Below are 118,715 nucleotides of genomic sequence, written 5' to 3'. Positions count from 1 at the left end.
GAATCCTAGAAAGTTAGACGATAGAAGGAAGCCATTCTGCACATCGTGCCAGTGCCGGCCGAAAAAGCTGTACCAAGCCTCATCCCAATTTCCAGCGTTTGGTCCCTAATCCAGTTGGTTACGGGTCTTGACGTGCATATTGAAGTTCTTATTTTTCAATGCGATGAGGGTTTCTGCCTCTCCCACCCTTTCAGGCAGTGATTTCCAGACCCCCACCACCTGCTGGGTGGAAAAAAAATCTACCGCTCCCCTCTAATCCTTCTACCAATTATCCTAGATCTATGTAACCTGATTATTGACATCCGTGCTAAGGTAAATAGGTTCTTACTATCCACTCTATCTAGGCCCTTCTTAATTATATACACCTCAATTAAATCTCCCAACAGCCTCCTCAGTTCCAAAGCAAACAACCCGAGCCTATCCAATCCAATCTCATAGCTAAAATTCTCATGTTCTGTCAACAGTGTCGTAAATCTCCTCTGTACCATCTCTAGTGCAATCACATCTTTCCTGCAATGTGGTGACCACAACTGTATGCAGTATTCTTGCTGTGGCCTAACTGTAGTTTCATAAATTTCTACCATAACCTCTCTGCTCTTACATTCTATGCCTCGGCTAATAAAGGAAAGTATCTTGTATGCCTTTTTAACCACCTTAACTACCTGTCCTCTTACCTTCAGGGATCTGTGGACATGCACTCCAAGGTCCCTCTTTTCATCAACACCTCTCAGTATCCTCCAAAGCAATGTAGTTTCAAAGCAACCAATTCTGAAACGTCTTACTTGATAATACAAGTCGGACAGATGAAACCAATTTCTTAAAGGGAAACGAATATTGGTGACACTAAATAGTTAGTGTACAACTTGATATTACTGCATACCGGAATAGAAAACGAGGTTGGATGGATAGAAAAGTTCTGAAAGGATGGCTGATCTGCTTTGTGAGACAGCGAAACTTTACACTGGCTGCACGAAGCAAGCAACAGCGCTTGGTTGATCCAGATGCATGATTCTCGCTTTGGGGCTTTTGTTGATTAATATCCAAGAAGTTCCGGGTTCAAATCCCCGATGAGCCTTGCTGTCCCACGACTTTGAGTGAAATGACACCAATTGGCTTCTGACATCTTCTCAGTATTGCTGTTGGTAGGATTGAATTACATGCAGAGCATGTTTGAGCTCCAGAGGACAGAGTGATGGAGTTCCCAAGACGCAACACATGTAAAGTAAATAAAATGTCTCAAGATGATGAAGAGATTGATGCTGAATGTGAATTTCCCCCAGTTCAGGCGGTCTCATTGATATTAGATGACGGGTTAGAGAACGACATATCGAAGTTTGCCGATGGCCCCAAAATGGGCAGCGTTGTGAGCAGTGTAACATTCCAGAGATACATTAATATAATAAATGAATGGCCAAAACCGTGGGGAATGGATTTCAATTTTGGCAAGTGTGAGGTCATCCACTTTGGACCTCACAAAAATAGGTTAGAATACCTTACAAAAGGTGAAAAATTCGAAACTGCGGAGTTCCAAAAGAACTTAGGTGTCCATGTACATAGATCATTAACATGTCATGGGCAGGTACCGGAAATTATCAAAAAGGCTAATGGAATGGTGGCCTACATATTTAGAGGACGAGAATACAAGGGAATAGACATTATTCTAGAGCTACACAAAGCTCTGGTTGGACCACACCTGGAGTACTGTGTTTAGTTCTGGGCACCGCTCCTTTGAAAGGATATACTGTCCTTGGAGGGAGTGCAGTGTAGATTTACTAGAATGATAACTGGACACGAAGCGTTAAATTGCTAGGAGAGATTACACAAACTATGGTTGTATTCCCTGCAATATAGTAGATTAAGGGCTGATGTGATCGAAATTATCAAGATATTAAGAGGAACTGATGAGTTATTTGAGTTATTTGTATAGAAACTATTTCCGCTCGTTGGGCTGTCTCGGACTTGGGGGCATAGCCTAAAAATTGGAGTCAGACTTTCAGAAGTGAATTTGGGACAACTGTCCACAAGCAAAGGGAGGTAGAATTGTGGCAGTCTCTTCAACAAACGGCAGTTGACGCGAGCTCAATTGTTAATTTCAAACCCGTGATTGAGAGATTTTTGCTGACCAAAGGTATTTCGAGATCTGGGGCTCAGGCGGGCACAGAGAGTTTGGTCACAACTCAGCCATGATCTCATTCAGTTGCGGAACAGGATGGAAGGACCAAACACCAGACTCCTCTTCTGAAGTTCCTCCTTGGTGCAGAATGCAAAATGATCGTGCATTGGCCGGGAATCGAACCCAGGTCTCCCGCGTGGCAAGCGAGAATTCTACCCCTGAACCACCAATGCTGGCTTATACAACAGCTGCATGTTTCTCTATGGAATCCTGTCTGAACGAACATGCCGTTTACAGCTCCGATGAACGATTGGTTCAAGCGATGGTCTCAAAACTGCAATGGGGTTTTCCTGCCGAGGTTTCAATTCTGTTCGCAGTGCTACGGTTTAAAGATCTCTTCAATGCTCAAATACATTAAGTGGAATTAATTGACCACATTTACCTCTCTCCCATCATGAGAGATACTTCAACGTGGCCGGTGCTTTTAATTGGGCGTGCAATCTTATCTTCCAAGATTTCAAGACCGAGAAGCAATATCTCCCAATCTGTAACTTGAATTCTGCTAGATTGAAAAACCTGACATTTATACTCTTTATTTTCCTTGCATGCATCCCTCTATCTTTCCCTGTCTCTGTCTCTTGCCTCTCTGTGTGTCCCCTGATAGACTTCTCAGGCTTCCTGAACGGCGAAGGCTGAACGAAACTGCAACACCAGGAGAGAAGGTAATGAAAAGTACTGAGACGGTAGCAAAAGTAAAGGTGCAACCCAGTTGCAGCAGCCAATGTCAACACACTTATGTCTCTTCGCTCTCACAGTGAAACAAAGCACCAATTTGATTAAAGTATACTTATGGGAGAGTGCATATTATCACGATGCCGAGGCAGACGGCATTCATATCATAGAATCCTCGAAAGTTACACCACAGAAGGAAGCCATTCTGCACATCGTGCCTGTGCCGGCCGAAAAATCGGTACCGAGCCTCAAACCCCTTTCCAGCGTTTGGTCCCTGATCTTGTCGGTTACGGATCTTCACGTGCATATTGAAGTTTTTATTTTTCAATGCGATGAGGGTTTCCGCCTCTCCCACCCTTTCAGGCAGTGATTTTCCGACACCAATCACCCTCTGGGTGGAAAAAAATTATTTCGCTCCCCTCTAATCCTTCCACTAATTACCTTAGATCCATGTATCCTGATTATTGACCTCTCTGTTAAGGGAAATAGGTCCTTACTATTCACTCTATCTCGGCTCGTCATAATTGTATACACCTCAATTAAATCTCCCAACAGCCTCCTCAGTTCCGAAGCAAACAACCCCAGCCTATCCAATCTAATCTCATAGCTAAAATTCTCCAGTTTGGCAACATTGTCGTAAATCTCCTTTGTACCCTTTCTCGTGCAATCACATCTTTCCTGTAATGTGGTGACCACACCTGTATGCAGTATTCTTGCTGTGGCCTAACTATTGTTTTATAAATTTCTACCATAACCTCCCTGCTCCTATATTCTATGCCTCGGCTAATAAAGGAGTTTATACTTGATGGCTTCTTAACCACCTTATCGACCTGTTCTGCTACCTTCTGGGATCTGTGGACATTCACTCCACTGTTCTGCTGTTTCTCTACATCTCTCAGTCTCCTCCCAAGCAATGTAGTTTAAGAGCAACTAATTCTGAAACGTCTTACTTCATAATTCAAGTCGTACAGTCGAAACCAATTTGGTAAAGGGAGACTAATATTGGTGAATGGAAGTAGTTAATGCACAACTTGATCTTGCTGGGTACCGGAATATAAAACGAGATTGAATGGACAGAAGAGGTCTGAAAGAATGGCAGATCGGCTGTGGGAGGCAGCACACCTTTAAATTGGCTGCACGTTTTTAGTATTAGCGGTTCGTTGGTTTCGGGATATTATTCTCGCTTATGAAGGTTATGCTAGGCGCTATACGCAAGATCTCAGCTTCAAATCCCGCACGATCCATGCTGTTTCACTGCTTGTGGTGAAAAGTCACCAATTAGCTTCCGACATCTTTTCGGTTTTGCTGTTGGTCGAATTGAATTCTGTCCAGAGAATGCTTGAGCTCCAGAGGACAGAGTGCGGAAGTTTCCAAGGCGCAACACACGTGAAGTAAATAAAATGGGCCCGATTTTACCAGGGGTGCGGGTACTCGGCGGGGCGGCCAGCGGGCGCGGTGAAATTAGTGGGTTGCCCGCGCGATCGTAGCAGGCAACACACGAATTGGATCCACTGACCTGCTCCTCCGGGTTCCCCGATGCTGATCAGCGCGTTGGGCGGGCTGCGCATGCGCAATAAGATCTGTCAGCTGGAGGCGCTCTATTTAAAGGGGCAGTCCTCCACTGACAGATGCTGCCACAAACAGCAAAAATTACATCATGGAGCAGCCCAGGGGGAAGGCTGCTCCCAGTTTAATGATGCCTCACCCCAGGTATCATTAGATGGGGTGAGGAGGAGGGGGAGGACAGAGATCTTCCCCCCGGCGGGCGGGAGGAAGCGGCCCACCTCTGCCACCAAGAAGGCCTGGCTCGAGGTGGCAGAGGGGGTCACCTGCGCCACAAACATATCGCCCACCTGCATACAGTGCAGGAGGCGCTCCAATGACCTCAGTAGGTCAGCAACAGTGAGAACACGTAGTCTTTCCCCTACACTCCGCCTGCCACAACACTGCCCCCACCCCACATCTCCTTCGGCACTGCCAACACTACTCTGTCACATGACCCCTCATACCCACTCAAACCTCATCCTCAACTTACCTGCACCTACTCACCTCGCGAGTACTCACCCCGCCACTACCACGCAACCCAATCCTCATACAATCTCATGGCTCTATCCCATACTCACCCTCTCGTGCATCTCTCTCACGGCCAGCCTCACTCAACCTGCCACCACCTGTGCTGCAGCCACAGGGCATGCATCACATATGTGCAGTAGGCAGCGTAAGGCAAACGTATCCTGAGCATGAAGGGGATGCACAAGGGTGTTTGAGGGATTGTCATGGTTCTTACTTCTATTGAATTAAAGAACAACTCACATCACACATTATATTGGCACCACTACTGCCATGTCTTCGCGAATCCTGTCCGGTTTGTACAATAATGCCCGCTCCTGGGTATCCCTATGAGGACCCACCACTGATGCCACCCAGTGTGTCACTGCAGAGTGGGTGTAGGTGTATTTGGAGGGTTCTTCTGCGCAGACGACTGAGAGACATCGGGGATGTCCCCGGTTGCAGCCTGGAAGGCTGTGGAGCAGAAGTTCGGGAGGGCAGTGGTGACTTTGACAGCGACAGGTAGGAAGCTGGTGCACGGGCCAGCCAGGAGCAGCTCGGCATAAAAGAGGCTGCAGATGTCCAAGGCTACATGTCGAGTGACGCTGAGCCTCCGTGTGCACTGCTGCTCAGAGAGGTCCAGGAGGCTGAGCCTCGGTCTGTGGAACGTGTGGCGAGTGTAGTACCCTCTGCGACGCATCTCTCTCTGCGGTAGCCCTCCCTCCTGCTGTACAGGTGGATGTGTCACAGCACTCTGTTGTGGAGCTCCACGTGTCAGAGGTGGACGGCGTGGATGGCGAGGCTGGTGAGGCTGGTGATGCCGTTCGCCCTCCGAGGAGGTCATGACTGCAGCTACGGCGGCCCCCATCCGCAAGATGTACATCTGAGGGGTTCCGCAAGGTAGGTACATGTCTCCGGACCCCGGGGTAAGTGTGCAGGTTGGTGACTTCGACCATCAGGAGGAGGGTGGTGGAGGCCAAACTTTGTCCCAAGTGACAGAGCGGCCTCCTGCAATGGCTGAGGGTCTCCCCCCACCCCACCTGTCAAATGGACCTTTGCAGCTTCCACAGGCTGACGGCTGCAACACGTCCATTTCAACTGGGACTGTTTCCCCCAGTGTGTGAAACGGTCCCATGTTTATCCAAAAGCACACACAGTCCCTTAATCAGGTCAGTTAATGACCTGAACAACCAAAGTAAATACACTCAAGTGGCATCCCGTTGGCTTTAATTGCCTGCGGGATTCCCACCAGCGGGGGCTGCGCACGTCAGCGCGGAACCCGGACGTGGGCGGGATCGAGGCGCGATCCGGTCCCGCTCCGGGATTTCGGGATTTTCGGGGCCCCCCCGCCGAGAACGCACCCAGTAGCGGGTGCTAAAATCGGGCCCAATGTATTTATATTTGCAATAGTGCCTCTGCCAGCTCTTCCCTAACTACTTTTGAGATGTATTGATCCACTTTCTCCAGACCTGAGGTTTTGTCCTCTCTAAGTTTGATTAGTTTATTAATTAACTCTCACTTTTTTTCTTCAATGTCTTTACACCTTTTCTGATCTCTTCTTCTAATGTCCTGCCCACCTTGTTAGTCTCCTCTGGTAAATACTGAGGCAAAGTAAGCATTCAATTTTTCTGCCATTTCACTGTCATTATCTTTGAGTTTATCTTGTGTATCCCTTAGTGGCTCAATTAATTTGGTAAGTACCCTTTTGTTATTCATGTGTCTGCAGAATAATTTATTATTTCTTTTTATATTCCTTGAGAATTAATTTCCTAGATTCTCATTGCTTTCTGAATTGTTTTTTGACACCCTTCCTAACCTCTTCCGATTGCCTTTTGCCCAGAGCCTGACACCTCCCTGAAAGTCTGAAGGCTCCTCCAGAGTCTGACTCCTCCCCCAGAGCATGACTCCTCCTCCAGAGACTGACCGCTTACCCAGAGCCTGACTCCACCCTCAGAGTCTGACTTCGCCCCAGAGTCCGGACTCCGCCCCCAGAGACCTGACTCTCCCGCACAGTTTCTGATACCTCCCCAATGTCTGACTCCTCCTCCATAGTCTGACTCCTCCCCCAGAGTCTGATTCCGCCCCCAGAGTCTGACCCCTCCCCCAGACACTGTCTCCACCCCAGAGGCTGATTCCTCCTCCAGAGCCTGATTCCGCCACAAAAGCCGGACTCCTCCTCCAGAATTTGACTCCTTCCCCTGAGCCTGATTCCTCCGCTTGCCTCAGTTTCTTTGACTTTGATCAGGCACTGTACAGACGCAGAATCTTACGATCATAGACTGGTTACAGCACAGAAGGAGGCCATTTGGTCCATCGAGCCGGTGCCAGCTCTTTGTAAGAGCAATCGAGTTAGCTCCATTCCCCCGCTCTTTCCTTGTAGTCTTGCAAATTTAAACCCTTCAAGTGTTGATCCAATTCCCTTTTTAAAAGCTGCAATTGAATCTACCTTCACCGTCCTATCAGGCAGCACATTCCAGATAAGGAATACTTACTTTAAGATAATTAAAAGGTTCCATATGGCGGACAGAGAGAGGGAATGTTTCTATCTTGCGGCGGAGGCCAGAACGAGAGGTCATCGATATCAGATGGTCTCTGATGTGGTAAGAATGAGGAACTCGCCACCACGAGGAGCAGTCGGAGCAAACAGGACAGATGGATCACAGGGGAAGATGGAGGAGATGAATTGGGGAGGGAGGAGGCTCGTGTGGAGCTTGAACTGTGGCATGGACCAAACGGGATGAGTGGCCTGTTTCCCTGCTGTCGAGTCGACGTAAACATCAATCCTGCTGCTGCACGGAAGGCAGACTGAGTTTGTGATTCCCAAGATAAGAACTTAAAAGGTAGAGAGGGCATCTGGATTTGAACCAAAGACCTCTTAATCAGCAGTCAAACGCTCTACCACTGAGTTTCACCCCCCACCTCTATGATGATTTCTTGCACACACAAGTTAACGGAGCTCAGTACCTGGCCGTCACCAATGTTGATACAACCAACCTGAATAGAAGTTTCATCAGTTATTCAGGGAGACAAATAACTGCGGCAATTAGAACTGTTTCATGAATGGAGTGAGTCACACTGTTGTGTGCAGATGCGATGTACAACCCAACATGGACAGTGTTGTCACTGAGCTTCACTGAAAACATCCTTACCACAGAACGCAGAACTCGAAGCACCAGACAAACCAAACCTGAATTTCAACGAGACGTTTCTCCAGCTGCAGTCAAATGCTCTCTCACTGTGCTCTGCTCCCAGCTCTTTAGATCGTTGCAGTCAACACAAGAAACACCAGGTTCAATGTGCAGTTTCACAACACCATGCGATCAGTGCCATATATGGAAGTGTACAGAATATCGCACCAATATAATAAATATTCACCTCGCAGGCATTAGGCAAGTGTGGACAGGAGGAGACAGTGTGTGAAGCGACTGTAACTTGTATGAAGTCAATAAACTCGTTTGCAGGTTGCGGAACAGAAGCGGTTCTTAATGAATGGAAACGTGTGTAAATTGCAGAATTCACATCCTGGCCATGAAATAAGAGGCTGTGAAAGTTCAAAGTGTGAATCCTCTAGGAATTAAAAGTGGAAAATGCTAAAGAAGTCTCTTTTCATCCATCAGATGCAAGCAGAAAGTTCTGGTGACAGGGTTGTGGCCGTCTTTCTCAATCATTATTATTAAACCTTATTATGTTATGATCGCTATTACCTAGATGTTTCCCTACCCTGACATTTCTTAACTCCTCCGTTTCACTTCCCATTACGAGATCCAGCAGTGATTCATCTCTTGTCTGCCTGTCTTTGTTTTATCATTTCATCACTCCAGCCTGCTCTCCCTGCCTCACTCTCCCACTCAATCACTCACTCATTCACTTCTTCAATCACACACTCACTCATTCACTCACACACTCACTCACAAACTCACTCATTCACTCACTTACTCAGTCGTTCATTCGCTCATTCACTAACTCACTCACTCATTCACTCATGCACTCACTCGTTTACTCGCACACTCAATCAATCACACTTTCACTGAATCCCTCACTCGCTCATTCACTCATGCACTCATTCACGCACTCACCCGTTCACTCATACACTCACTCACTCAGTCACTCTCACTCACTCACTCAGTCTCACTCACTCACTCAGTCTCACTCACTCACTCACTCAGGCACTCACTCACTCACTTACTTACTCTCACTCACTCACTCACTCACTCACTCACTCACACAATCAACCACCCGAAGAGATTGAGAAAGACATAATTAAGACAAGGACCAAAGTGATAAATTGGATCAAAGCTCCTTTTGAGGGGATCAGAATGGAACTACGTCAGATAAACTGGAAAATATTTTGACAGACAAAGAGATCGAACAGCAGAGGTAAATGTTTGAAACGGAGATCAGGAGAAATATATTCCTCAAAAAAACATGAACAAACTCGTCAATAATGAAACACCATTTGGTTGCCCATCCCAATATGTACACAATACATAAAATAATAAAATTACATAATTTTATAAAAAGGTTATAGGGGCGTTCGAGAAGATGCAAAAAAAAAAAGATTTACCAGTATGATATCAGAACTGAGAGGATGTAACTATCAGGAAAGATTGAACAGGCTGGGGCTCTTTTCTCCAGAAAAGAGAAGGCTGTGGGGTGACCTGATAGAGGTCTTTAAGATTATAAAATTGTTAGACATGGAGAAAATGTTTCCACTTGTGGGGGAGTGCAAAACCATAGATCATAAATATAAGATGGTCATTAATAAATCCAACAGGGAATCCAGGAGAAACTTCTTTACCCAGAGAGGTGATGAAAAGGTGGAATTCGCAACCACAAGGAATAGCTCAGGCCAGAAGCTTAAATGCATTTAAGGGGAAGCTCGATAAAATAACGAAGGATAAAGGAATGGAAGGGTTTGCTGATAGGCTTTGATGTAGCATGCAGGAGGTTCACGTGGAGCATCAATGCCGGCATAGACCAGTTGGGCCAAATGGCCTATTTCGCTGCTGCAGACTCAATGTAATTCAACATAAAGAAGATTCCTGCAGCTGCCGGGAAGGCAGACTGAGGGTCTGACTCACAACAGGATGAACTTTAAAAAAAAAGGGGGTGGTTGTATTTGAACCATAGCCCTCTTAATCTGCATTCAAATGCTCTACTACTGAACTACACCCCCAGATCTCCGAAAGTCTTTTGCACACACAAGGTAACGGAGCTCAGTACCTTTCCGTCACCAATGTTGATGCAACCAACCGGAACAGAAGCGTCATCAGTTATTCTGGGAGACAAACAACCACGGCAATCAGAAATGTTTCATGAATGGAGTGATTCACACTATTGCGCACAGATGCGATGCACAACCGCACATGGAAAGTCTTGTCACTGAGCTTCAGTGAACACAACCTTACCACAGAACGCGGAACTAGAAGCACCAGATAAACGACACCTGAATTGCATCCAAATGTTTCTCCAACTGCAGTCAAATCTCTTTCACTGTGCTCTGACCCCAGCTCTTTCGATCGTTGACGTCGACACAAGCAACACCAGGTTCAATGTGCAGTTTCACAAGATCATGCTATCAGTGCCATATATGGACGTGTACAGCATATCGCATTAATGTAATAAGAACATAAGATAAGAACATAAGAAATAGGAGCAGGAGTAGGCCATACGGCCCCTTGAGCCCGCTCTGCCATTCAATCAGATCATGGCTGATCTTCGACCTCAACTCCACTTTCGCTTTCTATCCCCAAATCCCTTGATTCCCCGAGAGTCCAAAAATCTCTCCATCTCAGCCTTGAATATAATCAGCGACTGAGCATCCACAGCCTCTGTGGTAGAGAATTCCAAAGATTCACAATCCTTTGAGCGAAGAAATTCCTCCTCATCTCAGTCTTAAATGGGCGACCCCTTATCCTCAGACTATGCCCTCTACTTCTTGACTCTCCAGAAACATCCTCTCAGTAACTACACTGTTAAGTCCCCCAATAATCTTGTTTGTTTCAATGAGATCACCCCTCAGTCTTCTAAACTCCAGAGAGTATCGGCCAATTCTACTCAATCTCTCCTCATAGGACAACCCTCTCATCCCAGGAATTAATCTAGTGAACCTTCGTTGCACCGCCTCTAAGGCAAGTATATCCTTCCTTAGATAAGGAGACCAATACTGTACACAGTACTCCAGGTGAGGTCTCACTAAACCCTATACTATTGCAGCAAGACTTCCTTACTTTTTTACTCCAACCCACTTGCAATAAAGGCCAACATGCCACTTGCTTTCCTAGTTGCCTAATAAATAAGCATCCAGCAGAGATTCGGCAAGTGCCGAGAGGAGGAGCTCGTGTGCAAAGCAATGGTAACACATGTTAAGTCAATACATTCAGTTGCAGGTTTCGGAACAGAAATGGGTCTGAACTAAAGTCACCAAACAATGTGCGCAGTGGGGAAAGTAATAAATCAACTTCACCACAAGAGGCGAAAATGACCCAATAGTAAGGTGTTTTGATGGATTTGAACCAAGCACTCTTACTGATTTATGGTCAAGTGTTCTATTGCTGAACTAAACCCACACAGGATAATATGCAATGTTACACCCTGGTTCAAAAAAGGGTGTGTGGATAAACCCGGCACCTACAGGCCAGTGAGCTCAACTGCAGTGGTGAGGAGATTTTATAATGAATAATCCAGGACAGAATTAATAGTCACTTGGACAAATGTGGATTAGTAAAGGAAAGCCAGCACGGATTTGTTGAAGGAAAATCGTGTTCAACTAACTTGGTATATAATCATAGAAATGTTACATCACGGAAGGGGGACATTCAACCCATCAAGTCCGTAGCAGCTCCATGCAAGAGGAATCCAGCTGGTCCCACTCCCCCGCCCAATCCCTGTAGCTCTGCACATTTTTTCGTTTCAAGTGCTGATCCAATTCCCTTTTGAAGGCCATGATTGAATCTGCCTCCATCAGCCCCTAGTGCAGTGCATTCCAGATCCTAACCACTCGCGGTGTAAAAAAGTGTCCTCATGTATTATGTACCGACGAGGATCCACAAACAAGTGTTCTTTCATTATTGGCCCGATTGTTCTTCTGTTTAGAGGAATATATTTCTACTGAACTCTATTGGTCTCCGTTTTAAATATTTACCTCTCCTGTTCTATCTCTTTGTCCGTCAACATTTATTGCAGTTTATCTTCCCTAGTTCCATTCTCATACGCTCAAAATGAGCTTTGTTCTAATCTATCACTTTGGTCCTTGCCTTACTTCTGTCTTTCTCAATCTTTTACGGTGGAGGAATTGAGGGAGGGAGTGACTGTGTGAGGATGTGAATGAGTGAGTTACTTAGTGAATGAGTCTGTAAGTGAGAGAGTGTGAATGTGAGTGAGTCTGTGAATGAGTGAGTGAGTGATTGAGTGAGTGTGAGATAGGGGCTGGGACGGCTAGCAGGATCAACGAAATCACAAAATGGAGACAGGCAGACAAGAGAGGTGTCGTTTCTGGATCTAGTCATGGCAAATAAAACGGATGAGAAAAGAAAAGTAATCGTAGGGGAACATGTCGGCACTAGCGATCATAACATAATAGGGATTAAAAGAATGATGGTGGAAGAGGGCCAGAAGTCTGTCATCAGCACTTGCTGCCTTCATTTTACGGTCAAAGATAGCCTTTCAGCATTTTCCACTTTTATTTCATGGACAATTCACACTTTGAACACTCACAGCTTCTTATTTCATGGCCAGGATATGAATTCTGCAATTTACACGCTTTTCCATTCATTAAGACACACTTCTGTTCCGTAACCTGTAACTGAATATATTGACTTGACACGTGTTACAGTCACTTCACACACTATCTCCTCCTGTTGACACTTGCCTAATGCCTGCTGGATGCGTATTTATTACATTGATGCGATATTCTGTACAGTTACATATATGGCACTGAGAAACGGCCCATTGAACCTAGTGTTTCTTGTGTTGACTGCAACGATCTAAAGAGCTTGGGACAGAGAACAGTGAGAGAGCATTTAACCGCAGCTGGAGAAAACTCTGGTTCAAATTCAGGTGTCGTTTGTCTGGTGCTTCTATTTCCACGTTCTGTGGTCAGGATGTGTTCATTGAAGCTCAGTGACAAGGCTTACCATGTCTGGTTGTGCATCGCATCTGTGCACAATAGTGTGACTCTTTTCATTCATGAAACATTTTTGATTGTTGTAGTTATTTGTCTCCCAGAATAAATGATGGCGTTTCATTTCAGCATGGCGATATCAATATTGATGATGACCAGGTACTGAGCTCCATTACCTTGTGTGTGCAAAAAAACCGCCTAGGTGTGTGGGTTTAGCTCGGTAGTATAGCATTTGATTGGCGATCAAGCGGTCTTTTATTCAACTTCAGGCGCCCCCTCTATCTTTAAAATGTTTTCTCCAGAGAGTCATACAGTAAGTCTGTTCCTGCAGTTGCAGGTTTGTTATTTACGTTGAGTTGCATTGAGTCTACAGCAGGCCATTTGGCTCAAGTGTTCTATGTCAGCCTCCAGACTCGTTCATCTAAAACTCCCCATCCAGCTTCCATTCCTTTCTCCTTCGTGTGCTAAGTTAGTTTCCCCTTAAATGCATCGAAGTTATTTAACTCAACTATTCCATTTGATAGCCTTTTCAACATTCTTACAACCCTTTGGGTAAGGAAGTTTCTTCTGAATTCCTTTGTGGATTTATTAGATTATCTGATATTGATAACCTCCAGTAATGGACTCCCCACAAGTGGAAACATTTTCTCTACGTTTACCCTATCTTATGTATCCCCTAGTGGTCCTAATAATCTGGCAAGTATACTTTTGTTATTGATGTGTCTGTCGAATAATTTTCTATTTCATTTTATATTCCTTAAGAATTAATTTCCTTGTTTCTCATCGCTTTCTGAATTGTTTTTTGACATCCATCCAAACCTCTTCCTGTTCCCTTTTGCCCCAAACCTCTTTCTATTCCCTTTTGCCTGACCAATCCCCCAGAGTCTGACCCCGCCCTCGGCGTCTGACTCCAAACCCAGAGACTGGACTTCTACCCCAGATTCGGACCCCGCTCCTCGCGTCTGACGCCTGCCCCAGAGTCTAACCCCTCCATAGAGTTTGACTCCACCTACAGAGTCTAACTCCTCCACCAGAGCCTGATAACTCATTCAGAGCCTGAGTCCTCCTCCAGACACTGACTCCTCCCCCAGAGCCTGAATCCTCCCCCACAGTCTGACTCCTCCCAATGACTCAGTTTGCTTGACTTTGATCAGTCACTGTGCAGACGTAGAATTATAGAATCAATGATTGGTTACAGCACAGAAGGAAGCCATTTGGCCCATCGAGCCCGTGCCGGCTCTTTGTAAGGGCAATGCAGTTAGTCCCATTCCCCCGCTCTTTCCCCGTAGCCCTGCAATTTTAATCCCTTCAAGTGTTTATCCAATTACCTTTCTGAAAGCTGCAATTGAATCTGCATCCACTGTCCGAATGAGGCAGCGCATTCCAGATCATAAACACTTTCCTTAAAATAAATAATGGCTTTAATAAGGTGGACTGGGGTGGAGGAAATGTTTCCATCATGTGGGGAAGACCAGAACGAGAGGTCATCGCAAAAGATGGTCACCAGTGTGGTGAGAATGTGGAACTCGCCATCAGGAGGAGAAGTCGGAGCAAACAGGACAGATGGGTGAAAGGGAAGATGGATGAGCACAGGTTGGGGGACAGTGACGGAAGGGGAGTGTGATTGGGTGAGATGAAGTGTGGAGGGAGGATGCTCGTGTGGAGCATCAACAGCGGCATTGACCAAAGGAGATGAGTGGCCTGCTTCCCTGCTGTAGACTCGATAAAAACATCAATTCTGTTGTTGCAGGGAAGGACGGACTGAGTGTCTGATTCCCGAGATAAGAATTTAAAAGGAGGAAACTGGATTTGAACCAGAGACCTCTTTATCTGCCGTTAAATGCTCGGTGATGATTTCGTGCACACACAAGGTAACGGAGCTCAGTATCTGGCAGTCACCATTGTTGATATAACCAACCTGAACAGAAGCTTCATCAGTTATTCTGGGAGACAAATAACTATGACAATCAGAATGTTTCCTGAATGCAGTGAGTCACACTATTGTGTATAGGTGCGATGCACAACCCAACATGGAAAGCCTTGTGACTAAGCTTCAGTGAACACATCCTCACCACAGAACGCGGAACAAGAAGCACCAGCCAAACGAAACCTGAATTTCAACCAGAGGTTTCTCCAGCTGCAGTCAAATGCAATCTCACTGTGCTCTGCCCCAGCGGCCAACACAAGAAACAGCAGGTTTAATGTGCAGTTTCACAATATCATGCTCTGTCTGCCATATATGGAAGTGTACTGAATATCGCATCAATGTAATAAATAATCGTCCATCAGGTATTAGGCAAGTGTGGACAGGATGAGACAGTGTGTGAAGTGACTGTAAGTTGTTTGAAGTCAATACATTCCATTGCAGGTTGCGGAACAGAAGTGGGCCTTAATGAATGGAAAAGTGTGTAACATGCAGAATTCACAACCTGGCCATGAAATAGGAGGCTGTGAGTGTCCAAAGTGTGAATCCTCCAGGAAAAGAAAGTGGAAAATTCTGAAAAGTCTCATTTTTTCCGTCAGATGGAGGCAAAAATTGGTGGCGACAGGCTTGTGGCCGTCTTTCTCAATCATTATTCGAAACTTCGTTATGTTATGATCGCTATTGCCTAGATGTTCCCCGAAACTGACATTTCTTATCTCCTCCGTTTCAGTTCCCATTACTAGATGCAGCAGTGATTCCTCTCTTGTCTGCCTGTCTCTGTTTTATCATTTCATCGCTTCAGCCTGCTCTCCCTGCCTCCCTCTCGCATTCAATCACTCAAACACTCACTCATTCACACACTAACTCATTCACTGTCTCACTCCCACAATCCCTCTACCCGAAGAGATTGAGAAAGTCATTAGTAAGACAAAGTAATAGATTGGAACAAAGCTAATTTTCAGCGGATGAGATTGGAACTACGTTAAATAAACTGTTAAACATTTTGACAGACAAAGAGATGGAACAGCAGAGGCAAATATTGAAAACGGAAATCAATAGAGTTTAGCAGAAATATATTCCTCAAAAAACAAACTAGTCAATATTGAAACACCATTGGGTTGCCCATCCCCATCTGTAGACAATACATAAAATAATAAAATTACACAATATTATAAAAAGGATATCGAGGCATTGGAGAAGGTGCGTAAAAGATTTACTGGGATGATACCAGAACTGAGATGAGACATCTATCAGGAAAGATTGAACAGGCTGGGGCTCCTTTCTCTAGAAAAGAGAAGGCTTAGGGGTGACCTGATCGAGGTCTTTAAGATTATAAACATTTTAGACACAGAGAAAATGTTTCCACTTGTTGGGGAGTCCAAAAGCATAGGTCATCAATATAAGATCGTCACTGATAAATCCAATAGGGAATTCAGGAGAAACTTATTTTCCCAGCGAGCGGTGAGAATGTGGAACTCGCTACCACAAGGAATAGTTGAGGGGAATATTGTAGATGCATTTTAGTGGAAGCTGGATTATCATATGGGAGAGAAATGAATCGAAGGATATGATGATGGGGTCAGATGAAGTAGGGAGGGAGGAGGCTATTGTGGAGCATCAGTGTCAGCTTAGACCAGGTGGGCCGAGTGGCCTGTTTCTCTGCTGTCGACTCAATTTTGCTCAACATAAACAACAAACCTGCAGCTGCAGGGAAGGTAGACCGACGGAATGACTCCCAACAGGATGCAGTTAAAAAAGGGAGAGTGGATATCTGGATTTGCACCAACGACATCATGATTTGCAGTTAAATGCTCTACCACTGAGCGACACCCCCACATCTGTGATGATTTCTTGCTCACAAAACGTAACGGAGCTCAGTACCTGGCAGTCAGCAATGTTAATATAACCAACCTGAAAAGAAGCTTCATCAGTTTGTAAGTGCACCAAATCATCACAGATGTCAAGGTGTGGCTCAGTGTTAGAGCATATAACTGCAGATTACAAGATTTTCGGTTCAAATCCAAACGCCTCCTTGCACCTTTTACTTCTTACCTTGGGAACCGTGCACTCAGTCTGCCTTCACTGCAGCAGTAAAATTGTTGTTTACATCGAGTCGACAGCAGGGAAACAGGCCGACTCGTTTGGTTTCTGCCATCGTTGATGCTCCACACAAGCATCCTCCCACCCGACTTCATCTCACGCGATCTCCCTCCCCTTCCGTTCTTTTCTCCCTCGTCTGCTGCTCCGGCGAAGAAACATAGAAAATAGGAGCATATTCGGCCCTTCGAGCCTGCTCTGCCATTCAATATGACCATGGCTGATCCTCTATCTCAATATCATATTCCCGCTCTCTCCACATACCCCTTGATGCCTTCAGTGTCTTGAAATCGATCTCTCTCATTCTTCAAATTATTCAGTGATTTGGCCTCCACAGCCTTCTGTGGTAGAGAATTCCACAGGTTCACCACCGTCTGAGTGAAGAAATTTCTCCTCATCTCAGTCCTAAATGTCCTACCCCGGACCTGTGACCCCTTGTTCTGGACCCCTCGGCCAGCGGAAACATCCTCCAAGCATCCAATCCGTCTCGTCCTGTCAGAATTTTTTTGTTTCAATGAGATCAGCTCTCATTCTTCTAAATTCGAGTGAATACAGGCCGAGTCAACCCAATCTCTCCTCTTCAGGGTCAGGCCCTGAGGGCGGAGTCAGATACAGGGGCGGGTTCACTTTCTGGGGGAAGAGTCAGATTATCGGGTCGGGGTGGGTGTCTGGCTCTGAGGCAGGATTAAAGCTCTGGGGAAGAGTCAGGCTCTGGGGGAGGAGTCAGTCTCTGTAGGCGGAATCAGGCTCTGGGGGAACAGTCAGACTCGGGGGAGGGGACCGACTCTGAGGGAGGAGTAAGGCTCTGGGGAGGAGTTAGACTCTGAGGGAGGAGTAAGGCTCTGAGGGAGGACTCAGACGCTGTGGAGGTGTCCGGCTCTTCGGGCGGAGTCAGTCATTGAGGGAGGAGTCAGTCATTGGGGGAGGAGTCAGTCATTGGGGGAGGAGTCAGGCTCTGGGACAGTGGTCAGACTCGGTGTCGGGTCAGACTCTGGGGGAGGTGTCAGATTCTGGGGCAAGGTTCAGACTCTGGGGGAGGAGTCCGACTCTGGAGGTAGGGTCAGACTCTGGGGGAAGGGTCAGACTCTGGGGCAGAGGTCAAAGGCTGGGGGAGGGGATCCGACACTGAGTGCCGTGTCAGATTCTGAGGGCGGAGGCAGACTCGAAGGGAAGAGTTAGATTCTGAGGGACGGGTCAGGCTCTGGAGGTGGAGTCATATTCTTGCCTATCAGAATAACTCATGAAGGTTCTTTTCAGAATGGTGCGATCAATGTTGATGATGGCCAGGTGCTAGACTCCATTGACTTGTGTGTGCTAACGATTCATGTAGATGTGGGGGTGTAGCTCAGCGGTAGAGCATTTGACTGCAGATCAAGAGGTCTTTGGTTCAAATCCAAGCGCCCCCTCTATCGTTTAATTGTTCCCTGTCGGAAGTCATGCAGTCAGTCTGTTCCTGCAGCTGCAGGATTGTTGTTCACATTGAGTCCACAGTTGGCCATTTTGCCCACTTGTTCGATGCCAGCGTCCATTCTCCACACAGGCCCTCTTCCTCCCTCGTTCATCGAACCCTTCCATTCCCGTCCCCTCTCGACTTTGAGGGAGTGCCAGAGAGAGATTAATCACCTTCTTAAATATTTCCCACTCCTGTTCTATCTCTTTGTCAATTTTTTTCAACTTCCCCAGTTCTATTCTAATCCGTTCAAAATTAGTTTGTTTCAAATCAATTACTTTGTTATTTGTCTTACTTAAGTATTTCTAAATATTTTACTACGGAGGGATTGAGGGAGGGAGGGAGTGAGTGAGTTCGTGAGCGTTTGAGTGAATGAATGAGTGAAAGCGAGAGGGTGACGGACAGAGCAGGCAGGAACGATGTAATGATAAAAGGGAGACAGGTGGGCAAGAGAGGAATCACTGCTTGATCCAATAATGGAAAATGAAACGGTGCAGGTAAGAGAAGTAAGTATAGGAGAATAGCCAGGCATAAACGGCAAGATTTAAAATAATGATTGATAAACACGGCCACAAGCCTGTGGCCAGCAATTTCTATTCGAATCCGGAGGGTCAAACAGAGGCTTTTGAGCATTGTCCACTTTGGACATTCACGGTCTCTTATTTCATGGTTAGGATGTGAATTCTGCAATTGAGACACTTTTCCATTTGATAAACCAACTTCTCTTCCGTAACCTGTAACTGAATATTTTGACTTAACACATGTTACAGTCGCTTCACACACTATCTCCTCCTGTCCACACTTGCCTAATACCTGCTGGAAGCTTATTTATTAAACTGATGCGATATTCTGTACACTTTCATATATGGCACTGAGAGCATGATCTTGTGAAACTGCACATTGAACCTGTTGTTTCTTGTGTTGACTGTAACAATCTACAGAGCTAGGGGCAGAGCAGAGTGTGAGAGCACTTGACAGCTGCTGGAGAAAAATCTGGTTGAAATTCAGGTGTCCTTTGTCTGGTGCGTCCAGACCAACGTTCTGTGGTAAGGATGTGTTCACTGAAGTCTGAGGCAGAGAGTGAGTGTGTGAGTGAGTGAGGGAGGGAGGGAGGGAGTGAGGGAAGGAGGTAATGAGAGATGGAAAGAGTGAGTGAATTAGCGTGTTCGTGAGTGTGCGAGTGACTGAATGAGTGAGAGCGAGAGGGAGGCAGGGAGAGCAGGCAGGAGTGATAAAACTACAAAAGAGAGACAGGCAGACAAGAGAGGAATCACTGCTGGATCTAGTAATGGGAAATGAAACGGAGGAGATCGGAGAAGTAAGTGTAGGCGAATATCGAGGCACTAGTGATAAGGTTTAAAATAATAATTGAGAAAGACGGCCACAAGCCTATTGCCAGCACTCTCTGCGAGCATCCGAGGGCCAAGTGGAGGCTTTCAGCATTTTCCACATTTATTTCCTGGCGACGTCACACTTTCGACACTCACAGCTTCTTATTTCATGGCCAGGATGCAATTTACACACTTTCCCTTTCTTTAAGTCCCACTTCTGTTCCGTAACCTGTAAATGAATCTATTGACTTAACAAATATTACAGTCACTTAACACACTATCTCCTCCTGTCCGCTCTTGCCAAATGCCTGCTGGATGTTTATTTATTACATTGATTCGATATTCTGTACACTTACATATATGGCACTGAGAGCATGATCTTGTGAATCTGCACATTGAACCTGTTGTTTCTTGTGTTGACTGTAACGATCTACAGAATTGGGGCAGAGCACAGTGAGAAAGCACTTGACAGCTGCTGGAGAAATATCTGGTTGAAATGCAGGTGTCGTTTTTCTGGTGCTTCCAGTTCCGCCTTCTGTGGTGAGGATGTGTTCACTGAAGTTTAGTGACAAGGCTTTCCATGTTGGGTTGTGCATCGCATCTGTGCACAATATTGTGACTCACTCCGATCATGAATCATTTCTGATTGCTGTAATTATTTGTCTCCCAGAATAACTGATGAAGCTTCTTTTCAGTTTGGTTCTCACTTCAGTGATGACTGCCAGGGACTGAACTCCGTTGCATTACTTCATCCGTGGACGATATCAGTGGGTGCATTGCTTAATTGCGTTGTTTCATTGTAAATCAAGAGATCGCTCGTTTAAATCCCGATACTCCCTCTTCTTTCTAAATGATTTTGTGATTCATACAGTAAGTCTGAATTCCCTGTAGCAGCAGGATTGTTGTTTACATTGAAGCTTCAGCAGAGAAACAGGTTAGCTATCTCGATTGGTCAATTCCGGTATTTATGCACCACATGAGTCACCTCCTGCCCTATTTCATCTCGTTCTATCAGCTACACATTCCTTTCTCTTTCATCTCTTCATCGAGCTTCCCTTTTAAAGCATCTATGCCATTTGCCTCAATTATTCCTTTTGGTGGCGAGTTCCACATTCTTACCGCCCTTTGGGTAAAGAAGATTCTCCTGAATTCCCTCACAAATGGAAACGTTTTTTCTGCGTCTACCCTATCGAGCCCTTTCATAATCTTAAAGACCTCTATCAGGTCACCTTTTCCAGAGAAAAGAGCTCCAACCTGTTTAGTCCTCCTGAGAAGTATATGCTCCGAGTTCTATTATCATCCTTGTGAATCTTTGTTTCAGCTTTGCCAATTCCTCTTTATTCTTCTTAAAATCTGGAGACCAGAATTGTTCACGTTACTCCAAGTGTGGTTTCCTTTTTCACTTCACCTCTGAACTTTCCATTCTCAGCCTGGTTCCCACTTGTATTATCAACCTGACATCTGCCATACGGCCACTTCCTCTGCTTCATTTTATTCTCTATCTCCTTCGTCATCCAGAGAGCTCTGGCTTTAGTTGCCCTACCTTTTCCTCTTGTGGGAATGTACACAGACTGTACCCGAACAATCTCCTCTTCAAAAGCCGCTCTTTGCTCGATTACAGTTTTGATTCCATTTTACCAGGGCCGGATCAGTTCTCAATCCTCTGTAATTGACCCTCTTCCAATTAAGTATTTTTACTCTAGATTAATCCTTCTCCTTTTCCATTGTTATTCTAATCCTTATGATACTCTGTTCGCTGTTCCCGAAATGCTCCCCCAAGGACATTTGCTCCACATTAACTATCTCAATCACTGGAACCAGGTTCAGCATTGCCTCCTAACTAATAGGTTACAGTTGCTTCACACACTAGCTCCTCCTGCCACACTTGCCAAATGCCTGCTGGATGCATCTTTATTATATTCTGTACACTTACATATATGGCACTGATAGCATGAACTTGGAAAACCACGCATTGAACCTGGCACTGCATTTGTTGACTGCAAGTATCTAAAGAGCTGGGGGCAGAGCACAGTGACAGAGGATTTAAAGCAGCTGAAGACCTCTGCTTGAAATTCTGATGTTGTTTGGCTGGTGCTTCGAGTTCCGCGTTCTGTGGTGAGGATATATTCAATGAAGCCGAGAGACAAGGCGTTCCAAGTTGGGTTGTGCATCGCATCTGTACACAATAGTGTGACTCACTCCGTTCATGATTAATTTCTGATTGGTGTCATTATTTGTCTCCCAGAATAACTGATGAAGCTTCTTTTCATGTTGGTGATATCAACATTTGTGACTGCCAGCTACTGAGCTCCATTACATTGTGCGTGCAAGAATGATCAACAGATGTGGGGGTGTAGCTCAGTGGTAGAGCATTTGACTGCAGATCAAGAGGTCTCTGGTACAAATCCAGGCGCCCCCTTTGCACATTCTCAGAGCTTCTTTTGGGGACTCAGAAAATCAGTAATCTGTCGCTGTCGTTGTTCATATTGACCCTCCGGAGGGTCGCTGCCCTCAGCTGGACATGTATGCTCAAGCTGTCAGGAAATGCGTCAATGCCAGATTCATCAGCCGCACTCAGAAGACAGTCCAGAATGTCACCCGAGCACAACGCAACGCCATCAACGCTCTCAAGACCAACCGCAACATCGTCATCAAACCAGCGGACAAAGGAGGAGCCATAGTCATACAGAACAGAACAGACGATTGCAAAGAAGCATACCGACAACTGGACAACCAGGAACACGACAGACGGTTACCCGCAGATCCGACCAAAGAACACACCCACCAGCTCAACAAACTGATCAAGACCTTCGATCCAGACCTTCAAAGCATCCTCCTCACTCTCATCCCACGTACTCCCCGCGTGGGAGACTTCAACTGCCTCCCAAAGATACACAAAGCCAACACACCCGGACGATCATCGTATCAGGCAACGGAACCCTGTGTGAGAACCTCTCTGGATACATCGAGGGCATCCTGAAACCCATCGTGCAGGGAACCCCCAGCTTCTGTCGTGACACTACAGACTTCCTACAAAAACTCAGTACCCACGGACCAGTTGAACCAGGAACACTTCTCACCACGATGGACGTCTCGGCACTATACACCAGTATCCCCCACGATGACGGCATCGCTGCGACAGCATCAATACTCAACACCAACAACAGCCAATCTCCGGAAGCCATCCTACAACTCATCCGCTTCATCCTGGATCACAATGTCTTCACCTTCGATAACCAGTTCTTTACCCAAACACACGGAACAGCCATGGGGACCAAATTCGCACCCCAATACGCCAACATTTTCATGCACAAGATCGAGCAGGACTTCTTCACTGCACAAGACCTCCAACCAACACTATACACCTGATACATCGACGACATTTTCTTTCTATGGACCCACGGCAAGGAATCACTAAAGAGACTACACGATAACATCAACAAGTTCCATCCCACCATCAAGCTCACCATGGACTACTCCTCAGAATCAGTTTCTTTCTTGGACACACGAATCTCCATCAAAGACGGGCACCTCAGCACCTCACTCTACCGCAAGCCCACGGACAACCTCACGATGCTCCACTTTTCCAGCTTCCACCCTAACCACGTCAAAGAGGCCATCCCCTATGGACAGGCCCTGCGAATACACAGGGTCTGCTCAGACGAGGAGGAACGCGATGGACACCTACAGACGCTGAAAGACGCCCTAGTAAGAACGGGATATGACGCTCGACTCATCGATCGACAGTTCCGACGGGCCACAGCAAAAAATCGCATAGACCTCCTCAGGAGACGAACACGGGACGCAACCAACAGAGTACCCTTTGTCGTCCAGTCCTTCCCCGGAGCGGAGAAACTACGCCATGTTCTCCGCAGCCTTCAACATGTCATCAATGAGGACAAACACCTCGCTATGGCCATCCCCACACCTCCACTACTCGCCTTTAAACAGCCACCCAACCTCAAACAGACCATCGTTCGCAGCAAATTATCCAGCTTTCAAGAGAACAGCGTCCGCGACACCACACAACCCTGCCACGGTAACCTCTGCAAGACATGCCAGATCATCGACACAGATACCACCATCACACGAGAGGACACCACCCACCAGGTGCATGGTTCATACTCCTGTGACTCGGCCAACGTTGTCTACCTCATACGTTGTAGGAAAGGATGCCCCAGAGCATGGTACATTGGCGAGACCATGCAGACACTGTGACAACGGATGAACGGACACCGGGCAACAATCGCCAAACAGGAGGGTTCCCTCCCAGTCGGGGAACACTTCAGCAGTCATGGACATTCATCCACCGACCTTCGGGTAAGCGTTCTCCAAGGCGGCCTTCGAGACACACGACAACGCAAAATCGTCGAGCAGAAATTGATAGCCAAGTTCCGCACCCATGAGGACGGCCTCAACCGGGATCTTGGGTTCATGTCACGCTACACGTTACCCCACCAGCGAACAAATGTTATCTGTTTTTAATATAATGGGTCATTTGCTGGCTTTCTCTGCCTTCCGGATGTTTCTGCCTCTCTCTGTTTTTTTTTCCTGTTTGTTTTTTTGTTGAATGTGTATTCGGGGGTTCTGCAGGTGACACCTCTCTGTCTGAACACGGTGATTGCCTTGGCAACGGGCAGTTGCAGGGGCATTCTGTAAACACCATGTGGAGTTCTATATGTATAAATGCGTAGGCTTCGAGGAGCTCCTGAACATTTACCTGAGGAAGGAGGAAGCCTCCGAAAGCTTGTGAATTTAAAATTAAATTGCTGGACTATAACTTGGTGTTGTAAAATTGTTTACAGTTGTTCATATTGAGTTTGCAGCACAGATTCAGGCCTTTTGACCCAACGGGACTGTGCCAGCCTTTATGCTTCACACAAGACACATCCCTCCCTACTTCATTTGCCCCCATCCGCACACTCTTCCATTCCTTTCGCCCCGTGTGTTTATATAGTTTGCCATTTCATGTATCGATGTTATTTGCCTCAACTGCTCCTTAAGGTAGCGAATTCCACATTCTTGCAACTCTTTGGTAAAGAAGTTTCCCATGAATTCTCTATTGGATTTATCAGTGACTATCTTATATTGATAACCGATAGATTTAGAGTCCCCTACGAGTGGAAACATTTTCTCTCCGTCGACCCAATCAAACCCTTTCATTATCCAAAGACCTCCATCATTTCAGCCATCAGCCTGTTAAATCTATCCTGACAGGTATTATCTTTCAGTTCTGGCATCATCATTATTTTCACCTTCGCCAATTCCTCGATATCCTTTTGATATTAGGGAGACCAGAAGTGTTCACAGTGCTCCAAGTGTGGATTAACCAAGGATCTCGGACTACAGGTACACAAATCACTAAAAGTAGTGACGACATAAAAAAAACAAGCCAAGCACTGGGGTTCATTTCCAGGGGGATAGAATTGAAAAGCGGAGAAGTTATGTTAAGCATGTATAGTCTCCCTGATAAATACTGAGACAAAGTAACTATTCAATATTCCAGCCATTTCACTGTTATTACCTCTGAGGATATCTTGTGTATCCCTTGTTGGCCCTATCCCTATCCTGATGTTATTGACATTTCAGTGCAATAATTGACTATTTCTTGATAATTTAATTTTGTATTTCCTTTCTTCTTTCCTGATTGCTTGTTGGCATCCTTCCTAACGTCTTCATTTTCCCCTTTATCATCATTTCATTTATTGTCCATTTAGTTAGAATATGCATTTGTTCAATTTCAATTTTACCCTTATCTCTTTATTCATCCACAATGTTTCATTATTGACTATTTGTTGTTTTTTTCTTAGAGGAATGTGTTTCTCTTGAACTCTATTGATCACCGTTTTAAATATTTCCCAAAACCTGTTCTATATCTTTGTCAAGATTTTTTCCAAGTTCACCTTCCCAGGTTGCAATCTCATCCCCTCAAAAATAGTTTGTTTCCAATCTATTAATTTGGTCTTTGTCTTACTGATGTCTCTCTCAATCTTTACGGTGGAGGGATTGAGGTAGTGAGTGATGTGTGAGTGAGTGAGGGAGGGAGTGAGGGAAGGAGGAAATGAGGGATGGATAGAGTGAGTGAATTAGCGTGTTCGTGAGTGTGCGAGTGACTGAATGAGTGAGAGCGAGAGGGAGGCAGGGAGAGCAGGCAGGAGCGATAAAATTACAAATGAGAGACAGGCAGACAAGAGAGGAATCACTGCTGGATCTAGTAATGGGGAATGAAACGGAGGAGATCGGAGAAGTAAGTGTAGGCGAATATCGAGGCACGAGTGATAAGGTTTAAAATAATAATTGAGAAAGACGGCCACACGCCTATTGCCAGCACTCTCTGCGAGCATCCGCGGGTCAAATAGAGGCTTTCAGCATTTTCCACTTTTATTTCCTGGCGACGTCACAATTTCGACACTCACAGCTTCTTATTTCATGGCCAGGATGCAATTTACACACTTTCCCTTTCGTTAAGTCCCACTTCAGTTCCGTAACCTGTAAATGAATCTATTGACTTAACAAATATTACAGTCACTTCACACACTATCTCCTCCTGTCCACTCTTGCCAAATGCCTGCTGGATGTTAATTTATTACATTGATTCGATATTCTGTACACTTACATATATGGCACTGAGAGCATGATCTTGTGAAACTGCACATTGTACCTGTTGTTTCTTGTGTTGACTGTAACGATCTACAGAATTGGGGCAGAGCACAGTTAGAGAGCACTTGACAGCTGCTGGAGAAACATCTGGTTGAAATTCAGGTGTCGTTTGTCTGGTGCTTCCAGTTCCGTGTTCTGTGGTAAGGATGTGCTCACTGAAGTTTAGTGACAAGGCTTTCCATGTCGGGTTGTGCATCGCATCTGTACAGAATAGTGTGACTCATGCCGTTCATGATTCATTTCTGATTGCTGTATTTATTTGTCTCCCAGAATAACTGATGAAGCTTCTTTTCATGTTGGTAATATCAACATTGGTGACTGCAAGCTACTGAGCTCCATTACATTGTGCGTGCAAGAATGGTCAACAGATGTGGGGGTGTAGCTCAGTGGTAGAGCATTTGACTGCAGATCAAGAGGTCTGTGGTTAGAATCCAGGCGCCCCCTTGCACATTCTAAGTGCTTCTTTTGGGGACTCAGAAAATCAGGAATCTGTCGCTGTCGTTGTTCATATTGAGTTTGCCGCACAGATCCAGGCCTTTTGACCCAACGGGTCTGTGCCAGACTTTATGCTTCACACAAGACACCTCCCTCCCGACTTCATTTGCCCCCATCCGCACACTCTTCCATTCCTTACGCCCCCGTGTGTTTATCTAGTTTGCCATTTCATGTATCGATGTTATTTGCCTCAACTGCTCCTTAAGGTATCGAATTCCACATTGTTGCAACTCTTTGGTGAAGACGTTTCCCATGAATTCTCCATTGGATTTATCAGTGACTATCTTATATTGATAACCGATAGTTTTAGAGTCCCCTACGAGTGGAATCATTTTCTCTACGTCGACCCAATCAAACCCTTTCATTATCCAAAGACCTCCATCATGTCAGCCTGTTAAATCTAGCCTGACAGGTATTATCTTTCAGTTCTGGCATCATCATTATTTTCACCTTCGCCAATTCCTCGATATCCTTTTGATATTAGGGAGACCAGAAGTGTTCACAGTGCTCGAGTGTGGTTTAACCAAGGATCTCGGACTACAGGTACACAAATCACTAAAAGTAGTGACGACAAAAAAAAAACAAGCCAAGCACTGGGGTTCATTTCCAGGGGGATAGAATTGAAAAGCGGAGAAGTTATGTTAAGCATGTATAGTCTCCCTGATAAATACTGAGACAAAGTAACTATTCAATATTCCAGCCATTTCACTGTTATTACCTCTGAGGATATCTTGTGCATCCCTTGTTGGCCCTATCCCTATCCTGATGTTATTGACATTTCAGTGCAATAATTGACTATTTCTTGATAATTTAATTTTGTATTTCCTTTCTTCTTTCCTGATTGCTTGTTGGCATCCTTCCTAACGTCTTCATTTTCCCCTTTATCATCATTTCATTTATTGTCCATTTAGTTAGAATATGCATTTGTTCAATTTCAATTTTACCCTTATCTCTTTATTCATCCACAATGTTTCATTATTGACTATTTGTTGTTTTTTTCTTAGAGGAATGTGTTTCTCTTGAACTCTATTGATCACCGTTTCAAATATTTCCCAAAACCTGTTCTATATCTTTGTCAAGATTTTTTCCAAGTTCACCTTCCCAGGTTCCAATCTCACCACCTCAAAAATAGTTTGTTTCCAATCTATTAATTTGGTCTTTGTCTTACTGATGTCTCTCTCAATCTTTACGGTGGAGGGATTGAGGTAGGGAGTGATGTGTGAGTGAGGGAGGGAGTGAGGGAAGGAGGGAATGAGGGATGGATAGAGTGAGTGAATTAGCGTGTTCGTGAGTGTGCGAGTGACTGAATGAGTGAGAGCGAGAGGGACGCAGGGAGAGCAGGCAGGAGCGATAAAATTACAAATGAGAGATAGGCAGACAAGAGAGGAATCACTGCTGGATCTAGTAATGGGGAATGAAACGGAGGAGATAGGAAAAGTGAGTGTTGGCGAATATCGAGGCACCAGTGATAAGGTTTAAAATAATAATTGAGAAAGACGGCCACAAGCCTATTGCCAGCACTCTCTGCGAGCATCCGCGTGTCAAACAGAGGCTTTCAGCATTTTCCAATTTGATTTCCTGGCGACGTCACAATTTCGACACTCACAGCTTCTTATTTCATGGCCAGGATGCAATTTACACACTTTCCCTTTCGTTAAGTCCCACTTCAGTTCCGTAACCTGTAAATGAATCTATTGACTTAACAAATATTAAAGTCACTTCACACACTATCTCCTCCTGTCCGCTCTTGCCAAATGCTTGCTGGATGTTTATTTATTACATTGATTCCATATTCTGTAAACTTACATATATGGCACTGAGAGCATGATCTTGTGAATCTGCACATTGAACCTGTTGTTTCTTGTGTTGACTGTAACGATCTACAGAATTGGGGCAGAGCACAGTTAGAGAGCACTTGACAGCTGCTGGAGAAACATCTGGTTGAAATTCAGGTGTCGTTTGTCTGGTGCTTCCAGTTCCGTGTTCTGTGGTAAGGATGTGCTCACTGAAGTTTAGTGACAAGGCTTTCCATGTCGGGTTGTGCATCGCATCTGTACAGAATAGTGTGACTCATGCCGTTCATGATTCATTTCTGATTGCTGTATTTATTTGTCTCCCAGAATAACTGATGAAGCTTCTTTTCATGTTGGTAATGTCAACATTGGTGACTGCCTGCAACTGAGCTCCATTACATTGTGCGTGCAAGAATGGTTAACAGATGTGGGGGTGTAGCTCAGTGGTAGAGCATTTGACTGCAGATCAAGAGGTCTCTGGTTCGAATCCAGGCGCCCCCTTGCACATTCTAAGTGTTTCTTTTGGGGACTCAGAAAATCAGTAATCTGTCGTTGTTTGCATTGAGTTTGCCGCGCAGATCCAGGCCTTTTGACCCAACGGGTCTGTGCCAGCCTTTATGCTTCACACAAGACACCTCCCTCCCTACTTCATTTGCCCCCATCCGCACACTCTTCCATTCCTTTCGCCCCCGTGTGTTTATCTAGTTTGCCATTTCATGTATCGATGTTATTTGCCTCAACGACTCCTGACGGTAGCGAATTCCACATTCTTGCAACTCTTTGGTAAAGAAGTTTCCCATGAATTCTCTATTGGATTTATCAGTGACTATCTTATATTGATAACCGATAGTTTTAGAGTCCCCTACGAGTGGAAACATTTTCTCTACGTCGACCCAATCAAACCCTTTCATTATCCAAAGACCTCCATCATGTCAGCCTGTTAAATCTATCCTGACAGGTATTATCTTTCAGTTCTGGCATCATCATTATTTTCACCTTCGCCAATTCCTCGATATCCTTTTGATATTAGGGAGACCAGAAGTGTTCACAGTGCTCCAAGTGTGGTTTAACCAAGGATCTCGGACTGCAATCACACAAATCACTAAAAGAAGTGACGACATAGAAAAAAACAAGCCAAGCACTGGGGTTCATTTCCAGGGGGATTGAATTGAAAAGCGGAGAAGTTATGTTGAGCATGTATAGTCTCCCTGATAAATACTGAGACAAAGTAACTATTCAATATTCCATGCATTTCACTGTTATTACCTCTGAGGATATCTTGTGTATCCCTTGTTGGCCCTATCCCTATCCTGATGTTATTGACATTTCAGTGCAATAATTGACTATTTCTTGATAATTTAATTTTGTATTTCCTTTCTTCTTTCCTGATTGCTTGTTGGCATCCTTCCGAACGTCTTCATTTTCCCCTTCATCATCATTTCATTTATTGTCCATTTAGTTAGAATATGCATTTGTTCAATTTCAATTTTACCCTTATCTCTTTATTCATCCACAATGTTTCATTATTGACTATGTGTTGTTTTTTTCTTAGAGGAATGTATTTCTCTTGAACTCTATTGATCACCGTTTCAAATATTTCCCAAAACCTGTTCTATATCTTTGTCAAGATTTTTTCCAAGTTCACCTTCCCAGGTTCCAATCTCATCCCCTCAAAAATAGTTTGTTTCCAATCTATTAATTTGGTCTTTGTCTTACTGATGTCTCTCTCAATCTTTACGGTGGAGAGATTGAGGTAGGGAGTGATGTGTGAGTGAGTGAGGGAGGGAGTGAGGGAAGGAGGAAATGAGGGATGGATAGAGTGAGTGAATTAGCGTGTTCGTGAGTGTGCGAGTGACTGAATGAGTGAGAGCGAGAGGGAGGCAGGGAGAGCAGGCAGGAGCGATAAAATTACAAATGAGAGACAGGCAGACAAGAGAGGAATCACTGCTGGATCTAGTAATGGGGAATGAAACGGAGAAGATAGGAGAAGTAAGTGTCGGCGAATATCGAGGCACTAGTGATCAGGTTTAAAATAATAATTGAGAAAGACGGCCACACGCCTATTGCCAGCACTCTCTGCGAGCATCCGCGGGTCAAATAGAGGCTTTCAGCATTTTCCACTTTTATTTCCTGGCGACGTCACACTTTCGACACTCACAGCTGCTTATTTCATGGCCAGGATGCAATTTACACACTTTCCCTTTCGTTAAGTCCCACTTCAGTTCCGTAACCTGTAAATGAATCTATTGACTTCACAAATATTACAGTCACTTCAAACAATATCTCCTCCTGTCCACTCTTGCCAAATGCCTGCTGGATGTTTATTTATTACATTGATTCGATATTCTGTACACTTACATTTCTGGCACTGAGAGCATGATCATGTGAAACTGCACATTGAACCTGTTGTTTCTTGTGTTGACTGTAACGATCTACAGAATTGGGGCAGAGCACAGTTAGAGAGCACTTGACAGCTGCTGGAGAAACATCTGGTTGAAATTCAGGTGTCGTTTGTCTGGTGCTTCCAGTTCCGTGTTCTGTGGTAAGGATGTGCTCACTGAAGTTTAGTGACAAGGCTTTCCATGTCGGGTTGTGCATCGCATCTGTACACAATAGTGTGACTCATTCCGTTGATGATTCATTTCCGATTGCTGTATTTATTTGTCTCCCAGATTAACTGATGAAGCTTCTTTTCATTTTGGTAATATCAACATTGGTGACTGCCAGCTACTGAGCTCCATTACATTGTGCGTGCAAGAGTGGTCAACAGATGTGGGGGTGTAGCTCAGTGGTAGAGCATTTGACTGTAGATCAAGCGGTCTCTGGTTTGAATCCAGGCGCCCGCTTGCACATTCTAAGTGCTTCTTTTGGGGACTCAGAAAATCAGTAATCTGTCGCTGTCGTTGTTCATATTGAGTTTGCCGCACAGATCCAGGCCTTTTGACCCAACGGGTCTGTGCCAGCCTTTATGCTTCACACAAGACACCTCCCTCCCTACTTCATTTGCCCCCATCCGCACACTCTTCCATTCCTTTCGCCCCCGTGTGTTTACCTAGTTTGCCATTTCATGTATCGATGTTATTTGCCTCAAGTACTCCTTAAGGTATCGAATTCCACATTGTTGCAACTCTTTGGTGAAGACGTTTCCCATGAATTCTCCATTGGATTTATCAGTGACTATCTTAAATTGATAACCGATAGTTTTAGAGTCCCCTACGAGTGGAATCATTTTCTCTACGTCGACCCAATCAAACCCTTTCATTATCCAAAGACCTCCATCATGTCAGCCATCAGCCTGTTAAATCTATCCTGACAGGTATTATCTTTCAGTTCTGGCATCATCATTATTTTCACCTTCGCCAATTCCTCGATATCCTTTTGATATTAGGGAGACCAGAAGTGTTCACAGTGCGCCAAGTGTGGTTTAACCAAGGATCTCGGACTACAGGTACACAAATCACTAAAAGTAGTGACGACATAACAAAAAACAAGCCAAGCACTGGGGTTCATTTCCAGGGGGATAGAATTGAAAAGCGGAGAAGTTATGTTAAGCATGTATAGTCTCCCTGATAAATACTGAGACAAAGTAACTATTCAATATTCCAGCCATTTCACTGTTATTACCTCTGAGGATATCTTGTGCATCCCTTGTTGGCCCTATCCCTATCCTGATGTTATTGACATTTCAGTGCAATAATTGACTATTTCTTGATAATTTAATTTTGTATTTCCTTTCTTCTTTCCTGATTGCTTGTTGGCATCCTTCCTAACGTCTTCATTTTCCCCTTTATCATCATTTCATTTATTGTCCATTTAGTTAGAATATGCATTTGTTCAATTTCAATTTTACCCTTATCTCTTTATTCATCCACAATGTTTCATTATTGACTATTTGTTGTTTTTTTCTTAGAGGAATGTATTTCTCTTGAACTCTATTGATCACCGTTTCAAATATTTCCCAAAACCTGTTCTATATCTTTGTCAAGATTTTTTCCGAGTTCACCTTCCCAGGTTCCAATCTCATCCCCTCAAAAATAGTTTGTTTCCAATCTATTAATTTGGTCTTTGTCTTACTGATGTCTCTCTCAATCTTTACGGTGGAGGGATTGAGGTAGGGAGTGATGTGTGAGTGAGTGAGGGAGGGAGGGAGGGAAGGAGGGAATGAGGGATGGATAGAGTAAGTGTATTAGCGTGTTCGTGAGTGTGCGAGTGACTGAATGAGTGAGAGCGAGAGGGAGGCAGGGAGAGCAGGCAGGAGCGATAAAATTACAAATGAGAGACAGGCAGACAAGAGAGGAATCACTGCTGGATCTAGTAATGGGGAATGAAACGGAGGAGATCGGAGAAGTAAGTGTAGGCGAATATCGAGGCACTAGTGATAAGGTTTAAAATAATAATTGAGAAAGACGGTCACACGCCTATTGCCAGCACTCTCTGAGAGCATCCGCGGGTCAAATAGAGGCTTTCAGCATTTTCCAATTTTATTTCCTGGCGACGTCACAATTTCGACACTCACAGCTTCTTATTTCATGGCCAGGATGCAATTTACACACTTTCCCTTTCGTTAAGTCCCACTTCAGTTCCGTAACCTGTAAATGAATCTATTGACTTAACAAATATTACAGTCACTTCAAACACTATCTCCTCCTGTCCACTCTTGCCAAATGCCTGCTGGATGTTTATTTATTACATTGATTCGATATTCTGTACACTTACATATATGGCACTGAGAGCATGATCTTGTGAAACTGCACATTGAACCTGTTGTTTCTTGTGTTGACTGTAACGATCTACAGAATTGGGGCAGAGCACAGTTGGAGAGCACTTGTCAGCTGCTGGAGAAACATCTGGTTGAAATTCAGGTGTCGTTTGTCTGGTGCTTCCAGTTCCGTGTTCTGTGGTAAGGATGTGCTCACTGAAGTTTAGTGACAAGGCTTTCCATGTCGGGTTGTGCATCGCATCTGTACACAATAGTGTGACTCATTCCGTTCATGATTCATTTCTGATTGCTGTATTTATTTGTCTCCCAGAATAACTGATGAAGCTTCTTTTCATGTTGGTAACATCAACATTGGTGACTGCCAGCTACTGAGCTCCATTACATTGTGCGTGCAAGAATGGTCAACAGATGTGGGGGTGTAGCTCAGTGGTAGAGCATTTGACTGCAGATCAAGAGGTCGCTGGTTCGAATCCAGGCGCCGCCTTTCACATTCTAAGTGTTTCTTCTGGGGACTCAGAAAATCAGTAATCTGTCGCTGTCGTTGTTTGCATTGAGTTTGCCGCACAGATCCAGGCCTTTTGACCCAACGGGTCTGTGCCAGCCTTTATGCTTCACACAAGACTCCTCCCTCCCTACTTCATTTGCCCCCATCCGCACACTCTTCCATTCCTTTCGCCCCCGTGTATTTATCTAGTTTGCCATTTCATGTATCGATGTTATTTGCCTCAACTACTCCTTAAGGTAGCGAATTCCACATTCTTGCAACTCTTTGGTAAAGAAGTTTCCCATGAATTCTCCATTGGATTTATCAGTGAATATCTTATATTGATAACCGATAGTTTTAGAGTCCCCTACGAGTGGAATCATTTTCTCTCCGTCGACCCAATCAAACCCTTTCATTATCCAAAGACCTCCATCATGTCAGCCATCAGCCTGTTAAATCTATCCGGACAGGTATTATCTTTCAGTTCTGGCATCATCATTATTTTCACCTTCGCCAATTCCTCGATATCCTTTTGATATTAGAGAGACCAGAAGTGTTCACAGTGCTCCAAGTGTGGTTTAACCAAGGATCTCGGACTACAGGTCCACAAATCACTAAAAGTGTTGACGACATTAAAAAATACAAGCCAAGCACTGGGGTTCATTTCCAGGGGGATAGAATTGAAAAGCGGAGAAGTTATGTTAAGCATGTATAGTCTCCCTGATAAATACTGAGACAAAGTAACTATTCAATATTCCAGCCATTTCACTGTTATTACCTCTGAGTATATCTTGTGTATCCCTTCTTGGCCCTATCCCCATCCTGATGTTATTGACATTTCAGTGCAATAATTGACTATTTCTTGATAATTTAATTTTGTATTTCCTTTCTGCTTTCCTGATTGCTTGTTGACATCCTTCCTAACGTCTTCATTTTCCCCTTTATCATCCTTTCCTTTATTGTCCATGTAGTTAGAATATGCATTTGTTCAATTTCAATTTTACCCTTATCTCTTTATTCATCCACAATGTTTTATTATTGAATATTTGTTGTTTTTTTTAGAGGAATGTATTTCTCTTGAACTGTATTCATCACCGTTTCAAATATTTCCCAAAACCTGTTCTATATCTTTGTCAAGATTTTTTCCAAGTTCACCTTCCCAGGTTCCAATCTCACCCCCTCAAAAATAGTTTGTTTCCAATCTATTAATTTGGTCTTTGTCTTACTGATGTCTCTCTCAATCTTTTACGGTGGAGGGATTGAGGTTGGGAGTGATGTGTGAGTGAGTGAGGGAGGGAGTGAGGGAAGGAGGGAAGGAGGGCTGAATAGAGTGAGATAATTAGCATGTTCGTGAGTGTGCGAGTGACTGAATAATTGAGAGCGAGTGGGAGGTGTGGAGAGCAGGCAGGAGTGATAAAATTACAAAAGAGAGACAGGCAGACAAGAGAGGAATCACTGCTGGATCTAGTAATGGGGAATGAAACGGAGGAGATAGGAGAAGTAAGTGTAGGTGAATATCGAGGCACTAGTGATAAGGTTTAAAATAATAATTGAGAAAGACGGCCACACGCCTATTGCCAGCACTCTCTGCGAGCATCCGCGGGTCAAATAGAGGCTTTCAGCATTTTCCACTTTTATTTCCTGGCGACGTCACACTTTCGACACTCACAGCTTCTGATTTCATGGCCAGGATGCAATTTACACACTTTCCCTTTCGTTGAGTCCCACTTCAGTTCTGTAACCTGTAAATGAATCTGTTGACTTAACAAATATTACAGTCACTTCACACACTATCTCCTGCTGTCCGCTCTTGCCAAATGCCTGCTGGATGTTTATTTGTTACATTGATTCGATATTCTGTACACTTAAATATCTGGCACTGAGAGCATGATCTTGTGAATCTGCACATTGAACCTATTGTTTCTTGTGTTGACTATAACGATCTACAGAATTGGGGCAGAGCACAGTGAGAGAGCACTTGATCGCTGCTGGAGAAACATCTGGTTGAAATTCAGGTGTCGTTTGTCTGGTGCTTCCAGTTGCACGTTCTGTGGTTAGGATGTGTTCACTGAAGTTTAGTGACAAGGCTTTCCATGTTGGGTTGTGCATCGCATCTGTGTACAATAGTGTGACTCAATCCGTTCATGAATCATTTCTGATTGCTGTAATTATTTGTCTCCCAGAATAACTGATGAAGCTTCTTTTCAGATTGGTTCTTTCAACAGTGATGACTGCCAGGTACTGAACTCTGTTGCATTCCCTTGTCTGTGGACGATGTCAGTGGGTGAATTGCTTAATTGCAGTGTTTAATTATCAATCAAGCGATCGCTGGTTTAAATCCCGATACTCCCTCTTCTTTCGAAATGATTTTGTGATTCATACAGTAAGTCTGAATTCCCTGTAGCAGCAGGATTGTTGTTTGCTTTGAAGCTTCAGCAGAGAAACAGGTTTGCTATCTCGATTGGTCACTTCCGGTATTTATGCACCACATGAGTCTCCTCCTGCCATATTTCATCTCGTTCTATCAGCCATACATTCCTTTCTCTTTCATCTCTTCATCGAGCTTCCCCTTGAAAGCATCTATGCAATTTGCCTCAACGATTCCTTTTGGTGGCGAGTTCCACATTCTTACCGCCCTTTGGGTCAAGAAGATTCTCCTGAATTCCCTCACAAATGGAAACGTTTTTTTCTCCGTCACCCAATCGAATCCTTTCAAAATCTTAAAGACCTCTATCAGGTCACCCCTCAGTCTTCCCTTTTCTAGAGAAAAGAGCTTCAACCTGTTTAGTCCTCCTGAGAAGTATATGCTCCGAGTTCTATTATCATCCTTGTGAATCTTTTTTTCAGCTTTGCCAATTCCTCTTTTTTCTTCTTATAATCTGTCGACCAGAATTGTTCACGTTACTCCAAGTGTGGTTTCCTTTTTCACTTCACCTCTGAACTTTCCATTCTCAGCCTGGTTCTGACTTGTATTATCAACCTGACATCTGCCATACGGCCACTTCCTCTGCTTCATTTTATACTCTATCTCTTTCGTCATCCAGAGATCTCTGGCTTTAGTTGCTTCTTGTGGGAATGTACACAGACTGTACCCGAACAACCTCCTCTTCAAAAGTGCCCATTGCTCGATTACAGTTTTGATTCCATTTTACCAGGGCCGGATCAGTTCTCAACCCTCTGTAATTGACCCTCTTCCAATTAAGTGTTTTTACTCTAGATTACTCCTTCTCCTTTTCCATTGCTATTCTAAACCTGATGATACTCTGTTCGCTATTCCCTAAATGCTCCCCCAAGGACACTTGCTCCACATTAACTATCTCATTCCCTAGAACCAGATCCATCATTGCCTCCTAACTACAGTTGCTTCACACACTAGCTCCTCCTGCCACACTTGCCTAATGCCTGCTGGATGCATCTTTATTATATTCTGTGCACTTACATATATGGCACAGAGAGCATGATCTTGTGAATCTGCACATTGAACCTGTTGTTTCTTGTGTTAACTTTAACGATCTACAGAACTAGGGGCAGAGCACAGTGAGAGAGCACTTGATAGCTGCTGGAGAAACATCTGGTTGAAATTCAGGTGTCGTTTGTCTGGTGCTTCCAGTTCCACGTTCTGTGGTTAGGATGTGTTCACTGAAGTTTAGTGACAAGGCTTTCCATGTTGGGTTGTGCATCGCATCTGTGTACAATAGTGTGACTCAATCCGTTCATGAATCATTTCTGATTGCTGTAATTATTTGTCTCCCAGAATAACTGATGAAGCTTCTTTTCAGATTGGTTCTTTCAACAGTGATGACTGCCAGGTACTGAACTCTGTTGCATTCCCTTGTCTGTGGACGATGTCAGTGGGTGCATTGCTTAATTGCAGTGTTTAATTATAAATCAAGCGATCGCTGGTTTAAATCCCGATACTCCCTCTTCTTTCTCAATGATTTTGTGATTCATACAGTAAGTCTGAATTCCCTGTAGCAGCAGGATTGTTGTTTACATTGAAGCTTCAGCAGAGAAACAGGTTAGCTATCTCGATTGGTCTCTTCCGGTATTTATGCACCACATGAGTCTCCTCCTGCCATATTTCATCTCGTTCTATCAGCCATACATTCCTTTCTCTTTCATCTCTTCATCGAGCTTCCCCTTTAAAGCATCTATGCAATTTGCCTCAACGATTCCTTTTGGTGGCGAGTTCCACATTCTTACCGCCCTTTGGGTCAAGAAGATTCTCCTGAATTCCCTCACAAATGGAAACGTTTTTTTCTCCGTCACCCAATCGAATCCTTTCAAAATCTTAAAGACGTCTATCAGGTCACCCCTCAGTCTTCCCTTTTCTAGAGAAAAGAGCTTCAACCTGTTTAGTCCTCCTGAGAAGTATCTGCTCCGAGTTCTATTATCATCCTTTGAATCTTTTTTTCAGCTTTGCCAATTCCTCTTTATTCTTCTTATCATCTGTCGACCAGAATTGTTCACGTTACTCCAAGTGTGGTTTCCATTTTCACTTCACCTCTGAACTTTCCATTCTCAGCCTGGTTCTGACTTGTATTATCAACCTGACATCTGCCATACGGCCACTTCCTCTGCTTCATTTTATACTCTATCTCTTTCGTCATCCAGAGATGTCTGACTTTAGTTGCTTCTTGTGGGAATGTACACAGACTGTACCCGAACAACCTCCTCTTCAAAAGCCGCCCATTGCTCGATTACAGTTTTGATTCCATTTTATCAGTTCTCAACCCTCTGTAATTGACCCTCTTCCAATTAAGTGTTTTTACTCTAGATTACTCCTTCTCATTTTCCATTGCTATTCTAAACCTCATGATACTCTGTTCGCTATTCCCTAAATGCTCCCCCAAGGACACTTGCTCCACATTAACTATCTCAATCCCTAGAACGAGATCCATCATTGCCTCCTAACTACAGTTGCTTCACACACTAGCTCCTCCTGCCACACTTGCCTAATGCCTGCTGGATGCATCTTTATTATATTCTGTGCACTTACATATATGGCACTGATAGTATGATCTTGGAAAACCACGCATTGAACCTGGCACTGCATTTGTTGACTGAAAGTATCTTAAGAGCTGGGGGGCAGAGCACAGTGACAGAGCATTTGACAGCAGCTGAAGACCTCTGCTTGAAATTCTGATGTCGTTTGTCTGGTGCTTCGAGTTCCGCGTTCTGTGGTAAGGATGTGTTCACTGAAGCCGAGAGACAAGGCGTTCCAAGTTGGGTTGTGCATCGCATCTGTACACAATAATGTGACTCACTCCATTCATGAAATATTTCTGATTGCCGTAATTATTTGTCTCCCAGAATAACTCATGAAGCTTCTTTTCATGTTGATAATATCAACATTGGTGACTGCCAGCTACTGAGCTCCATTACATTGTGCGTGCAAGAATGGTCACTAGATGAGGGGGTGTAGCTCAGTGGTAGAGCAATTGATTGCAAATCAAGAGGTCTCTGGTTCCGAATCCAGGCGCCCCCTTGCACATTCGAAGTGCTTCTTTTGAGGAGTCAGAAAATCAGTAATCTGTCGTTGTTTATATTGAGTTTGCCGCACAGATCCAGGCCATTTGACCCAATGGGGCCGGGCCAGCATTTGTGCTTCACACAAGACTCCTCTCTCCCTAATTCACTTACCCCCAGCCGCACACTCTTCCATTCCTTTCGCCCGCGTGTGTTTATCTCGTTCGCCATTTCATGTATCGATGTTATTTGCCTCAACTACTCCTTAAGACAGCGAGTTCCACATTCTTGCAACTTTTTGGTAAAGAAGTTCCCCATGAATTCTCTATTGGATTTATTAGTGACTATCTTATATTGATAACCGATAGTTTTAGAGTACCCTACGAGTGGAAACATTTTCTCTACGTCGACCCAATCAAACCCTTTCATTATCCAAAGACCTCCATCATGTCAGCCATCAGCCTGTTCAATCTATCCTGAAAGGTATTCTCTTTCAGTTCTGGCATCATCATTATTTTCACCTTCGCCATTTCCTCGATATCCTTTTTATAATAGGGAGACCAGAAGTGTTCACAGTGCTCCAAGTGTGGTTTAACCAAGGATCTAGGACTGCAGATACACAAATCACTAAAAGTGGTGTCGACAAAAAAAGAACAAACCAAGCAGTGGGGTTCATTTCCAGGGGGGTAGAATTGAAAAGCGGAGAGGTTATGTTAAGCATGTATAGTCTCCCTGATAAATACTGAGGAAAAGTAACTATTCAATATTCCAGCCATTTCACTGTCATTACCTCTGAGTCTATCTTGTGTATCCCTTGTTGGCCCTATCCCTATCCTGATGTTATTGACGTTTCAGTGGAATAATTGACTATTTCTTGATAATTTAATTTTGTATTTCCTTTCTGCTTTCCTGATTGCTTTTCGACATCCTTCCTAACATCTTCATTTCCCCCTTTATCATCCTTTCCTTTATTGTCCATGTGGTTCGAAGATGCCTTTGTTTAATTTCAATTTTACCCTTATCTCTTTATTCATCCACAATGTTTCATTGTTGGCTATTTGTTGTTTTCTTTAGAGGGATATAGTTCTCTTGAACTCTATTGATCACCGTTTCAAATATTTCCCAAAACCTTTTCTCAATCTTTGTCAAGATTTTTTCCAAGTTCACCTTCCAAAGTTCCAATCTCACCCCCTCAAAAATAGTTTGTTTCCAATCTATTAATTTGGTCTTTGTCTTACTTATGTCTCTCTCAATCTTTTACGGTGGAGGGATTGAGGTTGGGAGTTAGTATGTGAGTGAGTGAGGGAGGGATGGAGGGAGTGAGGGAAGGAGGGAATGAGGGATGGATAGAGTGAGTGAATTAGCGTGTTCGTGAGTGTGCGAGGGACTGAATGAGTGAGAGCGAGAGGGAGGTATGGAGAGCAGGCAGGAGCGATAAAATTACAAAAGAGAGACAGGCAGACAAGAGAGGAATCAGTGCTGGATCTCGTAATGGGAAATGAAACGGAGGAGATCGGAGAAGTAAGTGTCGGCGAATATCGAGGCACAAGTGATAAGGTTTAAAATAATAATTGAGAAAGACGGCCACACGCCCATTGCCAGCAATCTGCGAGCATCCGCGGGCCAAATAGAGGCTTTCAGCATTTTCCACTTTTATTTCCTGGCGACGACACACTTTCGACACTCACAGCTTCTTATTTCATGGCCAGGATGCAATTTACACACTTTCCCTTTCGTTAAGTCCCACTTCTGTTCCGTAACCTGTAAATGAATCTATTGACTTAACAAATATTACAGTCACTTCACACACTATCTCCTCCTGTCCGCTCTTGCTAAATGCCTGCTGGATGTTTATTTATTACATTGATTCGATATTCTGTACACTTGAATATATGGCACTGAGAGCATGATCTTGTGAAACTGCACATTGAACCTGTTGTTTCTTGTGTTGACTGTAACGATGTAAAGAGCGGGGGGCAGAGCAGAGTGAGAGAGCATTTGACTGCAGCTGGGCAAAAGTCTGGTTGAAATTCAGGTGTCGTTTGTCTGGTGCTTCATGTTCCGTGTTCTGTGGTAAGGATGTGTTCACTGAAGCTTAGTGACATTGCTTTCCATATTGGGTTGTGCATCGCATCTGTACACAATTGTGTCACTCACTCTATTCCTGAAACATTACTGATTGCCCGAGTGATTTGTCTCCCTGAATAACTGATAAAGCTTCTTTTCATGTTGGTTTTTCAACATTGATCACTGCCAAGTACTGAGCTCCGTCACCTTGTGTGTGTAAGAAGCGGGGCTGGTTGTGGGGGTGTCGTTCAGTGGCAGAGCATTTGACTTCAGATTAAGAGGTATTTGGTTCAAATCCAGGTACCCCTTTGCATTGTAATTGCTTATCGTGTGATGCGTAGGGTAAGTGTCCCCTCCCTGCAGAAGCAGGATTGTTGCTGATGTTCTGTTACGTTCTGCCGACAGCAGTTGAGAAGTCCACTCATCTCGATTGTTCCATCCTGATGTTTACGCTCCACATGAGTCTCCTCCCTCCCTCCTTCATCTCACCCGATCACCCTGCCCTTTACTTCATCTGCTTATCCTGCTTCCCCTTTAAAGCATCTATGCCATTCGCCTGAACTATTCCTTTTGCTGGGAGTTTCACATTCTTACCAAACTTTCGGTAAAGATGTTTCTCTTCAATTCCGATTGGATTTATTAGTGACTAGCTCATGTTTATGACCTCTCGTTTTGGTCTCCCTCACAAATGGAAACATTCTGACGACGTCTACCCTACCAAACCCTTTAATTATCTTAAAGATCTCTATCAGGTCATCCCCCAGTCTTCTCTTTTCGAGAGAAAAGAGCTCCAACCTGTTGAGCCTTTCCTGATAATATTTCTTGATAAGTCCGAGTTCTATTATCATCCTTGTGAATCTTTTTTGCTGCTTTGCCAATTCCTCTCTAATCTTCTTATAATCTGGAGACCAGAACTTTTCACATTACTTCAAGTGTGGTCCAACCAAGGTTCTATTCCTGCTTATCATCTGGTTTTCAAATGTATCCCTTAGTGGTCTCAGCCCGGATCCCTGTGGAATACCACTTCTCATCTTTTGTCAGTCTGGGTAACTGCCCTTACCCTTACTCTCTGTTTTCTGTTTTGTAGCCAGCTTGCTATCCATTCTGATACTTGTCCACTGACTCCACATCCTCAGACCTTAGATATGAGTTTATAATGCTGAACCTTATCGAAGGCTTTTTGAAAATCCAAATTTATTACGACTGCTACATCAGCCATATCTATTCTTTCTGTTACTTCTTCAAAGAATTCAATAAGATTGCTCAAGCATGACCTTCCTTTCTGAAATCCGTGCTGTCTATTATTTATTATAATTTAGTTTTCTAGATATTTTTTCTGTTGCATCATAGAGTAATCATTCCATTATCTACACTAACACCGATTATAAACTCACTGTTTTGTTGCTCCCTGGGCTTGTTCTATCTCCCTTGTTTTATTTTAGGAATAGGATTGCTGTCCATCAGACCTCTAACAATATTCCTTTTTCTAATGAATGTTTACACATATGAAAGAATATCTCTGCTGTCTCTTCCCTAATGTCTATTAACATGCGCGGCTGCAATCGATCCTGACTGGGGGTCCTTTCCTCTCTTAGTTTGATTAGTTTATCAATTATCTTTTATGTTTTGTAGTGAAATTGCAGTTAAGGAGGAGGAGTGTGAAACATTGGATGGAATAAACATGTTGAGAGAAGAAGTATTAAGGAGATTAGCATCTTTGAATGTAGATAAATCCCCAGGGCCGGATGAAATGTATCCCAGGCTGTTAAAAGAAGCAAGGGAGGAAATAACGGAGATTCTGAACATCATTTTCCAATCCTCCCTGGATAAGGCGTGGTGCTGGAGAATTGGAGGACTGCTAGTGTCTTACCGTTATTTAAAAAGGGAGATAAGGATAGACCGAGTTATTATCGGCCAATGAGTTTTACCTCGGTGGTGGGCAAATTTTTGGAATCAATTCTGAGTGACACGTTAAACCATCACGTAGAAAGGAACGGGTTAATGAAGGACAGTCAAGATGGATTTATAAGGGAAGGTCGTGACTGAATGACTTGATTGAATTTTTTGAGGAGGGAACAAGGATTGTCAATGACGGCAGTGCATTTGATGTCGTCCACAAGGATTCTAGCAATGGTCGACGGGAGTTTTTATGACTGGAAGGCTATTTGCAGTCAGGTTCCGCATGGCTCACTATTAGGTCCCTTGCTTTTCCTGGTATATATTAATGATTTTAACTTAAATGTACGGGCATGATAAAGAAGTTTGCTGAGGATACAAAAATTGACGGTCAACTTTTGTATTCTCTGCAAACTTCTTTATCATGCCCCCTAAATTTAAGTTAAAATCATGAATATATAGTGAGGAGGAAACCTGTAGACTGCAGGAAGATATCAACGGACTGATCAGGTGGGCAGAAAATTGACAAATTTAATTCAATCCGGACAGGTGTGAGGTGATGCATTTGGGGAGGGCAAACAAGGCAATGGAATACAAAATAAAAGGAATGATACTGAGAGGTAGAGGACGTGAGGGACCTTGGAGTGCATTTGCTTTCTTCGCCGAGGCATAGAATATAAGAGCAGGGACGTTATGCTCGAGCGGTATAAAACACTGGTTATATCACAGCTTAAGTACTGCATACAGTTCTGATCACCATATTACAGGAAACAATGTAATTGTACTGGAGAGGATACAAAGGAGAATGGACGAATGAGTGAATGAGTGAGTTAATGAGTGAGTGAGTGATTGAGTGAGTGAGCGAATGAGTGCGTGAGTAAGTGAGTGAGTGAGTGAATGAGTGAGTGAGTGATTGAGTGAGTGAGCGAATGAGTGCGTGAGTAAGTGAGTGAGTGAGTGATTGAGTGAGTGAATGGGGGAGTGAGTGAGTGAATAAGTGAGTGAGTGGATGAATGAGTGATTGCGAGAGGGAAGCAGGGAGAGAAGACAGGCGCGATGAAATGACAAAAGGGAGACAGGCAGACAAGAGAGGAATTACTGCTGGATCTCGTAATGGGAAGTGAAATGGAGCAGATAAGAGAAGTAAACGTTGGGGAACATCTAGGCACGAGCGATCACAACATAATAAGGTTTATAAATATCATTGCGAAAGACGGTCACAGTTCCGTCGCCTGCACTTTCTGACTGCATTTGACGACCAAAAGTAGTTTATGGAGAATTTTCCACTTTTGTTTCCCGGAAATTACACACTTTGGACACTCACAGCCTCTTATTTCATGGCTAGGATGTAAATTCTGTAATTTACAAAGTTTTCCATTCATAAAGACCCATTTCTGTTCCGTAACCAGCAATTGGATGTATTGACTTAACATATAGAATCATTGAAAGGTTACAGCACAGAAGGAGACCATTCGGCCCATCGGGCGCGGGACGGCTCCCTGCAAGTGCAACCCAGTGACACTCCCCCATCCTATCCCCGTAGCCCTGCAATTTTTTCCCTTCAAGTACTTATCCAGTTCCCTTTTGAAGGCCATTATTGAATCTGCCTCCACGACCTCCTCGAGCAATGCATTCCAGATTCTAACAACTCAATGCGTAAAACAGTTTCTCTCTATCTACTCTGCAAGAAACCTCATGGTTTTGAAGACCTCCATCAAATTTCGTCTCAACCTTCTCTGCTCTGAGGAGAACAACCTCAGCTTCTCCAGTCTATGCACGTAACTGAAGTCCCACATCCCTGAAATCATTCCAGTAAATATTTTCTGCACCCTCTCTAAGGCCTTCACATCCTTCCCAAAGCGTGGTGCCCAGAATTTGACACAATACTCCAGTTGAGGCCAAACCACTGTTTTACAAAGGTGAAGCCCTGAGAGGGGGTGCAGAAACAAATTACTAGCATAATTCCAGGAATGAGGGACTTTAGTTACATGGATCGACTGGAGAATATGGGGTTGCTCTCCTTGGAACAGAGACGGTTTTGTCGAGTTTTGATAGAGGTATTCAAATCATGAAGGATCTCGACATGGAAGAAGGAGAGAAACTGTTCACATTGGCGGAAGGGTTAAGAACCAGAGGACATAGATTTAAGGTGATTGGCAAAATAACCAAAGGTGACATGAGGAAAAACTTTTTCACGCAGTGAGAGGTTCGGATTTGGAATGCACTGCCCGAGGATGTGATGGAGGCAGATTCAATCATGGCCTTGAAAGGGGAGCTGGATAAGTACTTGAAAGGAAAAAAAATGCAGGGCTTCGGGGAAAGGCAAGGGAGTGTTTCTAGCTGGATCGCTCTTGCAGAGAGCCAGCACGGACTCGATGGGCCAAATGGCCTCTTTCCGTGCTGTAACCTTTCGATGATTCAACTTTATGTGTTGGAGGCGATTCAAAGGGAACAGAGCGTGCCGTAAATCAACACACCTCTCAGTATCCTCGCAAGCAATGTAGTTTAAGAGCAATTAATCCTGAACCGTCTTACTTGATAACTCAAGTCGTACACTCGAAACCAATTTGGTAAAGGAAGACTAATATTGGGGACTGGAAATAGTTAGTGTACAACTTGATATTGCTGTACACTGGAATAGAAAACGAGATTGGATGGACAGAAGTGGTCTGAAAGGATGGCCGATCGGCAGTGGGACGCCATGTACTGTTACACTGGCTGCACAATTGAGCGAACAGCGGCTCGTTGGTCTAGGGGTATGGTTCTTGCTTAGGGTGTTTCATTGAATAATATGCAAGAGGTCCCGGGTTCAAATCCCGGATGAGCCCTCCTGTGTTGCTCCTTTTAGTGAAAAGTCACCAATTGGCTTCTGACATCTTTTCAGTGTTGCTGTTGGTGGAACTGAATTCTTTCCAGACCATGTTTGAGCTCCAGTGGACTGAATGCCGAAGATTCATCGGCGCAACACACAGAAAGCAAATAAAATGTCTCAAGATGATGAGGAGATTGAAACTGAATTTGCATTTTTCCCAATTCAGGCGGATATTAGATGGCGGGATAGAAAGCCACATATCCAAGTTTGCCGATGACGCCAAGATGGGCAGCATTGTTAGCAGTGCAGATGAAAGCATAAAATTACAGAGATGCATTAATACAATGAATGACTGGGTAAAATTGTGTCAAATCGATATCTGTTTAGTCAAGTGTGAGGTCATCCACTTTGGACCTAGAAGGATAAATCAGAGTATTTTCGAAATGGTGAAAAGCTCGAAAAAGTGAAGGTCCAAAAAGACTTCGGTGTCCATGTACATAAATCATTAAAATGTCATGGACAGGTAAAAAAAAATAATCAAAAATGTTAATGGAATGTTGGTCTTCATATCTAGACGACTAGAATACAAGGGGATAGGCATTATGATACAGTTATACAAAGCTCTGGTTAGACCACACCTGAAGTATTGTATTCAGTTCTGGGCAACGCACCTTCGGAAGGATATATTGGCTGTGGAGTGAGTGCAGCGTCGATTTACGAGAATGTTACCTGGACACCAAGGGTTAAATTAGGCGGAAAGTTTACACAAACTGGGGTTTACCTCGAATTTAGTCGATTAAGGGCTGATTTGATCGAACTTTTCAAAATATTAAGGGGAACTGATGGAGTAGATCGAGAAAAACTATTTCCGCCGGCTGGGATGTCGAAGTCTTGGGGACATCGCCTAAACATGAGGGTCAGGACTTTCAGGAGTGAAGTTGGGAAACACCTCTCCAAAGCAAAGGGAGGGAGAAGTTTGGAACTCTCTTCCACAAACGGCAGTTGATGCGAGCTCAATTGTTAATTTTAAACCTGAGATTGATCGATTTTTGTTAACTGAAGTTATTAAGCGATACGGGGCTAAAGCGATTATATGGAGTTCGGTCATATATCAGCCATGATCTGTTTGAATTGCGGAACAGGCTCGAGGGGAGAAATGGCACACTTATATTCCTCAGATCCTCATTGGTGAGAATGATTCTGCATTGGCCGGAAATCGAACCAAAGTCTCCCGCATAAGAGGTGAGAATTCGACCCCTGCACAACCAATGCGCGCGTTCTTAATAGCGGCAAGTGTCCATTTGGAATCCGATCTGAACGAACATGCGGATTACAGCTGCGGTGGCCGAGTGTTTCAGGCGTTGGACTCAAAATTCAATTGAGGTTTTCCTGCGCAGGTTTGAATTCTGCTCGCAGAGCAACTGTTTCAAGATCACTTCAGTGCTGAAATAGATTAATTGGAGTTAATTGACCGCATTTATCTCTCTCACAGAATGAGAGATTCGACAGCGTGGACGGTGCTTTTAATTAGTGTCAGATCTTCTCTTGCAAGATTTCAAGACCCGAGAAGGAATCTCTCCCAATCAGGAACTTGAATTCTGCTCGTTTGCAAAACCTGACATTTCTACTCTTCATTTTCTTTGCCTGCATCTCTCTTTCTCTCCCTGTCTCTGTCTCTTGCCTCTCTGTGTTGTCCCCGATGGACTTCTCAGGCTTCGTTGAACGGCGAGAGCTGATCTAACCGGCAATAATATCAGAGAATGTGAAAGAAAAAAAAGACGGAGACAGTAGGAAAAGGAAAGGTGCAACCCAGCTGATAAATTCGTAGCTAATGTATCCACATTCATGGATCTTCACTCTCATAGTGAATGAAAGCAGCAATTTGAGTAAAGTGTACTTATGGTGGAGTGCAAACTATGACGATGCCGAGACAGACGACAATGTCGTTTCAGAGTAATTCATTCTGTAAAGTGTTACTTGATAATACAAGTCGTACATTCAGAACAAATTTGATATTGTTGAAATGATATAATTAGTGCAGAACCTGACATTGTTCTACATCGTATATCGTACAAGAAAGCGGGATTGTATGGACAGAGAGTTCTGAAAGGATGGCGGATCGGCTGCGTCGCAGCGAAATTTTACAGTGGCAGTGGTTGCGAGTTGGTCTTTGGGTCTGATTCTCGCTCAAGGCGTTTCACTGGTTCAAATCCCGTTGCGCCCCGTTGTGTCCCCATTTTTAGTCAAAGATCAGCAATTGGCTTCTCATTTCCTTTCAGCGGTGCAGAAGGCAGGTTTGACTTATCTCCAGCCGAGCATGTTTGAACACCAGAGGACAGAATGTAGAGGGTTTGTCCACGAAAGACACGTGGATGAAATGAAGATAATCTTTCAAGAAGATGTACAGATTGAAGCCGGCACATGAATTTATCCCAATTCAGGCGATTTCATGGGTACAGATACAAAAGGTAAAGGAAGCTGCATTGGACTGCAACCAAACCCCTGGTTTCCCACCGGCAGGCGAGGGTTCTACACTGAACCACCAATGCACGCATGGCTGCAGTTTGCACGTGTCGCGTTGGATAAAAGTCTGGAACATGCAGTCTGGTAGAGTTCCTGTGATAAGCCTGCGCAGTCTGCTCTGCAGCCGCGTGCAATCCGTGGGTGACCAAACGAGTGGGTCAAGCATGGTCGTGAAATTGACTGAGATTCGAAATCACTTCACACCGCCACTGTAAAATGGTTAAATAAATAACAGCTGTAGTTTCCAAGCAATGTTTACTTCTCTCAGAAATAAAGTTATAATCCAGCCCTATGTGCATCTCACGACATGAGACGAATTTCCTTTAAGCTGCAGCTTAAATTCTGCTCAATCATAGAATTGGAAATTTAGACTATTTTTCTTTGCATGTATCTCTCTATCTCTGTCTGCGTTTTTTCACTTTCGGTGTTGCTCCCTAATGGACTTATCCGGCTTCCTTCAACGGCCAGGTCTGGAAACCCGGGATGGGAAAAGGCTGTCGGTTCTTCGTCCAATTGTTGGATTTCGATGGGATGAGTTTTGCTATTTTCAGTCTCCGTTTTCGGGAAATATAAACCCAGATGGGTTTTCACCTCCTCGGGTCCCGACACCTTCGGGTAATGGGAATGAACCCGATCTATCGTTCGGTCTTAATATCTGTATTCTCATTGTTTAACAATAAAATTACGGGGTTACAGTTATTTTCAGGACACATTTTAGAAATTAACACATAACAGACTTATTCGAAAACTAGAAGCACGTGGGATTAAAGGGCCGGTGGTCACGTGGGCAAGTAATTTGCTGAGGGATCGGAGGCAGAGATTCGTGGTGAACGGATGTTTTTCTGACTGGTGAGAAATATGCAGTGGGATCCCCCAGGGGTCGGTATTCGGGCTATTGCTTTTCTTGTTATATATAAATGACTGGGATGTGGGAATAGGGAGTACAATTTCGAAGTTTGCGGATGATACATAACTTGGCAACGTTGTAAATCGTGAGCAAGATAATAGCAGACTTCAGGATGAGATGGACAGACTGGTGAAATTGGCGGTCACGTGACAGATTTAACGCCGATCAGTGTGAAGTGATGTACTTTTGGATGAAGAACATGGAGAGGCAGTATAATCTAAATGGAACAAATTATGGGGGGTTCCAAGAGCAGAGGGACCTGGGGGTTCATATTCATAAAACAAGGCAAGTTGATAAGGTGGTTAAGAAAGCGTATGGGATACTTGGCTTTGTAAACAGGGGCATTGAATACAAAAAAAAAGTAAATTATACTAATCCTTACAATCAAAAAGGCATTGAAGAGGATTCAGAGCAGGTTGACCTGGATGTTACCATGAATGAGGGACTTCAGTTACATGGAGAGATTGGAGAATCTGGGATTATTCTCCTTACAGCAGAGATGGTTAACGGGAGACCTAATAGAGATATTCAAAATAATGAGGGGTTTTGAAAGAGCAAGTTGGGAGAAACTGTTTCCTCTGGCAAGTGGGTCGGTAAACAAAGGTCACAGATTTAAAATAATTGGCAAAAGAACTAGAGGGGAATTGAGGAGAATTATTTTCACACAGAGGGTTTGTTAAGATCAGGAACGCACTTCCTGAAAGGGTGGTGGAAGCAGATTCCATGGGATCATTCAAAAGGCAATTGGACATAATTGAAGAGGACTAATTTGCAGTGTTATGGGGAAAAATCTGGGGTGTGAGTTTAATTTGGACAGGTCTTCGAAAAAGCCGGCACTGGCACGACGGCCGAATGGCCTCCTTCTGTGCTGTAAGATTCTATGATTCTATGATTACCTTCTGAATCATTGCAATTGAAGCTATTCAGTGTTGAGCAACGAAGAAAATTATAACCGTGATATTCTGCTTCTCCATTCCCTTATGAATATCGCAGATTATAATGTCCAGGCGGGGGTGGGTCTGAATGGGGGATAGAGTGCGCAGCTTGGAATGGAAGCCCAGCAGAATGAACTTGGTCTCATCAGTTTTTGTTATTTTTCCGACCAGTTGCCCGAAGCAGGTGGTGAACCGTTTTCTCGAGAGAGGATCGTCATTTCAGTTCAGAAGGAAAAAGGTATCAAGAAAATCGGGTAAAACGCACAGAGAATGATCCGGGACTTACAGCACATCCATTTTTAACAGACACAGACACGCAATGATCCGGACATAAATCATAATTATGGTACATACGTTTCTCTTACGATGACCATAAGATTTACTCTTTTTACAATTACACCAATCTTCAATCTGATACTTCGCGACCATACAATCTCAACACCTTCCTGGAAGGAACTGTAGCTGATTTCAGCAAACAATGCACAACACTCCGTCTGCCGTTTCGAGAAGGATGGGACTTTCACCAGACATTCTTTCACGAATGAGAGGAACAGAACTTAAACACAATAACGACGAAAATGGGATTTGAACCCACGCTTGCAGAGCACAACAGATAAGCAGGTCATCGCCTTAACCTCTCTACCACCTCGTCGCATGGAGAAATGCGTGAAAGCCCCTTTATTCAAAATGAAAATACTGACTCTGTTGCCAACCTGAAACAGAAACTGGAAATGTGCGTATCCTCAGCAGGTCAGGCAGAATCTTTAGACATAGAAACAGAATTAACGTTTCAGGTCGATGACCATCACATGAGTATTCGAACTCACTCAACTTGCGCCTTGTAGATGGTTGAACGGCTTTAGCGAATTCGAAGGTGAGTCACTTGGCGCAGAATATCCAGCCTCTGTGGCTGGTCCAGATATGTTTCTGGTTAATGGTGACCACCAGTATGTTGATGGTGGGGGATTCAGCGATGTTAATACCGAATCCCCACAGAAGAGATTTACTGTAAAGATTCCAGGGATGAGGGGCATAAGTTTCATGGATAGATTGGAGAAGCTGGGGTTGTTCTGCTTGGAACAGAGACGGTTACGAGGAGATTTAATAGAGGTATTCAAAATCATGAAGGATCGAGACAGAGTAGATAGAGAGAAACTGTTCCTATCAAAAACCAAAGAACATAGATTTAAGGTGTTTGGCAAAAGAACCAAAGGTGACATGAGGAAAATCTTTTCTGCACAGCGAGTGTTTAGGATCTGGAATACACTGCCCGAGGGGGTGGTGGAGGCAGATTCAATCATGGTCTTCAATAAGGAACTGGATAAGTATTTGAAACGAAAGAAAATACAGGGCTACACGGATAGGGTGGGCGAGTGGGTCTATCTGGATTGCACTGGCAGATTGTCGGCACGGACTCGATGTGCCGAATGGCCTCTTTTCGTGCTGTGACCTTTCTATGATTCTATTCTATGTGTCGGGGGCGATGCAAAGCGACCGGAGCGTGACGTAAATCGACCTGCTCATGTCCATTCCCTGATAATAAATCCTAGTGTGATGTAAAGAAGAAATTCATAATTATGTTACATATCTTTGATATTATACTGACGATAAGAGGTGCTCGTTTCACCAGGGCGCCATTGTGCACATTGATTGATACTTCACCGAGATCACACCTCACAGTCCCAACACCTCCGTCTAAGAAACAGTTGGGTGGCAATCCAGACTTTGCTGAATTTTACAAACAGGTGTAAACCAGCAATGCGGAAAAACACTTCTTATTAAAGAAGGGTTTTTGGTGTGGCGGCCAAAATGAAAAACTCTACAAGTTCTGGCAGCAGTAAGATTCGAACCCAAATAATTCAGAGTTGGAAGCTCGCATCTTCGACAGTCAAGTTGCTCAAACACATGACAAACCTTTTAGTTCTGATTGCAAAGGTCATGCAGCTGGAACGTTCCCTCTGGTTCTTTCGCCACAGGTGCTGCCTGACCTGCTCAGCGTTTTCAGCATTTTCTGTTTTCATTTTTATGCTTTCATAATGGCTGTTTGCCTGAAAACACCCAATTTGACCCAAGAACGCAGCTCGCACTTCACTTTCCTCACGCGCTTAAAGTCTGCCGTTTCCGAACAAAATTCCCCTCTTCGCCGAGCTTTCAAAGGACCTTTCGCTCACGGCGAATCTCCTGCAATCGACACCTTTTCACCATTGCCGCTCTTTTCATTTCTCCTCATTCCTTTTGAATCAGATATTTCCACAGACCTATTAAGATCAAGCGGAACATTTCCGACTTTACTGCACCGCCCAGATTGCCAAAAGTGCACCTTTCAGCTGTCATTCGTAGCGATGTAGCGCCGCCCGTCTCTCCCGCACATCAACTGCTCGGGGAAAAGCTCCAACGACCATGAAAACAAAACCCAGTTCTTCAGTTAACATCCCCCGTGTCACAAGATACCCCATGGAAATTCCACGGAAAAGTATGCCGCTGTCCTTCGGAATGCCAGACCTGCTTTCTTTGTGCTTGTCTCTGGAACAGTCACGCAGGTGGAAATGTTTCAAGGCACAAATGAACGGGCCATGTGCCCCCGAGGAACAGCGGTCGATATAGAGCAAACATAAAGGCGTAAGAATGTGAAGGTGAATGTTAGAGTAGCAAGGCCGCAGTAAAGTCTCAATGAAATGGACCATTATTGTGGAAGGAAGAAAAAGCTGGAATAAGCGGCGGGTCTGAATTTTAGATCATCCAGCAGAGACACATGAGGGAATAAAAACAGGATACAGATAAAGGTGCTGGAGGCAGAAAGAAAAAGAACGAAATAAGAGGAATGAAAAGAGAGTGACTTAATTGAGAGCGAAGAGACATTAATGTGTCGACATTGGCTGCAGCAGCTGGGTTGCCCCTTTACTTTTCCTCCTGTCTCAATCTTTCTTTAACCTTCTCTGCTGGTGTTGCAGGATCGATCAGCCAACGCCGTTCAAGGAAGCCTGAGAAGTCCATCAGGGAACAACACAAGAGACAGAGACAGGGAGAGATAGAGAAATACATGCAAAGAAAATAAGGATTATCAAAAGAATCATACAATCATAAAATGGTTACAGCATAGGAGGCTATTCGGTCCATCGAGCCCGCGCTGGCTCATTGTAAGACCGATCCAGTTAGTCCCATTCCCCCGCCACTTCCCGGTAGCCCTGCATTTATTTCCCTTCAAGTATTTATCCAATTCCTTTTTGAAAGTCACGATTGAATCTGCTTCCACCAACCTTTCAGGCAGCGCATTCCAGATTATAAATACTCACTGGGTAAAAAAAGTGTTTCCTCATGTCGCCTTTGGTTCTTTTGCCAATCACCTTAAATCTGTGTCCTCTGGTTCTCGATCCTTCAGCCAATGGGAACAGTTTCTCTTTATTTACTTTATCTAAACCCTTCATGATTTTGAACACTTCTATCAAATCTCCTCTTAACGTTCTCTGCTCGAAGGAGAACAGCCCCAGCACGGGGTAAATGCGGTCAATTAGCTTCAATTCATATATTTGTGCATTAAACATCTCTTTAAACGTTACTGTGACATTATGGTAGCGCGGCCACGCGGTCTAAGGTGTTACATTTAATTTCTATGGAGGCGTGGGTTTGAATCCCAATGCTCTGAGAATTTCTGCCAATGTTTATTTTGACCTGTTCACAGAAAACCCGAATGTCGTGCGATGGAGCAGAGGATGTGAAAGAAGCTGAAAGTGAAAGTGCAGATATTATTTTCATCACGGGGACAGGATACGTTCCCACTGGTGAGGGCCGCTCACCTTAATATTCCTTCCAGCTGAGTGGGACGGGTGATCAAAGTGACCGGGCTCTTGCGGCGCGATCAGTCAGTGCGCGGTCCTTATATGACAGTCCAGGGTCGGGAAATGGCGAGGTTGTTAGTTGACTCTCATCGAGATCAACCAATCCTTTTCTTTGTGAACATTTCGAACGGAGTAGAATGTGCAATTGGTGTGTTACAAAATGCATCTAGTTATTTGTTCAGCCATGTGGTTCCTCCGGCCTACGCTGTTGCAAAAACAGATGAGATGTTTAGTTTTATTAGTTTACAGGAAGGAGGCTGCGGAATTGGAGCCACAAACCGTGATTTTGATCCATCTACAAAATATGGGATTTAACTGGAGCTTTAAACCGGCGGGTTAGACCGCTCAGTCACGATACTTGAATTCTTGCGATTTTCAGGAGCTACAAGAGGGTTGTTTCCCTTCTTTGATGAACATTCGTGATCCTGTTGTGGTTTTGCTGCAAAGTTCTAATTCCCACCACCAAAATTGAGCCCTCAACTTCAACGGTAGTCAAATTGGAATCCACAACTTTGGAGCTGGTGATTTGAAGTCCAACGTGCGACCCATTGCGCCACAAATCGGCTGTCGATTATGTGATTTCACATTACCCATTTGCTGCTTATGACTTTTTGCTGCGGTGGAGCAAGTGGTTCGCAAGCTCAGTGGGGATTCACAGCAGCTCCTGAGAAATCCACACAGCGACGGTTTCTCCAATGCCTAGTGAGCTGTCTGTCTGTCTGTCTCTCTCTATTCGTCTTGCTCTCTCTCGCTTTCATTCTTGAGCTCTTACTCTCCCCGTTCATTTCAAGAAGGCTGGAATACAAAGGGGTGGAAGCTATGTTGCAGCTGCACATAGCTCTGGTGAGATCTCATCTGGATGACATCATTCAGTTCTGGGCACTCCACCTCAGGAAGGATGTGTTAACCTGGAGGCTCGAGGGACTGAATGGCCGATTCCTGTTCCTATGCTCCAATAAATGAAAACATAATTCAAGTATAGAGACCCTAATGTATAAGGGTATCCGTTCACCACTGCTCTCTGCCTCCCATTCCTGAGCCAATTAGGTGCCCACGTTACCACAGGTCCTTTAATTCCACGTGCTTCTAGTTTTCGCATAAGTCTGTTACGTGTTAATTTCTAAAATGCGTCCTGAATATAGCTGTAACCCCGTAATTTTATACTTAAGCAATAAGAATACGGATGTTCCGACCGAGCGATAGATTGGGTTCATTCCCATTACCCGGAGGTGACGGGACTGAGGAGGTGAAATCCCATCTGGGTTTATATTTTCCGAAAACGGAGACGGAAAATAGCAAAGCTCATCCCGTCGAAATCCAACAATTGGACTGAAGATCCGACAGTCTTTTCCATCCCCGGTTTCCAGACCTGGCCGTTCAAGGAAGCCTGATAAGAGAGAGAAGAAACGTAGACAGCGATAGAGAGATGCATGCAAAGAAATAAAATAATATAAATCTCCAAATTCTGTGATTGAGCAGAATTTAAGGTACAGTTTTTTTGAAATTCTGTCTCAAGTCGTGAAATCTTAAAGGTGAACATTGGGCTGGATTATCCCTTAACCTCTGAGAGAAGTAAACACTGCCTGGTAATTACAGCTCTTATTTATTTGACTGTTTCACAATCGTCGTGTAAGCTGGTTTCGAACCCCCAGTGAATTTCACGACCATGCTTAATCTATAAGTTAACACAAAGGCATCGCGCGGCTGTCGAGTCGATTGCGCAGGGTAATCACAGGAACTCTGCCAGAGTGCATGTTCTAGACATGTATCCAAAGCTACACGTGCTACCTGCAGCCGTGTGTCCACTGATGGTTCAGTGGTGGAACCCTCGCCTGCTGGTGGGAAACCTAGGGTTTGTTTCCAGGCCAATGCAGCATCCTTTACCTTTTTTGTTCTGTACCCACGAGATTGTCTGAATTGTGATAAATTCATGTGCCGGCTTCAATCTACAACTTCTTGAAAGATGATCTTCATTTCGTCTACTTGTGTTGCATGGACAAACCCTTTGCTTTCTTTCCTCTGGTGCTCAAACATGCTCTGCTGGAGATAAGTCAAAACTGCCTTCCACACCGCTGAAAAGATGTAAGAAGCCAATTGGTGATTTTTGACTAAAAATGGGGACATAACAGGGCTCATTCGGAATTTTGAACGATTCGAACTTCCTGAGCGACATTCAGACCCAAAGACCAACAAGCAACAGAGCCGTGCAGCCGCTGTAAAATTTCGCTGCCATGCAGCCGTCCCGCCATCCTTTCAGAAGGCTCTGTCCATACAATCCCGCTTTCTTCTACGATGCACGATGTGGAGCAATATCAGGTTCCACACTGATCATTTCATATCAACAATATTTCTCGCTTATTGTCAAATTTGCTTTGAATGTAAGGCTTGCATTATCAAGTAACACTTTGCAGAATGAATTGCTCTGAAACAACATAATCGTCTGTCTCGATATCGTCATAGTTTACATTCTACCATAAGTATAATTTACTCAAATTGCTGCTTTCAATCACTATGAGAGTAACATAAATGTACATATGCAGTGCGTGTACGTACGAGTATTGGTGGCTCTGGGATAGAATTCTGGCCTCTGACACGGATTCGATTCGCGGACAATGCATGAACGTTTCATGTTTTGCACCAATTAGGAAGATGAGTTCAGCCACTCGAGCCGGTTCCGCAATTCAGTGAGAACATGGCTGATCTGTGACCCAATTCCACATAACCGCCTTCGCTCCGTATCCCTTAATACCACTGGTTAACGAAAAAATATATCAGTCTCAGGTTTAAAATCAACAATTCAGCTAACACTGTCGCTTGCAGAAGAGAGTTCCAAACTTCTACCCCCCTTTGCTTGTCGAAGTGTTAACTAATTTCACTCCTGAAATTCCTGACTCCAATTTTTAGGCCAGGTTCCCGAGTCCTAGACATCCGAACGAGCGGGAAGAGTTTCTCTCCATCAACACCAACAGTTCCCCGTAATATCTTGAAAACTTCAATCAAATCAGCCCTTATTCTACTAAATTCCAGGGAATACAACCCTAGTTTGTGTAATCTCCCCTCGTAATTTAACCCTTGGTTTCCAGGTATCAATCTAGCAAAATTACACTGCACTACCTCCACGGCCAAAATATCCTTCCTAAGGTGCGGTGCCAGAATTGAACACAGTACTCCAGGTGTGGCCTAACCAGAGCTTTGTATAGCTGTAGCATAATGTCTATCACCTTGTATTCTGGTCCTTTAGATATAAAAGCTAGTTTTCCATTAGCCTTTTTGATTATTTTCTGTCGCTGTCCATGACATTTTAATGATCTATGTATATGGACCGCTAAGTCCCTTTGGAACTCCACGGTTTCGAGCATTTCACCAGTTAGAACGTATTCTGATCAATGCTCCATAGGTCCAAGTTGGATGACCTCACACTTACCTAAATTGAAATCCATTTGCCACAGTTTTGCCCATTCATTTATTATATTAAATACTCTCTGTAATGTTCTGCTTCCATCTACTTTGCTGACAGTGCTGCCCATCTTGGCGTCATCTGCACATGTCGCTCTCTATCCCGTCATCTTATATCAATGAGACCGACTGCACTGGGGTAAATTCACATTCAGCTTCAATCTCCTCATCACATTGAGACATTTTTTTTTCCACCTGTGTTGTGCCTTGGAAATTTCCGCACTCTGTCCTCTGGAGCTCAAACATTCTCTGGATATAATTCAATTCTACCAACAGCAAAACTGAAAAGATATCGGAAGCGAATTGATGACTTTTCACTTAGAGCACAGAAACAGGAGGGGTCATGCGGGATTTGAAGCTGAGATCGCGCGCATATCACATAACACAACCCTCTAAGCGAAAATCATACCCCTAGACCAACATACCACTGATGCTGAAGTCGTGGAGTCAGTTGAAAGGTGCGCTGCCTCCCACAGCCGATCGGCCATCCTTTCAGACCTCTTCTGTCCATCCAATCTCGTTTTCTGTTCCGGTGCACAGCAATATCAAGTTGTACATTAACTACTTCCAGTCACCAATATTAGTCTCCCTTTAACAAATTGGTTTCGACTGTCCGACTTGAATTATGAAGTAAGACGTTTCAGAATTAGTTGCTCTGAAACTGCATTGCTTGGGAGGAGACTGAGAGGTGCAGATAAACAGCAAAACCTTGGATTGCATGTCCACAGATCCCAGAAGGCAGCAGAACAGCTAGATAAGGTGGTTAAGAAGCCATAAAGAATATTCTCCTTTATTAGCCGAGGCACAGAATACAAGAGCAGGGGAGGTTCTGGTAGAAATTTATAAAACAATAGTTAGGCCACAGCAAGAATACTGCATACAGTTGTGGTCACCACATTACAGGAAAGATGTGATTGCACGAGAGATGGTACAAAGGAGATTTAAGACAATGTTGCCAGAACTGGAGAATTTTAGCTATGAGATTAGATTGGATAAGCTGGGGTTGTTTGCTTTGGAACTGAGGAGGCTGTTGGGAGATTTAATTGAGGTGTATAACATTATGACGGGCCTCGATCGAGTGTATAGTAAGGACCTATTTCACTTCGTAGGGAGGTCAATAATCAGGATACATCAATCTTAGGTAATCGGTGGAATGATTAGAGGGGAGTGAATTTTTTTTTCCATCCAGAGGGTGGTGGGTGTGGGGGTCGGAAAATCACTGCCAGAAAGGGTGGGAGAGGCGGAAACCCTCATCGCATTGAAAAATAAAAACTTCAATATGCACGTGAAGATCCGTAACCGACAAGATTAGGGACTAAACGCTGGAAAGTGAGATGAGGCTCGGTACCGATTTTTCGGCCGGCACAGGCAAGATGTGCAGAATGGCTTCCTTCTTTGGCATCACTTTCTCGGATTCTATGATATAATTGCCGTCTGTCTCGGCATCGCGATAATATACACTCGACCAGAAGTATACTTTAATCAAATTGATGCTTTGTTTCACTGTGAGAGTGAAGAGACATAAGTGTGAAGACATTATCTGCAGCAGCTGGGTTGCACCTTTACTTTACCTACCGTCTCAGTCCTTTTTTTTACCTTTCTCTGCTGGTGTTGCAGGTGAGATCAGCCTTCGCCGTTCAAGGAAGCCTGAGGAGCCCGTCGGGCACAACAGAGAGAGAAGAGACAGAGACAGGGAAAGATAGAGAGATGCATGCAAAGAAAATAAAGAGTAAAAATGTCAGGTTTTGCAAACGACCAGAATTTAAGTTACAGATTGGGAGAGATTCCTTCTCGGGTCTTGAAATCTTGCAAGAGATGATTGGACGCTCAATTAAAAGTATCTCTGATACTGGGAGAGAGGTAAATGCGGTCAATTAACTCCAATTAATCTATTTGAGCATTGAAGAGATCTTTAAACAGTTGGGGGTTGCGAGCAGAATTCAAACCTCGGCAGGAAAACCCAAATGGGGTTTTGAGACCAACGCTTGAACCACTCGGCCATCGCAGCTGTGAACGGCATGTTCGTTTAGACAGCATTCCATATAGGAGCATGTCACTTCTCCAAAAGCAAGCATTGGTGGTTCAGGGGTAGAATTCTCGCCTGCCACGCGGGAGACCCGGGTTCGATTCCCGGCCAATGCAAGATCGTTTTGCATTCTGCACCAATGAGGAACTTCGGAACAGGATTGTGGTATTTGGTCCGTCGAGCCTGTTCCTCAACTCAATACGATCATGGCTGAGTTGTGACCGAAATCCCTGTACCCGCCTTAGTCCCATATCTCGAAATATCTTTGGTTCACAAAAATCGATAAATCACGGGTTTGAAATTAACAATTGAGCTCGCATCAACTGCTGTTAATGGAAGAGAGTTCCAAACTTCTCCAACCCTTTACTTGCAGAAGTGTTTCCTAACTTCACTCCTGAAAGTCTGACTCTAAAGTTTAGCCTATGTCCCCAAGTCCGAGACACCCCACCGAGCGGAAATAGTTTCTATCCATCTACCACATCAGTTCCTCTTAATATCTTGAACATTTGGATCACATCAACCCTTAATCTACTAAATTGAAGGGAATACAACTATAGTTTGTGTCATCTCTCCTCGTAATTTATCGCTTAGAGTCCAGTTATCTTTCTAGTAAATCACACTGCACTCCCTCCAAGGCCAATATATCCTTCCTAAGGTGCGGTGCCCAAAACTGAACACAGTACTCCAGGTGTGGTCCAACCAGAGCTTTGTGTAGCTGTAGCATAATGTCTATTCTCATCCTCCAAACATATAGGCCACCATTCCATTAGCCTTTTTGATTATATTCTGTTCCTGTCCATGACATGTTATTGATCTATGTACATGGACACCGAAGTTCCTTTGGAACTCCACAGTTTCGAATTTTTCACCTTTTATCAAGTATTCTGATCTATCCTTTTGAGGTCCAAAGTGGATGACCTCACACTTGCCTAAATTGAAATCCATTTGCCACAGTTTTGCCCATTCATTCATTATATTAATGTCTCTCTGGAATTTACCAGAATGATACCCGGACTTCAAGGGTTAAGTTACGAAGAGAGATTACACAAATTGGGGTTGCATTCTCCAGAGTTTCGAAGGTTAAGGGGTGATCTGATCGAAGTTTATAAGATATTAAGGGGAACAGATAGGGTGGATAGAGAGAAACTATTTCCGCTGGTTGGGGGTTTTGGAAGTAGGGGGCACTGTCTAAAAATTAGAGCCAGTCCTTTCAGGAGCGAGATTAGAAAACATTTCTACACACAAAGGGTTGTAGAAGTTTGGAACTCTCTTCCGCAAATGGCAATTGATACTAGCTCAATTTATAAATTTAAATCTGAGATAGATAGCTTTTTGGCAACCAAAGGCATTAAGGGATATGGGCCAAAGGCAGGTATATGGAGTTAGATCACAGATCAGCCATGATCTTATCAAATGGCGGAGCAGGCACGAGGGGCTGAATGGTCTACTCCTGTTCCTGTGTTCCTCTTCCTATATAATCTGCACTGCTTATAACGCTGCCCATTTTGGTGTCATCGGCAAACTTCCATATGTCGTTACCTGTCCCGTCATCCAATATCAATGAGACCACCTGAATAGGGGGAGATTCACATTCAGCATCAATCTCTGCTTCATCTTGAGACATTTTATTTACTTCACATGTGTTGCACTTTGGAAACTTCAGCACTCTGTCCTCTGGAGCTCAAACATGCACTTTAATCCAACCAGCAGGAACACTGAAAAGATGTCAGAAGCTAATTGGTGAATTTTACACTCAACGTAGCTGAACAGCAAGAGCTTATTGGGGATTTTACCCCGGGACTCTCAGATATTAATCAACCAAAGCCCCCGAAACAAGAATCATACATCTAGACCAACCAGACGCTGTTACTTACATCATGCAGCCAGTGTAAAGTTTCGCTGTCTCCCATAGCCGATCGGCTACCCTTTCAGACCTCTTCTGTCCATCCAATCTCGTTTTCTATTCCGGTATACAGCAATATCAAGTTGTACGCTAACTATTTCCAGTCACCAATATTAGTTTCCCTTTACTAAATTGGTTTCGTCTCTACGACTTATATTATCAAGCAAGACGTTTCAGAATTAGTTGCTCGGAAACTACATTGCTTTGGAGGATACTGAGAGGTGTCGTTAAAAAGAGGGACCTTGGAGTGCATGTCCACAGATCCCTGAAGGTAAGAGGAGAGGTGGTTAAGGTGGTTAAAAAGGTATAAAGGATACTTTGCTTTATTAGCCGAGGCATAGAATGTAAGAGCAGGGAGGTTATTCTGGAACTGAATAAAACACTAGTTCGGCTACAGCTGGAGTATTGCGTACAGTTTTGGTCACCACATTACAGGAAAGATGGGACTACACTCGAAATGGTACAGAGATTTACGACGGTGTTGCGAAGAGTGGAGAATTTTGGCTATGAGGATAGATTGGATAGGCTGAGGTTGTTTTCTCTGGAACCGACGAGGCTGAGGCGAGATTTAATTGAGGTGTATAAAATTATCACGGGCCTCGATAGAGTGGATAGGAAGGACCTGATTCACGTAGCAGAGAGTTCAATAAAAAGGGTCATAGATTTAAGGTAATTGGTAGAAGGATTAGATTGGAGCAGAGGGGAATTTTGTTCCACCCAGCGGGTGGTGGGGGTCTGGAACTCACTGCCTGAGAGGGTGAGAGAAGCAGAAACCCTCATCGGGTTTAAAAAGGACTTCAATATGCACTTGAAGAGCCGGAACCGACAAGACTACGGACTAAACGCTGGTAAGTCGGGTGATGCTGGATATCTCTTTTCCGGCCGGTACAAACATGATGGGCCGAAAGGCCTCCGCGAACGTAAATTTTAATGATTCTATGATTCTATGATATAATTGCCATCTGTCTCGGCATGGTGATAATATACACTCTCCCATAAGTATACTTTAATCAAATTGGTGTTTTGTTTCACTGTGAGAGTGAAGAGATCTTAATGTTTAGACATTGACTGCAGCAGCTGGGTTGCACCTTTACTTTTCCTACCGTCTCAACCTTTCTTTAACCTTCTCTGCTGGTGTTGCAGGTTCGATCAGCCAACTCCGTTCACGGAAGCCTGAGAAGTCCATCAGAGGACAACACAAGAGACAGAGACAGGGAGAGATAGAGAAATGCATGCAAAGAAAATAAAGAGAATACATAGAATCATAGAATCATAAAATGGTGACAGCAGAGAAGGAGGCCATTCGTCCCATCGAGCTCGTGCCGGCTCGTTGTTAAAGCAATCAAGATAGTCCCATTCCCCCGCTCCTTCCCGTTAGCCCTGAATTTATTTCCCTTCAAGTATTTATCCAATTCCTTTTTGAAAGCCACCTTTCAATCAGCGCATTCCAGATTATAAATACTCGCTGGGGAAAGAAATGTTTCCTCATGTCGCCTTTGGTTCTTTTGCCAATCACCTTAAATCTGTGTCCTCTGGTTCTCGACCCTTCCGCCAATGGGAACAGTTTCTCTTTATTTATTTATTCCAACGCTTCATGATTTTGAACACTTCGATCAAATCACCTCTTAACGTTCTCTGATCTAAGAACAACCCGAGCACGGGGTAAATGCGGTCAGTTAGCTTCAATTCATTTATTTGAGCATAAAACAGCTCTTTAAACATTACTGTGACATTATGGTAGCGCGGCCTCGCGGTCGAAGTTGTTAAATTTGATTTCTATGGAGGCGTGGGTTTGAATCCCACTGCTGTTAGAATTTCTGCCAAAGTTTATTTTGATCTGTTCACAGAAAACCCGATTGTAGTGCGATGGAGCAGAGGATGTGAAAGAAGCTGAAAGTGAAAGTGCAGATATTATTTTCATCAGGGGGGCAGGACACGTTTCCACAGGTAAGCGTCTCTCACCTTAAGATTCTTTCCAGCAGAGTAGGAGAGGTGATCAAAGTGACCGGGCTCCAGCAGCGCATTCAGTCAGTGCGCGGTCCTTATATGACCGGACAAGGTCGGGAAATGGCGAGGTTGTTAGTCGAGTCTCACCGAGAGCAACGAATCCTTTTCCTTGTGAACTTTTCGAACGGAGCTGAACGTATAATTGAGTGTTCCAAAATGCATCAATTATTTGTATCGCCGTGTGGTTCCTCTTGTTGCACTAGCAGATGAGATATTTAGTGTTATTAGTTTACAGGAGGGAGGCTGCGGTATTGGAGCCGCAAACCATGATTTTGATCCATCTGCAAATTATGGGATTTAGCTTGAGCTTTAACCCTGCGCGTTCGACCGCTCAGTCACGATACTTTCCATCTTGCGATCTTCAGGAGCTACTTTCACAGGAATAGAATTACTGCAAGCAAGAATTATACCCCTCAAGCACCAATGCTCGCAGGCAGCAGGATGAATGTGTCCAGTTGGAAACCTGTCTGAAGGAACATGCAGTCTGACAGAGCCGGAAGTCCAGCAGATTGACTTTTGCAGTGAGCAGATGATGAGCCTCCTTCTTGAGAGTGTTTCGCCAATCCAGCTCAGAGTGGATTAAGCATTATAAATTCGGGTGGGACTGGAGCCACTTGTATCAGAGGAAGTGGAGGGGGTTATTTCCCTTCCTTGACGAGCATTAATGATCCTGTTGCGGTTTTGCTGCAAAATTTCACTTCTCAGCGCCGAAATCACCGAACCCTGAACTAAAATTCAACGATGGTGAGATTCGGACACACCACCTTTGCAGTGATTGGAAGAAGTCCCACGTGCTACCCATGGCACCACAAATCGGCTATCGATTAGGTTATTTCACGTTACCCATATGCTGCTTTGGAACTTTTGCTGCGGTGCAGTCAGTGGTTCAAAAGCTCAGTGGGGATTCATAGCGCTCCTGAGAAATCGACACAGCGATGGTTTGTGCAATGCATAGTCCTCTCTCTCACTCCCATTTGCTCACTCTCGCTTTCTCTCTTGAGCTCTCACTCTCCCAGTTTATCTCAAGAGGGCTGGAAAACAAGGGGTGGATGTTATGTTACAGCTGCACAGAGCTCTGCTGAGACCCCATCTGGAGGATTGCATTCAGTTCCGGGCACCCACCTCAGGAAGGATGTATTAACCTGGACGCTCGAGGGGCTGAATGGCCTACTCATGTTCCCAAGTTCCAATGAATGGAACAATAATTCAAGTATGGAGACCCTAATGTATCAGGATGAGTGAGTGAAGAATGTTTTCTGTTTGAAGTACTGATTTCATGAATTGAATACTCCCAGTGTCCTACCTCATTGCAGCCCAGGCCGGACAAACTGCTCGCACAAAGTGGCATTTTCTGTGAGAACACGAAAGACTTGTTCAGGCCATGACAGTAGCGAGTGCGGGTAGGTCTGCGCGTGAAATGGAAAAGTGAGGTGAAATACTCCAACAAGCAGCGGATGTCTCTGTTCCCATTTCCAAAATGCACGCACGCACTGGCCCATGATCCCCACTCACACTCTCCTTCCAATCTCACACACATCGCTTTGGTTTGAAATCGTGTATGTTTTCACAATGGGATTTAATTTGAAGAAAGCAGTGCTGTAACAACCCGGGGATATTGAAGAGATGCAATACAAGAAGATACCTTAAAGGCAAATGATAACAATGACTGTTCTGACACTGTGAGCTGCAGTTAAAGGCTGACAACATTTAAAGTCTCATGCAGCAGGTCCGGGTCCAAATCTTTCACGTGGCATCTCCTTCTCCTTCTGTCACTCCTTTTCCTCCACGTAGAGTGGATTTGGAATTCCTGTGCGGCTGCATTGCGCATATTCCAGATCTGCTTCGAGCGCAATTCACTCCAGTTCATCAATTGCAGATATTAGTTTGATCAAGGGGAGAGAACACCTTTTCACAGACAAGGGCTGTTCATCCTATTGTTTTTCTAGCAGAGTAGGGCAGATCATCAAAGTAACCGGATTGGGTGAACTGTCCGTACAGGTGCCTGGTGGGCTCGTGGATATGATTCGGCGTTCACACCTCTATAATTAATTACATGAAACCAAATAAACTCAACGAAAAGAGGAATATTTCTGTAAACACCATTAACCAACCTATATCTTTCTGTTGCAGACTGAAAGAGACGCCAACGTGGTTACCGAGTGACAGTCGCAAGTTTAATAATGATTTGTTTTGTATGTGAAACGCTTTTCAGACTGCATTTTAGGAGACTGGTTGTACAGCTTGCTCGAGTAAAACATGCCACAATGTCGTGATCGCGGGTTTGATTCCTGTATGGGTTGATAAGGGGCTTTGTTTTGGGTATTCGCAATTTTAAAATCCAAGCTTTACAATCAGATCCACAGACAAATTCACGGGACAATTTTATTGAATAACATCCATTGTAACTTTACCCCTGGGCCGGAGAAACAAGTCTTTCTTTTTCTTTTTCTTTCTCCGGTTTGCAGAGAAACGTTTAACTCGCGGCCTGTTCCCATTAATGATCATCAGCAACAACAGAAAGACAGAGCGGGTCTGACCGCCCCGAGATGTGGAAAAAGGATCAGTTTAGAACAAATGCATCAAATCAAATGGTCACCCGGCACCGAGAGAGGAAAAACCAAGAGGAAAAGGCAGAAGGTAACAGAGAAATAAAAACCAAATGCAGACGATATAAATATTTCCCATCGTTGATGTCTCTCTGTTCCATCCCCAATTCTTCAGTGGCGGGGATAAAATTTCACTGCAAATAAATGCGAGAATCGACCCAAAGAAGAAGAAACTAAACAACCAAAAACAGCCAAACACTGGATGACACCAAAGACCTTTACATTTTCGGTCTAATGCAATCCCGACTGAGCAATTGGGACACCAAAGCAAATGCAACTTTTCGCCATTGTCTTGCAAGAAAATATCACCCCAGCGACGCCTTACTGTTCATTACTGCACTTCATATATAAACATCACACTCATATACAAACACCCACAGTTCATATATAAACATTGCATTCATATACACTCACCCACAGCTCATATATAAATAGCGCATTCATTGATAGTCACCCACAGCTTATATATTAAAATCGCATTTTTTTTATTCGTGCATGCGATGTGGGCGTCGCTGGCGAGGCCAGCATTTATTGCCCATCCCTAATTGGCCTTCCAGAACTGCTGCAGTCCGTGCGGAGAAGCTTCTCCCACAGTTCTGTTAGGAAGGGAGGTCCAGGATTTTGAACCAGCGACGATTAAGGAACGGCGATATATTTCCAAGTCGGGATGGTGTGTGACTTGGCGGGGAACGTGCAGGTGGTGTTGTTCCCATGTGCCTGCTGCCCTTGTCCTTCTAGGTGGTAGAGGTCGCGGGTTTGGGAGGTGCTGTCTAAGAAGCCTTGGCGAGTTGCTGCACTGCATCCTGTGGATGGTAAACACTGCAGCCACTGTGCGCCGGTGGTGAAGGGAGTGAATGTTTAGGGTGGTGGATGGGGTGCCAATCAAGCGGGCTGCTTTGTCCTGGATGGTGTCGAGCTTATGTGTTGTTGAGCTGCACTCATCCAGGCGAGTGGAGAGTATTCCATCACACTCCTGACTTGTGACTTGCAGATGGTAGAAAGGATTTGGGGGGTCAGGAGGTGAGTCACTCGCCGCAGAATATCTAGCCTCTGACCTGCTCTTGCAGCCACAGTATTTATATGGATGGTCCAGTTAAGTTTCTGGTCAATGGTGAGCCACAGGATGTTGATGGTGGGGGATTCGGCGATGGTAATGCCGTTGAATGTCAAGGGCAGGTGGTTCGACTGTCGCTTGTAGGAGATGGTCATTGCCTGGCCCTTGGCTGGCGCCAATGTTACTTGCCACTGATGAGCCCAAGCCTGGGTGTTGTCCAGGTCTTGCTGCATGCCGGCTCGGACTGCTTCGTTATTTGAGGGGTTACGAATGGAACTGAACACTTTGCAATCATCAGCGAACATCCCCATTTCTGACCTTATGATGGAGCGGAGGTCATTGATGAAGCAGCTGAAGATGGTTGGGCCGAGAACACTGCCCTGAGGAACTCCTGCAGCAATGTCCTGGGGCTGAGATGTTTGGCCTCCAACAACCACTACAATCTTCCTTTTTGCTAAGTATGACACCAGCCACTGGAGAGTTTACCCCCTGATTCCCATTGACTTCAATTTTACTGGAGCTCCTTGGTGCCACACTCGGTCAAATGCTGCCTTGAAATGAAGGGCAGTCACTCTCACCTCACCTCTGGAATTCAGCTCTTTTGTCCATGTTTGGACCAAGGCTGGAATGAGGTCTGCAGCCGAGTGATGCTGGCGGACCCCAAACAGAGCATCGGTGAGCAGGTTATTGGTGAGTAAGTGCCGCTTGATAGCACTGTCGACGAAACCTTCCATCACTTTGCTGATGATTGATAGTGGACTGATGGGGCGGTAATTGGCCGGATTGGATTTGTCCTGCTTTTTGTGGACAGCACATATCTGGGCAATTTTCGTCGTTGTCGGGTAGATGCCAGTGTTGTAGCTGTACTGGAACAGTTTGGCTAGAGGCGCAGCTCGTTCTGGAGCACAAGTCTTCAACACTACAGCCGGGATGTTGTCGGGGCCCACAGCCTTTGCTGTATCCAGTGCACTCAGCCGTTTCTTGATATCACGTGGAGTGATTCGAATTGGCTGAAGACTGGCTTCTGTGATGGTGGAGATATCGGGAGGAAGCTGAGATGGATCATCCACTCGGCACTTCTTCCTGAAGATGGTTGCAAACGCTTCAGCCTTGTATTTTGCACTTACGTGCTGGATTCTGCCATCATTGAGGATGGGAATGTTTACACAGCCTCCTCCTCCCGTTAGTTGTTTAATTGTCCACCACCATTCACGACTGGATGTGGCAGGACTGCAGAGCTTTAATGTGATCCGTTGGTTGTGGATTCGCTTAGCTCTGTCTATGGCATGTTGCTTCCGCTGTTTAACATGCATGTAGTCCTGAATTGTAGCTTCACTAGGTTGGAACCTAATTTTTAGGTACGCCTGGTGCGGTTCCTGGCATGCTCTTATGCACTCCACATTGAACCAGGGTTGATCCCCTGGCTTGTTTATTAATGGTAGAGTGAGGAATATGCCGGGCCAAGATATTACAGATTATGCTGGAATACGATTCTGCTGCTGTTGATGGCCCGCAACACCTCATGGATGCCCAGTTTTGAGCTGCGAGACCTGTTCTGAATCTATCCCATTTAGCACGCTGATAGTGCCACACAACACGTTGGATGGTATCTTCATTGCGAAGACGGGACTTCGTCTCCACGAGGACGGTGCGGTGGTCACTCCTACCAATACTGTCATGGACAGATGCATTTGCGACAGGTGGATTGGTGACGACGAGGTCAAGTAACTTTTTCCCTCGTGTTGGTTCTCTCACCATCTGCCGCAGTTCCAGTCTGGCAGCTATGTCCTTCGGGCCTCGGCCAGCTCAGTCAGCAGTGATACGACCGAGCCACTCTTGGTGATGGACATTGAAGTCCTCCATCTAGAGTACATCCTGTGCCCTTGCTACCCTCAGTGCTTCCCCCAAGTGGTGTTCAACATGGAGGAGGATTGATACATCAGCTGAGGGAGGGCGGTTGGTGGTAATCTGCAGGAGCTTTTCTTGCACTTGTTTGACCTGATGCCATGAGATTTCATGGGGTCCAGAGTCAATGTTGAGGACTCCCAGGGCCACTCCCTCCTGACTGTATATCACTGCACCGCCACCTCTGGTCGGTCTGTCCTGGCGGTGGGACAGGACATGCACAGGGATGGTGATGGAAGAATCTTGGACGTTGGCTATTAGGTATTATTCTGTAAGTATGACGATGTCAGGCTGTTGCTTGACTAGTCAGTGGGACAGCTCTCCCAATTTTGGCACAAGTCCCCAGATGTTAGTGAGGAGGACTTTGCAGGGTCGACTGGGCTTGGTTTGCCTTTGTCGTGTCCGGTGCCTAGTGGTCCGATGCCGGGTGGTCCGTCCGGTTTTATTCTTATTATGACTTTTATTGACGAGATTTTACAACTGAGTGGCTTGCTAGGCCTTTTCAGAGGGCAATTAAGAATCAACCACATTGCTGTGGCTCATTTATACTCACTCACAGTTCACATATAAACATCGCATTCATATATACTCACCCACAGTTCATATATAAACATCGCACTCATATTTTTACACCCACAGTTCACATATAAACATCGCTCTCATATATAAACTCATTCGGTTTATAAAGCAACAGCGCGCTCATACACCCACACCCAGTTTACAGTAGCAGATCGGTACCGATCGCCGATAGAGCTCTCAGATTCCGAGAGTCCGAAGGAGCAGCGACCGAACAAATTCTGGATCTCATCCTTAACACAGCGGTCGATCCACCTGTAAAATTACATCGCACTTGGATATCAGGGAGGGTAATGGTTTCTGAGAATGTATCAGGGAGCCTAATGGCTTCTTAGTGGCGATCCATCGGGGCAAGGGGATCTCAGAGAGGGGAAGGGACTGTCAGAGGGTATCAGAGAGTGCAAGGGGATCTCAGAGCGGGGAAGGGATAGTCAGATGTCATCAGAAAGTGTCAGGGGGCTCAGAGAAGGGAAGGGACTGTCAGAGGGCATCGGAGAGTACATTAAGAACTGAGAGAGGGGAAGGACTGCCGAGTCTGAGAGAGTGTAAGGGGGCTCAGGGCAGATCTGTGTAAGGGGCACTCAGTGGGTATGAGAGAAGGTAAAGAACGCTGACAAGGTTCAAAGATGATCATGGACTCTCTGAGGTCAGAGACAGAGTGTATCAGAGAAGTTAAGGAGCTCAGCGAGAATCAAAGAGGGTAAGGGGGGCTCAAGATGTATCAGAGAGGCGAATGGATCCAGAGATGTCATCTTCTAAATGTTACAATTTCTAACCTTCAACATTTTTTATAACAGCAATAAATGAAGCCGATTGAACCGATAATCTGCCGTGTCCCATCTGGAGGGAATGAGAAGGTAGAATCGGGAGGGACTGGATATTTGGCAACGCTCAAGGTTTCATTTCACACAGCTCAGTGTTGTGTCTGTTTTTTATGAACTCGAGAAAAGAGGTTGCAATTTGAAAATTTTATTACCCAATGTGAAAAATAGAACACAAATGCACCCAACGTGGAGCTCGAACCCAGGACCCTGAGATTAGGAGTCTCATGCTCTACCGACTGAGCTAGCCGGGCTGGTTTCTAAATTTTTTCCCATTCTATTATTGTAGAGAGACAGCTGTTGGCTTTGCTGCAGGGGTTCAGTTCGTTCTGCAATCTCAGGGTTTCTCCTTCTGTGCACCTGATTTTCATTCTGGAGTCAGTCTGATGCCTTTTGCACGTCATTCAGCACCACGCTGAGCTGAAAAGGAACATCGGAACAGGAGAGGGCCATTCAGCCCCTCTTCCTGCTGTGCCATTCAATTCGATCATGACGTGATCTGCAACGCAACTCTCCTTCCCCGCCTTGGACACAAATCCCTTGGAACCCAAACCGAGAAATGATCGACCAATATCAGTCTTGAAAATTTGAATTGAGCCACAATCCACATCCTTTTGGCCGAGAGAGTTCCAGCTTTCGGCCGTATTTTGTTTGCTAAAGTAATTCCTGATTTCTTGCCTGATTGGTCTGTCTCCAATTTCAAGATTAAAACACCTCATTATGGATTCCGCCAACATAGAGAGAGATGACACAAAGATAGACAGAATGATAAGCAGTTTGGATGGAAGAATGAGATTACAGAGAGATATTACTCGATTAAGTGAATGGGCAAAACTGCGGCAAATCGATTTCAACGCAAGCAAGTTTGAGGCCGTCCACTTTGGACCTCAAAAAGATAGATCACAAAACATATTAATGGATGTCACTCCAAAAAATTAACCTTATGACATTTTGTGTGGATTCGCTTGTTTCTGAAGTCTGCCAAACTTTGAAAAGTTACCGAAATATTGCAATAGGAACCTTATGGCCAGTTCGGGGATCGAACCCGCGACCTTGGCGTTATTCGCACCACGCTCGAACCAACTGAGCTCAACGTCCATGTATACAGCTTAGCTTTATGGGCTTACCGACGTGTTGGGTAGTTTGTGTTTATTTTTACACCGGCTGACACGGTTTTTGGACGAATGTTGATAACACCACATCCCTTTAACATTGTTACTTGTTTCTGCATACATTGTCGATGATCTTGATCAAAATTAACAAACAAAGAGCACTTTAATGTAACAAATTAAATTCCGATCAATATTATTTTACTAACAATCAACAGCCCATCCATAAAACACTGCCCCGCTATAAAACCTGTGGGCAGGACCCTGAGCGACTGTGAAAATGATATCACCGCAACGTGATTCCATCACGCTGCGTTTTGACGTTGAGTCAGATGTCTGTCTGTCTATCTGTCTGTCTGTTTATCCGTCTGATTGGGTCTCGGCCTTATTCTCAGGCCAGGCTTTTTGTTTGCTGGCTGCAGGCCTCGCTCCCCGACTGACTGAACAACTGCCGGGCCGTGTGTCAGAATCAATGACTGTGACTGACTGTCTGCCCATTTATGGCCACATTTCTGAGTTCCTGCCTTCGCTCTGTGTCGCAGGCCTGTCTCTGTCCCTTAGGATCACAACACACCCACAAGCTTCACGACTGAACGCAGGTTTGGACAGTCTGTCCTCGCAGGTCCTTCGGAAGCTAATGATTTTGAACTGAATTATTTTTCCTGAGTGACTTGTGAAGTTTGGTTCAGTGATATGTTTGCGAAAGAGAACGGAGGAAATAGTTAGTGTGCAACTCGACATTTCTCTACATCGGAATCGAAAACGTGATTGGATGGATAGAATAGGTCTGAAAGGATGGCCGATCGGCTGTGGGTGGCACCGAATTCTGCAGTGGCTGCAGTGGTTCATTACCGGTAATGAAAATGAGGTAATATACTACCACAAGCTGCCGGTGAAAATCATTCAATTTCCCAAACTTGACCCACCGAATCAAATGAAGCTGCTGGGAAAGCTACAAGACAACGCCGGTCTATCGGGCATCGTTTGAAGCAACTGGCAGTTTAAAGTAGCATCTACAGCCATGTAAGTACTGCCATGTGCCGCTGCGATCGCCGAGTGGTTGAAGCGTTAAATTCAAGATCATATGGAGTTTTCCTTCGCAGGTTTGATTTCTGCTCGCTGAATTATTGTTTAAAGATCCGTTCAATGCTCAAATGAATGAACTGGATCTAACTCACTTCATTTATCTCTCTCGGAGCATGAGAGATACTCGAGCGTGGCCGGCGCTTTTAATTAGGTGCCCAATGTACTCTTGCAAAATTCAAATACACAAGAAAGAATCTTGCCCAATCTGCAACTAAAATTCTGCTACTTTGCAGAACCACCCATTTATAAGCGACTTTATTTACATGAATCTCTCTATCTCTCCTTGTCTCTTGTCTCGATGTTGTCCCCTGATGGACTTCTCAGGCTTCCTGGAACGGTAAAGGCTGATCTAACCTGCAACACCAGCAGGGAAAGGAAAAGGAAAAAAAGACTGAGACGGTCGGAAAAGTAAAGGTGCAACCCAGCTGATAAATTCGTAGCTAATGTCTCCACATTTTTGTCTCTTCGCCCTCACAGTGAAAGAAAACAGCAATCTGAGTAAAATATACTTATGATAGCTTGTACACTCTGACGATGCCGAGACAGATGCCAATGTAGCTTCAGATTAACTAATTCTGAAAAGTATTATTTGAAAAAACAAGTCGTACATTGTAAACGAATTTAGTAAAGAGAGGCTAATATTGGTGACTGGAAATAGGTCGTGTACAACTTGATATTGCTGTATTTTGGAATAGAAAACGAGATTGGGTGGACAGAAGCGGTTGGAAAGGATAGCCGATCGGCTGAAGACTATGGTGAAATTTTAGACCGGCTGCAGGGCTTTCTAGCAAGCGGCTCGTTGGTCTAGGGGTATGATTCTCGCTTTGGGCGTTTTTCTAATGGAATATGCGAGAGGTCCCGGGTTCAAATCCCGGACGAGCCCTGTTATCTCACTGCTTTTTAGTGAAAAGTCACCAATTGGATTCTGACATCTTTGCAGTTGTTCGAATTGAATTATATTTGCGCTCCAGAGGACAAAGTGCAGAAGTTTCCAAGGCGCAACACACACGGAGTAAATAAAATGTCTCAAGATGATGTGGAGATTGAAGCTGAATGTGAATTTACCCCAATTTAGGCGGTCTCATTGATATTAGATGACGGGATCGAGAACCACATATCCAAGTTTGCCGATGACACAAAGATAGACAGAATTATAAGCAGTGTGGATGGAAGAATGAGATTACAGAGAGATATTACCAGATTAAGTGAATGGGCAAAACTGCGGCAAATGGATTTCAACGTAAGCAAGTTTGAGGCCGTCCACTTTGGACCTCAAAAAGATAGATCAGAAAACATATTAATGGATGTTACTCCAAAAAATTGACCTCATGACATTTTGTGTGGATTCGCTTGTTTCGAAAGTCTGCCAAACTTTTAAAAGTTACCAAAATATTGCAATAGGAACCTTATGGCCCGAACCGGGATCGAACCCGCGACCTTGCCGTTATTAGCACCACGCTCTAACCAACTGAGCTAACCGGCCATGTATACATCTTAGCTTTATGGGCTTACCCGCGTGTTGGGTAGTTTGTGTTTATTTTTACACCAGCTGACAGGGTTTTACAACGAATATTGAATAAACCACATCCCTTAAACATTGTTACTTGTTTCTGTATATACTGTCGAGGATGTAGATCAAAATTAACAAACAAAGAGCACTTTAATGTCACAAATTAAATTCCGATCAATATTATTTTACTAACAATGAACAGCCCATCCATAAAACACTGCCCCGCTATAAAACCTGTGGGCAGGACCCTGAGCTACTGTGAAAATGATATCACCGCAACGTGATTCGATCACGCTGCGTTTTGACGTGGAGTCAGATATCTGTCTGTCTATCCGTCTGATTGGGTCTCTGCCTTATTCTCAGGCCAGATTTTTGTTTGCTGGCTGCAGGCCTCGCTCCCCGACTGACTGAACAACCACCGGGCCGTGTGTCAGAATCAATGACTGTGACTGACTGTCTGCCCATTTATGGCCACATTTCTGAGTTCCTGCCTTCGCTGTGTGTCGCAGGCCTGTCTCTGTCCCTTCGGATCACAACACACCCACAAGCTTCACGACTGAACGCAGGTTTGGTCAGTCTGCCCTCGCAGGTCCTTCGGAAGCTAATGATTTTGAACTGAATTATTTTTCCTGAGTGACTTGTGAAGTTTTGTTCAGTGATATGTTTGCGAAAGAGAACGGAGGAAATAGTTAGTGTGCAACTCGACATTTCTCTACATCGGAATAGAAAACGTGATTGGATGGATAGAAGAGGTCTGAAAGGATGGCCGATCGGCTGTGGGTGGCACCGAATTCTGCAGTGGCTGCAGTGGTTCATTACCGGTAATGAAAATGAGGTAATATACTACCACAAGCTGCCGGTGAAAATCATTCAATTTCCCAAACTTGACCCACCGAATCAAATGAAGCTCCTGGGAAAGCTACAAGACAACGCCGGTCTATCGGGCATCTTTTGAAGCAACTGGCAGTTTAAAGTGGCATCTACAGCCATGCAAGTACTGCCATGTGCCGCTGCGATCGCGGAGTGGTTGAAGCGTTAAATTCAAGATCAAATGGAGTTTTCCTTCGCAGGTTTGATTTCTGCTCGCTGAATTATTGTTTAAAGATCCGTTCAATGCTCAAATGAATGAACTGGATCTAACTCACTTCATTTATCTCTCTCAGAGCATGAGAGATACTCGAGCGTGGCCGGCGCTTTCAATTGGGTGCCCAATGTACTCTTGCAAAATTCAAATAGACAAGAAAGAATCTTGCCCAATCTGCAACTAAAATTCTGCTACTTTGCAGAACCCCCCATTTATAAGCGAATTCATTTACATGAATCTCTCTATCTCTCCTTGTCTCTTGTCTCGATGTTGTCCCCTGATGGACTTCTCAGGCTTCCTGGAACGGTAAAGGCTGATCTCACCTGCAACACCAGCAGGGAAAGGTAAAGGAAAAAAAGACTGAGACGGTCGGAAAAGTAAAGGTGCAACCCAGCTGATAAATTCGTAGCTAATGTTTCCACATTTTTGTCTCTTCGCCATCACAGTGAAAGAAAACAGCAATGTGAGTAAAATATACTTATGGCAGCTTGTACACTCTGGCGATGCCGAGACAGATGACAATGCAGCTTCAGATTAACTAATTCTGAAAAGTATAATTTGAAAAAACAAGTCATACATTGTAAACGAATTTAGTAAAGAGAGGCTAATATTGGTGACTGGAAATAGGTAGTGTACAACTTGATATTGCTGTATATCGGAATAGAAAACGAGATTGGGTGGACAGAAGCGGTTGGAAAGGATAGCCGATCGGCTGAAGACTATGATGAAATTTTAGACCGGCTGCAGGCCTTTTTTGCAAGCGGCTCGTTGGTCTAGGGGTATGATTCTCGCTTTGGGCGTTTTTCTAATGGAATATGCGAGAGGTCCCGGGTTCAAATCCCCGACGAGCCCTGTTATCTCACTGCTTTTTAGTGAAAAGTCACCAAGTGGATTCTGACATCTTTGCAGTTGTTCGAATTGAATTATATTTGAGCTCCAGAGGACAAAGTGCAGAAGTTTCCAAGGCGCAACACACACGGAGTAAATAAAATGTCTCAAGATGATGTGGAGATTGAAGCTGAATGTGAATTTACCCCAATTTCGGCGGTCTCATTGATATTAGATGAAGGGATCGAGAACCACATATCCAAGTTTGCCGATGACACAAAGATAGACAGAATTATAAGCAGTGTGGATGGAAGAATGAGATTACAGAGAGATATCACCAGATTAAGTGAATGGGCAAAACTGCGGCAAATGGATTTCAACGTAAGCAAGTTTGAGGCCGTCCACTTTGGACCTCAAAAAGATAGATCAGAAAACATATTAATGGATGTTACTCCAAAAAATTGACCTCATGACATTTTGTGTGGATTCGCTTGTTTCGAAAGTCTGCCAAACTTTTAAAAGTTACCAAAATATTGCAATAGGAACCTTATGGCCCGTACGGGGATCGAACCCCGACCCTGGCGTTATTAGCACCACACTCTAACCAACTGAGCTAACCGGCAATGTATACATTTTAGCTTTATGGGCTTACCCGCGTGTTGGGTAGTTTGTGTTTATTTTTGCACCAGCTGACAGGGTTTTGCAACGAATATTGAATAAACCACGTCCCTTAAACATTGTTACTTGTTTCTGTATATACTGTCGAGGATGTAGATCAAAATTAACAAACAAAGAGCACTTTAATGTAACAAATTAAAATCCGATCAATATTATTTAACTAACAATGAACAGCCCATCCATAAAACACTACCCCGCTATAAAACCTGTGGGCAGGACCCTGAGCTACTGTGAAAATGATATCACCGCAACGTGATTCGATCACGCTGCGTTTTGACGATGAGTCAGATGTCTGTCTGTCTATCTGTCTGTCTGTTTATCCGTCTGATTGGGTCTCGGCCTTATTCTCAGGCCAGGCTTTTTGTTTGCTGGCTGCAGGCCTCGCTCCCCGACTGACTGAACAAATCCCGGGCCGTGTGTCAGAAACAATGACTGTGACTGACTGTCTGCACATTTATGGCCACTTTTCTGAGTTCCTGCCTTCGCTCTGTGTCGCAGGCCTGTCTCTGTCCCTTAGGATCACAACACACCCACAAGCTTCACGACTGAACGCAGGTTTGGTCAGTCTGTCCTCGCAGGTCCTTCGGAAGCTAATGATTTTGAACTGAATTATTTTTCCTGAGTGACTTGTGAAGTTTTGTTCAGTGATATGTTTGCGAAAGAGAACGGAGGAAATAGTTAGTGTGCGACTCGACATTTCTCTACATCGGAATAGAAAACGTGATTGGATGGATAGAAGAGGTCTGAAAGGATGGCCGATCGGCTGTGGGTGGCACCGAATTCTGCAGTGGCTGCAGTGGTTCATTACCGGTAATGAAAATGAGGTAATATACTACCACAAGCTGCCGGTGAAAATCATTCAATTTCCCAAACTTGACCCACCGAATCAAACGAAGCTCCTGGGAAAGCTACAAGACAACGCCGGTCTATCCGGCATCGTTTGAAGCAACTGTCAGTTTAAAGTAGCATCTACAGCCATGCAAGTACTGCCATGTGCCGCTGCGATCGCCGAGTGGTTGAAGCGTTAAATTCAAAATCAAATGGAGTTTTCCTTCGCAGGTTTGATTTCTGCTCGCTGAATTATTGTTTAAAGATCCGTTCAACGCTCAAATGAATGAACTGGATCTAACTCACTTCATTTATCTCTCTCAGAGCATGAGAGATACTCGAGCGTGGCCGGCGCTTTTAATTGGGTGCCCAATGTACTCTTGCAAAATTCAAATACACAAGAAAGAATCTTGCCCAATCTGCAACTAAAATTCTGCTACTTTGCAGAACCACCCATTTATAAGCGACTTTATTTGCATGAATCTCTCTATCTCTCCTTGTCTCTTGTCTCGATGTTGTCCCCTGATGGACTTCTCAGGCTTCCTGGAACGGTAAAGGCTGATCTAACCTGCAACACCAGCAGGGAAAGGAAAAGGAAAAAAAGACTGAGACGGTCGGAAAAGTAAAGGTGCAACCCAGCTGATAAATTCGTAGCTAATGTCTCCACATTTTTGTCTCTTCGCCCTCACAGTGAAAGAAAACAGCAATCTGAGTAAAATATACTTATGATAGCTTGTACACTCTGACGATGCCGAGACAGATGCCAATGTAGCTTCAGATTAACTAATTCTGAAAAGTATTATTTGAAAAAACAAGTCGTACATTGTAAACGAATTTAGTAAAGAGAGGCTAATATTGGTGACTGGAAATAGGTCGTGTACAACTTGATATTGCTGTCTTTTGGAATAGAAAACGAGATTGGGTGGACAGAAGCGGTTGGAAAGGATAGCCGATCGGCTGAAGACTATGGTGAAATTTTAGACCGGCTGCAGGGCTTTCTAGCAAGCGGCTCGTTGGTCTAGGGGTATGATTCTCGCTTTGGGCGTTTTTCTAATGGAATATGCGAGAGGTCCCGGGTTCAAATCCCGGACGAGCCCTGTTATCTCACTGCTTTTTAGTGAAAAGTCACCAATTGGATTCTGACATCTTTGCAGTTGTTCGAATTGAATTATATTTGCGCTCCAGAGGACAAAGTGCAGAAGTTTCCAAGGCGCAACACACACGGAGTAAATAAAATGTCTCAAGATGATGTGGAGATTGAAGCTGAATGTGAATTTACCCCAATTTAGGCGGTCTCATTGATATTAGATGACGGGATCGAGAACCACATATCCAAGTTTGCCGATGACACAAAGATAGAGAGAATTATAAGCAGTGTGGATGGAAGAATGAGATTACAGAGAGATATTACTAGATTAAGTGAATGGGCAAAACTGCGGCAAATGGATTTCAACGTAAGCAAGTGTGAGGCCGTCCACTTTGGACCTCAAAAAGATAGATCAGAAAGCATATTAATGGATGATTATCCAAAAAATTAACCTTGTGACATTTTGTGTGGATTCGCTTGTTCCTGAAGTCTGCCAAACTTTTAAAAGTTACCAAAATATTGCAATAGGAACCTTGCGGTCCGTACGGGGATCGAACCCGCGACCATGGAATTATTAGCACCACGCTCCAACCAACTGAGCTAACCGGCCATGTAACCAACTTGGCTTTATGGGCTTACCCACGTATTGGGTAGTTTGTGTTTATTTTTACACCGGCTGACAGGGTTTTTGAACGAATATTGAATAAACCACATCCCTTAAACATTGTTACTTGTTTCTGTATACATTGTCGAGGATGTAAATCAAAATTAACAAACAAAGAGCACTTTAATGTAACAAATTAAATTCCGATCAATATTATTTTACGAACAATGAACATCCGATCCCGAAAACACTGCCCCGCTCACAAACCTGTGGGCAGGACCCTGACCTGCTGTGAAAATGATATCACCCCAACGTGATTCGATCACGCTGCGTTTTGATGTTTGAGTCGGATGTCTGTCTGTCTATCTGTCTGTTTATCCGTTTGATTGGGTCTCTGTCTTATTCTCAGGCTTTTTGTTTGCTGGCTGCAGGCCTCGCTCCCCGACTGACTGAACAACTACCGGGCTGTGTGTCGGAATCAATGACTGTGACTGTCTGCCCATTTATGGCCCTGAATGGCCACATTTCTGAGTTCCTGCCTTCGCCTTTTGTCACAGGCCTGTCTCTGTCCCTTCGGGTGACAAAACACCCACAAGCTTCACGACTGAACGCAGGTTTGGTCAGTCTGTCCTCGCAGGTCCTTCGGAAGCTGATGATGTTGAACTGAATCATTTTTCCTGGGTGACTTGTGAAGTTTTGTTCATTGATATGTTTGCAAAAGAGAACGGAGGCAATAGTTCGTGTGCAACTCGACATTTCTCTTCATCGGAATAGAAAACGTGATTGGATGGATCGAAGAGATCTGAAAGGATGGCCGATCGGCTGCGGCTCGTACTTAATTGTGCAGTGGCTGCAGTGGTTTATTACCGGTGGTTTATTACCGGTGGTTTGTTACCGGTGGCTTGTTAGGCTTGGAGTGTGATTCTCGCTTTGGAATATTTGACGATTGATTCTGAGCGAGGTCCAGTTTTTCAATGTTGTTTGAAGCTCAAATAAATATGAACCAGATTTAACCAACCACATTTCTCTCCTTCAAACAGATATTTCAGCAGACGAGTGTCCAATAGTCTCTTACAAGACATTTGAAGGAATCTCTCCCGAATTCCATGTTAAATTCTTGCTCGTTCGCAGAACTTGATCTTTGTTTCTATACTTTAATCTGTCTCTTGACTCTTTGTGTTTTCACCTCATGGACCTCTCAGGCTTTATTAAACGGCCAAGGATGATCGAATCTGCAGAGAAGTGTAAAGATAGGAAGACTGAGACGGTAGGAGAAGCAAAGTTGCAACCCAGCTGATGAATTCATAACTAATGCCCACTAATGTTTCTTCGCCCTCACAGTGAAAAAAATCAGCAATTTGAGTACAGTATACTTTTGGTAGAGCGTATAATCGGCAGATGTTGAGACAGACACCAATCGAACTGTTGTCGTGGCGATGAAAGCGCCCAATGCTAAACACTAGATCACAAGGTAACGCTGAACATTCTTTGCTGCGAACAAGCTGACAAACGCGGCCTTTCCCACTTGTCATTTTCGGGCCAGACAAGCTGCTCGCACAAAATAGCATTTTCTAATCGAACTACGATCGGGACAAAAGGTGATGTTCAGGCAATGACAGCACCAAGTGCAAGTAGCCATATACACGAAATAGAAAGTGAGGTAATATACTACCACAAGCTGCCGGTGAAAATCATTCAATTTCCCTAAATTGACGCACCGTATCAAATGTAGCTCCTGGGAAAGCTGCAAGACAACGCAGGTCTATCGGGCATCGTTTGAAGCAACTGGCAGTTTAAAGTGGCATCTCCTGCTGCTTCTGTGGGGAGTGAGAGAGAGAGAGAGGCTGTCGGTATCTGCGTACAGTTTGATTTTGTACAGAACTGCAGAGAGAAACAGCAAATATACCGGGGCTGTGAGATATGGTGTCTTATTCATATTTAACTACAAGAATATCCGGAATCAAATGCTGAAAGGAATGGAGAGATCAGAGGCCTGAGAATAAACACAGAGCTGAATGAATCACGAAAGAGTGAAAGAGAAATAAATACTATCAGTTCCACAGTGTTTGGTGCGGAATGTTGAGAACTCCCCGTTGGGCTGGTGGTTCGAACTCGGTGTTTTCACCGCCACGTGGTTCGATTCCCAGTCAGGGAATGAACGTTATCCAAGAATTAAGAACCTGTTGAATTAACTGCATGAAGCAAATTAATCGCAGTTCGTCGTTGCATCATTGTTTGAATCAGCATTAATCAACAGGTAACTTTTTATTTCAGACTGAAGGAGATACTGACATGGTCATCAAGAGACAGTCAAAACTTCAATAAGATTTTTGCTCTTTGCATGAATTTTTATCATTTTACACATTGTAAGTCATAAAGTAATACAAAAAATTCAGAAGCCTTTAACCCGAGTAAGAATCGAACCTATAATATTTTAAATTTATTAGAAGATACGTTATTTACTGCACCACTGGCTCAGATTGCAGAAAGTAAGCAGCAGCTCACACTCTCACAGCGCTGCGAGATGAACAGGTCCCGAGTCAGCCTCGGTCATGAGCACGGGACACCACGAGTCTGAGAGCATCAAAAGGCGCTCACGAAACAATTACCAAAGAGAAGTACGTTTTTCGTCGGCCACCGACAGCTTTGCTGGTCGAACAGAACACTTCATAGGAGTAGATCTTTACGATCGTTGGTTCAATTCCGTCTCACAGGAGCGATCAAGCAGCAATTAGCTCAAGGCCGCTCTTGGAAGTTGACAGCTCAAAATTTTGGCGCTGTGGATCAGGACGCCTCTTTTCCTTTCTCAAATCTTAAGGCTTTCTGTGTCTGCTCGAACACGGCTGTTTTGTTGGAGCATTTGCCTCTCCTCACCAGAAGGGAGTGCCTTCGAGCTGCAACACTTCAAACCGCACTCACTTTCATGCAAAAAATCTTCTCCCAGTCAGACAGACAGACAGTCTTTCCCTGCTTCCTGAAGCTCGGGGCGGCTGTTTCTTTCCCGTAACCTGGTCTGTCTTCCACAGGTTCGGGCTCTTCTCAGCGTCATTCATGATTACTGTGGTTTCCCGTTCTGCTGTTGTTCACTTGCTGATACTTGATACCGTCAATTGTAGCAAAGTAATAAATGTATTCAGGGAGCTGGCCAACCCAAGGCAAGATTTCTCTGCTGGTCGTGGAGCGACTTGGAGGCGAGTGCGAAGCAGCTGCTGTGAAGGACAATCCGTTCTTATATTTCTTGCTGGTTTACTTAAAAATAAACCTGCCGTGGACGGATATCGGGTTGATTTTCTGGACGGATCAAATCAACAGTTCAGAAAAATCAACCAAAGCCAAAGGAACAAAAAATATCTCCGTAATTGTAAAGGATGAAATGCCGGAATTCAGAATCCAACCCACGCCTCCAGGAGAGGTGGAGACCTCAAAGCAACGCCTTCGACCCGCGAGGCGATTCAAACTCCGAAACTGTGATTTACTGACCCTGATTTGCCCAATGAGGCGCCAAGAAAGTTTCACGTGGTCCGATTTTCGGTGGATGCTGTTGGAAGGCAAAAGGATCCCGCATTGTTCGGAAATCAAATCTTTCAGGTGGTGAGCGAGAATTCGACCCCTGAACCACCAATACTTACATGATCAGTAAATGCATGTGTCCTTTTGGAATCTTATCTGAAAGAACATGCAGTCGGACAGAACTCCTGTCATAACCCAACTCAGTCTGATCGACAGCCATGCAAGAACGGCCATGTACCGCTACGATCCCCGAGTGGTTGAAGCGTTAAATTCAAGATCAAATGGAATTTTCCTTCGCAGGTTCGAATTCTGCCCACTGAATTATTGTTTAAAGATCCGTTCCATGCTCAAATGAATGAACTGGATCTAATTCAATTCATTTATCTCTCTCAGAGCATGAGAGATACTCGAGCGTGGTCGGCGCTTTTAATTGGGTGCCCAATGTACTCTTGCAAAATTCAAATACACAAGAAAGAATCTTGCCCAATCTGCAACTAAAATTCTGCTACTTTGCAGAACCACCCATTTATACTCGACTTTATTGACATGAATCTCTCTGTCTTTCCCTGTCTCTTGCCTCTATGTTGTCCCCTGATGGACTTCTCAGGCTTCCTGGAACGGTAAAGGCTGATCTAACCTGCAACACCAGCAGCGAAAGGTAAATAAAAAAACAGACTGAGACGATAGGAAAAGTAAAGGTGCAACCCAGCTGATAAATTCGTAGCTAATGTCTCCACATTTATGTTTCTTCGCCCTCACAGTGAAAGAAAACAGCAATGTGAGTAAAGTATACTTCTGGTAGCTTGTGTACTCTGACGATGCTGAGACAGATGCCAATGCAGCTTCAGATTAACTAATTCTGAAAATTCTAATTTAAAAAAACAAGCCGTACATTGGAAACGAATTTGGTAAAGAGAGGCTAATATTGGCGACTGGAAATAGTTTGTCCACAAATTGCTGTACACAGGGATAGAAAACGAGATTGGATGGACAGAATCGGTTTGAAAGGATGGCCGATCGGCTGAAGACGGTGGTGAAATTTTAGACTGGCTGCACGATCGTTTGCTCACTGGCTCGTTGGTCTAGGGGTATGATTCTCGCTTTGGGCGGTTCACCAATTGAATATGCGAGAGGTCCCGGGTTCGAATCCCGGACGAACCCTACTATTTCAGTGCCTTTTAGTGAAAAGTCACCAATTGGATTCTGACATCTTTGCAGTTGTGAGAATTGAATTATATTTGAGCTCCAGACGACAGAGTGCAGTATTTTCCTCGGCGCAACACACGCGGTGTAAATAAAATGGCTCAAGATGATGGGGAGATTGAAGCTGAATGTGAATTTACCCCAATTTAGGCGGGCTCATTGATATTCGATGACCGGATCGAGAACCACATATCCAAGTTTGTCGATGACATAAAGATAGACAGAATTGTAAGCAGTGTAGGTGGAAGAATAAGATTACAGAGAGATATTACTCGATTAAGTGAATGGTAATGCCGTTGAATTTCAAGGGGAGGTGGTTAGAAAGTATCCAGACTGGCACTTGTCTGGCTCGAATGTTACTTGCCACTTATCAGCCCAAGCCTGGATGTTGTCCAGGTCTTGCTGTGTGCGGGCACGGACTGCTTCATTATGTGAGTGGTTGCGAATGGAACTGAACACTGTGCGATCATCAGCGAACATCCCCATTTCTGACCTTATGATGGAGGGAAGTTCATTGATGAAGCAGCTGAAGACAGTTGGGCCGAGGACACTGTCCTGAGGAACTCCTCCAGCAATGTCCAGGGGCTGAGGTGATTGGCCTCCAACAACCACTACCATCTTCCTTTGTGCTCGGTATGACTCCAACCACTGTAGAGTTTTCTCTCTGATTCCCATTGACTTCAAATTTACTCGGGCTTCTTGATGTCACACTCGGTCAAATGCTGTCTTGATGTCAAGGGCAGTCACTCTCACCTCACCTCTGGAATTCAGCTCTTTTGTCCATGTTTGGACCAAGGCTGTCATGAGATCTGGAGCCGATTTGTCCTGGTGGAACCCAAAATGAGCATCGATTAATAGGTTATTGGCGAATTCGTGCTGCTTGATAGCACCGTCGACGACATCTTCCATCACTTTGCTGATGATTGAGAGCAGACTAATGGCGCGGCGATTGGCCGGATTCGAATTGTCCTGCTTTTTGTGGACTGAATAGCGGAACAGGCTCGATGGGCGAAATGGCCGACTCCTGTTCCCGTGTTGCTCATTGGTGCAGAATGTAAAACGATCCTGCATTGGCCAGGTATCAAACCCGGGTCGCATGATAAACAGGCGAGAATTCAACGCCAATAGCACCAGTCCTCGCATTGCCATTTGCTGCATGTGTCCATTTGAAATCCTGTTTGAAAGCACATGCAGTCTGGCGGAGGCACTGTGATAACCCTGAGCAGTATGACCTACAGCTGTGCAAGAACTGCTGTGTGCAGCTGCGATGGCCCAGTGTTTGAAGCGTGAGACTCATACCCCACTGGGGTTTTCTTGCACCGGTTTGAATTTTACTCGGTGAGTTACTCTTTAACGATCTGTTCAATGTACAAATGAATAAACCAGCTCTAATTGACCGGGTTTACCTTTTTCAAAGCAATAGAGACATTCCACCGTGGCGGGCGCCCAATGTTCTCTTTCTAGATTTCAAGACATGAGAAGGAATATCTCCCAATCAGCATCTTAAATTCTGCTAGTGTGCAGAATCTGGCATTTATATTCTTTGTTTATTTTCTTGCATCTCTGTATTTGTCCCTGACTCTGTCTCTTGTCTCTCTGTTTTGTCCCCTGATAGAATTCTCAGGCTTCCTTGAATGGTGAAAGCTGATCGAACCGGCAACACCAGCAGGCTGAGACGGTAGAAAAAGTAAAGTTACAGCCCAGCTGATGAGTTCGTCGCCAATGTCTCCACATTTATGGAGCTTCAGAGCAATCTATTCTGCAAACTGATTATGATAATTCAAGTCGTGCATTCAAAACGAATTGGTGAACAGAGGATAATGTTGTTCACTTGAAATAATTAGTGTTGAAAATGAGATGACATGAAACGAGCAGGTCCAACCTGCCGTTCTATAACACTAAAAGGCATCTACAAAGTTGCCTCTTTGCACTTACAGTGAAGCGGAGGGCAGTTTTCACCCTTAAACCAGCAAGATAGGTGACACGGTAAATAGTGTAGATTGCAGCAGAAAGTAGCAAAGGGCCATTGATGATTAAATGAGAGAACAAAACTGTGACAGATGGAGTTCAATGTGTGGAAGTGTGATATAATCCACTGAGAAACGAAGATAGATCAGAGTATTTTATAAATGGAGAGAAGTTACGAACTGTCGAGAAGCGGAGAAATTCAGGGGTCCATCTCCAGAATCTTTGCGTCAACTGATTTTTTTTACTGATCTGCTGGCTGGCAGCTGGTGTTCACGAGAAAATGGTTTTACTTTTGTGCTGCGGGTTCGATTCTCGGTCAAGGAAATAATTTTAACAAACCAATTGTGAACATTACGAATTTAATACACGAAACCGATGATTCTCTGTGAAAGATGAATAATTGTAATCATCATTAATGAACCAATAACTTTCTGCTGCAGACCGGTGGAAATTCTGACGTAGTTAACGAGTGACAGCAAAACTTTGTGCTTTGCATGTTACGAACTTTCATCCGTTCTCATTTCCCAGACAATAATTTAAGAGTCTGTTTAAAAATGTTCAGTGTTTATGACACCAGGACTGTGATAGAGCCGTTGTTAAATTTAAGAGGAACAAACAATTAGCGGCGCCTTTTCACAGGTGAAGCTCAGCCCTGGAGGGTCATCAGGAGTAACTTCCCAAATAACTTTTCCGCCTGGGATCTAACCGGGGACTTTTCGCATGTCAGGCGAACCTGACGACCGCTAAACTAGAGAAACCTTTGCTCAGTTCATAGCACTGTGTCGCTTCTCCGTTAGACAACATCACTTATGTCCCACACTAAACGCCGCCAATCCTCTTCCGCTTTCCCTCACAAGCATCTCAATGATCAAAACTTCACAAGTTACACAGGAAAAAATCTTCAAAATTTCAAAATTATTCAACTCCAGAAGGAACAAAGATGTTAATTCATGGGATTCAGGTGTCGTTGGCAAGGCCAGCATTAATTGCCCATCCATAATTGCCCTTGAGAATGTGGTGGTGAGCCGCCTTCTTGAACCGCTGCAGTCGGTGCGGTGAAGGTTCTCCCACAATGCTGTTAGTTTGGGAGTTTCAGGATTTTGACCCAGCGACGATGAATGAATGACGAATGACACCATTCCAAGTCGGGATGGTGTGTGACTTGGAGGTGAACGTGCTCTTCCCATGTGTCTGCAGCCGTTGTCTTTCTAGGTGTTGGAGGTCGCAGGCTTGGGAGGTGCTGTCGAAGAAGCCTTGGCGAGTTGGTGCAGTGCATCTTGTGGATGGTACACACTGCAGCAGATTAAAGTTGCGTTCAGTCAAAGTCGGTGTGTGAATGTTGTGTGTGTATTGTCTTCCTGAGAGACAGAGACAGGATTGTGACACAGAGCGAATACATGAACTCAGAAATGTGGCCATTCAGGTCCATAAAAAGGCAGACAGTCAGTCAAAGTAATTCATTCCGACACACAATCCGGTCCTTGGTCATTCAGTCGGGGAGTGAGGCCTGCAGCCAGCAATCAAAAAGCCTGAGAATAAGGCAGAGACGCATTCAGACGGATATACAGGTAGACAGGCAGATAGACAGACAGACAGGCAGAGAAGCAGACCGTATCCTTTGCCTTTTTTCCTGATTTGTCAGTAATAATTTTAAACAGCTTCTGGATCCGTCCCTTCCTTTAATCCTGTGCAGCAGCAGTGACAATAACTTTGTGGATTTGAGGGTTGAGCAGCAAAAAGTGTTACTAATGGGAGTAGTGGGACTGAGAAATGCTTAAACAGCCGGCACCCTGTAAAACAGAGCGCCAAGTATCGGTTTAAATAAAGTCCTGAACTGACAGAGGGGAGGGAAGATGAGGATTGAATTAAATCCCAATTCACTGAATCTAAACAAGGTTTAAATAAGTGAATCTTTCAGGAGTGGGATTCCTGACTCTGTGTGTGAGCTGAAACTGGATCGGTCCCGTTCAGTAAAAGAGACCGGCAGGCGGATCCCAGACAGGGCTCAGGCCGGGACCGGGCAGCGGCTGGATGAGAGAGCGGGGCTCCTGCGCTGTTGCTGCGACTGCTTCCGCCTCTGTGAGTCCCTGCGGTGGCCGGTACTGATTTCCCTCTTATGGATCCGGCTCCGAGCTTTCGTTGTGAACCTCGTGGCGCAACAGTAGCGCGTCTGATTCCACATCCAAAAAATGCGTGTTCGAATTATGTTGGGAATTTTGCATTTTCGCAACGTTTCAGTGTCACTCTGTTTTATCGCGGGACAGTCTTTCAGGGATGGTCCATTCACTGTATGTAAAATAATATTTATCATAGAATGAACACACCACAGAAGGAGGCCATTCGACACATCAATTCCTTACCTGCCTTTTGTAAGAACAATCCCATTGGTCCCATTCCCCGTCCCTTTCCCCCTGGTCCTGCATTTTCCTCTTCAAGTATTTATCAAATTCCTTTTTGAAAGCCACGATTGAATCTGCTCCCATCACCTTTTTCAGGCAGCGCATTCCAGATCATAACTATTCGCTGCGTAAAAAAGATTTTCCTCATGTCGCCTTTGGTTCTTTTGCAATCACCTCAAATCTGTGTCCTCTGATTCTCGACACTTCCGCCAATGGGAACAGCTTCTCTTTATTAACTTTATCTGAACCTCACATGACTTTGAACACTTCTATCAAATCTCCTCTGAACCTTCTCTGCTCTCAGGAGAACACCCCCAGCACGGCGTAAATGCGGCCAATTAGCTCCAATTTATTTTTTTGGGCATTAAACAAAACGTGAAAGACTGGTAAGGCATTGTGCGAACGGAAATCACTGCTTTAAGACAATAAATCCAATGTCTGCGAGGGAGCTGGGTTCAAATCCTACTACTGATAGAATCTCTGGCAATGTTCGTTTTGACCTGTTCGCAGAAAACCCGATTGTTGTGCGATAGAGCAGAGGATGTGAAAGAAGCTGAAAGTGAAAGTGCAGATATTAGTTTCATCACAGATACTGGACACGTTTCCACAAGTAAGGACCTCGCACCTTAAGTTTCTTTCCAGTAGAGTTGGACAGGTGATCAGAGTGACCGGACTCGAGCGGCGCAATCGGTCAGTGCGCGGTCCTGATACAACAGTACAGGATCGGGAAAAGCCGAGGTTGTTAAATCGAGTCTCAGCTAAGTCAAAGGATCCTTTGCCTTGTGAACATTTCGACCGGAGTTGAAGGTACAATTGGTTTGTTCCAAAGTGCATCTACTTATTTGTATTGCCATGTGATTCCTCCGGACAACGCTGTTGCAATAGCAGATGAGATGTTTAGTATTACTCGTATACAGGAGGGAGGCTACGGTTTTGGAGACACAAACTATGATTTTGATCCATCTACAAATTGTGGGATTTAACTGGAGCTTTGAACCAGCGCCTTCGACCGCTCAGGCAGGATACTTTCCATCCTGCACTTCAGGAGCTATTTTTACAGGAATAGAATTACTGCAAGCAAGAATTCTACCCCTGAAGCAAAATTCTCACACGGCAGCAGGATGCATGTGTCCAGTTAGAAACCTGTCTGAAGGAACATGCAGTCTGACAGGAGCCGGAAGTCCAGCAGATTGACTTTCGGTCTGAGCAGATGATGAGCCTCCTCCTGTTTCGCCAATTCAGCTCAGAGTGGATTTAGAATCATGAATTCGGGTGTGACTGGAGCCACTGGTGTAAGATGAAGTGCAGGGGGCAGTTTCCCGTCCTTGACGGACATTAATGATCATGTTTCGGATTTGCTGCAAAATTTCACTCCCCAGCTCTGAACTAAAACACAACGCTGGTGGGACTTGAACCCACAACCTTTGAATACCACTTCTTAAACTGTTAAACGTAGAAATCCAACACGCTGTCCATTGCGCCACAGAGTCAATTGTACAATGTGAGCGAGAGCGGGGATCCTGTGCTGTGGTTGAGGCGGTCAGGCGACTCCAGCTTCCGCCTCTCACATTCCGAGAGCCGCGGCGGCAGTCTGCACCGATCGCCCTCCAATGGATCCGGCTCCAGCCGCTTGTTGTGGGCCTGGTGCAAGAACAGTCGCGTCTGACACCACATCAGAAGGTTTCGTGTTTTGAACCAGGTTGAAATCACAGCATTTTCAATGTGGCTCAGGGTCCTGCCGACTGATTTTAGATCGGGACAGTGTTTTAGGGATGGGATATTCAGTGTTTGTGCAACAATATCAAAATTAATTTTGATACAATAATGAGCTTTTTTTCTGTTACTTTCTGTTTACACCCTCTCCAGTTTTATGGAGAAACAGTTAACAATGTTTAAGTGATGTGGCGTGGAGTGTTTGTGGAATCAGTGTAATTAAATTTGATACTTTCATCTGTTCCTTCTCCAACCCAGACCCTTATCATTAGATTTGTACCTTCACCCTGTTTAAAATAGGTTACTCAGTGATAGAAATAAATCAGTAACAACTCTGAAACCTCAGTGGGTATATTTGTTCCAATGCTTTGTGATGATCTCGATTTCCATTCAAATTTTCGATCAGCAATTCCCAACGGGTATTTTGGGTTTGACAAACTAATTTAAGTAATTGGCTGGTTCCTGGAAATGATCCAGTGGGGATTTCCTTACCCGTACAGATATAGAAATAAATATATTCTATCATTTCACAAATGACAGTTGTGTAAATAAATATATTACGATATGTAAGATGGAAAAGCAGCTCTTCATGTTCATAAACAAATTTCCTCATTTTATTTTATTAATCCACTTACGTTTCAATGTAGAACATATATTCAGAGCATCCCTCGAAATTTGAAGAATGGTAAAACAATTGCAGATTTTACAAACACATAACATGCTATCGTATAAGTAAGATTAAGGCCGACTTTGTGAAAGTTGTATTCTAATTGTCTTTATGATGTTACGAGAAATATTTCTCGATGTCCGTCCCCAACTTAATGGAGAAACTAAGATGAAAACCGAGAGGATTTTTCAAAAACTATTTGGAGCGATTTGATCGGTTCCCCTTCTCCTTTCTTTAATTGTTACCTTTTGCGAATTGTTCATCTTGATCCGTTTGCTTCATTTTTTCCTCAGTCATTTATGGTGAATTTTCTGTCCGTTAACGTTCTTAAATATTTGATTTGTTTGCTCTCTCCATCTTGACTTGTGAACTGTTGATCTCCATGTAAAAGTCTGAAGCAGAAATGTGTTTATATTTAGGCTTGACTCTGAAGTGTGGGGCCGAGAGGTGATGCCGGATGTGTGACCGAGAGACCAACTGCAGGAGGCAGGACTGTCCGTAACTTCACATACCCTCTGTGGCATTGCTCATGGTAGGTCGGATGACAATGTTTTATATTGACTGAACTGCTATGCATACAAGACACAACGGATTTTGCTGCTGCTTTAACTCCACAAAGTATAATCACCATCAATGACCAAAGTCTCAGATCAGTTAGAATTGAATTGCTATTGGTGAAGGGAGATTTTACAGTGGCAGGAGTTTATACATTTACAGCTCCAGGTAAACCTGCAAACCTCTCTCGCCCGTGGGTGACGTCACCATGAGATGATCACCTTCCTTTGCGCTTCTGGAGTTCTGAAGTATGATTGAACCTTACCAAAAGTTTCCTATAATTAGTAAGGAAGGAAGGTATCAGTGTAAATGTGAGATATAAACGTGGATGTTTCACTGGGTACCATGGGAACCAGATACACTGATCATTCCAGTTATTTGCTCAGCAGTAAACAGAAATCATTCTCTTCAACTGTACTCGTCCGAAGGAAAAGGAAACAAACAAAACTGCTCGGTTCTTTGTTTTAGCTTCTTCTGCTGGTTTACGTTCACTCACAGAGATAGTGACAGAGAGAGAGACTGAGAGATTGGATTGGCTTTTTCACTTAGTAATCTATTACACTTTGTAATTATTATAAGAGACGGTTCCATCGCAACTGTCCTGTGCCTGACATTCTCATTGATACTGAGATGTGCTTTAAATGAGTTTCTACTAATTGCACATTGCGGACAAAAGCTGAACGCCGAAAACTGCTCTGAAACCAGTTTCGCTTTACAACCTTTAATGGAGATTGTTTGCTGGTTCCAGGTCAAGAAGTTTGTAAAATAAGCCCTCGAGAGCAGTATCCACAAAACGTGTTTTGGACACATTCGCAGATCAAATAACTTACATTAAATATAACAAATATACAAATACGTCACAGGTGTTAAGATTAACACATAATGATACGAGGAAGGAGGCATTGGTGGATCTGGTTCTGGAGAATGAGCTGGGTCACGTGGAGCAAGTGTCAGTGTCATATTTAGAGAACGGTGATCATAGTATCATAAGATTTAGATGAGTTATGAAAAAGGAGAAGGAGATATCTCGAGTAAAGTACTTAACAGGAGAAGGACCAATTTTAGTGGGTTGAGAACGTACCTGGCCAGTGTAAATTGGAATCAAAGATTGGCAGTCGAAAATGTAATCGATCAATGACTCGATGGGCCGAATGACCTCCTTTATTGCTCTAACGATATTATGATTTGTCAAGCTCAAAGTGCTTGCTGCTTCAATGAAAGCTCTGGCTGTACAAAGAACGAGCACTTCCGCGTTACAGTTCAGCAGTCCTTTCCTTGTTGGCTCCGGAATTAATACAAATACCGCCCTGTGTTATTTTGTTGTTTAATTCACAAATGAGCTAAATATCAAATAGAATAAAAAGGCTCCACTGGGAATCGAACCGGGACACCTTGTCACGAAAAAGGCAATTTGCTCAGCTTTTGCAAAATAAGGAGATAAATTAAGCTGCAACGACCCCACCTCCTCTTCCTGATATCTACCTGTCACTGTCTGTTAGCGTTTGAGGCAGTTTGTATTTTTCTATTTCTCTTGTCCATTTTACTGTGTTTACCGATACGCTGTATCTCTCGCTGTGTTTACCGACACTCTGTATCTCTTGCTGTGTTCACTATTACTATCGATGTCTCTCGCTGCGTTTACCGATGATCTGTATCTCTCGCTGTGTTGACCGATACTCTGTATCTCTCGCTGTGTTTACCGATACCCTGTATCTCTCGCTGTGTTTACCGATACTCTGTGTCTCTCGCTGTGTTTACCGATGATCTGTATCTCTCGCTGTGTTTACCGAAACTCTGTATCTCTCGCTGTGTTTACCGATACCCTGCATCTCTCGCTGTGTTTACCGATACTCTGTGTCTCTCGCTGTGTTTACCGATACCCTGTATCTCTCGCTGTGTTTACCGATACTCTGTATCTCTCGCTGTGTTTATCTCTCTGTGTCAATCCGTTGGCTGATTCTGAATGAACAATGAAATAAATGAGGGATTTAAGACAATTCTCCCTCTGACACTCGGGAACCAATGAGCGAAACTTTATAACAACATATTGTTTATTGTGAAGCAGCAAAGAACACATTTCATTTTGAATGATTTAGGTTCAGTTTTGTACAAAAGGAAACTGTGACCACAACGAGTTTCCAAAAAGCCGCCTTTTAAGTTGATGTCAGGCTCGCTAACATTGCAGCACGAGGTGTCGGCACCGCGCTGATGACCTTCATGTGTATCTGGGCCTTTCAGACACTTCGTGTGACACAAGAACTTTCCAATCCCCTCCAGATTCTGGACACCGACACATCCGTCGAAGCAGTATTCACCACCAGGATCGATATCGCGCTACCTTTGCCGGACTTCAGCAAATTCAACGATGAAAAGACAAACCAGGACGGACAGTTTCTGGAAAACAGTAAAACTTTCCGTGTTCAGACTTTAGTGAGAACGATAAACAGGACTTTGGGTAGATATTAAGTCGGTGTGTTGTAAGAGTGCGATGTTGTTTTATAAAGTGTGGGAGTGTAGATATGAGTATGATGTTGACATATGAACTGTGGATGTGTTTATATGAGTGTGATGTTTATATATGAACTGTGGATGTGTATATATGAATGTGATGTTTATATATGAAATGTGGGTATGTATATATGAATGTGATGTTTATATATGAAATGTGGGTGTGTATATATGAGTGTGATGTTTATATATGAACTATGGGTGTGTATATATGAATGTGATGTTTTTTTCTGAACTGTGGGTGTGTATATATGAATGTGATGTTTATATATGAACTGTGGGTGTGTATATATGAGTGCGATGTTTATATATGAACTGTGGGTGTGTATATATGAGTGTGATGTTTATATATGAACTGTGTGTGTGTATATATGAATGTGATGTTTATATATGAACTGTGGGTGTTTATATATGAATGTGATGTTTATATATGAAATGTGGGTGTGTATATATGAGTGCGATGTTTTTCTGTGAATTGCGGAATGAACAGGAGGGGCAATTCCTCCTGCGGTTATATTTTCTTCTAGGACAATGACATAAAGGGAAACTTTATCATGGGGTTGAAATAGCTCAGTTAGGAGAGCATTAGAGTAAAGATGTAAAAGTCCTTGGTTCAATCCCTCGTTTCGGCAGTTTTTGCTTGTTTAGTTTCTTCTTCCTTGCTTCGATTCTCGCATTTATTTATAGTGAAATTTCATACCCGCCACAGAAGGATTGGGGATGGAATAGAGAGACATCAAGGATGGGAAATATTTATATCGTTTGTATTTGGCTATTATTTATCTGTTACCTTCAGCCTTTTTCTCTTGGTTTTGTCTCTCTCGGTGCCGGGTGACGATTTGATTTGTACTAAACTGATGCCTTTTCCACATTTCTGGGCGGTCAGACCCGCTCTGTCTGTCTGTTGCTGCTGATGATCATTAATGGGAACAGGCCGCGAGTTCAACTTTTATCTGCAAACTGGAGAAAGACAAATAAAAAGAAAGACGTGCTTCTCCGGCCCAGGGGCAAAGTTACAATGGATGTTATTCAAAAAAACTACCCGTGAATTTGTCCATGGATTTTATTTGTAAAGGTTCGAAGTTAAAAATTACAAAAACCCGAAATAAATAAAGTACATTACAAGAATCGAATCCCTGATCATGATATTACAGTATACTGTTTGCAAATGAGTTAACCGGCCGTACCAGCGGCACATTAGGCTGTTTACTTAATTTTTGTACCTGCAGCGATTTCTGTACTTGGACCCCTAATCTCTCTGCTCCTCCAAAGTTCCGAGTTTCGCACCATTTAGAAAATACTCTGATTTATCTTTCTTAGATTGAAAGTGGATGATCTCGCTCTCCCCATATTGAACTCTATTTGGCGCAGTTTTGCCGACACACTTAATCTATCAATTCTCACTTTTCAATTTCCTGCTTCGATCAACATGACTTATTGCGCCACCAGAAGGCTGCGTATTCAAAATAGAGGGTAACCGTTGCTTTCGGAGCTGATAGGATTCTGGATCGTTCCGGAATGAATGTTTCATCTGATTTTTCTCAATACCAGAACCTTGCTCTTAAATCTGCTTCTCTGATTCTCAAATGTCAGCCAATCGTTTCATTCTGACCTCGAATTTTAATCTTGTGCTGCGGATGAAACGTTTGCAAAGAGGGAGAAGAAGTCTCCAAATCACTCCACTTGAATCTCAAACGCTTTCGGAAGAAGTTCAGTGCAAACAATCAGGACGTTAAAGGCACCTCAGTGACCTGCCCTTTAATTGAATGAGTTTTGTTCGCCATTGCAATCGACGTGCAATCGCTCCCGACTTTCATCTCACCGAAGTGAAGAGTGTGACGGCCTTGTATCTGTCAGCGTGTAATTGACGAGTTTGGGGTAAGCACGGGTCGCCTTTATTTTTGAAATCTCAGCAAGCACCGGGAAAAAGAAACTTAGAATCAAACTGTCCCTGTAAGTGAAGAATTGAAGGGAATATCGCTCCAAGCAAATCTGGACAATGCGCAGCGCAGCCGCACAGGAGTTCCAAATCCACCTTCTCGCCCAGTGTCACCGCTCTGAAATCGAGTATTTCTCGGCCACATTTTTTCTTATCATCATTGTTACCGGGTTAATAGCGAAAACTGCCGTCCACTTCACTGTACGTGCAAGCGACAACTTTTTGGACACCGTGTAGTGTCACAGACCGGCTCGTTGGACCTGCTCATTTCATCCCATCTCATTTTCAGCAAACCTGTATATTATAGAATCATAGAACCATAGAAGTTTACCACATGGAAACAGGCCCTTCGGCCCAACATGTCCATGTCGCCCAGTTTATACCACTAAGTTAGTCCCATATCCCTCTATACCCATCTTACCCATGGAACTGTCCAAATGCTTTTTAAAAGACAAAATTGTACGCGCGTCTACTACTGCCTCTGGCAGCTCGTTCCAGACACTCACCACCCTTTGAGTGAAAACATTGCCCCTCTGGACCCTTTCGTATCTCTCCCCTCTCACCTTAAATCTATGCCCCCTCGTTATAGACTCCCCTACCTTTGGGAAAATATTTTGACTATCTGCCTTATCTATGCCCCTCATTATTTTATAGACTTCTATAAGATCACCCCTTAACCTCCTACTCTCCTGGGAGAAAAGTCTCAGTCTATCCAACCTCTCCCTATAAGTCAAACCATCAAGTCCCGGTAGCATCCTATTAAATCTTTTCTGCACTCTTTCTAGTTTAATAATACCCTTTCTATAATAGGGTGACCAGAACTGTACACAGTATTCCAAGTGTGGCCTTACTAATGTCTTGTACAACTTCAACAAGACATCCCAACTCCTGTATTCAATGTTCTGACCAATGAAACCCAGCATGCTGAATGCCTTCTTCACCATCCTATCCACCTGTGACTCCACTTTCAAGGAGCTATGAACCTGTACTCCCAGATCTCTTTGTTCTATAACTCTCCCTAACGCCCTACCATTAACGGAGTAGGTCCTGGCACGATTCGATCGACCAAAATGCATCACCTCACATTTATCTAAATTAAACTCCATCTGCCATTCATCGGCCCACTGGCCCAATTTATCAAGATCCCGTTGCAATCCTAGATAACCTTCTTCACTGTCCACAATGCCACCAATCTTGGTGTCATCTGCAAACTTACCAACCATGCCTCCTAAATTCTCATCCAAATCATTAATATAAATAACAAATAACAGCGGATCCAGCACCGATCCCTGAGGCACACCGCTGGTCACATGCCTCCAGTTTGAAAAACAACCCTCTGCAACCACCCTCTGTCTTCTGTCGTTAATCCAATTTTGTATCCAATTGGCTACCTCATCTTGGATCCCGTGAGATTTAACCTTATGTAACAACCTACCATGCGGTACCTTGTCAAAGGCTTTGCTAAAGTCCGTGTAGACCACGTCTACTGCACAGCCCTCATCTATCTTCTTGGTTACCCCTTCAAAAAACTCAATCAAATTCGTGAGACATGATGTTCCTCTCACGAAACCATGCTGACTGTTGCTAATCAGTCCCTGCCTCTCCAAATGCCTGCGGATCCTGTCTCTCATAATACCCTCTAACAACTTACCCACTACAGATGTCAGGCTCACCGGTCTGTAGTTCCCAGGCTTTTCCCTGCCGCCCTTCTTAAACAAAGGCACAACATTTGCTACCCTCCAATCTTCAGGCACCTCACCTGTAGCTGTACATGATTCAAATATCTCTGCTAGAGAACCCGCAATTTCCTCCCGATCCTCCCATAACGTCCTGGGATACATTTCATCAGGTCCCGTAGATTTATCTACCTTGATGCGCGTTAAGACTTCCAGCACCTCCCTCTCTGTAATATGTACACTCCTCAAGACATCACTATTTATTTCCCCAAGTTCCCTAACATCCATGCCTTTCTCAACCGTAAATACCGATGTGAAATATTCATTTTGGATCTCACTCATCTCTTGTGGTTCCGCACATAGATGACCTTGTTGATCCTTAAGAGGCCCTACTCTCTCCCTCGTTAATCTTTTGCCCTTTATGTATTTGTAGAAGCTCTTTGAATTCCCCTTTGCCTTATCTGCCAAAGCAATCGCATGTCCCCTTTTTGCCCTCATGATTTCTCTCTTAACTCTACTACGGCAATCTCTATACTCTTTAACGGATCCACTTGATCCCAGCTGCCTATGCATGTCATATGCCTCCTTCTTCTTTTTGACTAGGGCCTCAATCTCCCGAGTCATCCAAGGTCCCTACTTCTACCAGCCTTGCCCTTCACTTTATAAGGAATGTGCTTACCCTGAACCCTGGTTAACACACTTTTGAAGGCCTCCCACTTACCAGACGTCCCTTTGCCTGCCAACAGACTCTCCCAATCAACTTCTGAAAGTTCCTGTCTAACACCATCAAAATTGGCCTTTCCCCAATTTAGAATTTAACTTTTGGGCCAGACCTATCATTCTCCATAGCTATCTTAAAACTAATGGAATTATGATCACTGGTGCCAAAGTGATCCCTCACTAACACTTCTGTCACCTGCCCTTCCTTACTTCCCAAGAGGAGGTCAAGTTTTGCCCCCTCTCTAGTCGGGCCAACCACATACTGAATTAAAAATTCCTCGTGAATACACTCAACAAATTTCTCTCCATCCAAGCCGCTAATGCTATTGCTGTCACAGTCAATGTTGGGAAAGTTAAAGTCCCCTACTATTACCACCCTATTTTTCTCGCAGCTGTCTGTAATCTTCTTACATATTTGCTCCTCAATTTAACGTTGACTACAAGGCACACGTCAGGAGTGGAATGGAATACTCTCCACTTGCCTGGATGAGTACAGCTCCAACAACACTCAAGAAGCTCGACTCCATCCAGGAGAAAGCAGCCCGCTTGAGTGGAAACCCATCCACCGCTCGGAACATTGACTCCCTTCACCACCGGCACACGGTGGCTGCTGTATGTACCATCCACAGGATGCACTGCAGCAACTCGCCAAGGCATCTTCGACAGCACCTCCCAAACCCGCGACCTCTACCACCTAGAATGACAAGTGCAGCAGGCACATGGGAACAACACCACCTGCACGTTCCCCTCCAAGTCACACACCATGCCGACTTGGAAATATATTGCTGTTCCTTCATCGTTGCTGGGTCAAAATCCTGGAACTCCTTTTCAGCAGCACTGTGGGAGAACCTTCACCACATAGACTGCAGCGGTTCAAGAAGGCGGCTCACCACCACCTTCTCAAGGGCAATTCGGGATGGGTATTAAATGCTGGCCTCGCCAGCGACGCCCACATCCCTAGTTCTTTCTCCTCCTGCACCACATTTGAGAATGTACCATTTAGTTTATATTTCTTCTCCTCGTCCTTCCTTCCAAAATGTACCAATTCGGACTTCCCTGCATTAAGTTTCATCTGTCATGTGTCTGCCCAATTCTTCAGTCTGTCTATGTCCTCCTGCAATCTGCTATCATCCTACTCAATATTTACTGCATTTCCAAGTTTCTAATTTGGGCACTGTCAAACTTTTAAGCAGGAAAGTGTTAATCAGACTGCCCTCAGTCCACTAATGTTATACTGCTATTGGTCAGTTTCGATGCAGTGGCCAATGAACTATTGAGTCAAAACCTAAAGCACTGATCAGTTTAGTCACCAGTAAAGATGTTAATATTCCAGAGAACTTTATTCAGTTGATAACAAGTTAGTTCAGCAGACAGTATAAATCTGCGATTCGATCATCCTTTCCAGAAAGCTGGAATGGTGCAGATTGATAATTAGAGGTTTCACTTGGGAGAATAGCAACAAGAGTGAAACTATCGTCAAGATAAAGTTGGGGAATTGTACCGGTTCGTGGAAAAAGATCTGAAGATATTGATAAGAGAGAAGCTCATTGACATTCTGCGTATGTGGATTTGTATTTCGTAATGCAGAAACTGTAGATTGTCAGGTAGGAGGGGTAAGGAAAAGATATAAAAAGTAAGCGTTGGAACGGATACTTGGGATTCGATTCAGGTCTAGCGTTACATAGCTGGTTGGGAAAGTAAGCTGTGAGGAGGACGCAATGAGTCTGCAAACGAATATAGATAAGTTTAGAGAGTGGGCGCGTAGATGGCAGATGGAGTATATTGTGGGGAAATGTGAAATTATCCACTTCGGGAGGAAGAATAGAAAAGCAGAATATTTTTTAAAAGGTGTGAGACAAAGAATTGTTGGTATCCAGAGGGATTTCGGTGTCCTTGTACATGAATCACAGCAAGTTAACATGCAAGTTCAAAGATCAATTATGAAGGCAATTGGTATGATAGCCTTTATTGTAAGTTGGTTGGAATATAAGAGTAAGGAGGTCTTGCTGCAATTCGATAGAGCTCTGGTGAGACCTCACCTGGAATACCGTGTACAATTTTGGTCTCCTTAACTAAGGAAGGATATACTTGCCCTAGAGGAGGTGCAATAAAGGTTCATTCGGTTAATTCCTGGGTCGAGGGGGTTGCCTGATGAGGAGAGATTGAGTGGAATGGGCCTGTATTCTCTGGAATTTAGAAAAAATGAGAGGTTATCAAGAGAGCGTGAGCGGGTGGCGATAAAGCAGCGGCGGGTGAAAGCCCGACAGTAGAGCAAGAGTCGGAGGCGATAAAGCCCGAGAGTGGAGCGAGAGCGGGAGGCGATAAAGCAGCGGCCGGAAGATCGAGTTGGAGTCAACTGACCACAGTTGAAATTGAAAGAGTTGAAATTGAATGGTGAGTTTTGTTTTCACTCTAAGTTAGGGCGGAGGGTTAACTTAGAACTCAAATCAATAAATGTAACTGGATAATTTAATTCGTTAAAATAACTAAAAAAAAACGAGCGACTAAAATTAAATAAAATATATAAAGAAATGTTTGTTCGCCAAGCGATGGCAGAGCAGGTGATGTGTCATAAAAGCAGCATGTGGGAGTTGCTGGAAACCAGCGAGATCCCCGGCAACCACATCTGCAGTAACTCGAGGAAATTCGGCTCAGAGTTATTGAGCTGGAGTCTGAGCTGCAGACATTGCAATGCATCAGGGAGGGGGAGAGTCACCTGGACAGGGAGCAAGGACTACATGGAGGATGGGCAAACTGACGACAGTGCTGTGGTAGAGGAGACCAATCAAGCGGTGGGGAGCAGCAAAAAGGAATGCGATGGTCGTAGGGGATAGCATAGTCAGAGGGATAGACACTGTTCTCAGTGGCCGTGATCGAGATTCCTGAAGACTTTGTTGCTTGCCCAGTGCCAGGGTTAAGGACATCTCCTCAGGGCTGGAAAATAATTTGGAGATGAGGGCAAGGATCTAATTGTCGTGGTCCACGTACGAACCAATGAGATAGGTAGAACTAAGAATGAGGTTCCGGTGAGAAAGTTTGTTGAGCTAGGGCCTAAATTAATAAGCAGAACCTCAAAAGTAATAATCTCTGGATTACGTCCTGAGCCACGTGCAAATTGTATTGCTCCACTTGAACCAGGCTGGAACCAGCGTTCTGGTCAATTGAATAACTAGGGCTGTGGATGGAGCTTTGAACTAAAATTGGGGGGTTGTGGGAGGAGTCAGGTGAGGGGAAATTTACAAATCTAATGAGAAAAGTTAAGACAATAGAACAGTGCAGTGCCTTGGGTAAAGATAAGCAAAGTGTGGCAGGAAGGTACAGAGAATTTACCAATCATAGTGCAACAATAAGTAAGGTAAAAGCAGGAAAAATGGTAAAAAGTCAAATGTAAAGGCTCTTTGTCTGAATGTACGAAGCATTCGTAACAAATGTAAAGAATCTTAAAACACCAGGTTATAGTCCAACAGATTTATTTGAAAATCACAAGCTTTCGGAGGCTTTCTCCTTCGTCAGGTGAGCAAGTGTGGGATTCCATGGAAGGTTACCGCATTTATAGTCAGAGAACAATACCTGGTGATTACAGATAATCTTTCCAATTGCCCGATTTCAAGGCAATCAAAGTGTTCATACAGAGTGATGTTACCTACAGGACCACCGAATAAACAAACAGCCATAACAAAAGACAGAGAGAGAGAGAAACATCCGAAAGGAAGAGAAAGACAGAGAATGACCCGTTCTGTTAAAAACAGATAACGTTTTTTCGCTGGTGGGGGTAAATGTAGCGTGACATGAACCCAAGATCCCGGTTGAGGCCGTCCTCATGGGTGCGGAACTTGGCTATCAATTTCTGCTCGACGATTTTGCGTTGTCGTGTGCCTCGAAGGCCGCCTTGGAGAACGCTTACCCGAAGATCAGTGGCTGAATGTCCTTGACTGCTGAAGTGTTCCCCGACTGGGAGGGAACCCTCCTGTCTGGCGATTGTTGCGCGGTGTCCGTTCATCCGTTGTCGCAGTGTCTGCATGGTCTCGCCAATGTACCATGCTCTGGGGCATTCTTTCCTGCAACGTATAAGGTGGACAACGTTGGCCGAGTCACAGGAGTATGAACCATGTACCTGGTGGGTGGTGTCCTCTTGTGTGATGGTGGTATCTGTGTCGATGATCTGGCATGTCTTGCAGACGTTACCGTGGCAGGGTTGTGTGGTGTCGTGGACGCTGTTCTCCTGAAAGCTGGGTAATTTGCTGCGAACGATGGTCTGTTTGAGGTTGGGTAGCTGTTTAAAGGCGAGTAGTGGAGGTGTGGGGATGGCCTTAGCGAGGTGTTCCTCAAACAGACCATCGTTCGCAGCAAATTACCCAGCTTTCAGGAGAACAGCATCCACGACATCTCACAACCCTGCCACGGCAACCTCTGCAAGACATGCAAGATCATCGACAAAGACACCACCATCACACGAGAGGACACCACCCACCAGGCACATGGTTCATACTCCTGTGACTCGGCCAACGTTTTCTTCCTCATACGTTGCAGGAAAGGATTCCCCGGAGCATTGTACATTGGCGAGACCATGCAGACACTGCGACAACGGATGAACGGACACCACGCAACAATCGCCAGACAGGAGGGTTCCCTCCCAGTCGGGGAACACTTCAGCAGTCAACGACATTCAGCCACCGATCTTCGGGTAAGCGTTCTCCAAGGCGGCCTTCGAGACACATGACAACGCAAAATCCTCGAACAGAAATTGATAGCCAAGTTCCGCACCCATGAGGACGGCCTCAACCGGGATCTTGGGTTCATGTCACGCTACACATAACCCCACCAGCGAAAAAAAAGTTATCTGTTTTTAACACAACGGGTCATTCTCTGTCTTTCCCTTCCTTTCGGATGTTTCTCTCTCTCTCTCTGTCTGTCTTTTGTTATGGCCGTTTGTTTATTCGGTGGTCCTGTAGGTAACATCACTCTGTCTGAACACTTTGATTGCCTTGACAACGGGCAGTCGGAAAGATTATCTGTAATCACCAGGTATTGTTCTCTGACTATAAATGCGGTAACCTTCCATGGAATCCCACACTTGCTCACCTGACGAAGGAGAAAGCCTCCGAAAGCTTGTGATTTTCAAATAAAACAGTTGGACTATAACTTGGTGTTGTAAGATTCCTTACTTTTGTCAACCCCAGTCCATCACCGTCATCTCCACATCATTCGTAACAAGATAGATGAATTAATTGCACAAATAGAGATAAATGACTTTGAACTAAGAGCCATTACAGAGACATGGTTGCAAAATGACCAAGTTTCGGAACTAAATATTCCAGGCAGTGTGCCATTTGGAAAAACAGGCAGAATAGAAAAGGAGGGGGTGCAGCCCTAATAATAAAGGATGACTTAAGGACAGCAGTGAGAAAGGATCTTGCTCGGAAGGTCAGGAAGTAGAATCAATATGGGTGAAAATAAGAAATAACAAGGGCAGTAAACACTGGTGGGAGTAGTTTATAGGCCCCCTCATGGAAGATATACAGTTGGACAGACTAGTACTCATGAAATAATGGGATTTTGTAACAAAGGAAATGCAGTCATCATGGGGGACTTTAATCTGCATATCGACTGGGCAAATCAAATTGTCAAATGCAGTTTGGAAGACGAATTCATGAGATGTATTTGAGAAGGTTTCCTAGTGCAATACATCATGGAACAAATCAGAGAACATGCTATCATAGATCCTGTATTATTTAATGAGATTGGTTTAATTAGTAATCTCACAGTCAAAGAACCTCCTGGGAAGAGTGATCATAACAGGATAGAATTTCACATTGAGTTGGATAGTAACGTACTTATGTCAGAAACTAAAGTCTTAAACTTAAAGAAAGCCAATTCCATAGGTATGATGGGCGATTTGTCAAAGCTAGATTGGGAAATTAAATTAAAGGGTTTAACAGTTGTAAAGCAACGGCAAACTTTTAAAGAAATATTTTAATATTCTCAAAAAATGTACATTCCATTGAAAAATTGAAAACTACACGGGAAAAGTGATCCATCCGTGACGAACTGAAGAAGTTAAGGAGAGTATTAGATTGAAATAAGAAGCCTGTAATATTGTCAAGAAGAGTAATAAGCCTGGGGATTGGGAAAGTATTAGAAACCAACAAAGGACGTCCAAAAATTGATAAAAAGGGAGAAAATAGAATATGAAAGTAAGCTGGCAAGAAATATATAAACGGATTGTAAGAGCTGCTGCAAGTATGTAAAACGGAAGAGAGTAGCAAAAGTAAACGCTGGTCCCTTCGAGGCTGAGACAGGATAAATTATAATGGGGAATCAAGAAACGGTAGATGCGTTCAACAAATATTATGTGCCTGTCTTCACGGTACAAGACACAAAAAACATGCCAAAAATGGTGTGGAACCAAAGGTTAAATGAGAGTGAGGAACTTAAAACAATTAATATCAGTAGAGAAAAAGTACTGCTCAAACGAACCAGACTAAAAGTCGACAAATCGCTCGGACCTGATTGTCTACATCCTCGGGTTGGAAAAGAGATGGCTGCAGAGATAGTGGATGCTTTGGTTATGACCTTCCAAAATTCTCCAGATTCTGGAACGGTCCCAGTGGACCGGAAGGTAGCAAATGTAACCCCGCTATTCAAGAACGGAGGGTGAGAGAAAACAGGCAACTTCAGGCCAGTTAGCCTGACATCGGTTGTCGGGAAAATGCCGGAATCCATTATTAAGGAAGTGGTAACAGGGCACTTACAATATCAAAATATGATTACGCAGAGTCAACATGGTTTTTTGGAGGGGAAATCGTACTGAACAAATTTATTATAGACTTTTGAAGATGTAACCAGCACTGTAGATAAAGGGCAAACATTGGACGTAGTATATTTGGGTTTTCAAAAGGCATTCGATAAGGTGACAAATAAAAGGTTGTTACACAAGTTTAGGGCTTATGGGGTTGGGGTAATATAGAGGTATGTAGAGGCATGGATGGACGATTGGTTAAAGGACAGAAAACGGAATGTAGGGATAAATTTATCATTCTCAGGTTGGCAGGCTGTAAGTAATGGGTGCCGCAAGGATTGGTGCATGGGCCTCAACTAATTATGGTTTATATAAATGACGTAGATGATGGGACTGAGTGTAATATATCCAAGTTTGCTGACGATACAAAACAAGGTGGAAAGTAAACTGTGAGAAGGACACAACGAGTCTGCAAAGGGATATAGGCTGGTTAAGAGTGTGGGCAAAAAGGTGACAAATGGAGTAGAATGTGGGGAAATGTGGTTATTCATTTTGGTAGTTCGAATGGAAAAACAAAATATTTCTTTAAATGGTGAGGAACTATTATATGTTGGTGTTGAGAAAGACATGGGTGTCCTCATACAAGAAACACAAAAAGTTAGTATGCAGATGCAGTAAGCAATTAGGAAAGCAAATGTCATTTTGGCCGGTATTGCCAGAGGAAGTAAAAGAGTAAGGAAGTCTTCCTACAGTTGTACAGGGCTTTATTGAGACCTCAACTGGAGTACAGCGTACAGTTTTGGTCTCCTCATCTAAGGAATTATATTCTTACCATGGAGGCGGTGCAATGAAGGTTTACGAGATTAATTCCAGATATGAGGGGGTTGTACTATGAATAAAGGTTGAATAGAATGGGTTTAAACTCTCTGGAGTTGAGAAGAATGAGAGGTGATATCATTGAAACATATAAGATTACGAGTGAGCTTGAGAGATTGTTTCCCCTGGCTAGAGATCCTGGAACGAGGGGGCATAATCTCAGGGTTATGGGTCGGCCATTTAAGACTGAGATGAGGAGGAATTTCTTCACGCAGTGTTGTGAATCTTTGGAATTCTCTACCCCAATGTACTGTGGGTGCAGAGACATTGAATATATTCAAGGCTGAGATGGATAGATTATTGGAGTCTAGTAGAATCAATCAAGGGATATGGGGATTGGGCTGGAAAGTGGAGTTGAAGTCGAAGATTAGCCGTGATCTGATTGAATTTCAGAGCGGGCTCGAGGGGCCTTATCGACTACGCCTGCTATTATTTATGATATTCTTATTTTCCTATCAAGCATTACCTGGATCTTATTCTGGGCGGTTTGTGAATGAATTTCAGTTCCTGGTTCCACAGAGGCTTGCTTCAAGCTGATTGGTGGAGGGGACACGATGATCATTTCCTGCTCTCACCGCTCAGAGAAGCCCAGGAAATGACGCTGCAATGATTGGTGGAGGGGACATGGTAACCATTTCCTCCTCTCAGAGAAGCCCAGGAAATGACGCTGCACTTCTTGCAGCACTCAATTGAAAAAAGTTGTCGCTTTCCAGACCGCAGAAATTTTATGTGTGAGTCAGTTACTTCGCAACGGTGGGCGACATTCGTTCGGCGCTCAGAGCAATTTCCGAGCTCAATCTCATTAGGTTTAGCGTGTTTATGGAAAAGGATCAGGAACAATCAAATGTGAAAATACTTAACTGGCTAATTTCAGTGAGTTGAAAATGGACCTGGCCCAGGTGAATTGGAATCAAAGATTGCAGGTAAAGTAGTAACTGAGCAATGGGAGGCCTTCAAAGAGGAGATAGTTTGGTGACAGCGTAGACACTTTCCAAAGAGGGGGAAAGGAAAGACATCCAAAGCTAGAGCTCGCTGATTGACTAAAAATACAGAGATTGAAATGAAACTGATAAAGGATTCTTATTGTAAAAGTCCGGTTCACAATTCAGTAGAGAATCAATCTGAATCCAGAAAGTACAGAGGAGATCTCAAAAAGGAAATTGGAGGGGCAAAGATAATTGATGAGATTAGATTAATGGGTTACATAAAAGTGAAAGTCTTTTATAAATATATAAATTGTAAAATGGCGATCAAAGGAAGGGGGTGGGGTGACTAGGGACCAATAAGGAAATCTTCTTTGCAGGCAGGGAACGTGGTTTAGGTAGTGAATGATAACTTTTCTTCTGTCTTTTCTAGAGAAGAGAATGCTGCTAATTTAGCAGTAAAGGAGGAGGGAGTAGCGAAATTTAATAGGATAGAGAAAGATAAAGAGGAGATACTAAAAGGTTGTCAGTGCTCAAAGTAGAAAAGTCACCCGGTCCGAATTGGTTGGAAGTAAGGGTGGAGATTGCGGAGGACCTGGCCACGGCTTTCAATCCTCATTTGATATGGGAGTGGTGCCAGAGGGCGGGAGGAATCCAAATGTTACACCCCTATTCAAAAAAGGGGAGGGTCAAACCTGGCAACTACAGGCCAGTCCGCCGAACGTCAGTGGTGAGGAAAATTTTAGAGACATTTATCAGGCACAAAATTAATTTGCTCTTGGAAAACATTGGTTAATAAATGTAAGCCAGCACGGATAAGTTAAAGGCAAATCGTGTTTGACTAACTTGAATGAGTTAGTTGATGATCTAACGGAGAGTTGGTGAGGGCAGTGGAGTTCATGTTGTGTATATAAACTTTCAAAAGGCGTTTGATAATGTACCACATAATAGACTTGTTAGCAAAATTGAAGCCTATAGGATTAAAGGGCCAGTGGCTACATTGAAAAGAAATTGTCAAATGGACAGAAAGCAGAGAGTCGTGGTGAACGTTTGTTTGTGAGACTGGAGGAAATGTGCAGTAGTGTCCTCTAGGGGTCGGTGTTGGGACCACTGCCATTTTAATATATATTAATGACCTGGACTTGGATGCAGATATGCTCCTCCTGTGTCCCTGGCGACCATGTTTGCAGGATGTGTGTCTAGCTGCAGCTACTGGCGAACCGCATTTCGGAGCTGCAGCTGGGGGTGGGTTCATTGTGGAGCATCCGTGAAGCTGAGACCATCTTGGATAACACGTTCAGTGAGGTGGTCACACCTCAGTTAAAGATTACGAAGGCAGAAGGGAAATGGGTGAGCGCCAGGCAGAGTAAAGGGACTAGGCAGGTAGAGCAGGAGTCTCCTGGGGACATCTCCCTCTCAAACAGATATATCGCTTTGGATATTGTTTGGAGAGCTGGCTTATCAGGGGAAAGCAGCAAGAGCCAAGTTCGTGGCAGCACTGGTGGTTCTGCCGCACAGGAGGGGAGAGAGAAAAGTGGCAGGGCTATAGTGATGGTGGAATCAACTGTATGGGGAACAGATAGGCGTTTCTGCGGCCGCAAGTGTGACTCCAGGATGGCATGTTGCCTCCCTGGTGCTAGGGTCAAGGATGTCACGGAGCGGCTGCAGGGAATTCCGGAAGGGGAGGGTGAACAGCCAGTAGTCGTGGTCCATATCGGTACCAACGACATAGGTAAAAAAAGGGATGAGATCCTGCAAAGTGAATTTAAGGAGTTAGGAGATAAATTAAAAAGCAGGACCTCGAAGGTAGTGATCTCAGGATTACGACCAGTGGAACATGCTAGTGAGTATAGGAACAGGAGAATAGACCGGATGAATGCATGGCTGCAGGGATGATGGAGGAGGGAGAGATTTAGATTCCTGGGATATTGGGACCGGTTCTGGGGAAGGTGGGACCTGTACAAGCGAGACGGATTACACCCGAGCAGCAACGGAACCGATGTCCTAGCGGGGGTGTTTGCTAGTGCAGTTGGGGAAGGTTTAAACTAGAGTGGCAGGGGGATGGGAACGTGAGCAGGGAGCCAGAAGGGAGTAAAGTTGAGAGCGGCAAGAGAGGGGACGACACAGGGGAAATATGAAATACAAATAGCACAAACATTTGTTCAAGAACATGTGAAATCAAAACGCGTAGAGCAGCAGAAAGAAAGTGCACTTTAGGCACTACAGATCAAGAGAAAACTAGAATGCATAAAGCGATTAACCCAGCTTCAAAGCTGAAGGTCAGGCTCGGGTGTGTGGCTCAAAGAAAAGTTCTATAAACAAATGCACGGAGTATAAGGAATAAATTAAATTAACTACAGGTTCAAATTCAATTTGGAGGGTATGACATGATAGCTATGACTGAGGCTTGGCTGCAGGATGGTCAGGATTAGGAACTAAATATACCGGGTTATAAGGTCGACAGGAGAGACAGGGAAAATGGAAGAGGGGAAGCAGTAGCCTTAGTGATTAGAGATGAAATCACTTCAATGATAAAGGAGGATATAACGAGAGGTAAGCAGCCAACAGAGACCTTATGGGTTGAATTGAGAAATAGGAAAGGATCTCAGACTATAGTGGGAGTTGTGTATAGGACCCCTGGCAGCAGTTCTGAAGTGCTAGATTGTATAAATGCAAAGATTAGACAAGGGTGTAACAAAGCCAAAGTGGTCTAAATGGGGGACTTTAACCTTCAATAGATTGGGAAAAGCAGACTAGCAACTGTCCAGAAGGAAGTGAATTTCTTGAGTGTGTCCGGGATAGTTTTCCACAGCAGTATGTCCGAGAGGTAACAAGGGGGCAGCCATACTAGATTTAGTAATAAGTAATGAACCAGATTTAGTTAACAGCTTAACTGTGCGTGAAAATCTATCCAATCGTGGTCATAACATGATCGAGTTCAAGGTAGTGTTTGAACCGGAAAAAAGTGAATCAGCTGCTAAGATTCCAGACTTGCGTAAGGCTGACTTCAATGGGATGAGACAGAGACTGTCCACAGTAAACTGGGCAAATCTGTTAATGAGTAAAACCACTGATGATCAGTGGGAAATGTTTAAAGAAATATTTAATGTGATACAGAATCTGTGTATTCCCGCGAGGGGCAAGAACTCTACTTGCCAAAAAAGAAACAGCCGTGGACAAATAAAGTGGTAAGGGACAGTATAAGACATAAGGAAAGAACACACAAAAAGGCAAAAATGGCACAGGTCATGGTGAATGGGAAAGATACAAAGATCAACAAAGGGTCACAAAACAGATAGTAAGAGCAACAAAAGAGAGTATGAAAAGAAACTTGCAAGGGATATCAAAACCAATCCGAAGAACTTTGATAGTTATATTCGGAAAAAGAGGGTGGTCAGGAGCAGTGTTGGCCCATAAAAAAATGAAAGTGGGGATATTGTCATTGACAATGGGGAAATGGCGGACATGTTGAACAATAACTTTGCCTCAGTATTTACAGTCGAAACAGAGGATAGAACGTCAGAAATCCCAAGATAACTAATATTGAATCGGGGACAGGGACTCGATAAAATTAACATCAGTAAAATAACAGTAATGAAGCAAATAATAGCACTAATGAGTGACAAATCCCCAGGACCAGGTGGTTTCCATCCCAGGGTTTTAAAGGAAGTAGCTGAGCACATTACAGGTGCTCTAACTATAATCTTTCTAAGTTCTCTAGATTCAGGAACTGTCCCTCTAGATTGGAAAATTGCACGTCACTCCGCTTTTTAGAAAAGGAGAGAGAGGGAAACCAGGGAAGTATAGACCAGTTAGCCTGTCATCTGTTGTGGGGAAAATGCTGGAGTCTATAATTAAGGATAGGGTGACTGAACACCTCGAGAAATTTCAATTCATCAGAGAGAGCCAGCATGGATTTGTGAAAGGTAGGTCGTGCCTGACAAACCTGATTGAATTTTTTGAAGAGGTGACTGATGTAGTGGACAGGGGAATGACAATGGATGTTATTTATATGGACTTCCAGAAGACATTTGATAAAGTCTCACATAAGAGATGTTAGCTAAGATGGAAGCCCATTGAATCGAGTGAAAAGTACAGCCTTGGTGAGAAAGTTGGCTGAGCAAAAGGCGACAGACAGTAGGGATAATGGGTAGGTACTCACATTGGCAGGATGTGACTAGTGGAGTCCCGCAGGGATCCGTCTTGGGGCCTCAATTATTCAAAATATTTATTAACGACTTAGATGAAGGCATAGAAAGTCTCATATCTAATTTTGCTGATGACACAAAGATTGGTGGCATTGTAAGCAGTATAGATGAAAACATAAAATTACAATGGGATATTGATAGATTAGATGAATTGGCAAAACTGTGGCAAATGGAATTCAATGCAGGCAAATGTGAGGTCATCCACTTTGGATCAAAAAAGGATAGAACAGGGTACTTTCTAAATGTGAGACGTTAAAAACAGTGGATGTCCAAAGAGACTTCGGGGTTCAGGTACATTGTTCATTGAAGTGTCATGAACAGATGCAGAAAATAAGCAATAAGGCTAATGGAATGCTGGCCTTCATATCGAGAGGACTGGAGGGCAAGGGAGCGGAAGTTATGCTGCAGCTATACAAAACCCTGGAGTAATGTGAGCAGTTCTGGGCACCGCACCTTCTGAAGGACATATTGGCCTTGGAGGGAGTGCAGCGTAGTTTTACTAGAATGATACCCGAACTACAGTGGTTAAGTTACGAGGAGAGATTACACAAATTGGGGTTGTATTCTCTCGACTTTAGAAGGCTAAGGGGTGATCTGATCGAAGTTTGTAAGATATTAAGGGGAACAGATAGGGTGGATAGAGATAAACTATTTCCACTGGTTGGGGATTCTAGAAGTAGGGGGCACATTCTAAAATTAGACCTAGACCTTTCAGGAGTGAGTTTAGAAAACATTTCTACACACAAAATGTGGTAGAAGTTTGGAACTCTCTTCCGCAAACAGCAATTGATACTAGCTCAATTGTTAAATTTAAATTTGAGATAGATAGCTTTTTGGCAACCAAAGGTGTTAAGGGATATGGGCCAAAGGCAGGTAAATGGAGTTAGATCACAGATCATCCATGGTCTAATCAAATGGCGGAGCAGGCTCGAGGGGCTGAATGGCCAACTCCTGTTGCTATGTTCCGAAAATTTCTAAGTTTGTTGATGACAGGAAAATCGGAAATGTGGTGAACAGTGAGGAAGATGGTGACAGACTTGAGGACGATCTAGTCAGACAGGTGAAATGGTGTACCTACACAAGTATTGGCAGGACAATTTAAGAAGGCTGTTAAAAAAACACACGAGATCTTTGGCTTTATCAATAGAGGCATAGAGTGCTAAAGCAAGAACGTTTTGCTAAACTTTTATAAAGGACCTGTTGGGCCCCAGCTGTGGCATTGTTCCAAATTCTGAGCACTATATTCTAGACCTTGGAGAGGGTGCAGAGAAGATTTACTGGAATGGTACCAGTTATGAGGTCGTCTTTCGTGGAAAGACTGGAAAATCTGAGCTTGTTCTCCTTGGAGCAGACAAGATTAAGGGGAGATTTGATAGAGCTGTTCAAAATCATGAAGAGTTTTGGTCGAGTAAATAACGTGAAACTGTTCGCATTGGCAGAATGGTTGTTAACCAGAAGACAGAGATTTATGGTAATTGACAAAAGAACAAGATGTGATTGGAGGAAAGAAAATCCGCAGTTATTTGTTATGAACTGGAATGGTAGAAGCAGATTCAATAATAACTTTCAAAAGGGAATTGGATAAATACTGGAAGTGGACAATTTTGCAGGGCTATGGGGAAAGAGCACGTTGATGGGACGAATTGAATAGCTCTTTCAAAGAGACAGCACAGCACGATCGGGCGAATTGCATCCTGTGCTGTGTCATTCTGTGATTCTATCAGTGTACGATGAATAATAAACATGGAAAATGAAAGCGATCTGTCAGCCCTGATTGACAATAAATTGAAGCTGTCGTAAAAATGCTCGGTGACACTGAATAATATAACTGTTGGGATGCAATAAATGGTCAACGTTGAGCTGAAATGGTGAGGTCACCCTGTCATTTCATAAATCATTACTGCGACCTCAATTAGAATTTGTTTACAGTACTGGTCGCCACAGTAGGAAAAGGATACTGCAGCTGATGAATGGATACAGTAGAGAGCAACCAGAATGAGTGAGCGGATGGAGGGATTCAGTTCTGAGGAGCGTTTATGTTAATTGTATAAGTTCTCCCTGGAACAGAGAAGGTTGAGAGTTTATTTGATTCCAGGTTTTAGGATTCTAAATGGACTAGATAATGTGGACCATGAAAAGGTATGGCACCTTTCCAGAAACATAGTATCAGAGGACATGGCCTGCGCTTGAAGGGTGGTGAATTCAAAACTAAACTGCAGAAATAACATTTCAGTGTGCGAGTGATACCTCGATGGAACAGACGCACTATGGAGTAGGTGAAGCAGTCAATATTTATTCATGCAAATGTAAATTTGATAGATTTAAATTTTAAAATATATTTTGGTGTAATATGTATGAATAATTTGAGACAAGACATGCGGTAAGTGTACCATATTTAGGCTCAAAGGGTGACTTTGGACCGATGGTTCCCAAAGCACTCCACTACTGGGGTTTTCCTCGTGTTATTTCTGGGTCTGTTGTAGTCTAATTGATAGAAATTGTTTTTTATGAATAGTCAATAACACCATTATCATTGTATCAGGATGGTAGAAGGTGAACTAGATGGACCTTGGTCTTTTATCATCTAGTATTTCTGACGTGTCACTTGGTATAATTGCTGCAAGACCGTGACTTTCACATTCATGTTCTGTTCTTTCAAAGTTACTAAGATTATATTCTGATCGTCATAGCGCTGGATTATACCTTTCTGCAATACCAGTGAAAATTGTTAGTGTAACAGTGGTTAGTATAACCTGTTTGTTCAATGACGTGATTAATATTCGTCACCATGGAATACAATTCTCCCAGGAGAGGATTTCTCTACAATAAATACGGCGCTTAATTCATCATCTTACCTCAAAGTGTGAGGAGAGCATCGCCTCCAGCATCAACTGGAATCATCAGTCCACCAACAAACTGAACGAATGGATTCGTTCCTGATAATAAAATATCTGATACTCTGGACACTTTACGATTTCCAAAAGATTTACTATCCCATCCTCGCAGCTGTTGGTGTTACTGGTAAGTCTTTTATCCAGTTATTAATTCTATAAACCATGTTTCAATGTATTGCTATTCTTGTTATTTACTATCCCCTCGTTGCCGCTTTTGGGATTCCTGGTAAGCCTCTATTTCCAGTTATTGATTCTGTCACCAATGTAATACTGTAACACTGGTCTTGTGATGTACATCATGACATCCAGCTAACTGTTACATTCAGATCACTCATCTTACTGTGTTAGATAAAATATGACGCTTCTCTTTGCTATGATTGGTATAATACGGCGCTCCTCTTACTGTGATTGGTATAACACCCCGCTCCTCTTACTGTGTTTGGTATGATACCGCGCTCCTCTTATTGTATTTGGTATAATTATGCGCGCCTTTTGGGTTTTTAGTCTAATACCGCGCTCCTCTTGCAGTGTTGGGAATAATTCCGCGTTCCCCTTCCTGTGTTTGATGCAATACTCGAGCTTCCTCGCTGCGATTATTCGATAGTCACCCATTTACTGGAATCAGCTGAATGAATAGTCCGCCCTTATTTACCGCTGTTTGTTCTACGTGGTTCAAAAACTCTTTGAGGTTCTAAAATCAGCAATTTCACTGAACGATTCCCTGCCTTCATCAGATTACTCTCTTTGGTCTCCAATGAAACCTGTGTCAGTTCACAAATTCTCAGCATGTGTTTGCCAGGGACCTTTAACTCCAGCTCCAAGTGGTTCAGTTTGTGGGAGGAATAATTCAGTTCCCGTCAGCTGCCTCACTTCTCTCCATCTCCCTCACTGCACTAGTGTCACTGACCCCGGTTGCTGAGGACAGGAATGCAAGTGCTACATGTATCAGGATCAATTCTTCATTTTATTATATTGCTGTGGATCTATCTCCAATCATTGCTCTGAAATAACCATTTCGTCCCAGACCAGTCTAACACGGTTCAATGGATCTATCAGCGAGTCTCACGCTGATTTTCTACCATCTCCTGCTATTCCACAATACAAATGAGTTAACTTAATTTTTACCTGTTTATTATATGGGTATGTAACCACACGATCCTTACTGGACTGCGATGAATTATTAACTAAATTCATGTTTTATTTTCCCACATTCCCTGTTTCATTTCGTGAAACATTTGATGCTCATCAACTGATGAAACCCAGAAGCCCAGCGCTGCCACTGAGTTCAGATCTTTAATGTTTTAATGTTGTCAGACTGTTTGAAATAACTGTTCATTCTTATAAACGTTATGTGAATGTTCTGATTTTACTAATTATTCCATTAGTGGTTGTAGTTACTGTAAACGATCACCTTAAAGTCCCAAATAGTTCCTCTCCTGTCCGTGCCTCATGTCCACAGTCACCTTACAGAGTAACCGTTCCACATCCCATGCTTACCTCTGGGTGTGGGTGCGATGTTTTAACAACTTCGTCGTTCCTTTTTACTGTAGAAATAAGTGTCTTGTCTGTTTCACATTGATGTATCTTTGGCCCTGTGGTCTGTTTCTCCTATAGAGAGTTTTATCTTGCCCAAGAATCACAGTCTAATTCTGAGCACGTCCATCAAACTATTAAAGAGATTCCTTAGAATGTTGCTATTGATTGCATCAGCGCTGTCAAATGATCCTGCATGGACTGCATGGAATCAGACTACACAAGACATTGACTTGATTTTCACTATGTAACAAACATATTACTTGAGCAATGAGAGAACGTGTATTTATCACATTTCATTAAGGTACAATAATCAATTGGACATATACTTGAAAATAAAGAAATGCAGAATAATGGGGAAATTGGCTTACATGATGGCTCATTCAGAGAGCTGGCAGGAGCACGACGGGCCGAAGTGCCTCATTCTGTGCTTCAGGATTCTATGATTCGACGATTCTATAGTACTGTGATTCTCTGATTCTGTGATTCTCTGATTTTATGATTCTACGATTCTATAACACTGTGAACCTATGATTATTTCTGTCACACTCTCGCCTTTGTTCTGAGTTTACTATAATTTGCTTGTCTTCCGCTGAATTGCAGTTAACTTAATGACAATCATTGTCCTGTCTCGTGGAATGTGCGGACTCTCCAAATGTGTCACTCGCTACCTGGTGGCCATGGCAGCGGCGGATCTATTGGTCGTTATCACTGATCTGGTATTGAGGCGGATCCCCATTACTTATCGTTCACAGTTTACTTTTCTATACCACATTCCAGTGTGTAATATCCACGCCGTCCTGCTTTATGCAGCCACAGACTGTTCTGTCTGGTTCACCGTCACTTTCACCTTTGATCGATTTGTAGCCATTTGTTGTCAGAAGTTGAAAACAAAATATTGCACCGAGAAAACGGCGGATGTGGTTTTAGCAACAGTGACTGTTCTGTTCTGTTTAAAGAATATTTTTTGGTACTTTTTCTATACCCGTGATTATATGTTATCCAATAGCCCCTGGTTCTGTGGTGTGACAAGCGGTGCTGTATATTCGCAGATATGGGCAGGCATTGAATTCCTCCATTATATTCTAACTCCGGGTGTCCCATTTGTTCTGATTCTGTTGCTCAATGCTTCAACTGTCAGACACATTTTAGTGGCCAGCAGAGCCCGCAGCAGACTCCGGGGTCACAGCAGTGGGGAGAGTCCCCGTGACCCAGAGATGGAGAACCGAAGGAAATCCATCATTTTACTGTTTGTTATCTCGGGGAATTTCATCCTGTTATGGGCGCTGTTTCTGGTGTTTGTAGTTTCTGAGCGAATGTGGTTTATGGGGTATTCCTCTGTATATCTCCCTACATTCGTAAGAGAAATGGGATTCATACTTCAGCTTCTGAGCTGTTGTACAAACACCTGTATTTATGCAATAACACAGACTAAATTCAGAAAGCAGTTGAAAAATGTGGTGAAATATCCATTTATTGTAATTGTCAGGTTAATTAAATAATTTACAGAATGGAAGAATTCCTGACATTAGATTCTTACTTGGACGCTATTCGATTCATCCTCTCCCCTGAACATCCATTCTCCCAAAATGACGCACAGTGGTTACTGTATATACAACCCACAAGATGTCCTCCTTCATCTTCCCAAGTAACTAAGCCTGGACAATAATGGAGCCTTTTCATCTTCATCCATAATCTGCATAACTTTTCTTTCAAATGTGGTCTGTTAGTTTGTCCAATCCATTCACTGCGGTCTCTGCGATTACAAATTAACAATGTTCGATATTTCAGCAAGCAATTTGGGATTATCATACAATCAACAAATGGTTACAGCGCATAAGCATGCCATTCGGCCCACCCAGCCCCTGCCGGCTATTTATAAGAGCATTCCAGTTCGTCGCATTTCCCCACACTTTCCCTGTAGCCCTTCAAATGTTTTCCCATTAATTATTTACCAAATTCCACTTTGAAAGCCACGATTGAATCTGCTTCCACCACCCTTTCAGGCAACGTATTCCAGTTCAAAATTACTCTCTGGGTAAAGAAGTTTTCCCTCATGTCGTCGGTGGTTCTTTTGCCAATCACCTTAAATCTGTGTCCCCTAATTCTCAACCCGTCCACCAATGGGAACAGTTTCTCTTTATTTACTTTATCTAAAACCTTCATGATTTTGAATACTTGTGTCAAATCTCCTCTTCGCCTTCTCTGCTCTAAGGAGAACAACCTCAGCTTCTCCAGTCTATCCGCATAAATGTAATCACTCATCCCTGGAACGATTCTATTAAATCTTTTCTGCACCCTCTCCAAAACCTTTACATGCTCCCTAATGTACGGTGCCCATAATTGAACACAATTCTAAAGTTGTGGCCGAACCAGTGTTGTATAAAGGTTCAACATAACTCACTTGCTTTTGTACTCTATGCCTCTATTTATACAGCCCAAGGTCCAGTATGATTTTTAAACACTTTCACAACCTGTCCTGCTACCTTCAAAGTTTTGAGTACACGTACTCCCAGGTCTCTCTGTTCCTGCACCCCCTTTAGATTTGTAACATTTAGTTTATATTGCCTCTCCTCATTCTTCCTGCCAAAATGTAATCAGCTCGCATATCTCTGTGTTCAATTTCATTTGCCATGTGTCCGCCATTGCACCAGCCTGTCTATATCCTCTTGAATTCTATCACTATCCTCCTCACTGTTTATTACACTTCCAAGTTTGTGTCTTCTGCAATTTGAAATTGTGCCTGCACACTCAAGTTGAAGTCATTAATATATATCAACATTCAATGGTCCTAGTACTAACCCCTGGGGAATACCCCTATATACCTTCCTCTAGTCAGAATAACAACTGTTCACCACAACTCTCTGTAACCTGTCACTTACCAAATTTAGTATCCATGCTACCTCTGCTCTTTTATTCCGTGGGCTTCAATTTTGCATGTTTCAAAAGTTGACCAAAGTTTATAATAAGTTCAGGAGAGACACTAACAGAGAGCAAATGTAAGATGGATCTCACAGTTCTTGTGATACTCGGATGAAGACGTCATTTCAGACAGTTCTCTGCCATGCGTTTCATATCATTCATGACTGTGGTTGACAGGG

At 43.9% G+C, this 118,715-nt stretch overlaps 15 non-coding genes across 15 annotated transcripts; 12 read left to right on the top strand and 3 right to left on the bottom strand.

Moving 5' to 3' along the window:
* Positions 1–2,275: 2,275 nt before the first annotated feature.
* Positions 2,276–2,346, bottom strand: trnag-gcc (transfer RNA glycine (anticodon GCC)). Its single transcript has one exon. It is a non-coding gene; the product is annotated as a tRNA-Gly (tRNA).
* A 16,025-nt stretch (positions 2,347–18,371) lies between these two features.
* Positions 18,372–18,443, top strand: trnac-gca (transfer RNA cysteine (anticodon GCA)). Its single transcript has one exon. It is a non-coding gene; the product is annotated as a tRNA-Cys (tRNA).
* Positions 18,444–22,165: 3,722 nt separating this feature from the next.
* Positions 22,166–22,237, top strand: trnac-gca (transfer RNA cysteine (anticodon GCA)). Its single transcript has one exon. It is a non-coding gene; the product is annotated as a tRNA-Cys (tRNA).
* A 4,613-nt stretch (positions 22,238–26,850) lies between these two features.
* On the top strand, positions 26,851–26,922 carry trnac-gca (transfer RNA cysteine (anticodon GCA)). Its single transcript has one exon. It is a non-coding gene; the product is annotated as a tRNA-Cys (tRNA).
* Positions 26,923–29,195: 2,273 nt separating this feature from the next.
* trnac-gca (transfer RNA cysteine (anticodon GCA)) lies at positions 29,196–29,267 on the top strand. Its single transcript has one exon. It is a non-coding gene; the product is annotated as a tRNA-Cys (tRNA).
* A 2,273-nt stretch (positions 29,268–31,540) lies between these two features.
* Positions 31,541–31,612, top strand: trnay-gua (transfer RNA tyrosine (anticodon GUA)). The gene has a single exon. It is a non-coding gene; the product is annotated as a tRNA-Tyr (tRNA).
* A 2,286-nt stretch (positions 31,613–33,898) lies between these two features.
* Positions 33,899–33,970, top strand: trnac-gca (transfer RNA cysteine (anticodon GCA)). Its single transcript has one exon. It is a non-coding gene; the product is annotated as a tRNA-Cys (tRNA).
* A 5,415-nt stretch (positions 33,971–39,385) lies between these two features.
* On the top strand, positions 39,386–39,458 carry trnac-gca (transfer RNA cysteine (anticodon GCA)). The gene has a single exon. It is a non-coding gene; the product is annotated as a tRNA-Cys (tRNA).
* Positions 39,459–46,141: 6,683 nt separating this feature from the next.
* Positions 46,142–46,230, top strand: trnap-agg (transfer RNA proline (anticodon AGG)). The gene is given in 2 exon segments: positions 46,142–46,177; positions 46,195–46,230. It is a non-coding gene; the product is annotated as a tRNA-Pro (tRNA).
* A 13,712-nt stretch (positions 46,231–59,942) lies between these two features.
* trnag-gcc (transfer RNA glycine (anticodon GCC)) lies at positions 59,943–60,013 on the top strand. Its single transcript has one exon. It is a non-coding gene; the product is annotated as a tRNA-Gly (tRNA).
* Positions 60,014–70,950: 10,937 nt separating this feature from the next.
* On the bottom strand, positions 70,951–71,023 carry trnar-ccu (transfer RNA arginine (anticodon CCU)). The gene has a single exon. It is a non-coding gene; the product is annotated as a tRNA-Arg (tRNA).
* A 2,734-nt stretch (positions 71,024–73,757) lies between these two features.
* trnap-ugg (transfer RNA proline (anticodon UGG)) lies at positions 73,758–73,847 on the top strand. The gene is given in 2 exon segments: positions 73,758–73,793; positions 73,812–73,847. It is a non-coding gene; the product is annotated as a tRNA-Pro (tRNA).
* A 526-nt stretch (positions 73,848–74,373) lies between these two features.
* On the bottom strand, positions 74,374–74,447 carry trnai-aau (transfer RNA isoleucine (anticodon AAU)). Its single transcript has one exon. It is a non-coding gene; the product is annotated as a tRNA-Ile (tRNA).
* Positions 74,448–78,899: 4,452 nt separating this feature from the next.
* Positions 78,900–78,989, top strand: trnap-ugg (transfer RNA proline (anticodon UGG)). Its single transcript is given in 2 exon segments — positions 78,900–78,935; positions 78,954–78,989. It is a non-coding gene; the product is annotated as a tRNA-Pro (tRNA).
* Positions 78,990–84,164: 5,175 nt separating this feature from the next.
* On the top strand, positions 84,165–84,254 carry trnap-ugg (transfer RNA proline (anticodon UGG)). Its single transcript is given in 2 exon segments — positions 84,165–84,200; positions 84,219–84,254. It is a non-coding gene; the product is annotated as a tRNA-Pro (tRNA).
* Positions 84,255–118,715: the final 34,461 nt, after the last annotated feature.

Source organism: Heptranchias perlo, chromosome 20 (assembly GCF_035084215.1).
Source record: "Heptranchias perlo isolate sHepPer1 chromosome 20, sHepPer1.hap1, whole genome shotgun sequence".
Taxonomy (NCBI): domain Eukaryota; kingdom Metazoa; phylum Chordata; class Chondrichthyes; order Hexanchiformes; family Hexanchidae; genus Heptranchias; species Heptranchias perlo.
The sequence above is the reverse complement of the archived record's forward strand: the minus strand, read 5'-3'. Positions and strand labels throughout refer to the sequence as shown.